At 38.8% G+C, this 119,037-nt stretch overlaps 1 long non-coding RNA gene across 1 annotated transcript; it reads left to right on the top strand.

Moving 5' to 3' along the window:
- The first annotated feature begins 5,498 nt into the window (after positions 1 to 5,498).
- Positions 5,499 to 96,238, top strand: LOC128933035 (uncharacterized). Its single transcript, XR_008482748.1, has 5 exons — positions 5,499 to 5,679; positions 14,072 to 14,114; positions 14,843 to 14,977; positions 21,306 to 21,405; positions 96,169 to 96,238. It is a non-coding gene; the product is annotated as an uncharacterized LOC128933035 (long non-coding RNA).
- Positions 96,239 to 119,037: the final 22,799 nt, after the last annotated feature.

The raw sequence follows: 119,037 nt of genomic DNA, 5'->3' as shown, positions 1-119,037 counted from the left end.
GGAGAAAAATGCCTATTTTCAGTAAAATATGGGAATGTGTATATATATAATATTTTGTTTGTTTATATATGACTATTTACAGAAGAAAAACCTGTTTATTCCTGAAGTTGTGTAGGACTCTGTTTATCTGCCATTACTTGGGTGACCTGGAGGAGTTCTGCTTGTATTAAGGTGAAAATATTAGATTCACAGCTAGTAAAATCAATGAGGGTGACAAATGTAGTAAATTATTGTCAGCTATTGGAAAATGAAAATGAGAATGTCAGTGACTGGCTCAGGGAGCAACGTGACAAACTACTCCACTCAAACATTGCAAATAAACTGATTTTCATGTCTGGTAAAGAGAAGCAAAACAAATACTGTAGAAATATTTAAATTTCAGGGAACTTACTGTGTGATATTTTATCTAAATCTTCCTGAAGTCTCATGGAATTGAAACCTAAATTGTGCTAATAGGATCCTGAAGAGCTGATGATTTTTTTCATTAGGGATAGATATCTTCTTTTTTTACTCACCTTGAATAGCAGCAATTTATGGTCTAGGAGAAACAGGATGTTTAAACTCAATTTCCACAGTATCCTATCATTATACATATTTATATCAGTTTATCCATAAAATCTCTACACTCATGAGTATTCTTAATGTTTGATTACAATCTTGACATATCTTTACCTTTTTATTGCTGTTGCTAAATAAACCTTCAGAATATCTAAAATTAAGCACAAGATACCAAGACTTCTTAGTCCTGCAGAAGCATAAAGATAGGAAAAAATATCCCAAATCCAGATATCTGAAACTCTAAATCTGTAGCACTGCAAAGACACTGGAGCAGAAGGAAATCCAGAGTATTTTGACATCATGGTGGCTATCAAGGGCAAGAATATACTATTAATGGAATTGATGGATTATGCATACAGTATTCTACAATCTCTGTTGTGATCAGTTCTTTTTTTTTTTTCCTCACACATTTTCCATAATTAACAATAATTTGGAACTTAACAGTACTGAACTCCTACAGCCAGCAGAGCAGTGGGAAGAATAAAATAAGCTATATTATATATAGCTGAGTCCTGGGAAGTCTGTGGAGGACTGAGACTCAAAGAAACCAAGCAAACCCCAAAAGGAACTGTGTATTAAAACCAGCAGTGAAAAGGATCATAAATACACCGTTTGGTCTCACTTACATGAATTACTTTTTCATTGTAAGGGGATATGGTACTATTGGTATCCCAATGTACAGCCAGAATGATATTAAAAAAGCCCAAGCCCTTTTTCTCTGTAGTGTTATATGAACACTCTCTAAAAGTTATGTTCCCTTCTGGGTATCTCTTTTCTTTCTCCGTCCATTATAGTCAAGTTCAGGGAGAATAGCTGAGCTGAGCTAGTGATTTAATTAGGCAAAAATCCTGTTTTAAGTTACTTGCAACTGAAGGTGTTAAACCTAATAAAAATAGATATGATCTTAACTTCATCCATGCATTGGAGGAGTCCATGCAATATGATATACAAACCCTGAGAAACAGCAGCAATTAACCTGCACCTCACAATGCCACACAGAAAGGCCTGTTCTGCCATAGCCACAAGAAATGCTGTAAGCAGCCAAAATGGAGAGTCAGCTGTTAGGATTTAGTAAGGAAAGAGCAGAATGGGTAGCTATGGATGTTGTTATGTCTCTGCTTGGGCCATGGTGAGTTGAAAGTTTAGCAATTCTATTTCCTCCACCTTAAAAGGCTGTAGCAGAACTGAAAAATGCTTAGGAAAAGGTTACAGGTGTTTAAAGTTAAAAATTTTCTTCTTCATATTTTGAACAGATAAATAGGCAGGAGGTCTTTAAACACATAGATAAGAGTGGGAATTGATGGAGGTCTGTATAATCATCAATGATATTCAAAAGAATTTCATTATCACCACATCTAGAACAAAATTATCTTTTATAAACTTATCCTGAGCTATAGCTGTGAGTATACATGCAGAACTGATGCTGTTTCAGTCCAGATTCATGGCTACAGTTTCTGATGGTCCTCAAAGCTCTCTATGTGGGAAGCCAGAACTGAAGTGGGATGTGTTTCCTGTTTTTTCTCGTTCATTCTTGCAATTTTAGTTTTTTCTGCCCCATGCCCAAAACGACAAGGGAGATATTCTCATCTTGATATTTTGGTTTTGGGATCAGGTCTTGTAGGGGTTTTGCTTATTGGGTATCTGAACAGGAATTCCAGTTCTATCAGATACCCTTCCTGCTCACTGTACATCCTTAGTTCTTCTCTTGCAGATTTTAGAACTTGCACATGTTTTTTTGTGCATCCCATTGTTGAATCCATATCTCAAGTCACTATTGTTTTTTTGCAGTTATGGCTATTGTTTAAATTTTAACTTGCCTTATAATACACTGCTATGTGACAATTTGCTTTGTTGATGATGGTGATGGTATTTTAGTGTGCTTAGGTATGGGTTTAAGACAAGTAAGCATTAACTATACCTGTGTGCATCTGTCCTACGGCTGCAAGAGACCTCTGCTTCAGCTCAGGTTAACTGCAATAGCAAATTCATAACCAACAAAAGCATGCAATTTTTCTTAAAATTTATGAACTTCCTTGCTATGAGATTAGAGCTAAAACTGTAATTAAAAAGAGTAGACTAATACATAGACCAGAAATTAATCAAAAAGTATTGAATATAGAGACATGACTTCTGGGATTTATTGTGAGAAATAGGTACCTTAAAATGCATGACACATCTGCCTGGAGTTGAAAGATATGCCACAGCACCTGTGGAAGAGTGGTGACCTCCTGAAGAAGCAGCTGGTTGCCAAGAACAAACATAGGGATCTGAAGTAGTAACAGGCACTCATATTTAGGAACCTGAATGCCATCCCAGCGTGTCTCAAAAAAATCTCAGAAATTGTTGGAGGCCATGTGCCTGTCAGAGCATCAGAAAGATCAACCTTCAGTCTAATTCAGGCCTACCATTTTTGTGTAAGGTCAACCTTGATAGGGAAGGAGCAAGCAAGATCTTTTGGGGAATGGGCTGAGGTCAGTCTGAAGTGACATTAGCGTTACAGCTGTGTGTAGTTTCAATACAGGAAAAATCAGTAGTAGGGGAAATGTGGAGAAGAAGATGGCTGAGGGAAAGATATATGTGATTAGAAACTGAAATCTGTTTTGACTGATATTGACTTATTTATTATTGACTTATTATTTTTGACTGTCAGGTTGCAGACCTAGGGGATGCACTGTAAAGCAGGAAGGGGAAGGCTGAGACTTTCAGCCACAGCTCAGCCTATGGTCCTGGGCAGCAGGATGGCTCAGCTGACACAACATGTCCCTTGTCACTGCATCTCAAAAGAAGGAACTGTGTTGTGTAGAGGGTGCTAGGCTTGTGGAGAGGGAACAGTCCAGGTAATGAAGAAATGGGCCCTGAATGGATCTTACACCAGTTTAAATGCAGTCTGTTCACCTTCAAACCACACCAGTAAATGGAACAGGGACTTTTCCATTTTGCCTATATACCTAGTGTTTGTTTACAGGAAATGAATTAGGCATGAGTATGAAAACTTCTTTTGGTAGAAGTGATGCCCAGGCAAACAATGGCTTTGCCATTCCCTTTGGATCTCATCTGGCTTCTGTTGATGTCAGTGGTATTACCACTGTGACCACTGGAAGGACTAGGATTGTAATTTAATTGCTATAATCCAAAATAATATTGAAGTATCATCACATAAATTATACTGTAATTGGAAAACCTGTTCTTAAAATTAGATTCTTGTCTGTGTGAGAACAAAGCAGATAAAATAGGATGCTGATACAATTGTGGAAGGTCTTTTGTCCACACAATTAGCAATGATACGTATCTTAAGGTCTGTGCTGAAGAGAACTAATTAGAAATCCTTATGCCACCTCAAGGAAAACAGTGTTTCAGAAAATAGAAGTCGGACTCTATGATCTTGCAGGTCTTTCCCAAATTTAACAGATCTATGATTCTATGAGAAATGTTTCCAAGAAGTATTTGTTTTCAAATAAATTTACACCACCTTTCAAGGCAAATTAGTGCAAACTTCTATTTGAAGGACAGAGCTCCCGCTCTGTACTTGCTTTGCCTACAAGCTTTGAGGTGAGTTGGCTGGAAAAGGAAACAAGTACTTGTAAAACTTCAGAGAGGGAGACAGAAACAGAATGAAAATCTGTGTATGACCTGACCTGTTCACTGACCTCTCTGGAGTGAGCAGATTAAAGCATCTCTTTGTCTGACCTGGCAGTGATATTCAACATTCACAATATGCCTTGAGGTCCAAACCAACTTTGCCTTGTCACTCCAAATGCTTAATTCTGATTCAAATTGCTGTTACTCAGTATTTTTAATAGACTCTGATCAGTGAGGCAGTCAAGAGATTTTATACAATGGGGTGGTGGGACAGCTGGACAAGTGTCTGTAGAAGATAGCACCTCTAGCTGCTCCACATGTCTGGTGATGGAGGCTATCACACCAAAGACTGTGTGATTCACAATTTACCTTCTCTAATATTTCAGTGCCACAAAAGAAAGTTGTCTCTTGACCTTTAATGAAACCAGTCAGTAACCTAAATCATACAGTTACCCAGGAGGTGCAAAACTGTCTATTCCACTTGATTACAATATGAAAACAAGTTTTCTTTACAGAGCAGTACATCTTGACTCTTTTAGCGTTATTTTTTTTAAGAGAAATTCAGGCAAATTTCAGCTCCCTCTTTAAGATGCATGAAATCATGCAAATCTAATTAGCTATTCACATCCTGAATCAGCTGATTTTAGTATGACTGAATATTAGGAGAAAAAATAGACTGAAATTATAGCAATGAAGACATAATTTAATGAAGATGAGAATCAGATTCATTGTTCATTGTAGTCATATATGAGTTTTTACTTTGGAGACAGAATAATCTCCAGATGCTAAGCATAAAATTGTGACATAATGAAATTACTCATACTTCATCTCCATCTAGTCAATAGCTTTTTCCACAGGCTCCCAGGAATTAGAGATGGAAAAGAATATTTATGTCAAACTGTCCACTCAGCAATGTGAGTTTCTCTCTTGTGGACTATTAATAGCTTCTTTATCTATTGCACTATGTTATTTCCTCTAACTTCACAGGCCTTGATGGATGAGAAATGAAAAGGTATTCTTCTCTGATCAATTTACCTATGTTCTGCTGTGGTCTGACTTGTCCTGACTATCAGGACAAACATGTTTAATGGTCTAATTGGGAAATCTCCACCTGTTATGGCCCTACATACGAATTTTGTAATTTGTTACAAACCATGTGAGAATTTTGTGATCTTGCTTCTCTCATTACATCATTTTTAGTGACTTATTCATATGGACATCTATATGCAAAATGATGTCATCAAATGCATGTATCTCCCTATCTCAGTATGGGAGGTGGCCTAAGCAGATTGCATCCTGGTACTGCAACTCCTCATGAACATCTCAAGGAGCTGTGCCCATTCCATTTTACAGCCTCAATGGATTGAGATAGAATAAAAATATGTTTGGAACAGAAATTTTTGAAGAATACTTTTCCCACTGAGTAAAAGAATGTAGACAGTTTCTATGGCAGCATTTAGATTTTAAGACAGGTCTCTATAATCCCAGTGAAAAGGATATAACTTGTACTGGAAGCTAAGAGCTCATCTGATCTTCAACATGGTAAGCACTTCTTTCAAAGATCAGAGTTTTCTACTCTAAAAGAAATTTAAAAGTGTTTTCTGTCTCCTGCTATGCTATTTTTCTTAAATGCCAGATGTTGAAAGATTCCTTTAGTGGTGGCTAATTTAATTCAAATGACTGCAAATGAGAAAATCAGGAGGGTTTGGGGAGACTAGGAATATGTTTCCAAGGAAAAGTAGTCCTTTCTTTAAAAAAATGAGCATTTTTGAGTGCAATAGCAAAAGGGAAGGAAAAACTGCTGAAGTGAAGGGTTTCAGACTGAAGAGAAGAGGGTTTTTTTGATCCTTCCTGAAAGCAAGGAGCACAAGCATCATTGGCATAACGGAAACACTTCTCCTCTGACAGCAGCTACAGGCTTTTGTTACAAGTTTCACCTTGGGTCAAGCCAGTGCTGATTGAACTTGCACCACAAAACAAGTGGATGCTGTCAGGTGGTCCTGTTAAGGGAGAATCCAGCTGGTGCCATACAGCAAGAGCTGGTGTTCATCTGGAGAATAAGGAATAGCTCAACAGCTGCAGTGACCTGGGATTGGGCTGAGTGTGGAAGAAAGGAAATTGAAGAACCAGGAGAAGGGACTTTTCAGGTTATGTGCTGTTGTATGAGAGAAGCTGGAGGCCAAGGGGCTGCCGTGTCCTGGCTGGGGCAAAACTTTGCAAGGCAAGAGGTCTGGAGGGCAGGTGTAGAGAGCAACTGTCCTGAGGAGGAGCTGTGGGCACGTAACTGGCTTCCTCTGCCCTTCCTTGTGCACACAGATGGGGATAGGAGGGCTGAAGCTGTTACCAAATGGTTTTATGTTGCTAATTTCTACTAAATTTTTTTCTTTTTTTTTTTTTTTTTTTTTTTTTTCCTTTTAAAGTCTCGTGTTTAGGTCATTCTTACTCTCCCTGGTTTTGAAAATTACTTGCCCAATATAATCTTCTTCATCTATGTAAATCCTGATGTACCGTGTAGTTTTGAAGGGAACTGGTTTACTCCCTGACCTGAGTTCTGACCTCATTTACACTGATCAGGTGTACCTGTTACCATTCTAAGAATACATGCGGAAATATGGAATTTACATGAAAAATTTTGCCTACAGAAATTAATGTTTTCCATCCATTTTGGTTCATACTCTGTTTCCAAAAGCAGTACCTGGTCCAAGGTAAGCTTCAGTAAAAATATAGTGTGTCTGGATCATAAAACCCAAATTCTTTTCTATTTTGTTTAAAGGGAGGAGTAAAGTCCTCATGGAAAAAAACTATGAGAGAGACTAACAATTTGTTAGACAGATTCACATAGGTGACTTTGAATCTTAAACTTTTACTGCATTTAAAATTTAGGATTAGAAAGATAAACTCCTTTTTATAGCCTTCCAGAGTCTGTCATTTTACTCTGACTTCTAGGTGTAAAGAATCTCTGACAGAAGCATCAAATTAGCTTCGACATGAAATGCAAAATCTGTAAGTTTTTTTTTAATCCTGTTATTACAAACCAAAAAGGTGCAAACTGACTTTATTGAAAGGTTAAAGAAAATGGAAGTAAATTTGTATAAATATTTGGCTTTAAGAATAAACATGGTGTGATTTTTCTCAGCAGCCTTGTTTATCACACAAATATAACTGGATTAATCCACAGACTTTATAGCCTAGGAAAGGTTTCACTTGCCAAACTGTATCCTATGTGTTTTTATGAATATTTTAAACAAAAGTTCTCAAGACATATCACGACACCCCCAAAGTGAATCTGTTACTATTAAACCATTATTGCACGTCATTCGGTTCTCCATGACTTACTTTTTAAATCAGCAGAGCAATAAAACAACTTTATCGCAGTTATTTGCCAAACTTATTGATGATGGTGTCTCAACAGGGATTCTACAGTGTCTTTTAGTTTTCATTATGTGGGTAAGGGAGCAGTAAAATTGCATCTGGAAACTATTTAACTTCATATTTAAACAGAGGGACATAGGAAATGGAGGAGACACAGCAGTAAAGGAAGAAACCTAGAAGTAGTAAAGAGGAAAACCAGGAATCACTGCAACTATGCATATTTTGACTTTCAAATGTGCTTTTATTTGAAACAGCAAAAATTTTGGAATGTGTTAAATTTTATAAAAATCAGTGAATTGATTCCTTCTGGATTATATGTCCCCAAAAGTCATTGTGAAAATGAATAGAAGGGGCAAAGGCTGCTTCTCTTCACAGGAGAATGGACTTTTCCAGCCACTTTTAAAGCCTAGGCAGATCCTTATCCAAATTCACACAAAAATCAGGCTGGAAAGTTAGTAACATGCACAACTTGTCCTCATGTAATGAACTGGGGTGAAAAGCCAGAAGACTGAAAGATATGTCTGAATCAGCTAAGGCCGGATGGGAGAAGTCTCCTCATTGCTATGCTTCAGTGCAGGAATAGTTGAGTATCATTGCCTTTGAAAACAGACTGCAGAGGAAGACAACAGACTTCTCTTTGCTTCTACTTTTTTATATTTTCCCTTGAAGAAAATGCTCTTAGGAAATCTCAAGCAGCTTTCAAACTACGTGGCTGTCAGGGACAACATCTACTAACATGAATTTGTATTCACACACTTGACCAGAGAGGAAATCTGCAATAAACATGCAATTTTGCAGGTGTAAGTTTTGCGTGGTTCACCCATTGCAGGAATCTTTTCAGCTGGTTCATGACTAAGGATGATTAAAAAGACACACCCAGTGTTTTAGCCATGTAGCTGAAATTAGATCTGCAGCTAAAAGGATGTCAAATGTCAAATATGAAAGGGAAGATGTGAATTGAGAAGATAACTTTGAGAAAGTTGTTCAAAGGAATTGAATCCCATGTTTTAATTTTGTTAGCAATAAGGGCACTCTGTGTATTGCTGAATGGAGGTTAAAACTGTGTGTCTTTTCTTCTGTGCTTCATATGGGTTATGAGGGTTACAGGAAATACTACTGGCCAAGAGCTGGAACAAACTATGATGAGACAATGAAAGAAAAAGCTCCTCTTATTCCAGTGAAATAACTGTGCACCATAGATGACTTGGGAGCTCTGTTTCTTATTCTTCACATCTGCTATAGTTACATCCTGTACTTCACAAATCTTTCAGGGGGAAGAATTACAAAATCAAATGCCGCCCTCCCCCCCCCCCCCCCTTTTTTTTTTTTTTTTTATTTAGACAAAGACTGTAACATGAAATTCCCAATCAGTTTTTTGGAGATCAGCATAGGCTAGGTGGATTCTCAAAGGATTCTCAAAGACTGAAAGCAGATGTAAACACAGAATTAATCAAAATAAATTAAACACTGCAGCAGTCATGGAAACCTGGAAAGTGTTTTGTCACTACATTTTTCCAAAAGCAAGTATTTACAAAAAGACTCCTTGGCAACAGCAAGACAATACTGAAATGTAGGGATAGCTTTTAGAGACATCAATTATATACATGACATCTAATATGTCATATTAAGGACGTAATTTATCCAGAGAAGAGTCTTCTTTTCCCTTTGCATTTTCCTACAGCATTTTTGTTCCAATGCAAAGAGAAGGCAGGTGATGTGTTCCTTTCCAAAAAGGGGAAGTGAAAGGAGATGGAGTCTACTGAGAGACTACATATACTTGGCCAATCATTTCAATGGGCAAGGAAGAAATTTGCTCCACAAAAATAACCAGCAAAACTAATATAATGACAAGAAAGGGAGAAAATTGTGGCCTTAGGTCAGAATGAACTGTGACAGGGTAATTCTAGAGAAATCCTTGTCTTCTTTCTGCCTGATCTCCTCTATCTTGACTCCTTGTCCTGAATATTTTTTAGTTCAGCTGGTGATGTTGTGTACTTGTTGAGCTCAAACAGCTGAAAACAGATCTGCAGCAATGTAGAACCATAGAATCATGTTTGGGTTGGATGGGACCTTCAAGGACCACATAGTTCAACTTCCCCAACAGGAGCAGAGGCATCTTCAACTACTCAAGACCCAGTCCAACTTGACCTTGAATGTTTTCAGGGATGGGATATCCAGAATTCTCTGGATAATGTGTAGTGGCCTCATTATAAAAGACCTCTCCCTCATATCTAATCTAAATTGACCCTCTTTTAGTTTAAAACAATTACTCTATCCCATAGGTGTCAGAAACCACATGTGAGTCTCTAAGGAGTAGGAGCAAAGGCCTATTAGGACTTCAAAGCATCGCTAAAGAAGGGTCCAAGGGAGATTACAATCTTTCTTCAGTGCTCTAAAAAGAGCTCTGAGTCCGGCTGTGCTGGGACCATGCAGCTGTAAGAGCTTCCACCCATGTGCTGCTGGAAGTGTGTTACACTCACAGAAGTTGGTTTCGGATAGATTTGGTTTGTTTTGCAGATGTTGGCTGGGCCATGTACAGAGGTGTTAATAGTCAGAAAGTCTCTTACAGCTTGCAGAGTGTGAATTGCAGTTCCTACCTGTATCTTGCTGAATCCTAGGTCTGAATTTCCTGTGTTCAGGTCCTTTTACCATCATAAGATGTCCTGAATCGTGCATGATTGACCTGGCCTTCTGCTCTAGAGCTGAAGAACTCTTCCCCATATTAGCAAAGGTATTTCACTGACCCCTTTTCTTGTTGATCCATGCATGTTAACTCCCCTGTGTCAGAACCTGGGGAACAAGGAAATTCACATCATTGTCTTCCTAGTGAATCTGCATCTACGTGTGAGCTGGCTGCAGGATGTAGAGCAGCTTTTCTACATTTCTGAGTTGTTTCTATTTCACAGGATGTAATTAGTATCACAGTCCAGGATCTGTAACAACTTGGCTTCATGAAACTGCATGCTCATTAATGCAATTGCCATACTGGGAGATATTCTACACAGCCCATTTCATACTGATGGGTTTCTTTTGATCTCATTTGGTATTAAACACCATTACTTTCTCTCCTCAACAGCTTTTCTCAGTCTTTAAATTCCCTGATGCCCCAAATATGTTAGTTATACTCAGCACTTTAGTGCTGATCTGGAGATGCAAACTCTACTGGAAAAATTGGTTTGCGGTGACATGGGTAATTATACTAACCATCTAGAACAATTTTTAAAATAATTGTGCTATTCTGATGTTTAGTTATTCATGTTCCTGATTTTACAGGTGCTCTGAGAAGAATTTGCCATCAGTTTTTGTTTCTGTGTGTGCTGTGGGATGAGTTCCAGGTAGTTTTAATAAGAATATAGTATTGTCAGGCTATTTGGGATGATGCATAAAATTACCAAACAATCCATGAGAAATTAATTGAACTTAAAAATATAAAAGTTTTTTGCAGCAAGCATTAAGTTTTCAAGCAAATTCTTCTGAGGTGTCCCTCAGACATGTCAGGTTTGGGTTGGACATTTTCATGACATGGTCAGAGGTCTCACTCTTAAGATCTTTTCAATCACTCGTGTGCATGTTTGGAAATAGCTTGGGAAAATTTAAACTGCTAGGAAATTGCAATTGCTGACTACCTATGTCTCCCATCTTTAGCTAGTCTAAGTGGCCTGTGTGGTTGTTAGATTGTAAGTAGATTAAAAAGATGTAATTCTAACAGAATTTTTGCTTTGATATTCAAGCAATCAATTTTTCTACTTGGGAATTAAATTACATATAAAAACAAAAACAGAATTTAAAAAAGGGTTTTGAATTGAAAACACATTTCTTCATCTAAAAATGAAGAAACAATTAATTTTCATTTTTAATGGATTTTTTACACCTGAAATCACTTATCAATTGTGAACAAAAGTTCGTTCTCCTTGGAAAGATTATTCCTAACGAAATAAACTATCCCTATGTTTTTCTTTCAGTGATCATACACTCAGTTATGAGGATGAGACAGGGAACCAGTCTCTGTTCTTTGTTTAATCGGCCTCACCACCATCCTACACTGTCATTTGGCCTCTGAGATATTACAATGACACCAGGACTGTCGATAGAATATTTGAATTGTTTGTCTCATTTGAGGACAAAGCTGGGCATCAGGATAAAGCATCCTAAATATATGAGGGTGCAATGTATATCGTGTATATCCATCAGAGGGTGGTGAGGCACCGGCCCACGTTGCCCAGAGAAGCTGTGGATGCCCCATCCCTGGCTGGGCAGGCTGGATGGGGCTCTGAGCAACCTGCTCTGGTGAAGGGTATCCCCACCCTTGGCAGGGGTGTTGGAATGAGATGATTTTTAAGGTCCCTTCTGACCCAAACCATTCTAGGCTTCTATGATTCTAAAATTCTATGATTCTATGACCTTCTGCTGGAAAATAAGGTGACCAATCTGTCATGCCTGTCCCTGGTATTAGGGGCTGGCAAGCAGTGCCATCAGTGCCTGCGCTATCTGCAGACTGACTTTCTCCTATTAATGATCTTTTGTAAATGCAAATCTTGTCCAATTGTTCCTGATTTGGGACTGAATTATTAAAATGTGTTAACTGGGAGAGTGGCATTCAGTAAATGACTCGATGATGCAGATGATGAGCTTTTGAGTATAAACTTTACAGAATATGCATGCTAATGTTTATGAAACATTCAGGAGCTGAGGGCATTTCCTCTACTATCTAGAAGATATGTAAATACTTCATATACTTGTGAATGCGTTTTCTTATTGCTTTTACTTTTTTCCTTGAAATCTGTTCTGTGTGCTGAACTTAAAACATCAAGTACATTTTGAAAGTGAAAATATTTGTTTCAGTTAACAGAAATCATTCACATAGGTTGTTTTCTCCTGTTAAAAGTGGGCTGCTATTTCCTGTTAAAAGTGGGATGCCTTTTGTAATTTGAAGGTTGTATTAGATTTTTAATTATATGTTGCTGTATAATACTGCTTAAATAGAACTTGAAAAATAATTCTTGTGTAAAGAATAATTGAAGTCAATGCATGGTTTCCATTTAATTAGACATTTTCTGCTTTAATAGTTTAATTCCCTGCCTAAATTTCATTTCCATAATCAAGCTATGCTTAGACTGTTGACATACCATTACTTCATCAAATATTCACCACAATCTTTGCTTTCCAAAATTCCCATTACTCTAAAATTAATTGAGAATATTTGACTAATGCTGAAAGACAATGAAGTTGACAAAGTCATTGAGTAAAGTTCAACTGTTGAAACAGCCCTGGTACTGTGAGTTTTACAAACAGTGACAGAAAATGTTAAATATACAGTAAGTACAGTGAAAAATATGTATTATTGTTTGCCCTGTAAATGCTTCATTTCTCTCTTTGTTACTCAAACACATTATGTGAAAGGTCTTTCCATTTAAGTTCTTATCAAATGTGTAAGCCAAACATTACTGGAAGTTTGAATACACCAGTGAAGATAAAGGTTTTTAACCAAAATGTTTATGAAGTCTCTCCCCAGATTATTTTCCAATTTTATTAATTTTAAATTGATAAAATTGGAAAATAATCTGGGAAATTAATTAATAAATTAATTCTGGACAAAGGAGAAATTTGGGGCAGGAATAAGGAATTTCCCTCAAGTATCTTTCCAGTCTACTGCTGCATGCAGTTTAACTATGCTGACAGCTGTCTCCTTATGGATACTTGTGTTGTAACTGGAAATGTAGGCAGGGATAAGATATAGGGAATATTGCTCACCACCCCTAAATTATCATGAAGGGACATGGAAATGTGTTTTTACTTAGAAACAGGCGGTTGGGCTTTCTGCAAAACTGCCCTAGACTGTAGCCAGATGTGTAAATGTGGAGAAGGGGACAGCAGTCCCCCCTCAAAAATGCTCTAAGATCACCAGAGGAGAAAGGAACATGGAAATTACAACTTTATCAGAATTAGGAACCATCTGCACCCTGGATTATGGTCTTCGTCTCCTAGTTCCTTGAGCAGACACTTGACTGTTTCAGAAATCTCTTTTATTGTTTTGATGTTTGTGTTATAGACTAACAGTGCCCATGTTTTTGCCTTGAAAATTGCCCATGAAGCTCTTTTAACACAAGTAATAGTAAAGAGACCAATTCAAATCTGTAAGAAAATGAAAGTGTTGAGTTTACTAATATGTTGAGGCACTTAAAGGTTGCTGTTTTACTTTCACTGGAGTTTTTCACTACAGTCATCTTCTAGTCTTGCAGTCAGAATCAATTTTGTTTCATATTAGGATAACAGAGGGAGAAAAGGTACTCTTTGGGGTAGAGATGTGTTTTGGAGAAACTGTAAAAAGTATTACTGTCTGAAATATAAACCATCCATCTTGTGAACTTTTCTGGTAGCCTTTCAGGAAAAGGCGACAGCATATTTAGCCCAAAAATTCTAATTTCCCATCCCTTTCTTTCTATTTTATTTTAAATTCTGTTTCCAGTCTTCATAATAATCTATTCCCCATCCTTTCATCCTACAAAAGAAAATTCTTTGACATGAGTTTTTGTCACTCTATCTTTTTGTCTTTCTTTCACAGGCTTTGCTAAAATCATAACGTGCTGAGGAAGGATTCTCAGCAAGTAAGTAGTCAGTACCAACACACCCTATATATATATACTTATATATATATATATATGCATATATATCAGTATATACCTACACACATTTACTAAGTAGAAGCATTTTTATTTAAATAAATTAAATACGTTCAAAATGAAATAGGAAAATATACCATAGAGCTCAAGATTTTCCAGAACTACGAAGCATTAAGTATTGAACACAAGTTTTATCTCAAAATTCTTTAATATTTTTAGACCCAGACCATACCTTAGGCCTCAGCTGTACAGCACCAAACATTGTCAGGGCTTTGTGAGACTTATTTCTGGAAAAATCCTTAGACAACTGATTGCATTGGAAGCGCTCTCTGCTTCTACACAGCAAGTGACCTCTCTAAGGATGGGGTTTGTCAGGTACTTATTTTTCCTGTGATGTAACATTTGCAAAATATTCCTTGGGATAGTGCTGCCTTTGAGTGAGTGACACTGTCACATTCCCACTGACAAATTTATAGAGAGACATGAATGATAAGGAACAAAGTATTTCTCTTAAGCCTGAAAATAGATAAAATGAACTGTTAGATTCGTGGGAAGGTTATATAACCTTCCTTTACAAATTCTATATTAAGCCATGTTTTTTCCCTCTATACGGAAATACCTCACACAAACCAAATATGTGGTAAAACACCCACAATATTCCTAATTATTTTATCATCCTAACTATCTGACAGAAGTGAAATGATTTCTTTCAGAGGCAAAGGAGCACTCTGGGCTCGCAGAGAGGACCTGGTGTGCAAAGGAGACTGCGGCTGCTCCCCTGCTAAGACCTACTGACAACCATGTGTCTGGTGGGATGTGAAGTTCCATGCCATCTACTCTAATAACAGGTCAAATGTTTGTCTGTAAAATTCCTTTGGGTACTGTGGAATTCACTTTTGCTGCTTTCTGAGTGTTTTGAGAAGACAAGACTAATGATGCTTCACACAGTGTAAAGCAGTGGGCAGCCAGGAGAGAGTTAGTGCATTTCTGTGTGATAAAGGGCTGTATTTCTCCTTCAGCAGCTGCTCAAAGAGAATACAATTTCTTTTGCACTGGCAGAAGTCCTAGGCATCACTGCACAATTGCAGCTTCCTGATGCACCTTGGAATTTGAAAATCTCTGGTTCTTGTAGTTTAGAGACAGGTTGAAGTAGAGGTCCTAGGGTGCAGCAATAAGAACAGAAAATAAGTGAAGAACAGCAACCTTGGTGAGATGTTTGGAGCAGCAAACTACAAAGGTAGGAGACTGGCTGATGCATACTTTCCAAATTTTGGCATTGCACTTGTCTACGACTTTCCTCTGCAGAGCTAGTGTAAAAACAGCTTGCACAGGTGTCATTCAACAAGCTGAACTTTGACTCTGCCTCACCAGAAAGCCCTTCATCATGTTCTTTGGACCTTAACCTTTTCCATAGTTGGAAGAATACCTGCCTGATTCTTCACTACAAAATTTGTTTGTAGGCTAATTGCTGCAATAACTGTTTTATGAAGTAAAATTTTAAAGCTCTCTATGCCAATCATTGACTTATAATTTATATTAGTTACTGATGAAATCTAAACAGTTTTAATATACATTCCAGGAATCTGAGTGGAATCTGTTTAATGCTTCAACTCACACAGGCATGATGAGAAGAAACGGGTATATTTATTCCAATCCTACTGTTACCTAGTGAAAAATGCATTTCACTTTACTGAGCCCCAAAATGTTGGAGATTATGTTGCTATTGAGAATATTTCCCTACTCTAAAAGGAGATGTACAACTCTCCTTAGCGACAGTTTGTAGAAAGGGGTAATTGAACACCATTTCTTCATTTTGCCTTAAAAGTAAAATGGGCATTGCAAAATGTGCACCTCAGGGTTACCTCAGGACCACCTGACTGATCACAGAATACTTGCATGCCTTGGGTTGGAAGGAACCTTTAAAGATCATCCAGTCCAACCCCTCTGCAATGGGCATCTTCAAGCTGACCATCAGTGCTTTTTCATAAATGTCACTTTTTCTTCATACCTGCACACCCTACATAAGCACCTCTCTACAGCAAGCATTTGTGTTTGCAGTTCAGTGCCCTCAGAACTGTGTTCCTCATGCTTCCTTTATTTCCTGCTTGCTTCTAAACCAAATAGCAGAAACTATTTAGAAAAAAGGAATAACATGTATTTGATAATTTTTTGATATAGCAGAGAAACAATAATTTCCACAGGGGTGGTGTTAATATCATTTGATGCAGAAATGCTGGAACTGAGTCAGAGTTAATAGCAGCACAGTGACAGCCAGAGTGACTTGATAAATGACAGCTTTCTCTGATTATCTGTTCTCAGAGGAACTCTGTCTGAAACAAAGGTGTTCCTTCTAACTTCCTCCCATTGTGGGTGTGGAGGAAATAAACTGTGTAACTTTATATACTTTATACTACAGCTTCCCCCTCCATCTCTCTCTCCACTTGCTTTGCTCCATCCTTCCACATTGCTAAATTATTTCAGCCCAAACCTCTCTTGCATGGCTGCCAGAGGCAGCTGCTCGCTCAATTGAAGGAGAAATTTTGAGATTAAAATAATTCCTGTGTTCCTGTGGCAGTGACTTGGAAGTGATGTGGTGCTGCCTTTTCTGACCTTCCCATGATGGATTCATTAGTCTTCCTGGAGGTGCCAGTAGAGCAGCAGAATACTTGTCCTTTTTGGCTGTCCCCAGACAGTGTTTCTGAGCACAGTGAAGTCATATCTTTGATAGAAGATATGACTTGAATTTCAACAGCTTATTGCTGTTTCAGATTATTTAGTCTAAAAAAAAGACAGAGGTTACCTCAGCCCATATTTAAATTGTGTATGAAAAGCATCTGGAAGAACATATAAGCTCTTCCTTAAGCAATTGAGACGTGACCTTCATCCACGGGAGGAACCACAATGTGCTTTGTGTTGTGCAGAGGTCCTCTGGCAGAAAGTGTGAGGCTCTGCAAGAAAGGATGAGCTCTTCAGAGCTCCCTGCATGGAGAAGCATCATTGAATATTTGCTCAGGCAGAGCTTATGAAGCAATCTATACTGTCATACCAAGGATTTCATGGACACTGTGCTTGCATCTACACTGCTACTGAAAGGAAGATAAGAATCAGGAATAAATAGGAGGTGATGTGGATGTTTACAGGTCCAGGGTTTGAGTTTTCCCCATTATACCCATTTGTCCAACAATATGGGTATCACTTGTGAGAGCCAGTCCACACCCAGAGGCCAACAGAGTGATTAGGGAAGAAACACATGGGGAGGTCCAGAAAGCAGAGCTAACAAACTGAGTGAAGAGTGTGACTGGAAACAGCCTCATAATGGCACAGGCTTGATTCACTCTGCCTTTCCTTCTGGATGTGTTTAATGAACAAATCTAACAAACAGAGATAACAGAAGGAGAATCTGCAGAGAAGTTCCGAATGGAGGCTGAAAGGATGCTAGGACAGAGGCAGCAATGGTGTTTATGTATCAACCACCTCATTGGTCTCATGAAGGGAAGCTTCAGAGTCAAGGCTGGAGGAGCAAATCTGAAGATTCTGATCACTACAGAGCTCTTTTTTGTGTGTTTGGGTTTGAGTTTTTATAAACTATTTTTGCTTTGACATTTAGGGGAATTTTCCCCCTATTTTCTTTCAAAATGATGGAACAAGAGAAGCCATTCTGTTCTCCTGGATGTCTTCCCTTAGCCAGGGCAGTTTCCTAAGGGTTCTTGGCCTAGGGAAATGCCAAGTAGCTAAGCAAGGGCAGCTGGGAGAACCAGGGATGGGATGCAGCTTCTATTTCCTGAATAAATCTGCAGCCATCAAGACAGCCTCATGCAGGGATTTAAGGTCCTTCCCTTTCCTGTTCTAAGACTGTTCTCTCTATTAACTGAGGCGGCGAGAGGAAGGCAACACAGAAATGTTCAAGACATTTTGTTTTCTCTTCTAGACACCCAACCATGACAATTAATTACTGATAACAGTATTGGAGCCAATGTGTAATCTATTTTTTTCATAATTTTACTATTCATTCCAGTCTCTCCATATGGAGGTCTGTCTATTTCATTTTGCAATCTACATTGGGATAAATTATCTCTAAGAGTGCCCATTTTCCTTTATCAGCCATAACAGAGACTCTAGGGACTGGTTCAGCAGGATGGAGACAGCAACATGAGTCTCAGATTAATCCTTTTTATCAAACATTGATTAATCTTTAAGCCTATAGTCCAAAAAATTTGGACTATATACTAATGAAACCCAACATTTTTTTTGCAATCTCTAGCTTGCCTGACAGTTTGTAAGAATTCTCAACCCATGGGTACTTCCAGACTTCCTCTGAACCAACAAATATGAACTGAGACCCTCAGATTATGTGTTAAAAAGCAAATGTTTGATTTCATCTTTAAAGAAAACATACCTTGTCATCAGATGTGACATGTTCTTTGAAGCTATCCCTTCAGTAATATTAATCTATCAATCTTTTTAAATGAGGCATGCATTGTAAAGAGAAGGATAACTCATTAAATTAAAAGCTACAGCTGGGAGAAATGGACTGGCTTCTAACAAATAGGTTTGTTCTTTTTTCCCATTCATCATAAAAAACTCTCTGTGCAAACATAGGTGCTTCTATATCCACCAGAACTACTACCAGTCTTCTTTGTAATGTCTTTTCAATTATTCTACCCTAATTCTTTCCTAATTAAAATTACAATTAGGAAATTAGGAATTAGGAAACTTTATTCTAGCTAGTGTTTATTTCTGAGATAAATCTCTGGGAGGACTGGAATTATCTATGCCCATATGGCCAGAAAACAGTTGTTTGTGGTATTTTTTTTAATTGATTGACTATGCAGCTTTTCAAACCCACAGAATTCTTGATATAGCAAGTCAAGCTGCCATAAAGTATTAGTCTATACTATTGTAGTCCTACTGATGCAATTCATCATGTGCTTAGTTTTAAACTGAGAGGCAAGACTCTTTTTAACAGTTATCCTGGAATTAGAAAAGTAATTTTACTTTGGTTACAGTATACACATTAAAAGTTTTGTCTTTAAAATGTTAGTAGTGTAATTACATTTGTACAACCTTTCTGCCTTATTTCCCTGAATCGATAAAATTAATCTGACCTGTACAAGGTGCAAAGTTGAGACAGAGCAACATCAAAGAATGTCATTAATTTCATTTCCAAGGTTAGTTTTCTTAATACTATCATTAAGACATGTTATTAAATTTTAACTTAACCAAATCTTTATTATATTCACGGTGTAGGGTTTTATACGTTCTCTTTGAGAGTAATAAACGAAAGTACTAGTTAAGCCAGTATACTGATCTTTGAAATAAAATCATATGCATGTCCAAGTATGTGTATGTGTAATGCAAATGCAGGTACAATTTTCAAATATTTAGGTAGTGGAACATCTTGACAAGACCTGATGGATTTGCTATTCCTTTTTAAAGGAGGTTATTCAACTTAAGCACTGTCTTTTTCAGTATGCTTTTATGGTTCATCCTAATGGAAATAATAACACTGAATAGCTGGATAGCAATTCACATATTCAAAGCACTGTGCAAACATTAAGTAATACAGTTACACAACATCTAAATAACTATAATACTGGCTGTCAAGGCAGTGAAGAAGCAGACAAATGCAAAAGACTGCAGGCAGCTCTGGAATGGATTCTGCAGCGAGGAGGGAGGGAGCAAGTTCCCTCCCAGCGGAGCGGGGCTCAGCATGCTGTACGCTCCAGGTTTGCATTGTTCTGTTTCAGCCACCTGCAATGCTGTATTTAAAGTGTTAATTAGCAGGTAGCAGATGCTGGTCCTTTTCCAGTTCTGCCTTGGAAGTGTTTCTCTGCTGTGCATCAAAATACAATGATGCCAATTCCACATTTTCAGTGACTGGTTTTCTATTGAGCATCTGGGCATAATTCTGGGTACTGACATTTTGAAAAGTTTTTTTTCTCTAGTCTTTCTCATTTTCTCATCCTGTTGTAGGGATTTTTTTAAAACAAACTGCTGACAAGAAGGCAGAAAAACTCCCTGTTTCAGTGTCTCAGGTGGCGGCACTCTGTCACTGTCAACTTTATGTTTTATCTTGTCTATGTCAAGAATATGCTGACAAATTTATTGGTGTGCTTGAAGCATACAATTGGAGACATTTCATTCTTTGCAGCCTTCTGTTAATTTCCTGGTTTAGAAATCAGTGCTGCTGAGGTCTGTTAAACAGTAGCAGATTTTGCAAAAGCCCTCTGTTCCTTAAGGACCCCAGCTCTAGGCACATTGCCTAGAGTGACAAATGTACTTCTTTTGCTCATTATACCCTGAATGGATAAGAAAATAATCTATTTTCTTCCAACCACGACTGTACCTGACTCCTCTTTGCCATGTTGGATATATTATACTTCAATAACAAAGCAAATTGGAGGTCAACTTACAAAGCACTGAACGCTATTTAAGTTTAATTCTAAGCTTAGAAGAATGGGTCCAGACTTTTGGTCTTCAAGGGGAAGGGTAAACTTTTATTTCCAATGTTAATTTCCATACTTAAAAATACAACTTCCTTTTGTCTTTATGAGCCATCTCTCATTGTAAATGTTCAAAAGTGGTGTATGATTATGGTTGTGCACACAGTTTATGAATAGATCACTCCACACACGTTTGAAATAAAGCAGCAGTTGCTGGGAGATGTGCAAGTGTTAGCTGTGAATACAGTTCTGCAGAACAATTCAGAGCCTGTCAAACTCATAGTCCTTTCCTTGTGAAAAGTAACATATCTTTAAAGATGGCATTCACAATTGTTCTGGTTTTTACCATTTATTTAAAAACAGGCATCTGAGAACAGGCCAGCACTCCTAGTGCATTGTGATATTGTTTTTTCTAATTGGTAAATATCTACTAGCAAAAGTTGTTAACAATGGGTTGGTTTATATTACTTCTCCCTGCAAGGTTTTTCTTCTCACTGCAGAACTGAAGAGTTTATATTTCGAATGCAGTGTTAAATTATATTTATGTGTGCAAATGTAGGAGAGCAACAGGAAAGACAGAAAATTGAACTTAAACTTTCTTTCTGAATATTGACTTCCGAAGTCTTGAGAGTAATTCTGTCAGATTCCAGTGATCTGTGATGTTTTGTGAAACATTTTTGTGAAGCCGATCTTCAAATTTTTTTAACCCTTGATGATTTTACTCTGTTTTCAGAACCTCAACTCCTGCCTTGATGCCTTGCAGCGCTGTCACCACCGTTTGTGTCTCCAAAGTCACATCCGTGCCCTCACTCAGTGAGCCTCTTCTGAAACCGGTAATGATGAAGCATTTCTGGGTTTGTTGTTAAAAACCAGCAGATGTCGCAATTTCTCCAAAAAGAGCAGACTTCTCCCCAGTCTCTTGAAACTGCAGCAACTTAGGTATTTTTGTGCAGTATTCCACACTGCAATAATTGTGTGTGAGGTAAATTATTGTTGAGCAACATGCTTCAACCATCAGCTCTTTTATGTATTCTCACTTTAAAGCTGAATGTATTGATATGAAAATACCCCAATTTTACTCACTGAATATAAGTGAGACATTGCTGTGATGCTGAACGCCCTAGGACTGTGTCACTGTCTCAGGTTGCTTATTGTAGAAAGGCATTTTATGAGTTTATTTGCCACAGAATCCATTCAGTCATGTTTGATGCCTGAACTCTCCTTTTGTTGCTGCTCAAATGTCTGTCCAAAATAGCTACATGGATTATGAGATGCTGCACTAAGGGAATTAAGTAAATACTTTTTAATGAAAGCATAACTGATGGAATATGCCTGCTAGTTAAATAAACTAAAATTTGTATTATCTAACTTTAGCTACTTAAAAATTGGATAGTTTGTCTGAAGAAGCTGTCATGCCTCCTTCTGAAGTTAAGGTGGAAAAGCAAATGTGTATGAGGGCCATGTAATCTCTTCCTAAGACTAGTGCTGGAAAGATGTTCTATGGAGATACCTGTATCCCTCTGTCAAGTGTAGAAGGAACTTAAACTGCTGTTTCAACCTTGATGATTATTTTGAAGATGGTTAGAATTAGGTGTTGTCAATAGGAACACTGAGTGAAGACTATTCTGCTTTACTATTTTGGTTGCAGCCTGGTTTTAAAAACAATCAATCAGACTGTGGTGCTCTTGATCCCTATCAGCATCAGCTAAAGAGACAATATTCAGCCTATTGCAGCTATACAAGCACTCGTGGCTCTGTTGGAACAGTACCTAAGCTCCTGCTTAGGCAAAGAACTCATCCAAATTGAATCCTTATCCATATGCATTCCTAGACTTGCACTAAAGAAAAAAAAAAACCCACAAAAAAAACCCACCAAAAACCAGTGGAGAAGATAAAATTTAGCATAAAAAATAGTAAAGTGTTGATTTTTCAGTTTTTGAGATTAGTTTTGCTAGGAAGAGAGTGATATGCATTTAACATTAGCAGTCTGAGATTCAGACGTAGACTGAGCTGGCTGTCTCAGCTCTCCCTGTAATCCATACAGAATAAGTGAGGGCTGCACAGGAGTCTGTGCTTGCATGGAAAAAACTGTCATCTCCTTCTCTTACCTGCAAAGACAATTTACAGAAGTATCTTGCCAGCTAATGTGAGGTAGGATGAATCCTATGAAATAAAAAACAGGAAAAGAGAAACGAAATAGTTAAAGAAATCTTTGTGTTAAAATAAGCATATGCATATGCAATATTTTTATATTCAGAAAGAACTTGTCAGTTTGAGATTTTAGGGGAAAGTGCAGATAAAAAGTCAAAATAATAATGAAGATGCATCTTCTACAATAGACTGGAATAAAGAAAGACTTCCAGCCTGTGGGATGCCAGATAATAAGGAGTGAAGAGCAGACATAGGCTGGGATGTCTTGTTCCATATGACAGGCTCGTGTTTCTTGCCATTTACATTTCAGGCAGCAATAAAAGCAGGGGGGGAGAGGGCAACTATGTACCCACTAAAAAACTTCTGCCATGTTTTCCAATCAATAACCAAAATACAGATAACTGACTTGAAAAACAAAAACCCAAAAAAAACCAGTAAAAAAAGCAGACCAAAAGAATTTCAGTAATTAGGAGAATTTCTTGTGAAATGTATAAGGGAATCAGTCTCACCTCGGATGGGAAGAGGCTCTGTGCACTGCATGGATGTATCAAAATGTGCAGTATTCCACAGAGCTCCTGCTGGCATTCAAAACTCCCCACGACTGACCTGCTGGAGAGGAAATTGTCACTGCAAGGGAAAAAGGGGTCAAGTGGACAGACAAGACATGGACAAGTGACACTACCTGACCCACACATTTCTGCATAGCTGCCACCTTGCACTCTACACAGCAGCGGCATGGGGCATGTGGAAACAGCCAGCTCCAGCTTCACTTCCTGAAATTGGCCCTGGAATCAAGGCTAAGTGTACTGGGCTTGATGTCTGCCAAGGGCAAATATTGGGATAAAACCAGGCTTTTCTTATTGCTAAATGAAATTACATAAAAGAATTTTATCTGTGTGAACCTCACCCTAGAGACTTAGGGTCTAGAGTTAGTTACAGAGAGAGACAGAATAAATGGGGAAGCTTCATAGTGACTTTGATAATTCAGGAAAATTGTCCTAGTTCAAAGTCAAAGGTAAGAAGTTAATTTTTTTTATCCCTCTGACCATAGGGAATCATGCTGCTTAAAACATCTCAGTACTCAAAGGTAAAGAAAAGAAGTGATACCTGGCAAAAGTCATGTTTTCAGCATGGCTGCATGCTAGGACTGCAGCCTTTGGGGTGCCTGAGCACCTCCTTTCCCCTTACCTGAGGCTGACACTTCTAATCCCTCCCTTTATCATTGTCAGGAAATTTTGTGTCATGGTCACATCCCTTCTACTTCTGCAGCCTCCCATCCCCTACTTTTTTACCTTATTCTTATTTTAATGACAGGAATTTCAAGGCAGATTGCCTGGATCTGAAAGCTTAGTCCCATCAGCTGACCCCTAAAGGACTCCCTACCCAGTCAGAGGCAGAGTTGTACCTCTGTGGCACCTGGCAGCAGCTGTAAAAACAGATGCAGCTTATTGTCACCATCAGACAGGTGAAAAGTTAAATGAAAAATGAGGCTGATTTATGAAGGCGACTCATCAGGGAAAACTTGGCAGCAGATGGGAAGAGTCCTTACAGGTATCTAAACAATGTCTGACAGTGCAGTTTTTATATTCTTGATTCTTGAAAAAAAAGTGAAATTGTACTTTGGAGCCATGGAGAAAAGGGGATTCTAAGAGTTAAATTGGAGTCTTTTTAAGATGTCTGTTGAAGGGCTAAACCCCACTTTTTCTGTTTGGTGTGTTTTTTTCCTCTATTTTAAAAATAACACCAATATTCTCTTATGCTTCTCATCATTTTAAAACACCCTTATGCCATTACATCCTTTATGAGAGAACTCTATAGTCATGATCTGATTTAAATCCCCCTTTTCCCCTTTTAATTCAAGCCAGGTATTATATTGGGTTTTGGTAGTGTCTTCTGTGAGGAGCTGCTGGAAGCTTCCCTCTTGTCTGATGCCAGCCAGATCCAGGACAGAGCCACCAGAGGCCAAGGCTGAGCCCAGCGCCAATGGTGGAAGCACCTCTGAGGTACCAGATGTAAGAAGGGGGAAAAACTTCTGGGCAACAGCAGCCAGAGGAGAAGAATGAGACTATATCACAGGAGCAGCCCTGCAGACCCCAAGGTCAGTGCAGAAGAAGGGCCAGGAGGTGCTCCAGGCACCAGAGCTGAAATTCCCTGGCAGCCCATGGAGGTGCAGGGTGGAGCAGGGATCCATCCACCTGCAGCCCCTGGAGCAAGTGGCAACTTAAAGGAGGCTGTGACCCCTTGGGAAGCTTGTGAGACTCACATAGGAGCAGTTTGTGGAGGACTGTCTCCTGTGGGAGAGAACTGAGGCTGGAGCAGGGGAAGAGTGGGAGGAATCCTCTCCTGAGGAGGGAGGAGCGGCAGAGACAATGTGTGATGGCCTGACCACAGCCCCCACTCCCTGTGCTCCTGTGCTGCTGCATGGGAGGAGGTTTTGGGAAAGACTTTTTAAGATTTGCTTGTTATTTTTCGTTACCTTACTCTGATTTTATTGGCAATAAATTGAGTTAAGGTCGAGTCTGTTTTGCCCACGATGGTAATTGGTGAGCAATTGTCCCTCTCCCTGTCCTTATCTCCATCCTCGAGAATTTGGTTATATTTTTTCCCCCACTGTGCTGAGGAGGGACAGACTATTGTTGGTGGGCACATGGTGTCCAGCCAGGATCAACCCTTCACAGCTATTTTCAAGAGCCCTTCATTCTGGAAATTGCCTATTCACTAATGAGAACTGTTTTTCTACTTTTTATTAAATCTTTCTTCCCACTCCCTAGTCCAAGCTGACAGAAACTATTATGTACATTACAAAGTTTTGTTTCTAGCATTATTTTTTCTCCAGCTTTCTCTTATTTTTTGTATTATTAATAATTTTTGTCTGCCTCCACAGACAGACAAAGTGTTGGATTAAATTTTTTTGAGAGAGATTCCTTTCGGTCAGAAAAAAGTTGATTTTAGAAAATTGTCTATTTGCAAGAATGCAACTTTTGTGGCAGGGTTTTAGTGGGTGATAACTCCAACCTTGAGTAGATTTGACTCTAATATCATAGAAAGAGCAAGCATTTCACTGCAAAATATCAACCAACCAAGTAAATAGCTAGATCCTGGGCCCAAGTTAGTTCTGTAAATAATAATAAAAAAAGCATTACCTTTTTCTCTATAAATCAATTCAGCTTATTTCCCAGAGGCCTACTGGCTATTCTATTACACATAGATTTTTCATATCAAATAAATATAAATTTTTGCATGATTATGATGCTCCAAGGTTATAAACAAGAGAAGGATTATAGGGAGATGAAATATCTTGTATTAGAGCAGATGGCAAGCTTTAAGGTACATAAACTTTCTTCAGTTCTTTGCACTCCTGAACTGTGCTTGGCTTTTTTTTCTAGCTATAACATTTGGCTTAATAAAACATATTGTTTCTGTTGACAAAACTTTCCTTCTGGAAAAACTTGTCTCTTCCTAGTCTGCTGCAGAAAAAGAAAATCCAAAAAACCAACAAACTCAAAACAAAACAAATATCTCAAGCAAATGCTTCTTTTCAAGCAGACTGTCTTGCCTTTTGGAATTTGGGAAGACCTTCATCAAACCTTTTCTGTTCTCAGCAGGAGAGGAGTTCAGAAACATTTCAGCTCTCGCTGTGCCTCTGGACTGATGGTGTTTCAGTTAGATGTGATATTGGATGAAAGAAGTTCAGTCTTCTTCAAGGCTATCAAAGCGTACAATAAACCCGTGGCACACACAAGAGAATAGGTACACTCAACACCTAAAGCAGAAGTTTTATTCTCAGTAGCATGTTGCCTTGGAAGCCAGTGAGTTCTAATGGCCAAAGTCATCTTAAGTTCCCATTTCTCATATTTCCAGCCTGTTACATACAGCTCGAACTGTCAGAATTGTAGATTTCTTCAAACAGAACCAGTTCTCAAAGGAATAATTGTTCCATATTCCTTTCTGGGGGAAAACCCACTTTCAGGGCAAGGAAACACAGGGAAGTTTCTAAAGGATTTTTAAGGGGATACCACATACCTTCAAGGGTGATCTTGTGGAGAACAATTTGAGGTCTGGGTTCTCAGTGTGCCATATCCTTACTCTAGGTTGCCTCCTAAGGCAATCTGAACACCATTAATTTGTAAGCAGAACCCTGCTGAAGCAAACAGTGCACGCAGATCATCAGTAGTAATTGAAGCCTGTGTGAAGCTGGCCACCAAGGAATATCAGCTTTCATGCTCCTAGCCATACTATCCTGGCATGCATAACCTTTTCTGCAGGCATCTGTTTGTCTGGTTTAGGTGCATGTACCTCAGAATACTGACAGGAACAAAACAGGCAGAAGCTGGGTGTGTGCAATCCTTGATCAAACTGTACTGGGAGCTGAGAAGGTGGTGCCTTGACTTTTTGGTTCCTAGATTTTGCTCTTTGAGAGAAAAGGTAGAAAGACATTGTGGTCCTATAGGAAAATACCCCCCAATTTAATAAATGACTGCCTTGCATTAGGTAAGGCATTGGGGCTGGCTGGGATATAGTTAGGTAACAGCTGTTCATAAACACTGGTATAAGGAGAGCTCAGATAGCCCTCAGTTTAGCAAAAAAGTTTGCTGTTTCCTCCTCCCTCTCCCCCCAGCTATCTAATCAAGAACAGCAATCAAGGGATCTGTCTAATCAAGAAGTTTTACCTTTTTGCCTGAGTGGTAGCAGCACTCCAGTGTACAAGTAGCTTTGTAGCTCCATGATTTCCATTACTAATGTCCTGTTTTGGATTTGCATCATTCCCAGTAGATTTATCTACCAGTAGTGCCCGTGCTCTTGACTTTTGCTGGTCAAAGCAGTAGTTGAAACAGAAGGAGGTATGAGGGAGGCTGAAATGGGAACTTAACTCATCTTTCTTTGTGGGCTTGTTTATTGGGAAACAATATCCTGCTCTGTTTTTTATTGATGTTGCCCTCCAGGAAAACTGCTGCTGTCTCCATCTCTTCTGTCTGCCAGCTGCTCAAGCTCAGCTGAGAAGTAGAGTTTTCTTTGATTTAAAGTGTTCTGTGATCTGAAAGCAAAGCATTCATGGGACAGCTTACCTTCCAGAGGAAAGAAAAAATAGACCATTAAACATCTGATCAAGGAGTGCTGTACATAGTAGACAGCAGAGAAGATATAGGTGAAAAAAAATAATGTAAGTTTTGTGTTAGAGACTCAACAAAGTCATAAGGAGATGAATTTCAATTTCACAATTTTAATCCTGGTGTTTCATGTTGTTTCTTGTGAATATGCCTGCAGACCTTTCAGACTAAGCATTAGGAATAAGGAACATAATTACAGAAATTTTATTTGATAAAATATGATGAATCTGAAGTTTGCTGATAAGTGGCAATGGTCATAAAGGAACTGTTCTCTATAGCTGATTAATACATACTATACCACCTGGCAAGTCCAGATGGTTTTATGCAATCATCTGTATACTCTATGAAATTTATGGTCTTGAAAGCATTCAGAGCAGCATCCTGATAAGAGGAAAGGGAATGAACCAGGTACATTAGATACCAGACACAGACCACTGCTTAGGTCTGGTAAAACCTGGGGTATTTTTGGAACAGGTTGCAGATTTCAATGGTAAGACCAAAATGCAGAAGGGATCCTGGCAGAACTTACATCTGCAAGAGGAATTATGCTGCAACTTGGTAAGCACTACTCTGCTGCTTTCATCAGCCTTTTAATTTAGTGGAAGCTGCACAAGAGGATATGGTGCCTCACCAGAGCCAGCCCTGAGAAGAGGAAAATTTCTGAGCTTGCTGAGGGAATGTACCTATGAAATCCATTTCACACCTAAGGATTTGGATGCATACTGGGAGACTGGGTGAGGCTTGCAGCTGCAAGAGGAGGTGGTTGTGGAATTTCCTCACAGTGCTTAGTAATGAGGATATGTGATTTTGATATTTTCTGGCCACAGAGGATAGGAAGCAGTATCACCAGCAACATGAACCACAGCCTTGTGCACCAAAGGGGGATTTTTTTCCTATCCAGTCTATAAAAACTATTTTACTTTAGTAGAGTAGTTTGATATTTGATGAGCTAGAGAAGCATGAACAAGGCTATTGCCTTGTGGAGAAGTGTCACCTGGGGGTGGGGGGAAGAGAAGTTTTATTTACTGATGTAGCAAATGTGTAATTTATGTCGCACAGTTTCTCTCTTTAATGTGCATTTATAGAATCATCAAAGTGAAACAATCTGCTAGCGGGTTTTGGCAAATTCTGCGGGTAAGGTTTATCCCAGCGATAAGAGCAGTTGCCTAGAAGGTGAAAATTTCAAATCCTTGAAGAGAGACTGGGATAATAACCACGCTCCTTATCTCGGCAAGTTCCCTTACTGCTGAGCTACTGAAAAAGGAGGGAGATGACCTCCTCTTTCTGCAGGTTTTTACCCCCCCTTCCCCTCAGGGTTTGACTTCAAAGTAAAGGCATGCTTTGAGACTGAACTGCAGAGGGCTGGACTGATTTCTGAACACAGAGTAGGTGTCTGTAACCAAACTGATGCTAAAGAAACAGAAAGACTGCTCAACTCCTACTTAATTTTGTGGGTTTTGTAAAATCACTGCACACTTCCAACCTGATCAGAAAATTTTCTCTGTGGCTTGTGTCCTCCCCTAAGCTTAAACAGAGTTTCTCACTCTGGCGGGGTTAGAGATGTACCTAAGCTCACCGAAGCTCCTTTGACTTTGTCACTCCCTTGCAGCTGGGTCCAGTCACCTTCCTCAGCAACGGCATGCCAGGCACCTATCAGCAAGCACAAGACCTTCCAGAACTGAAATTCAGATTAAAAACATACAGCTGCCACAAGAGGTAAGGACAGACTCTTTCCCTCAACCATTTTACAAATGGTTTTCTGGCTGAAGGAATTGCCCATGAGGTGGAAGCCTTGGGGATCACACAGCCTGTCTCAGCTGCAGTCTCCAAGGGCAGCCTAGTGCAAAACTGATATTTAGGGAGATGATGTAGCATTTTCTGCTAGCTTGCATATGGTAGGACAGAACTTCTCATGCTTTCAAGGTATGCTTTTTAAGCTGCATAGCAACATTTAGTATAATGACAGCATAAACTTGCACAGCATTTTAAAAAGTGAATGCCAAACCTTGTAATGAATTGCCTAAGGGGAATTTATACAGGAAAAAATACAAATAATGCCAACACTTTGGAACTGCACACTCTGCATTTTAACTAGCATCTAAAGTGACAAGGGAATTATTTGTTGTGATTTTTTCTCCTTTTTTAAATGCAAATTTGAAAAACAAGGCTTTATTCTAACCTCTGCTTTGGATTCCTAGAAATTAAGAAGTCAATTTTTATAGTTTTCACTAAAGTTTGAGAAGTCCCTGTCTGAAAACAGGCTTTCTTTTCTTGTGACTCTCTTGAGAAAGAAAATCCAATAGTGTAGAAATGAATGTGTGTCCAAAGCACATACAGCTGATGTTAGGACTCCACAGGGCAGAGCCAGAAGGAGGCTCCAACACAAGATAGAACTCCAAAGTGCAGCTTCTTAGAAAGTGGTTCCTGGATGGATTAATAATTTCTCAGATTGTGGATTAGAGCCCCTAAAATAAGAAAAAGTAGTTAAGCAAGACGTTAAGGTAAGGGAGCTGAGATTATGTATCTGTACTTATAAGGGTAATAAATAAATAAATAGAAAATCTCTGTGCTGTGGTTGAAGCCTCTGAGTACCTGAGAATGCTCTTTTGCCTAAGTCAGAAGAGGAAAGAAACAATCTGAAAATCTACTTTTCTGAAAAGACCTTGAGAAGGAAAATCTGTAGAGAGTTTGGGTGTTTGCAGGAAAGGTGTACACCAGGAACTCTATACTCATTCCATTCTTGTTGAGGTTAGAGACAAATACCTGATAATTTCCTTCAATTAAGTCACGCAACATTCCTTTTCTATTTAACTACGCACCTATGGAAACAGAATGAAGCTGTAAAGAGGTCATAAAATGAAATGAACTGAGCTTTTTCTTCAACAGGCACCAGGTCTGTACCTGGAGATCCCTGAGGGAACTCTTGTAGGTATCTCACCACTTTACCCTTATTGAATCTATTGCTTTAGCTGTCCCACAGCCCCACTGAAACCACATCTTTCAGACTCTACTATAACTGTAATCTTCTATTTAAAAAATAAATTAACACAAATAAAAATAAATTATTAAAAAAAAGGGACTAGCTGACTAAGTGTGTACATAAAAGTTTTGAAAAAGCACATTAAAGAAAGTGGATGACTTGGAAAAATATTTGGTATGAATATAAGTAATGAGTATGTAATAATAAATAGTAATAACAAACCAAATATTTTATTGTATATATTACATATAAGAAGCCCTATGCAGACAGTTTTTGAGGTTTTTCCATTTTCAAAATCTATAAAAATGATCCATGTTTTTTACTGAGGCACTTAGTTTTTACTCTTATACTACATACCTATGCAAAAAGGGCTGTTTTTCAAGCTTTCATGACTGTAGGCAATCCTTCCAGAAATTCTAGGTAAGATTTTAAGGATAAAAAACCTATATCTATGTGCATAAATTAAACTATTACTTGCTTGTTTGTGAAGGCTGGAAATAAAGGTAGCAATATCTGATGAAGTAAACTTACCTAGAGTAAATCCTGTTGACTAATCTCTCGTTTCGAAGATCAAAATAAACAGTTTTCTTGAAATATAAAATTAATTTGAGAGGTTAAAATATGTGGGCTGTTGAAAACTACAACTTCAGGAGCCTCCTCTCATTCTGCTTTCAGGAGTGGTTGAGCACTAGAAAATTAAGGAAAGTGACACCAGTGACACACTGGGTCTTCCTTTGTCCCATCCCTGGAACTCCCTTGAGGCAGTGTCCAGACTCACAATACAGTCACTTGGGCCCTGTCCCTTGCAGTTTTATTTTGTTCTTTAGCAATATAAGCTGTTTTATTTCCTCTCAATGGGTCTGAACTGATGTGTCCTTGCCTGAACAACTTTCAATCTAAAGGCAGAGTGAACACAACAGTGGCTATCCATACCAAACAAAATGTCTGAGAAAACCAGATAATTCATTGTGTCTGGATAGAATGTGTGTGACTTTCTAAAATTCTCAGGGCCAGGTCATCCTCAGATATAAATCCATTTACCATTACCTTCATTCATTGAACTTGAACCAGTTACCAGCAGATGGAGGTCCAAGCTATTTATACCTTTGTAGTCTTGGCCTCTGTACAAGAGTTATTCCAGCTCTGTGCTGGTAGAGGGTCTTGAGTAGTAAGGTCAGGCCACAGCTGAACCTCTGTGTAGTAGATAATATTTTATTTTAAATGAGAGCTCAGAACCTCAGGTCTCAGCAGCAGTCAGATGGTGCAGCTCCTTGTCCACAGAGGTCAGATCCAGGTGGATATTGCATTGCTGGAGGCAGTCTATCATGATTTCTGTTTTCCTTTTAGTAGTGCCACTTGGATAGAAATCCAGCCCTTATGGTAATGAATAAACACTTGTATCACTTCAGATTTCTCTTGTATTTAAAAGTCTGCCCCATTCAGTTATTCATCTGAATAGAACATCTATTATCAATGGCCATTTTGTCCACTTCAGATCCTGAGAGAGCAAAGGAATATATATTGCTATTAGGCTGATGTCCAGCGCTTTAATAGACTTTTCATAGCAATTCAATGAAAATTAATAATCTTGGTGTCATATTAGCTTAATTTTAAAGAATCACATGAAAAGAATATTATCCTGAGTTAGCAAACATACTGTGTAAACAGCAATTACTATGGAGACATAACTGAGTTAGAGGTAAAGCATATTAGCTAAGTGCTTGCACCAGATAATTCACAAAAGGCTTATGGCCTCTCCAGCTAATATTGTCCTAAATCATCACCCAAAGAAATTGTGTTAAATTGTGTTAAAACAGGGAGTTATAGAATGGCAGACAAATGACTAATTAACTTTTTACCAGCGAGTCATAAATATTTTGCTGCTGTTCTTTTTCTGGAGGTTTGTGTGCAAGCCGATATTTAGGCAGAATCTATGCTGCTGCTAAAAGACAACAAAGGGAAGGTGGTAATTTTGTGTTTCCATGGTTCTGGGCTGCTGTGATGGAAAAAACAGTTCCAGAGACAAGCTATGAGGGCCTGGCTTACTACAGCCTTTAATTGCCGTGCAGTTCTTTGGAAGAGCCTGCAGTGTGTTACAACAGATTTCTAGGGCTTTTCTGTGGGAAAACCTCCCCTAGGCTGCTTCATGGAATTTAGATTATTTTTAAGGATAGGGGAAATATTTTGATCATTTAGCATGGTCTTCATATCCCATGTATTACACTGGGCATTTTCAAGACATGGTTGGACAAAACAGTAGATAATCTCAACTAGGCTTCCTTTCCCACAAAGAATTGGATGAAATTATCTTTTGAGGAAATTATCTTTCAAGAAAGTATTTTGTTAATGAAATTTTGGAATAAAAGGGCCTGGACAGTGGCTGATAAAACTTCAGTTTTGGTTCCAGAAGAGATTGTCTAGGAAAAAAGCCTCTTGGTCAATATGGATGTGTCAATAACCAGAGTAGGTCCAGTATTGGATAGTTTTTGTGTACTGAGAGAGAGAGAGAGAGAGAGGAGTATACCAAACACTGTAGAGAACACTTCTGGAACAAAGAAGGTGAAGTGACCATAAAACATGGCCAGTCACAAGTGAGAAAATGCTTGAAGTTCTAATTTTTTAAATGCGATTTGTTAAAAAAGGCAGAGCCTCAGCTGATATGAACAGAAATGTGTGATTGGGCAAAAATGGCTGTCAGGTGTGTTTTGCTGTTCTGCTTTCAAGAAAAATAAAAATCTCCTTTTCTAAGTACTTTATGACATGGCCTTCTTTGGCTACAGGAGAAGTGCTGAGGTTGGACTGCATAGCTGTTTTCTTTCTGAGTAAACTTGGAACAATTTGTACCAAACTTTATGCTCGGTCCATGTACGCATGGTCTTGGGCTTAAAATAAAATGGACCAGGATCCTCTCTCTAGGCCTGAAAACAAGAGTTATGGCATGTCCTCTTTTCTCTTTTGTCCAGAGCAGGATAAAACCCTGTCTGCTCCCCACTGGTACAGTCCCTGTCCTGTGCTATTCCCCAACCTATGTCCTGCATATGTCTGGAAGAATGTTGGTTGGCACGGGCCCAAAATACTGGCCCAGGCTAACAGCTGAGGAGAGTAGATAGTCACAGCTGAGACACAGCAGGAGCCTTTCTGGTGCAGTTATGGTGGAAATTGCCATGTAGCTCAGTAAAAGCAACCTATCAAATGATGTGTTAGCAACACAGTCACTCCAATGACCAAGAATTTGTAAGCACTTATGATTTTTCAGATGCTTGGGAATGTGTAGGGAGTCTTGACATGAGCATTCAATCCTAATTTCACAGGGTGGTTTTACAGTGAAGTGAATGAATTCGCTCAGCACATGGTTGGAGCATGGAAAATTGATCCCATGGATGGCACTGTCTTGCTGGAGGGCACCCTGTGTTACTGCATGTTAGCATTTCCTTTAAAGTATAGAGGTAAAATCTGAATGCTGTTGACCTGACTGTGGTGGGATTTTAGGGCACAAAGATTTGTGTCCCTGTCTAAAAGAAAGATTTTGGATGCCTTATCCTTGGAAGTGTTCAAGGCCCATGTTGGATGGGACCCTGAGTGAGTGGCATCCCTGTCCATAGCAGGAGGTTTGGAACTAGATGGCCTTTTACATCCCTTCTGACCCAAAGTATTCTATGACTCTGTGATTCTAAAAAGTGACTGATAACAACTCTTGATCAAAATTTCTACAAAGATACTTAGTGACAAACTGAAATTCTGCAATTTTCCAGACCCTCAGTCTAGGAGAGAGTCTTTGTATTTTCTACTTTGGGGAATGAGTTTTGACTTGAGAGAAAAAATGGTTATCTTAGTGCTCTGTGCTTGGAAGAGGCAAGGGTGAGAGCAAGTGGCAGAAGGACCAGCTAAATGGACTGGCAGAAATGTGACTACTCCAATAGCCATTGTCAAAGCTCTGCCAGTAACACTGGTGCATGGACTTGTGGGACGCAGTTGGAATGTTCTAGTGTGAAGTCCAAGGTTCATTTTAATGTATTCTGGCCTACCAGACCTCTTTAGTAATTAAAACAGGCATTTCATGCTTCTGTAAGGAAGAAAAAATAGATTTTATTTTATATATATATATATATCCAAGACATATAGAGGTTGTCAAGGAAACCTGTTCTGTTGTCATCCTGAGGCCAAGTTCTGTGACTAGAAAAAGTGAGCTACAAGAGACAACCCAAAATCCCAAAGAAAGCAAAGTAACCTTCCTACTTGCACTACCCCTCGGGTCAGGCTTGATGGACACAAAGAAACCCTCACATCCCAAGGTAGCAGCCCAGTGAGTCATGGGAAGGATTTTGCTTTTGTGTTGAGGGGACACACAAAGAATCTTGAAAGACTGAACCATTGACTGTTGACTGCTGTAACATCTTCAATGGATTTGGAGCTGTACCTTTCTGAAACTCTTCATTTCTTTTTCCTTGCTTGTCCAGGACATCTCAGTGGGTGTGAGCTGAGGGAAAATCTAATCCTCCACCCCCTTCTCACAGTTTTTAACATGTGCTACTTTGAAACAGCCTGCAGTGACTGGGGTAAGGCTAAAACCCCCATAGATATTTGGCGGCATTTTGTCACTGAATTTTCAGGGTTTAGTCTTGTAAAGAGACTAGAATTCAGACACAACTGTTTTTCTTTTTTTTAAGTTGCTGGACACTGTAATTTCGATGCGTCTTGGCATGAAAAGTCTTGTTCTCTTTGCTTTTGTAAGCAGATTTAAAGGATAAGGGATAAGGTTGATTTTAGCAGATGATCCCCAAAACTCTATTTGTCTTAGAGATGCAGAAACATTATCTGCCTTCTGTCTTACGGTTCTTAAGGTCTTATGTTCTTCTGGATTGTCTCTGAGTTTACTTAGCTGTTAGGATCTATGTGTGCATTTTACCCTGTTCCTGTGCCTATCTGAGCACTAGAGAATATGTACATAAGGCAAACTAAAGGAAAAAGTGTTATTTAGTGTGCTAGTTTGGCTAGGATAGTGTTGTTTTTTTTTCCATAGTAGCTGCTCTGCAGCTATGATTTGGACTCATGTTGGAAACAGTGTTGATAGCACCGGGATATTTACATCACTGCTGAGCAGTTCTTACATGGAGCCAAAGCCTTTTCTGCTCCTCACCCCACCCCACCAGAGGGGAGGCTGGGTGTGCACAAGGAGTTGGGAGGGGACAAAGCTGGGACAGCTGACCCAAACTGACTACAGGGATACTCCATACCATATTCCGCCATGCTCTGCATATAGAACTGGGGAAAGAATAAAAGGAAGGGGGAGACATTCAGAGTTATGACATTTGATTTCCAAATCACTGTTATGCAGCTGTTCAGTCCAGGTAAAGGATTGGATTAGCAACCTGGATGTAGTACTATATACAGTATATATAGTGCTATATATACTATACATAGTACTATAGTATATATATATATATAGTACTATATATATATATAGTACTATATATATATATATACTACTGGATTTAACTGGAAAAGGAAAGGATGGCAAGTGTCCATGAAGTTTAATCAATGTGCCTACTATCGCTTCCAATATCCCAGGGACACAGCTGATTAAAAAAGACATCCATAGAGGACAGAGAAATGCTCTGTGAATCAGGTGAGTACTATGTCTGTGGTCACTGGCCACCTTCCCTGGTCTCTTCCAGGGAGCTACACACAGAAGAGTTGTTGGTGAGCAGAACTTTCTTCATTCAACTGTCTGAAGAACACCTCAACAATGGGTGGTACCTCCTAAGGTTTCCCCTTTTACCTTTGTTTCCTTGCCTGTCTGTATTTTGCAACTTTGTATTTTCTCTTGTCCTTGCTGGAATAAATTAGCTTTTTCTTTTGTGTATATGAAGCAGTGCCCATGTTTTCTATCCCCCAGGAGCAGGGAGGAACTGAGAGCCCTCCAAGTCATTTGGAGAGTGTTTCTCACCCATGGCACTGCATTTCAGGGGTTAAGAGCACCCCTTTTACTTTGCTACAAGATTCCTTGCAGTTTGGGGCTGACACTCTAATCATGGTGTATGATACCCAGGACTTCTTTTTGTCGCTGTAAGGACACAGCAACAAGTTTTCACCTGGGAAGATTCACCCTGACATTACTCTTCTGAAATAGTGATCTAAAAGGTGAGGAAGGCCTTAATAGAAGGCATTCTGTAATATTGGAGGTGTTATTCTATGAGTGAGGATCAGAAGAAATGTGAATGAGTCTCCAGTGCTCTCAGAGCTGCTGAACAAAAATAGGTCCTTTTGAAAATGCTACTTTTTGAAAATGTTATGGATCAACAGAGGACATACAATAAAAGTGTCTTTTTCTTTTGGTCTTATTTGAAGGTTTGTTTGGACTATAAAACCATAAGCAATTGCCTTCTGCTCTGGGTAAGACTCAAGGGAACTATAAAAATCCACTTTGTGTCCAAATACGTAACACTACTTCTTCTTTTTTTCTCTCATTTAAGAATGAGCTGCAAATAGTTAAAATTATGATGAAGTGTAAGGGCAAACTCTACTTGCAAACAATAATGGAGAGCGTTGTGACTCTCATATTGATATGATTAGGGGAAGAAGGCCTATTTATCCTTCTTTCTAATCAAATCTTTAGATAAGTTCTACCAAGTTTAGTAAAAGGAGCCTTTGAATGCAGTTAGCCCAACTACCTTTTGAAATATTGTCTATCGCCACACCTATTCCACCTCAGGAGTAAAATTCTGTAGGGAGTTTTTTGGGGCTATGGGTTTCATGGAGCTGAGGTCCCTTCCTTCCCCCATTCAAGACTGGAGAGAAATTCTTGGGGTCACTTTCTTCTTGAAGTAATATCCTCATCAGGTCCTGCTCCACTGGGCAACTGAAGCTGACTGTCTTTTTCAATTTAAAGGAATAACAAAAGGGTGGGATGGAGAATAAGGGGTTAGTAGAGGCACAAGCCATGGCATGGACTAGCTCTCACTCAGCAAACTACAGGATATTTTCCTGTGTAAGGATTCTACCAAAACTACATCTGTCAAGAATTCTGAGTCAAATTCAAGCATTTTTAAAGTAAGATCCTAAAGATGACCTACCTCAGGCTTGTACCTGAATGTACCAAGTGGTGGATGTAAATCAAATAAATTGACAAATCCCAGCTGATTGCACATCTCACCTGAAAAAAGGAGCTTTTGGTATTGTTTGTAGGCTGTATTTTAAAGTGAAGAGATTTGCACTGTGAGGAAAGATCATGAGTTCTAGTTAGTTTATTTTTTAAAAAGCTTGTCAAGGGAATCTTGAGGGCTCAGAGATATTTTCCAGTCAACATTTAACCAAAATAATTCACAGACCCATAAAGCACAAACCCTGTGGGGGACAGTTCAGCCTCTGTTTGTTTTCCTCTGTGCCTGTGGTACCAAAGAGCCTGTTTCAATGCAGTAGCAGTTCAACATGTAGACTGTGCCTTGACAAAGAGCAGCTGAATACAGAATTCAACCCAGTGGCACACAGAGGTTCCTGTTTTGCTAGCCACTGAACAATAGCACAGTAACAGGCAACCTTTCCTATAAGGAGAGTATAGTTCAAATAATCCAGGCAAGAGAGATATAAAGGGACTTAAAAACAGCTTTCTAAAGACACCCAGCTTGTGGCAGGTCATTAAGTGCTATTCTGGTGAGAAGACAATTTTTTAAGGTTTCAGGTATTCTTCAGTAGATATACCATGCAAATTTATAATTATGGGATTTTGTGTTACAATAAGTGCATCATTTTTTATTTGCAGCAGCCTTTTTAATGAGACAGAAGTTGCTTCACATTGCCTTGGTGTGAACCTGTGTGGGATGTTGGGAGGCTCTTTGAGGGTGGCAGTGAGCTGCCCAAAGGGCTGCACCTGAGGCATCAGGCCAGAGTTTGTCTGAGAAATGAGCCTGAACTGTGTCCAACATAGGCAATGAAGGAGTTGTAAAAAGGTGAAGAGGAATTAATAAAAAAAACCACTCATCTAATTATCTGGTTGGAAAAAGTGAACAAAGCCCTGTTTTACTCCTGAAAATGCAGAGCCTTTCCATTTTGTGGTGGAAAGTTAATTTAAATTTTAGGTAGGGAAAATGATGCAATGGCAAATTTTTTTATGTAGTGAAGGTAAAACCAAAACTACTCTAACAGTTTCTTAAGGCTAATTCTTCTCCACAACCTGTTAAAAATTTATTTAATACAGCACTTATTTAAGTTAAAATTTAAAGACTTTCTTAAACTTCTTAAAGTTTAAAGCTTCTTAAAGAGGAAAAAACCCTATACACATATGCAGGAACAGAGTACAAAGATAAAGACAAAAATTTCCATCGCTGACAGTTGTACTCTGTTGCATTAATGTCACCCATCTGTTTCAGCAAAACCTTTTCCTACCAGCAATTTAAAGTGCATTCACTGGGAAAACAAACGCAAACCCCTGAGCAGGATAATTCATCATCCTGTTGCATTTTTGTCCATGGAAGATAGCCATGCCTTAAAGCTTACACAGCTTAATGAACATTTGTCTTGTGGGCCTGGTAACAGCTTAAGTCTCCTTGTGGTCATATAAATCTCAGTGAGATGGAAAAGATCAAAATAGGCTGCCAGAGAACTGGATAAAACAATCTGAATAACTTTTGTATCATAATTTAAAATTGAAAAGTATTTCCTGTGTATATTATCGGAGTTCACTGGATTTGGTGGCATTGAGCTGACTCTGTTGGTATCAGCTCCTTAGTTTAGTAATGGTGAACATCAGACTGCTTTCAGGGTTCATATACAGATAACATATAGAACAAGATCTTACAAGGAAATTAATGTCTGGTTTACAGAATTGCATTTTGAAGTTTTCTCTCCGTTCTGTGAACTAAATGCTACTTTTAAATTTTGTAGCATGTGAAAATGCCTGCAGGGAGAGGGGAAAAAAATTTGTTTTGTTATATCCATAGGGGACATGAAGAAGACTTAGATCATGTAAGAAAGGCTTAAACTGAAATACTGTAGATTTGGAATAGATATTCGGAAAAAGTTCTTTGCCATGAGAATAGTGAAACTGGGTATGCCCCACTGCTGGCAGTGTTCAGCTGGATTGGATGGGGTTTTGAGCCACCTGGTGTAATGGAATGTGGCCCTGCCCATACCATAGAGGGATGTACCTAGATGATCTTTAAGGTCCCTTCTGACTCAAACCATTCTATGATTTATTCTATCATTCAACAATTCATCTGATTTGTAGATGTATTTGAGGACAACTGACCAAGCCAACAGATCATTCTCACTGAGCTCCTTTAAAATCTCTTCAGCTCATCCAAATTCTTTTGGAAAAGCAGCGCTCAAAAGTCCATTTGAAGCTTAAGTAAAGTGTTACTATTTCTGTGGAAAGTGAAGGAATTTTTCTTTGGTGCTGTGAAATCCAGCAGAAGCCTCAGGGTAATCTGGCCTGCTTATCACCTTTATAACACCACCAGTGCATGATGACCTTTCTCAACGGCATGCATTTAAAGGAACAACAAGAAACAAAGCAATCTTCTAAATTACTTCTTTGTTTTCATTTGGAGCTTAATGGTATTTCCAAGTCTTTCTATAATGACCTTGTAAAATCATTGACTGCTATCTTCCCTTTTTTTGGTACAAGCTGCTTTTAAAATCTGAGTCAGGGCTCTATATTAGAACACCCTATTCAGTAAGAACAGGGTAGATAATTTAATTTTAAATTTGGGTAATGTAATCTTCGTGCTACCTTTCTGTTTTTATTTATAACTAAAGAATTCATTTCTTTTTGCCCTTCCTCTACCTTCTATGGCCAGAGAAGAGAAAAAGGTTATAGAAATCTCTACCAACATTTTTTTGCATAGTCACCAACACAGTCACAGTCCTATGCTGCAGACTTTCCTCCCTCTTTTCCTTACTCCACCTCCCTTAGTGCCTCTGCTGTAGAGTCAGTTTGCCATCCATCAGCTCAACAGCACCCAAGGCCCATCAAGCTGATTCTTCCTTGCAGCCCATCAGATTTGCCTCTTCTCTAAATGACCAGGGTGCTACTTGTCTTGGCTATTTCTGGCCATGAAAGTGCTGTGAGCCTGCAGGCTGAAAGCTGTTCGTGTATAGCCAGATTTAAGATTTGCAAAGGGCAGTACTTTTTATTTCTTAATTTTCAAAGCATTGTAAATGCCAGGGTATGCAAATGTAGGACATGAAGCTTGGCAGAAACAATAGCTCTTGGAAAACCTCATTAGAGTACCTCATGTACTACTGGGGACAGAGCAGAGCTATTCTTAAAAATACACTTTTGTTCAGAGGGCAATGCACAGCAACAGCTTGTTTACCATTGTTCTCCATCACCCTCCAGAGTCCAGCTCTTTCCACTTAGAAGGACACAAAGAAATAGGCTTGGGAATAAACTCTTTTATGTTCAATTTCCTGCACTGGCACTAACCTTCTGGCCCATCTGTTAGGAAACCACATAGGATGTGGAAAAGCTGGGTTCACTTCCCTCCTGTCTGGGGAGATGTGAGCCTGATTTTTTCCAAGGGCATAGCAAGTCTTGTATTGTACTGGTACTTGTGAAAACTCTTGACCTTGAGTTGTTAGGGACAGCCATGTAACGCCTTGAAAAGCTGGTGGTGTGAATATGACTTCATATAGAATTACAGAGTTAAAAAATTGCTGATGTAGGAAGGGAATTCTGCAGATAGCTTTGTCCTACTTTCTGCTCAAAGTAAGGTCAACCAGAACAGGTTGGACAGAACCATGTACAGTATGAAACAAAGGATCTCCCAAAGTATTACTCAAACACAGACTGCACAGACTGTCTGGGCAACATGCACAAGTGCTTTACTCTCCTCAAAGTTAAAAAAAAAAAAAAAAAAAAAAAAAAGCTTAGATTGAATTTTCTTTATTTTTAATTTGTAATTTGACTCCTTGCCTTTTGTCCTGTAACTGGTCATCGCTAAGAAGAGGTTGATTGCATCTTCATTATTCCACTCCATCGGGTATTTATAGACACTGAAAAGATGCCTCAGAGCCTTCTGTTTTACGGGCTGAACAGTCCCAGCTCTCTTGACCTCTCCTTGCATGGCAGATGCTACAACTCCTGAATGACTTTTACTAGACTCACTCCTGCCTTTCTTGTGTTGAGGACTCCAGCACTTATCCAGCACTTCAGATATCTCACCATTGCTGAGTAGCAGGGGAAGATCCCCTCCCTTCACCTTCTGGCAATGCTCTACCTAAAGCATCACATTATGCTTTTGATTTTCTTTGCAACAACTGCCCAATTCTGGTTCATATTCAATGTCTTGCCTCTGCAAAGCTGCATTTCAATCTGTTATGTGTTGGCTCATTTCTCCAGCTTGTTGAGGTCTCTCTGTACGGAACCAAAACCTTCCAGTGCATCAAATGCTCCTTCTATTTTTGAATCCCCTAAAAACCTGCTGAGGATGCAGTCTGTCCCATTTAACGGGTCATTTGTGAAGATGGTGAGCAGTTTTGGCTTTAGTACCAGCCCTGAGGTGAATCACTAATGTGTGGCCTCCAGTGGACACTGTCCTGATGACCATAACATTTTCAGCCTGGCACTTGATAACAGTTTTCTGCCCACCTTGCTGTCCATTTGTCTAGTCTGTGCTTCATCTGTTTGTCACTAAGTTATGGGAGGCTTGGTTTTGCTAGAATCAAAATGAAGGACATACACTACTCTCCCCTTATCCAGTAAGATACTCATCTTCTTATGGAAGGCTCTTTTTGTTCAGGCATGATTTTCCCTTCATAAATTTGTGCTGACAACTCTTAGTCACCTACTTGTGCTAAACAAATTTGGAAGTGCTCCATCACCTTCCCAAGGATCAAGTTGAGGCTGACTGTCTGTACGTCTCTGGATCCTCCTTCTTGCTGTTCTTGAAGATAGGAGTGATATTTGCTTTCTGTCAGTCCTTAGGAAATTCCTCCAGTTGCCTGGACTACCACAGCAAGAGTAGCCTCATGATGTCATCAAAGGGCTGCTCAGCTGTCATTAGTTCCCATGGGCTTATGTATGTCAAGTTTAAGTGTTACCTGACCTGTTTTCCCTCCATTGAGGGTCTTGCCTTATCTAGATTTTTTAATCTTGTCTGAGATTCCCAAAGTCCACTTCTACCAGTAAATACTGAAGCACAAATTTTCCATAATCTATTTTATGCTTTTTATAGAGCTGAAGAAACTTTTCTTACTGTTCTTCTTGTCTTTTGCCAGATTCAGCTCCAGCTTTTTTTTTTTTTTTTTTTTTTTTTTTTTTTTTTTTTTTTTTTTTTGTATGTTTGGGCAGTATCTGTATATTCCTCCTGGTTGATCTGACACTGCTTGTATGCTTCCCTTCTATGTTTAAGTTTAGTCAGAAGTTCCTTGTTAATGCATGCAGGCCTCCTGTTACATATTTGATAGGGTTTTGCATGTTGGATTGGACTGCTCTTGAGCTTGGAGAAGGCTTTTATATGAATCTGCTCTCCACCATTCCTTTCTCTGGGACTGTATTGCCTAGGATTCTTCCAAGCATATCTGTAGCATGCAAACTGAGATGAGCCACTGGGAAATCCCTGTGTCACTTAGGAATTACCTTAGGCAACCTCGAAAACAAGAAGACATCCTGTTTGCAGATAAACCCAGAGGAAAGCACAGGTCACCCTGTCGCTTTCTATAAAATGCCCTAAATTTCTGACATACTGGAATGATGAAGAGCAGGAAAGCTCTTGGGTTGCATAAATATGAGAAATCAGTTTCACTTTTTGAATTTCTGTAAGTGATCTACAGTAGGAAAGAATGATCTTTGCTTTTCCTTGGGAACTTGTGTCTGCCATTTTGTTTTTAAAAGTTTCCAAATTTTTTTTGGTCTTCTTTTTCTCCTGCCAGAACAGAATGCAAGATATTTGGGGTTGAAGTTCAAAATTGTGCTCATTTCTGCAAACTTTTCTTTATTGCATCTCACATTGATTATGGACAAAATGGATGATGGTTTTCATTTAGAGTTGCATGTCAGATTTTAAACTAATCAAGAATGATAATTATTATCTGAGCACATTCCAGGATGAACAGATATTGTTGACTCTCAAATAATTGCAAATAAGAGAATGTGGCTCAACAAATCCTATAACTGAAAGTTGTATTTTAGTGATTTTGGAGGAAACACTAGCAGAATATTCAACAAAATCTGAGAGACTATAAAGTCCCTGAAGAAGACTAATGATGCTTAATGAGTGATTAAACTCCTGTTTAAGACTTCCTCAAGGTAGCAGGGCTTGTCTGTGTGCACCTTGCTCCAGCTGCATCCTTCTCTGTGCTCTGCACTCCACTACCCTTCTGAGGTGCAGAAATACCATGCTTAGATATCCAAACTGAGGTTCAAAAAGGTCTATGAGCTTAGACTGGGCTTGTTGATCCAAAAGTGACCTTCTGCTTCCCTATGTTCTCCTTATAAATAAAAATTTGGATTTTTATTCACAGCCCCTGGCTGCAAGGCATTAATTATGTAACTCACATGTAAATTGAACATACAGTGGAAAAAGAATGCTCAGTTGTGTTTCCCCTTGCTCTGCGGTTCAATATGGCTGAGTGATACCTGGCTCTGTATGAACTGGCAGAAGTCTTTCAGAAAGCCTTGATCTCACAAAAGGAAAAGATGCCCTGTGGTCTCAGCATGGCACATTTATATCTTACATGACAGTTAGTGTTATTAGAAGGTGAGTTTGTTACTCAGGCAAGAAAATTTCCCTGATAAACTGAAGAAGCAAAGGTAGCTGAAGGACTACCTTTGCTTCTTCAGTTTATCATGGAAATTTTCTCTGTGCCTTATCTACAGTCCACTGTTTCCTATGTTTTATAGGATCTTTTCTACAATCTGCTATGTATTGCAGCCCTCTGATTGTGAAAGACTAAATTTTTTGCTGGTTTGAGCTACACTATAACTATCAGGACAACAGCAGAGCTACCAGACCTCTCTTCGGATGTCTTTGTTGTGCCATTTGGATGGCAAAGATAATTCATATCAACTAGTCCCAGTCCTCTACTTCATGATGTTCACTTTATCAAAGCAAGTTACTAAGAGTTCAGTCTTCTTTTCTGCACTGGGTGCATAGATCAAGCCTCAGTGTATTACACAGTGAAATCAATTGGTATTCAGCTGCAGATCCTCTGCACAGTGGCAGAGACTTGTTGGCTGCCTTCCAAGGCAGGTTTCAAAAGGACTCTTGAACACATAGAAGATAGAAGAGACACTAGCGGAATTATTTTTTAGTTAAGGATAAAAGAGACATGACTCGCGAAGTGACTTGAGGGTCTTTTACTGACCAATATTGATACAGCTTTTCTTACAGAGTATATATCCTATTTCCCTTTGCCACAAGTTGTAATCTTAGGGGTTTTTTCCCATTCCTTGCTCTTAATTCTCTCTTGCCCTTCAGTACACCTCCCTCTCTTTACCTTGTGCTGGTTCAGTCAGTATGAGCTGGCTTATTTGGTGTCTTTTTAAGAGTGCAAATGCATGGATGGTAGTGTCACTTGCCCATTATAGCTGGGGATCTGGGTCTGGAAAACTGAAAAAATGCATAATTTTGTTTTGAATTAAAGAACCCTTTCCTGAACTGTAACAGCAAGAAACACACAGATTTCTCTAAGGACAAATTGTGTTAGAGTTGTGTTTAATATCTTGATGTCCAAGTGGACATTAGTGACAAGTGGAATTCCTTGGGGATTATTATTGGGACTGGTGCTCTTTAATGTCTTTTTCATTGATGTGAACACTGGATTCACTGTTCACTGCATGAGGGTGCTTGTGGGATCTCAGTCTCTCAGAACTGGGGTGCAGGGTGAACAAGACCCCCCCTGGGGGGCTCGGGAGTCCTGGAATGCTGCCAGAAATGTCTGGTAGCTGGACTTTGATCCCACATGGGAGATGACATCAGTATGAAGACGGGAAGATTTCACTGGGGTGAATGGTGAAGGGACAAGTTAATTGGGGTGTGAGATACAGAGCTTAAGATTTCTGTACAGGGGGGTCTAGAGAAGTAAGATGGAAGAATTGGGGCGTGCCCTTCTCCTTCTTCTTCTTCCTCTAGACCTCCATCTTCTGTGGTGATGTTAGCACTCCAGGATTAGACCTTACTAGGAGAACACTGGTTAATAAGGGTAGAGAGTATTGGAGAAAAATGATAAATATTGTATACGTAACTCCGAGTATAAAGATAAGTGACCGCCCCAGAGGCTTTCAGTGTGTGCCCATGGCTGACTGCTGAGCAGAACTCTGTCAGGCCAAGAGAAAATCTTTTAGATAAGCAATTAATAAACACCGAGACCGAGAACAAATCTGAAGCTTCCTCTCGTCCTTTCGAACCCGGGGGCCCAAAGCCATCTTTAAGCTTTTCCCCAGACCATCTGAACAGCCCAGAAATCCCACAGGTGCTGAGGGCACCCTCAGCAGCTTTGCCAAGCCCTGTGGTGCAGCTGACACACTGGAGGGAAGGGATGCCATCCAGAGGGACCTGGACAGGCTTGAGAGGTGGGCCTGTGTGAACCTCATGAAGTTCAGTAGTTCAATAGAAGGTCAAGTGCCAGGTCCTGCACGTGGGTTGGGACAATCCCAAGCAAACACGCAGGCTGGGAGGAGGAGGTATTGAGAGCAGCCCTGGGGAGAAGGACTTGGGGCTGTTGGCTCAGGAGAAGCTCAGCAGGTCCCAGCAATGGGCAACTGCAGCTCATAAAGCCACCCATGTCCTGAGCTGCATCCAGAGCAGTGTGGCCAGAAAGGTGAGGGAGGAGACTCTGCCCCTCTGCTCTGTGCTGGTGGGATCCCATCTGGAATGCTGCATCCAGCTCTGGGAGTCCCAATGTAAGAAGGACATGGACCTGTCGGAGCAAGTCCAGAGGAGATGAGGAAGATGCTCAGAGGCTGGAGTACTTCTCTTATTAAGACAGGCTGAGAGAGTTGGGGCTGTTCAGCCTAGAGGAGAGAACTAGCATCTTTCAGCACCTAGAGGGAATACAAGAGAGCTGGAGGGACTTTTGACAAGGGTGTTTTAGTGATAACATATGAAGGAATGATCTTTAAACTATAAGAGGTATGCTCAGATTAGATCTAAGGAAGAAATTCTTCACCATGAGGGGAGTGAGGCATTGGTGCACATTTCCCAGTGTGCGACAGTGTGGATACCTCATTTCTGGAAGCGTTCAAGGCCAGGTTGTATGGGGCTTTGAGCAACCTGTTCTAGTGGAAGGTACCACTCATGTCAGGGGGGTTGGAACTTGGTAACTTTAAGGTCCCTTCCAACCCAAACCACTCTATGATTCTGTGATTCTATGAGTTGAGAGGAATTGCTCTCCTGACCTCATGCAAAATAATTGTAAATAATGCTCAGGTAGATCATGTCAAAAAACCCCCTTGTTTTTCTTATTTTCTTAAAACCAGCACATGAGAAGATGCTTGCAAAACAGATAAGTGAGACAGCTAAATGAGATCCCACCCTATGAAATTGCTGGAATAGTGTTCACTGGAAGATTGGTGAACACTCCTGATCTGTGCAAATGCTCATTTGAAGAACTCAAAAACTGCAGAATTTCCTGTCAGAGTCAATTAAGGTCAGTTTTGCCAGATGAAGTCTAACTATTTTTTGTCCTAAGTTTCAAAGTAACTCCTCTCTTGGAATACCTTTGTGTCAACCTGTCTGAATTCTGTGTACTTTGAAAATCTGAATCTGTCATCTGAAGTGCAGGGTAATAATCCAGGTTTTGGACAATCTTTCTTCTTCATGGTAATCTCAAAAAAACCTCTGTAAATTCCAGATACCATTTCTGTCAGGTGTAACAAGCTCCAAGTTTAATTAATGTGCCTGAACAAAATGCCTCATTGCAGTCATTAACAATGTTTAAGAGATTTATGTACCATTTAAAATTCTAAATATAAATATTTGCTCCTTAAAAAAAAAAAAAACAAAACAAAAGCTGTAGGAGATAATGAAAGTTAAAATTCTAGAGAAATCAAGAATTTGGAAAATTTTATAAACCAGATTAATCTCAATATGTGAAATGAAATTTTGAGAAGCTGGAAATATTCAGGAAATATTCATTATAATCCCATTTTCCTAGCAGCACATGGTTTCTTCCCTAGATCTATGAAATACACTGGTATGCATTTTGTTTCTGTTAGCTTTTATGTCCTTGCTCTGGCATTGTCTGGCTGGCAGGAGCAGCTAGCAAAGCTGTCCAGCATTTATTCCTCTTGGCTAGGGATGAAAAGGTTCAAATTTCACTAACTCTAATCTGGATCCCTATAACTGATATTTAGGAAAAGGATTTTTTTTTTTCTTCTGGCCTTATTTACCAAACCCTTTCACATTAATGAGCAGGTTTTTCCTGCAACAATAGAAAGGATCCAGGGCAAAACGAAACCCCAAATGTTTTGTGTGAGAAGGTAGGTGAGAACTGTATCACACTGCAGTGGGGAGAAGAAGAGTGGGAAGAGGCACTGTCAATTTAAATTAGAGTGGTACATTTTTTATATTCTTGTCAAAACCCCTTGTCTCCTAATTCTACAGAGTCTGGATTGTATTTACTTAGGTGCTTAATTTAGCTTTTCTGACTTAAGTCGAGTCCTGTTAGGCATGTGCACAAATGGCTTCAGTGAGAAGGGTGGAGACATCCGAATGGAAATATTCAGGGATCCGTATGTTTTGAGCATCTGTGTCTTGACTAGAGTGAAATTTGTAGGTGCACCAAAGTGCTTAAATAAGCGCCTAAATGTAAATTCCAGAGTCTAAAAGGGTGAAAAATCTTGGTTTAATTTAATTGAGTTATTATTCCTTGGTGATAAAGAAATAGAAGCTGCAAGGATGTGTTCCACTAAATTAAACTACTGGTTTTCAGTGTTTGCAACTAGCCCCCAAGAGTCAGGGAAAATCATTGCAGCATCAGCAAAGCAGTTTGCCACATGCCAAATTGTGCTCTATCTACTTCAGAGTCAGAGCAGCCCATGTGTATTATTTAGAAACATTTAGAGCAGTTGATGGATCTTCCTTCCAGAAGGAAGGAAGGATCTGGTCTAATATATGTTGATGTGTGGTTTGAACTGCGCCACAGCTGCTGCTCCTCCTTGTATTTAAAACAATACAAAAACTCTATGTCTGAGTGCTCTGGAATGCAGTCCTCAATGATCACAATTTGTCTTTACAAACTGCACAAGAAAGGATTTTAGTTGTTTGGAAATTTTTTTTTTTTTGGTGTTTGCTTTACTGCTGAGGATAGGGGCAGAGAGAAGGTCAAAGCACTTTTTGGAAATGCCTCCCTCTTCCTTTATTTCTGTCCTAGTTACTTGGGAATGTAGCATTTGTGCTCTTCATGGCATTCCTGTCAAAGGGCTTTAGACTTGAAATAGCAACAAGCCCAAGATGGGACATGCTGGGCTACTCTGCCAGTAGCCAGTGTCTTCTCAGTGTCCTTGGTGAAGGGAACCCCTGGGAATGGATGGTGTGGGCATCCCTGGGCTGTAGGATACAGCACTACATTTTTGGGCAGATCTGCTCATTGCGCCCTGAGCTATGTTGCTGTACCAGGCTGGATAGCACTGACTTCCCTTGCCTAGTGTGCTGCTAGATGATAGAGAAACAACATTTCTCAGATGTGCACTTACTTCCTTAGGAGTTTTATTTTAGAGCTCGGGTTTTAATATCTCTTTCTATTATTAGCAACAGAAATGGGGACATGTGCCAGTAGAAGTGGCCAAGTATTTAAGGAAGTGCCTGATGTTTGAGTGAAGTCACTCTTTTCTGATTACAGTAATGTGCATTTAAGCACCCTGATTTCATATTGTAGGGGCCACAATGGCCAGGGGCAGTGGCTAAAGCAGTGCCCCAGTTCTCTTTGCCCACAAACCATAGGAGAGGGCACTCAGCCGGCCCAAGAGCAGTGTCTGTAGCACTCCAGAGCATCTCCTGTGCCTTCCAGCAGTGCCCAGGCTGGGAACCCCACAGTGGTTTCCTATTGCAAGAATGCTAAAAGCATTCTTACAGGCTGGTAGAATGTAAAGCCAGAGAGAGCAAAATATTTGCATGCAGGAGTATGAATATGTGTAGGGATAAATGGAGATGCAATGTTACTGAACTATTTCTTTCATCTCCTTGGATTTGCTGTCACTCCAAATTAGCCTCTGTTTCTATGTCCAAGAGTATCTACAGGCAGTGATTAACCACAAAACCTCTTTTAAGAGGGAGAGATGGAGACAGCAGGGGAGGATTGCCATATCTCTGTCGGACCTAAACATTATGTTTAATTTGTGCTTGCATATTACCTAAGCTGCGCTCAGATGTGCATGATGGGCTCATCTGAGCTTACAAGCCCAGCTAAGTGCCCTGTGCATGCCTTCACCATCAGCTTTCCTGCAGGTCATAGCCAGAAAGACTGTGGATGACAAGGTTTGACCATCCTTGGCCATTTTCAGGCATTGATTTGGGGTGACAACAGAGAGCTGATGTTGCAATCAGAGGGTTTTGAAGATGCAGCTTTGATTTGCTTTTGCCATAAGCGGATAGACTTGATTTAAAGGCTTCAATTGCGTTCCAGATGTCTTTCGGGAATGAAAGAAACAAGGCTTTGAATCTTTGGTGAATCTGGTGGGAAGAACTGAAGGATAAATTAAGTATACTTTTCCTGAGTAAAGGTCATTTTTGATAGCCTGTAAAAAATAAAATGGATATCTTTGATATGCTGAGAATATACAGGACAGATAAACACTGATTCCTTGCAGTCCCAGGAAATTGCCACTCTATTATGTCTAAGAACTTCTCTCTGTCAGATTTGATAAAAGAAAAAAAGTATTTTGGAGTTCATTAAAATATGTCAAATCATAAAAATACTTCCAGAGACTAGTATCATGAGAAATTAGACTCACTGCTTCTGTAAATATTAAAGCAGTGACTATTTAATGATTCACAGGTTTAATTACAGAGAGGATGACATCTTTATTATAACAGAATAAAGGTAATTACGCATCACAGGAGCTGGACTGAACTGTGCTTGGTCCTGCATTCTCGGCGTGCAGCTGTGCAGAGCAGGTTGTCAAACACCCACAAGTCTGTGACAATCTGCTTTTGTTTTGCAGTCAGCTGAGCATCTGTGAGAAATGGTATCCCTCCCATGGCAGAGCAATGTTTAATTGACCACGGCTAAAAAATTGGCAGGGTGGATTTTAAGCAGTCATGGTCTGAGACTGAGATTTTGTGTGATTGTATAGAGAACAGAAGGTGCGTGCTGATGGACTACATAACTTCTGCTTATTGCAAATAATGCTTATTTGTCAATACTGAAATATTAAAAAAATATTTAATCCTGTGTGATCCATAGAATTTTTATTTGTGTGGAACATATCCAACAACTAGCGAGCATCTTCATAATTAGATTATTCAGCCTCCTGCACAATGCATCTTTAGGCAAGTGGAATAAGAGGAACACTGCAGAAACACACAAAGTACCTAAGGACAGTTTTTCAGGAGAAGTAAAAAATTGCAAATATACTCTTGCAGTTTTTGTTGCTGTTGTTCTTCGTTCAATCTTTTATTATTATCATTATTTTCTAGCTCAATTGTCTCTTTGCCAAGAGAAAATGTGTCACTATATTCACCTATTTTGTACTTCAATAAGTAATTTTTGTATGTGCATAACCCAGCTGAAATCCAGAAGAAAAAAAAATTATTGAAAGAAGGCAGAGAGAGAAAAAGGGTTCAGGGAAAATGAATCTATCTAGGCAAACTTACCTCAGTGTTACCAGTTTGTCACTAAGACTGTGATTCAGGTCCTGGCTCAGGAGGAGTCTGTATGAAATCTTGTCTGGCCAGGTCTAGCAACTCTAGATCCCAGTCAGAACCTTGCTTTTGATGTGATAACAAGAAGAGTAGAACTACAGTACCCAGTGGTGAGAGAAAGTGAGACAGAATGAGAGTTTGATAACCAAGACTGGTTTATTCTACAAATAAGTAGCTCTGTTTGGTCTGGATGGTTCCTCTTTGCAGATAGGCATGATGTGGTCTTTTCTCTCTGCAGGCAGGATGACCCAGCCAGTACTGGTTCCAGAAGGAATGATGAGGATGTGTTTGTGCTGGAGTTCATTCTTCTTTTTTTGGCCCATCTTCTCCAGCTGTTCTTGCAGTGATGTGTATGTGACTGCCATCATGGTACAGAGTACCCCCAATTCAGTCTAAATCAGCTTCAGCCTTCATGAGGTACATTCAAGATACTATTACTCAAGAGTCTGTATGTAGAAGCTTTCTTGTCTCATTAGAGAACCATAGACATGCTGAATATTTTAAGTTGCCAGATGAGAACTCTTGGTGCTCTGGTCCACCTTTCTGCACTAGAAGCAAGGCCAAATTTCAGTTAACATTATTCTTCTTTGTATGCTTATGGGACTGAAGGTCATCTTTGTGTGCTTGTGGTATGGTGTAAAGGTGAGATGGTGTATAAAAAATGTCCAATTATAGAATTCAAAGCTGTACATAATGAATTAAATGGATGAGTCTGTGAATGAACCAGTCTGTCTATTACACTGCACAGATAATAAGAACTTGAGAAATGTAATGTCCCTTCATCTTTATGTCGCTGTCTCTGTGACTGACTTTGGGCAACTTTCATCATTTTCATATCTTGCTTATGAGAACAATGATGTTTCCTTTGTCAAGGCCTCCATGATGTACAAATTAAGGGACTTTTATAATAACCACCCTTGTTTTGGTTTTCTGAGACTATAGCATGGGTGTAGCTCACAGCAAAAGTACTGTGGCAGAACCTGCAGTGCACTGAGTGGATTCTATGAGTGAAGTGTTTGCCCTTGGAGGTAAATGACAGATATGAGGAAGATGTGTTTGGCTTCCTAGAATTATAGAAAATACAGCAGGAAAGCACCATAAAACTTTCTTTTATTTACCTCTCAGCCCAAATAATCATTATGTAAAGTATTTGACTGAAGTTTGTCTAACACGTCTTTCATAAACGCTCAATTTCAGAGGTTTCTTAGGCCATTTTTTCTAATATTTTTCTGTCTTACCTATTGTGAAACTTTTCCTATTGTCAAATTCAGTTTTTCCTTTTTGTGGGTTTTAGATTCTGACAATTTTCCCAATCTCATTGGTCTTGGAAAATTGTTTCCTTCTTTGAAAATACCATTCACATATTTGAAAACTGCTCCTGTGGGATTCTTCTTCTTTTTCTTCTTTGCATCAAGAATCCCAGACTCTTCACTGTGAATGTGGTCACAGGGGTTTTCAGGTGAAAGGAGAGACGAGAATGTTGACTCCATGATCAGAAAGCTTGATTTATTGTTTTATGAGATATATATATTACATTATAACTATACTAAAAAGAAATAGAAAGAAAAGGTTCCTCAGGAGGCAAGCTATGCTAAGAATAGAATAGAAAAGAATGATAACAAAGGAGCTCTCTCAGACTCTGTCCGAGATAGCTCAGTCCTTGATTGGCCATTAATTATACACATCCAAGATGGACCAATCACAGGTGGACCTGTTGCATTCCACAGCAGCATATAATAATTGTTTACATTCTGTCTCTGAGGCCTCTTAGCTTCTCAGAAGGAAAAATCCTAAAGAAAGGATTTTTAGTGAAAGGATGTCTGCGACACTTCACCTTTTCCTCTTGAGACACATTCTGCTGTCCTCTAATTATTACCTCTGTTGCTTTCTTATAGACTTTGAGTGGCTCATTGTGGTGCATAAATCTGCTCACACAACTCCTGTTGAGAACTTTAATAAGTTACAGAGAGCAGCAAGATTACTTCATGTGTCTTGCAGATTATATTGTTGACTTTTTTGTGACTTGTGGTTCTTTCAGATTTCTGTAGCCCTGAAGAAACTTTTCCTAAGCAGTTTTTCCCCACTGAGTAATTGTAAATTTAATAAATCTAATAAGAGTGAAATATTTTTTTGAATTTTGTTGTATGTTGTTGGGCTAATTTTTCAGTTTATCAGGGTCACATAGAATTTAAGTCCTGGTTCCTTCCATTTTTATCAGCTGAAAATTCAATCTCTACACATATTAATGACAAGGATGGTAGGGCAGAAATATAGTTAGTAGTAGGTCATGGACAGACTCCTGAAGGAGCTGCACTTGATAAATCAGTCAAGTGTAAGTACTGGTGTAACTTCCTGGTAATTACACTCTGACTGTGGCTCACAATGAGTTTTTTGTGTGACAAGAATTTCATCCAGGTCATTTTGCCTTAGCTCACCCTTGAGAATGTTGTAGAAGATAGCATGGCAAGCCTTGTTGCTGCTGCTGTGTCTACAGAGTACTCTATTCCAGGCTGGATTTACCCAGTGTACTTTTTCTTTATGAGTAATTTGTATTTTTTACATACTTAAGTCTGTTACCTGACACTTAAGGGGTGATATTTTCTCACTCCAGGATGAAAAAGGATGTTTCTTCTTCCATTATAAGACAATTTAGTTGTAAGCCCACTTTCATTGTCATTGTAGTATGTTTTCTAGTGTTAGATCTCCTCAGACGAGAGTCTGGACATTCCTTCAATATTCTGAAACCTAGAAACGTGAGGAACTTATTTTCATTCTACTCTACCTTATATAACACTATTTCTTGAGTTAACCTTTTTTGAATAAAACCTCAATTCATCTTGGTACTGAAGAGATATAGACAAACAGATATCCAGGTGAAATTCATCTGGCAGCTGTTAATTTTCCTTGCAGAGCAAGATGAAACAGTAAGTCAAATTCAACTGTGTTTTAAACTCTGTGGGTTTCAACATATTTAAAAATTAATATTTTTTCCTCAGGTTTGCTTTTAGTAAAAACAGTAGATCATGCAATTGTAACCAGGAAAAGTAAACATTTTATAAGGTCTATTCTGTAAGTGAAATACATAATTTCTTTGGAACTTCTTCAGCTGGAAATAGTGTCAGGCTAAAGTTTTCTGGATGATGGGGTCAAGTGCACCTTCAGTCAGTTCACAGACAAGACCAAGTGGGGCTGGAGTGTTGATCTGCTGGAGGACAGGAAGGTTCTGCAGAGGAACCTAGACAAGCTGGACTGATGATCTAAGGCCGATTGTATGAGGTTCAGCAAGGCCAAGTGTCCAGTCTTGTACTTGGGTCACAACAACCCCATGCAATGCAAGTGGCCTGGCACAGAGTGTCTGGGAAGCTTCCTGGTGGAAAAGAAACTGGGGGTGCTGTGCTGGCCGACAGCAGCTGAACATGAGCCAGCAGTGCCCAGGAGGCCAAGAAGGCCAGTGGCACCCTGGCCTGGATCAGCAACGGTGTGGCCAGCAGGGGCAGGGCAAGGATTGTCCCCTGTACTGGGCACTGGTGGGGCCCAGTAATTCACCTGTAATCCACATTAACTCTCCAGTTGTGAATCACTGAATTCGTGGTCCTTTGTTTGTAGAAGACTGTCTGTGCCAGTGAGTGTATTTCCTTGAAGGAGTGCCATGGAAATCTTCCAGAAGCTCAGTTAACATATTCACAAGAGTGTTTGAAGTGAAAGTATCTCCCTAATCATCTTGAAACTTAATTTCCCATAGCCTGCTTAGATAATTTTCAAGTCTTGCCCATAGGAAAGAGAAGCAATATGACACATTTTTTGATGATAAATCTTGTAAGACTGCAGGTCATTGTTCCTATAGTCCTTCATTCTGGTAAGTTTGTGTGCGATCCACTAGTAGTAAACAGGATTTTTGTGGGATCAATAACAGCAGGTTGTCTAAATGTTGGTTATAAAAAGACTTATCTTAAATAGTAGCAAATCTCAAAAAAAAACCCCTGCACAAGCAAATTTTTGTGCTATTTTTTTTTTTCACACTTCCTAATCTCTCTTATGTAAAAAATGCATGTGAAGATTTCATCCTAAGGCAATCTTTTTGGATTTAATAGCTAAAACCTCACAGTAAAAAAATCCTATGAGAAGACTATCAAGTACAGACAAAATTCAGAGACAAAGAAAAGCATTCACAAGTTTTGGAAACATAAACAATTAAAGTTTCTCCTCTTGCAATTACAAAGGAAAGAAAGAAAGAAAGAAAGAAAGAAAAAAGAAACACATAGACTTAAAACCGGCAAGAAAGGTTTAAATGATCTGTAGTCTAGATTTTGCAATCATCTGTAACTGGCATTTCATAATTGACCATGACTGAGGTTTTCAGTTTCTTTTAGCTGTGCTTAATTCTGAGTTTAAAGAAACAGTTTCTCATCTGTTTGCTCCATCATTTGGAAAATCAGTTCAGATCAGGAAAAAAAATAGGCTTGAATATAATAAGAGAACATTATCACAGAATAGCTGAAGTTCAAAGAGACCTGGAGGCTGCCATCCACCAACTCTGGCTAAATAAGTGTCCTCTCGCACAAGCTGCTCAGGGCCAAATCTACATAGATTTTGATTAATTCCAAGCATGGAAACTTTAAAACCCCTTTAAACAGCTTTTATTGACTCTTTCTCAATTGTTTAGGATTTTAAAGAATATTTTCTTTGCCTCTTTCTCCTTTCAGAAGTAGCCAAAATTGTTTGTGCTGCATTATTTTAAAAGCGGAAATTGTATCCTTGTGGTCAAATCCATCATGCTATTCTAAGACAGGGTCCTAGAAATGACAGGTAGGTAATTTCCATGCCAGAAGGTACTAGAGAGCTTGATACATTTAGATTTGTACTTTTGGCCACACATTTCAGTTCTGTAGTAATAAAAATGTCATCATTTAGATAATTTAAAATTATTTTTTTTCTACTTTGGTTTTAGAGCTGTGGGCTGTTCAGGCAGTTTTTCTCATAGAGTGAAGAAGAGCTCTTGGCAGCATCTGTGACTGGCATTCATGTTTCCTGGATAAAGCTCCTTTTAAATACTTATATGGAAATGCAGGTCCTTAACCATGGAGTAGACAAGCACTCTCTTACATTCCATACCTATTAGTGGAGACACTAAATTCAGTCTATGCTGGTGGCTTAACTTAAATATGTGCTCATTTGCCTAAGTAACAGATGTCTTTTTCAATCACAGCCTCTGAAAGATCATTTTACATAAAAAAAGAATTTTGTATATGTTTGAGAAGAAAAAAATTCTCTGTCTTTATCTTATAAATTCATTAGCATATGTTTTTCTGAACTGCAAATATTAACATAATTTGTTCGAACTTATTTGGTTTGTATCCCACCTAATTTTGAATATCAATTATGGCACAAAAATGGGATATATACTTACAAAATGTGTTGCTCTTGCATAGAATATGTAATATCACAGGAGCAGACCACTGATGATTCACAAATACAAGAAAAAAATCCAGTTTTGGAAATATTCTGCAATATGTCTGCAATTCCATAGGTTAAGTATTTCTTGAAGGAAGCAAGATGTTTTAGTGGATAAACACATTCTGTATGCTTGTGTGAGATCATGCTGATTATCTCCTGCAAACTGGTACTGGCATAATCCTGACAGTTTTGAGGCTGACAGAGTATCAGGAGTTTCAGACAGACCAAGCATAAATTCATCTCCCTACTGCCTTTGTCACTTGGTCGCAATGGTGGGATGCTAGAGAGCCACATTGTCACGCAGGCTGGTCATATTTCAGCCACTAGCAATCTGAGGACAGTTTGAGGCAAGTCAGGTGTCTGGAAGTCCAAATACTTCACTTTGGAAACCTCAGTGCTTGAGGAAGGTTGATAAGCTAAAAGGCCAGAGTGGGTGGGGGGACCATGTACTCAAGAGTTATCCAAGATGGAAGTGAGTTCTCCAGCCAGCTGAGCTGTGAAGCGCCAGAAGAGCCTTTCAGTCAGAGGAGAGCTATTTGCACAAGAGTTGCTCAGAACAGTATGTCTGATTTTCAGCCAGGATAAACTTGCCAACCTCTCATCCCCTGTGGAGCCAGCAGGAGATAGAGCTTGTGACAGAGGCGTGGAAACTAGTTTGGAAAATTTTCTTATCTTTTTCACTAAAGAGATTACTCTTTTTCCATAGCCTGAAATTGCCTCTTTTCAAACCCATATTGGTTTCATGTACCCATTAAAAATAAAAGCTTTAAATCAGTTAATTTAGATTTTTTTGTCGTGATCAGTCTTTGCCCTGATGTGAAGCTAGACTTCTAAGCACAAAGTGCATCTCAAAATGCTGACCATGATATCGCTGGCCACCCACGCCAGATTTAATAGCAGATCTGCTGGGTATAAAACCACTTTATCCAAAAGTGCTCTGTTCAAGGTCCAGCATAAACTGGAATGTGCAAACAAGAATATCTTACTGGTTCAGAAGGTTTATGGTTAAGTATGTTCATGGGCTTTGGTACTGGACAAGGATGAACAGATAATTATCCATTAGTTATCAGGACAGGGTCCTTACTGAGACACAGTAGGCAACCCTACAGCCCAGTTTTTCCAGCACCAAACCTTATGTTGGTAGTCATCCTGCATTTCTGCAAGAGGGCTTTGCTCTGAACCACTCCTCAAATTCCTGAATTTATACATGGGTACAATCCAGTTATACATCCTCAAACCTAGGGAATACTTACATGGTGCTTTTTAAAACTATGTCTTAGCAGCAGAGGTAGCAGAGTGAAACACTGTTAAACCCAGCCACTATCTCTGCATGATTTTGCAAATCTTCATCTTGCCAGGTTCACTCCCCCATGTGAGTAGAACTTCTTAGGACATACCTGAAGGATCTCTTGAGTGCTGAAATTTGGGTATGTGTATGAACATTTCCTTGTGTGTTCTCTGGGGAAGGAGGAGTATCAAATGTCACTGGGGGATTTGTCTTTACCTACGCTTTAAAACAGACATATGACAACTGCAATAAACAGTGAGACCTTTTTCCTACATCCTTTCTGAGTGTTTTCTGGCATTAAACCTGACTTAAAACTTCAATAGGCTGCAGTAAGATGGCCTGGCATATGGAGAAAAGTGGGGTCAGAACTGAGATCCAACTTGAAGCTTTAACTAACTCTGTAGGGTGGCAACCTGTGTAACTTCAGATAATTTTCATTGTCATGAAAATTCAGCTATGTAAACAAATTTGTACCAGAATTTTTCCTGTTTTACCTAAGGTGTTCAATTCTGACAAGGAGGTTACTTTGTATCCCGGTAAAATCCTACAATGACAAAGCTTCCCAGCCTGAAATTACAAGTCAACTATTGCTTAATGAAGAAATGAAATTGCTACATCTGCATGTGAGTTTCTATTATGAGACAAAAAAAAATATTTAGCAGTCTGCTGATTACTTTTAATTAAGGAATTGATGAAAAAAATAACCCTAGAAATGAAAACTTCACAGTTCGCCGCATAAGAGAAATTGCAAAATTCTATCCTTTCATGCTATTCAGGCTTGAGCATCACCAGAAACATTGTCCGGAGACCAGACCTTGTACTGCTCTTTTGCTCAAAGAGCCCCTGGAAGTTGTCAATAAGTAGGATTTCTGTTTGCTGGCATAAAAGGCTCTACTTTGTATTTCTTTTTTCTTTCTGGAGTTTAGCCAAAAGAAAGCTTCTATTTGAGTACCAGAAATTAGTAATTGCTTATTTCTTTGTAAGATCCTTGTGACAGACTGGATTAATCTGTTGAGAAATAATGTCAGGTAGAAACTGGAATAACAATCAGGTTAGAATTATCAAAAATAAATATTCTCCCTCCTAAGCTTTAACTGAAAAGGCTACTTGGGTATTAGAAAACAAAAAATGTGTGAGAAAGACTATAACATATCCAGAAGAAATGAGATTCTCTGTCTTGGACAAACATAGATACTTTTTTTCTGGGAAGAGTTAGAGTGACTTTAAAGAGTAATTTTTCATCCATTGTCTTCAGTGTTTGGTAAGTATGAATCAACATTTATTCCACACGGGGAAACTAAGGCATAGAGTGCTAATTACCCCCAACAATGGATCCATTATCTGGATCCAACATTGCTGTTAAGCACATGTGGTTTCCAGTAAGTGAACACTCCTTCTGAGATAAGTGGGTTTGCTACCACGCCTGCAGAAGGGTTGTTCATATCAGGAGCTGATAATAGAGATGAAGATACTCAGTCCTCAGTCAGGAAAGGATGTAGATGGTGGTGTTCACCTTACCTTACTGTGAATGCCCATATCTGAGCTACTCATCCTGTGCTCCTCCTCTCCTAGAAGAAATGGGCAAAATTCGTCTGAATTTTTATGGTGAGTTGACCTTTGCTGGCCACCAGATGCCCCCGAGCCACTCTCTTACTCCCTCCACTCAGCAGGACAGAAGAGAAAACAAAGTGAAACGCTCATGGGTCAAGATAAAGGCCATTTAATAAATACAAGCAAAGACCAAATGTGGAAGCAGGAAAAAATAACTCAATTTCTTCTCTATTTCCCATCAACAGGTGATTTCCATCCACCTACTAGGAAGTATGGTTTTGGTATGTGCAGCGGTTGCTTTGGAAGACAAATGCGTTAATAATGATTGAGTCCCCCCACCACCTCCCTCCTTTTTCCTAGCTTGTATTGCTGAGCAGAAATATGGCATGGAATATCCCTTTGGCCAGTTTGGATCAGCTGTCCTGACTATGCTCCCTCCCAGCCTCTTGCCTACTTCCAGGGTACATGCTTGGGAGCCAGTGGTGGTTGGATTGTCATCTTGGTGCTGTGGGATCACTGCCCAGGAATAGCCAAAGTGTTGGTGTGTTATTTTCTTCAGGATGAGATGGACCTTGGTCTGAGACTGCCTGACTGTGGACTGCAACAAAGAAGGTTAGTTGGGATGCAGACAACCCAGAGTTTTCTCCTCTATTACTTTGGATTTAGGAATATTCTAGCCTACCTGACCTGTGTTGGACGGGATCAATTTCTAAATAATTACTTTAGTCAGAAGTTAGGAAGCAAGAAAAATTTTATGGTTCTTCGTAATCAGAAATGTGTCAAAGGTTTTTAACCTGACTGAAAGCACAGAAATAATCTTTGCAGCTGCAAGTGCCTAAAACAAGGGTGCAAGGACTTTTCTATCTGCTGGACTTGATGAAGGTTGATGCAATCACCATGTTCTGCAATTATCACTTGACAGCAGCAGATTAATACTTACAGTGGATGCTATTAATGCATGCTTAACAAGATGAATACTCTTGCTAATGAATCCCAGTAGTCTCAGAAATCAGAGGAAGGTTTCTGTGTGTGCATGTGCATGCGAAAGCAAAAGCAAAGCACCAGGGGTTATTGGAAAGCTATTATGAACTCTCTGAAAGCTGTAAATCAAAGACGAATAAAACAGCTTCCAGTTTATCTTCTACTACTAATAGGTGTTTAGTGTTTGGACTGACATATATAAAGTTTAATTTCTGCCCAATGTATTGAAGACACTGACTGCGCAGTAAAGCATTATGGCCAAGGAGACATGGGATTTTCATTGCTAGTAAGAGGCCACAGACTGCAAGAATTTATCCTGTCATAAAGCCATTTTGCATGCAGCTTTGGCAAGCAGTTGGCCATTTAAAGTCCAAAATTAGGAAAGTTCAGGTGTCTACAGTTTAACCAGATGCCTTACACACCACCCTGAACCCTCAGTCTCAGTGGGGAATTATTTCCATCTAGTTTAACTGAATTGTATGATCATGGTTTGCCATGGTATATATGGTAAAATTTGGCCTTACCATATATAGAAAACCTCAGCCAATTATCATGAGTAAAGAAAAATTACTTTGAGTAAGCATAATATTATATTGTGGAATAATAGCTGCGTAAAAATAATGCCAGAACTCCCAAAACAAAGAAGTATTGAAACAAGAAACCAGCACCCTTAACATCAGCCTGCTTCTGATCATTCACACTAAGCTAAGAATCATGTCGTAAGGCAGCAAATCCCATAAATCATCATAAGGTAGCAAATAAAGTTGGAGAACCCGAAGGAATAGGGGCAGAGCTTGCTGTTATGGGTTTGATGAGAGCGGTGAGCACTGGACTGTGACTGGCTTGGCCACAAGATGTCCCTGGGACAGCTTTATATGGACACCTCCTGTCCATCAGGAAAGGGTGAAGATTGACCCCAAGTATCACAAACTTTCTCTAAGGTGTTACTGCAGAAAGCAGATTGGAGGTCCCGTACACCTTTCTGTCATCTTCTTCTTTCCTCTCTCTGGTAGGCTTTGCTTTTGATTTATTAGTTTTCCTTTGTGAATGTTAGCACCCATCACATTTTAGTCACACAGTACACACAGGTGCAGAGGTTCTTGGTTCCCACCTACCTACACAAGGCATTGTCCAGATCTGACCTTGAGAGGTGTAGAAGTGATTCTGCCTTCCAACACAGGTAATAAAGGCTCCCTGCTTTCCACCAGTCATCTGCAGTCTCTGGTGTCCCACTGTTTGTCAGTATCACAGCTCTGATGCCCTGAAGGACTTCTTTTTCCATCAACCTGTGCCACTGGCTCCTTTCTTCAGTAGCTGTTGCATCAAGATGAAAGAATGTGAAATAGAGCTTCAACAATTTTCTCTCTGTCTTGGCAAAAGGAGATTTTTGCAAGAAAGATAAGCCTTGGTTGCCTTCATCTGGGCTTCCCTTTCCTTCTGCCACACAACCTCCTGCTGCCTCTAAAGAAAGACACATGGGCTCCCTAGGCAGGGGCAGTTCTACAAAACGACAAACATTCAAATGCAGACAAGAGTACAGAGGAAGGAGCTTGCAGCCATCCAGCAGGCTTAGATGCTGCCTTCTTCTCATGACTGTAAAGGGAGAAAAGTATTAATTGATTAGAAGAAACTTGTACTCATCTAGCTTTACAATTGGATGCAGATGGTGATCTTTACAGTGTGCAACTGCTGAAGCACACATAGCAGCTTCCCTAAGACACCACATCCAATCATCTTCAGAAGCAGCATTTTTATTTATTTTGGGAATAGGCTCTAAGAATTGTATATAGATTTCTTTTAAAATGTCATTATGTCTAAATCTGTCAGTAAAGGCAAGATAAAAATACCTACAGCAAGTTCCATCCAATGATACCATTTCTTTGCTAAAATAGATGTAATTCATCACAACAATAGATGCTAGAAATAGGAGTCACACTGTGGAGCATTAGAATGCTAAATAACTGCCTTTTGCATAAAGTAATCACTGAGCCAAAGCAATAAATAGCTGGTATTAAAGCAAAAAAATTATTTTTATATTTAATTTACTAAATATTTCTATTCTCTTGCACTTCCCTTGTTGCCCTCTCACAGTACTAAAGAAATCAATTTCTTCCTTTGCACTCTAACTAAAATGAATTTTCCTTCATATATTAGTGTGGATGCTGGAGGCACTGCCTTCTCTGTGGGGCTAAAAACCAGCCTTCAGTTCAGTTCTGTTCTCACCAAAAAGGGTGATTCAACTTCCCAGTAACTGCATTAAGATGGATATAAATCCTGTAACTTTGCTTCAGGCAAAAACTCGCAGCCTTACACAGACAAGACTGACTTCTTCTTTCAGCACTTTACACATGTTATAACAAAAATGTTGTTTTTCCTTTTAAATGCTAGAAATTTGAGGGAAAGCACTACACTGGGATCTTACCAATGCTTCTGAGGAAGGGTTATCCTTCAGGTGCAATGGTGATATACTCCATTTCAGAGCAGAGAGATACCTGTGCCTACCACCTGTGAAAATGAAATCCCGGATTCAGCTCTTTTCTCAACTTTGATATCTGTATGTGTATGATTACTGGAGAACACACAACTGATGCAAGGTGCCAGACCAATACCCTACCCTGTTTTCCTTAGCCTTTTCCTAATCCATATGGCAGCAGTGTTCCTTACAGGCAGTCCATAACTCCAGCCACAATGGCTGATTCACTTCAATAAAAGGGAGAAGAATTCACAGTTCAGCCCATTGGTACTGCAGTAGTTGCTCTATGGCTGGAGTCCTCTTTATTAATTGCTTTCTTTTGGAGATAAGTTCCAGGCCATCACTGGAATTTCAGAGATCTTATTTAGAAATGTAGGAAGCACAGAAATGCCCATTCTCCACAAAGGTCCACTCATCACCTGGATGACATTTAGACAAAAGCCTCCTTCCAGAAGAGTAAGAAAATTAATCTGCTGAAAGGTTATCAGCCCTTTCTCTGTCTTTTTTAGGCTACTTTTCAGAATTATTCCCCTGAAAAACAGATCATTGCCTGACTATTTCTATCTAGAGGAATTCTGATCAGACCATGGCAATTCCATGGGTGAGGAGGACCAGGGTACAGCATCAAAAGAGTCTCCACCACCCTCTTGTCTCCCAAGAAGCAGCCAGAGAGAAGTGAAAGCCCAAAGGCTGTTCTTTCTTACTAACCCTCTGGTACAAACCTAGAACAGCCTTCAGTAGAGGACAAAGATGCAGAAGGAACTTCTGTGACTTCATATCCAAGTACCTCCTAATCCACAGCCAGAGCTCATGGGTACAGCAGTAACACTGACACATTTTCTCTCTGCAACTTGACAAAAGTAATATGATTTCTGCATTTCACCTCCCTCTGTCTGCACAACAGGGCTAATAATAACCTCCTCCCTGCAGCACTGGGTTTACTGCATTAGTAGTTGTCAAATATCTGTAGAAGGGGAAGGGGTTATTCAAGGGTATGTCTCTCTCTGGCACAGCAGAGCACAATGTGAAGATGCATATTCAGGAGAGTGTAATTAGGTCTTGCTCTTGGTAACAAGCTCACAGGGAACATGAGAAATGCCAGTCAGAAAAGACCTTTGCAGCAGCAGCGCCCAAAGTTTCCAAAACCTGATGAGTGAGTAACCCATGCTCAAGTACCTGCTCTGGAGCTCAGATACCAACTCCTTTTCTCTCCAACACTTCTCTCTAACACCACTCATGCTTTTGGCCTGTTTTTAACCCCTTTCCCATGCATCCATCTGATCCTGAACCTACTCTGGACCCACTGTACCATGGAGTTGCCTCCGTTGTTTTCTCAGATGGTTTCTCCCACAGACATCCTCAGTCTGTGATTTCAGGAGCACAGCAGAGGAAAGCCAGAGGTATGGTTAGCAATCTGGGTAAAAACTTGACAGAAGTAGTTAAAATTCCCATATAGAAATAACTCTTTTCCAGACCTGTAACTGTGGAACAAGAATTCTATTTTGGACTCAGCAGTGCCCTATCTCCCCATGCTATGCACACATTCCTCGTGCCCAGGCAACTCACTGCAATCTCTGCTGCAGCCATAGCCCCCTCATTTCCAGCTGTTGGCTCTGTCTGTTCCCTTTAATTAAGGGAACTAGCCAAAGGAAATTCATTACCATTTGAGAGCATAAAAATGCCATTTTCAAAGCTTTCAAAATCCATTCAGGGTGCTGTAGGAGTTGGAGTTATTCTACTGAACTGAAGTAAAGGAGGCTGCAGCATAGAAAATAATTCAGAGCAGAAATTTCAGTAGCTGGACAAATTGCTGGAAGGTTCACTTTCCTGGTATGATCTTTGTTTCCATTATGATTTAGATCTGTAATGTTTGGGTGTTTCTCTGTGTACTACTGAAGATCAGAAAAAACATTTGAATTGGTCCTGTTTTTGCAGAGAACTTTAAATAGTAAACCAGCAAAACAGCCCATCTAGCAGCAAAATTTCATTGGGACACTCCCACACTGAATTTCCCTGATTATTGCAGCATTTTTTCTATATGAAATTCTGACAGCAAAATGAAATACCAGCAAAAGAGTAGGAAAGAAGAACTAGATAAATTATGGTACTTCAGGGAAAAATTTAAATGCAGTTCTTAATTTGGGTTTTAGAATCAGATAATACAGTAGGAAGCAATTAGAAAGGTAGGGAGAAAAGAAGATTTAGTTCATGTGTTGGTCTACTTAACATTAATCCCATCCACTGTTTTTGTTCATATTAATCAGCACATTGTAACTACTGTGTTGTCTCTGTCCTGGTGCTCCTGATGCTGTCACTTATTGTGACAGCACTGCATGAGGATTCAGAAGGGTTTGATAAGAAATGAAACATTCAAGTTCAAACACTGAAACTCATCATAATGGGAAATAAGGTAGACTAGAATAAAAAATTCCATAAGTTTCCTTAAACAAAGGTGCTCGCATTGCTATCCAGACAAAGGTATGCTTGCTGTGCTTCTGCCCTCAGAAACTGAGTTGCCACTGGAAGCCTTAGCATAAGGGCATGATGTAGTAAATATTTGTGTCCCTTTTACATGGAGTGCTAAGTAGAGTAGGGTATCTTACTCATTCCAGTTCATGCATGGCTGAGGTATCTTTAGACAAGCATCTGATCAAAGTGCTCCTCCCACTAAGTGGGCATCAAGGGCATTCCAAAGAGGGCACCACCCAAAGCAGCTAATTGCGCAGTAAAAGCGTGAATACTCCATGAGAAGTCAGCCCATGGCACAAGGTCATTTGGACTCCAAGTCCATTCCTCTTGCACCCAGACAACCATGGGAACCTTTACTCTTGAAACCAAATGAGAAAAGAAGGCAGCAGTTCTACAGCATTGGTCACAAGAGGGGAAGTGTGGAGCACTGCCAGAGTATGATGAAGGATCATGAAATCATCCTGGGATGATGTTGATGAAATCTTTCCAATGAGACAATGACATTCAGAATGTAGATTTTCATCCTTTTGCTTTCGTCTGTCTAGTTGTGCCATTCCCCGCCCCCCTTTTTTTTTGGTTTTGTTTTTTATCTGGCTCTGCAGTCCATTAGGCTGCAATCCTGCTTCTCCCCCCTACAGAGCTGAGTGGGGATGTTGTAATCAGCACTTCAGACAGCTTTTCACAAGAAATTGACAACGGATTTAAAAAAATTGTATCAATGACTACAAAAGAGTCACTGTAAAGTGCTTGTAATCAGCATGAAAATTATCTGCAATATAATTACAGAAGACAGCCTTAAAGTATGTCTTCTGATGAATGCAAACAGCAAAGTGTCATCCACTACAGTTTCCCTGGTCTAAGATAAACCTTTGAATGCTAACAGTGCTCAACCCGTGCAACAGTCTCAATGTTTCCATCAACATCACACTCCATATTTCAAAGTGGTGTATGGGCCACGATGGGCTTTTGTGAGCCACAGGAGGCACAGGGACTCTTACTTCTCCTTGTGATCTGAGTATCAGCACCCTGCCAAGCTGCCACAGGGAGCATATATGTTAAGAGAGTCTAGAAAGCTGAGGGAGAGATGGCTGACTTACAGATCACACACCAAATTAACAGCAGGGGCAGGAAAAGAATGGTGTTTTTTCAGCACATGTCAGCTCATCAGGCTACACTACCATCCAGCTGAATCATATTCCACACTAGTATGGACCAATGTTGAGCTGAGTATGGGAATGTGGTCACCCAGAAATATAAATTGCCTATTTTTATGTGAGGTAAATGAAGGTTCCCTTCCTTTGCCTGAAGAAATCCCTTGTTTGGAAAAGAAAACTGTAATTTCCCACAGACAATTGAAAGCCTCTCTTTCACACTCCAAAACACTCATGAAAAAAGAGGCAGCAAAACATATGGTCTAAAACCACTCTTAAATAATCTCCTACCCCTCTGACAGTAAGTCATTACTAGGTCATTAATAATTGCCAATTAGTTGAATGATCATGTTAACTAGTTATTCTACTAATTACTGTTAGTTACAGCAAATGGGTTAAAATATTTCAAATTTCATCTTAAAACTAAACAAGAATGACACATCTTTGACTCGAGAAAATGAAGTATGAAAACAAAAAAAATAAAAATATTTCTGAGTCTCACTGCAACCTCAGCAAAAAATAAAAAATTAATCCCTTCACTCTTCAGTGTACATAATCAAATCAAATGCAAATGTGCCTTGGGTAGACAGCTTTCCTTTCCCACTCTAGTCCATTTCTGCTTATAATTTGATTACACTTAAAACTGGTTTACTTTACAAGCCTACAGAAATATACATTTCACCAAATTTTAATCAGCTGCATGTGAGCTTGCCCCAAATATTCTTTCTGGCAAGTAAAAATAAATATTTCAGTGAAATTCTTATCTAATCTATACCTCTGTGAAGAGTCATGAATTTTAATGCCTCTACCACTTTCCCAGGCATTGGTATCAACATTGACTTGATTCAACTCTTCAGAAACTGCTAATCACACTGATTTGAGACCTGGAAAAATTCAGCTTAACAGTTTAATGGACAACTGTGTAGGAACCAAACCAGTGAATATGGTGCAAAAAGGCTGCTATAAGAAACCAGGATATTGATAGCTCATCTTTTAATATGTGGCTCAGTTTTCCTCTTGTTCAATGGTCTGTGCTGGAGCAATAACCATGAACAAAACCAAATTCAGCACAGCTTGGCTCACTAATTTATATTGGCATAACATGATTAAAAGAACACAATTTTATCCTGAGGTCACTACAAAAGCTGCAGACACCAAGCTTTGGTCCAGTTAAGTTTTGTAGAAACTACTGCAGCATTGTGAAGTCTTGGCTTGTTTTCCTCCTTCAGCTCTGCAGGAGCAGAATTTCTGTCTAGTACCTCAGAATGGGCTGTGCCTGCAGAACTAAACCAAATTGATGTGATTCAGTGCAGGACAAGGATGAACTGGGAGGGCCTATATATAAATATATATATATATTTATAAAATATATAAACTGGCAATATATGGGCCAACCTTGAGAGCGGCACATGTGCATTGCTTTAATAGTTGGTCTCCCAAGCAGTGGGAGAAAGCAGGGTGTCAGCATTCCCAGCAGGCCAGAAGAAAGCTACTGCCTTTGAAGAATGACCCAGAGAGCCAGTGGAGGGGAGCATGCTTGCCTATGGCCTGAGTAGGTAAGGTGGATGGCTCTTTCCCAGCCTGTGGGCCTTGCTGCAGGGTGAGGAGCAGAGGCACTGCAGGACACGCTCTGGTGTGTGCCTAGAGCCACACTGTCACACTGGCCATCTGCCCTGACAGGACTGCCACTGCCATGCAGTCCTGGGGCTCTCCTGTGGCTGCAGGTGCTTTAACTCCCCAGGGCAAGCCCTCAACTTGCCATACTTACAGTTCAGCTTTACAGGACATTTGTTTCTTTCTGTTCCACCTCCTCCATGCTTTAAAAGCATAACCAGAGCTTTTCTATATCTTACATGTCATTCTGCTTTCCTTTAAGATTCTATTTAATAATTCTGCATCCTCTGAGTTTGTTCACACTAAGAAAAGTAAACTGTGCTTATTTCTTTATGCACGTATTTCTGTTTCAACAGCCCTATAATCCCTTCTCCCATCTTTGCTGTCTAGTATAAGGCAATTATCCCCATTTTCTGCATCTTTCCATTTCACAAATAAATAGACATAATTTCAATGAACTTTTCATAGTTGCAGGGATTTTATAATGAAGGATTTCTGAATGTTTTATGTATAACTTAATTTTCAAATAAATCCCAAATGGGAGGTGATTCATTACATGAGAATCTTACATGTTAAACATAATGTGGATGTGTAACATAACAAGATAGATAATAAAGAGCTTTAAAAAATAGGTTAGAATAATAAAGACTTTAAATGTTTCCTAAAATGAAATGGGAGAAAAGGTTAGCAAGATCATTTATGCAATAAAATAGTTATTGCAGGAAAGAGCCCTTCAAGAAGAAATTAAGACAAGAATAGACGTAACACATGTAATGACAAAACCCAAGAAGATCAGGGCAGAGGCTACAGAACAATAATAAGGCAACCCAACAGTATCAGCACTGAAGATGACTGATCTGTGGAATAGTTCTTTAGGGTGTGATAACTTATGAGGTTTTAATGAGTTATTTTTTATCTACTGGTTAGAAAATTAGTGAGTCTGTGTTTGAAACATCACATTTCATTTTCTTTTCAATTTGATTTTACTGTTTAATATATGGGTAATTTAGTTTGAATTTTGCTGATGTCCTAGCTATTGGATCTTATTGTGCTCTGCTATATAAAAAAGCCTTATGATATTGTACAACATTTCTCTGAGAAGGTTAATTTAGATAATCCTCAAAATCGAAGAAAAAATATCCAATTCCATTTTATTTCATGTGTTTGAAGAAGGAGCATGGTTTAGCTTTTAATGGACAGAGACAGGCACTTCTACTTGACAATTTATCCTTCCAGTTTAAGATTGAACTCTCTAGAATTGACTGACTCGGGAAGGGGCTTAAACCCCTGAACTGGAAAGGATGATCAAATCAATAAAATGGTGGATACAAGTTGCCATGAATTCTGACTTGGCAGGAGGTATGAGCTCATTTGTTCAAATACTCTATGGAAATGAATAGTTCACAGATTTGAAATGTCTGAAAAAAGTGCTAATTAAGGATTTAAAAGAGCTCCTGAGATCAAATTTTAAAAATCGAGCCATTAATTTTTTAAATTTTGATTGTCAAGTCTGAGATAGTTTGTGATAGCTTTATTGTATAGATTGGTAGATTAGGAAACAGGTAGAGATAATACAATTATACTGAGGTAAAAAATTATGACATCTGAATTTTTACAAATGAAACAAAATTGAATGCCATGACTTCTGCAAGACCATCATATTGCCACCAGTTTGGAAGTGATTTGAATCCAAGTGAATTATTTTGATAGAAGGTGCCAGATTCTGACAAACGGCAGCATAACTGGACTAAATTCCAAATTTCAAAACCTATTCACACATACTGCAAGGTAATAGTTCGGGATACCCAGAAGAAGAATGAAGCTGGGAAGGAGATAGCAATAGATTCTGCAATTTTAGATAAATTAAAGCACCTGCGAAATTGCTGCTGGTTTTCGTCAGCAAAACAGTTGGCTGCACTTTGTTCTTTTATCCAGCTGCCAGTTCTGATTTCTGCCTCACTGTCACTTTGCAGGTCATGCAGCCTTGTGCCCTGGCACTGAGTGTCTGACAGCTATGCTGCTGATCATTGCTGCAAAATTTTATTCCACATTCCTGCATCTGTCTTTTTCTGAAGAGTGCTGTTGTGCTGAGTGGGTGTAAACTGATAATAAAGTTAGCTGGCTGGATTATGTCATTGTTGTTACACTCCATGGCAAAAATATTCTGTGCTATTTTTCTTTAGTGATCCCAAGCTTTTCAAGCATTGTGGATGTCATTGGTATTACCATTTCCCCACTCTGATTTTTAGAACTGTTGAAAAATTTTTAAAATTGTACAGCAGAGAACTTGTATATTAAGGGGTTTTGCAGCTGATTTTTTTGTAAATGTTTACTTGCAAATTTGAAATGCCAGTACCATCTCTAATAATAGTTGAAAGGGATGTTTAAAGAAAGACTCCTAAGCATTTAAGTCCAATTCATCACGCCTTTAAAACAAAACCTCCCAAATAGCTTGGTTATGGAAATTTCCTGTTTGAATTCTCTCAGTTCCAGGTTTGTTTTAAATCCTAGTAGAAACCTTTGGAAAATTAAACCTACACTTTCAATCCCTGGAGAAAATACTTTCATTGATTCAATTTCCGGCATCTTTCCCATTCATCCGCCAACTGGGAAACTCTCAGATGCCAATGGCTCTGGAAAAAGGGTGTGAAGAGACATGATGGATTTATGGTGTCACCTTCATCTGCCTGCTGTGTGCAATTGAACATCTGTGAGTAAGGGACCAGGTGAAGATGTCTTCTCCCATAATACCTAGTAAAAATGCTATATCCAACCTCAGAAACACTGAGAAAAAAGATGATCAGTTGGTGAGATGAGAGGAACAGCTGGTGTGGGCTACTGTTGGTCATTTTGTCATATAGTTCTAGAAATGCTATTCTGTGACTAAAGGTCTTCTGGCTAGAAATAAAGACTCAAAGGAGCAACAAACAGCTGGAGAAGGCACGGGGCTTGAAGCTCAGGTCAAATGGACAGTGAAAGTAAGGAATGGACACAAGTTAGGAGAAAAATGTAGATGTTTGCTAAAGAATACAAGGACTAGACAAAGATATATAATGACCAGGAAGAAATTTATGAGGAAATCAGGAAAATTATTATTTTAAAAGCTTTATAGAACAGTCTGTAATGTTGATATATTGATAGCAAGCAAGTGAAGCTTGGCCAATACTGAGTACCCAGCACCTTCCTGTCTCTGCAGCTTACAGGTCTTTTCTGTCCTAAGCAGTATTTGAATCCTTGACAACTGTTAGTATTGGCTGAATAATTGCAAATATGAGCTACATTAATATTTTTAAGAGTACCATTTTCACAGGATGCTGTTCAATTTACTTTTGATGAATAAGACAAACTAATGTTTCACTTTTAGCATGTAAGATACACATCTTTTTTCTATGTTAGATATTATGATTTTGCTCTCTTTGTTGCCAGTAAAGCCTGTTTGTCCAGATCCAGGGCATTTTTTTAACTGCCCATTTCTGAGTTGTTTCTAGTGTGGGGGCTGTAGAGCCAGGCTCAACTCCACCTCTTGTCATCCCATGCCTGTACTCCTTTCTGCTCCATCCTGCGCTTTCACAACTTGAGGCCTCTTCTATTTTGCGAGGTCTGTATTTCTGTATCCTACATCACTGTGTTAGTCAGAAATATCTCATTCCACACAGAATGACTATTTTCTACTTCTATCTATATAAAACTGCAATTGTACTGCATGAAGATAACAAAAGCAAAAAGAAATTAGCCACAGAGACCTAATCAATTAGAGAAATTGCTGTTACAGCTAAATCAAGTCATACAAGCCATAGACAGGTCAAGAGAAGTTTGGACAAAGCAAGCCTGGGAGTCCTCAGTCCTGAGGTTCGGTGGACCCAGTATATCTGGGCTTTAGATTTCCAGCAAAACAGGGCTACACAATCACATGATATTCCAAGTGGACATTATATAAAAATATAACTAAGCAACCTAATTTCAGAGGAAAGTATTATTTCAATTTCCTTTGGCAAAATTCAAGTTGCTGATAGATGGATGCCCAGCCTGTATAAAATAGGTGAAAATACCAACCAATCTTTTAACAGGAATATGTTTTTTGATGCAAACCTCTTCATAGGACAAATTATTTCAGATAGTGCACTATTTCTTTACTGGTAAAGTAGAAAACTCTCCAAAGCTGAACTCTTTGCCAGAATGATGCCAGAGTCGTGACTTAATCACAAAAATGTGTCTGTTCTTTAAAAGGAAGGTGGCAGATGTTTGTACTGAAGAGTTGGTCAGCTATGAAATAGACTAACTTAGTCATAATGCTCCTCATACTGCTGAGATGTGGAGGTTTTTGTGAACTCTATCAAGTCACAAGGATAATTCTTGTGATGGAAGTACCTAGATGCGACTTTGTGTTAGAAGTATGGTAACTGCAGAGGGAGATTTTGTGGTATTCTGCCATACATCTCCTATTTGGGGCACAGAAAGAACAGCATCCCTGTGGTCTGTGAGGAACAGGAGAGTTCTGATTATTTTAGTTTGCTGTATTTAGCTGTATACACTTCCAGTCCCCCTCACTTCTAGTTGGTGGGGAACACTATTGGTCTTGCCCTATACTTGGTTTTGAAAAGAACAGAGCTCTTTGAAGACAGGTATTCATTTAATAAAGAATTGCTAACTCCCCCTTCTTTTTATTCTTTTCAGTCTCATTCTATCCAGCTTTCAAATTTTTGTTTTGTGAACACCTTCATTTGAGTGGATCTCTTTATTGCTCAGTAATGCATTGGGAGATTTGGAGGCAAATGAAAGGCATAGGAATTAGGCATTATTATCTTTATGTATATCATATTAAATGTGCATAACTGGACTTTGGCAAAGTACCATTTGCTTTTTCCTTACTTCTTGAACTTCATTTATGTTACTTCATTGTATTCATTTTATATTGAGAGTGAGATTCTTCCCTCACAAAGCTGCTTATATTTCCAGGTAGAGTTTTTGTTAATGACTTATCCCATTGCCGCAGGCAGGCAGGGTGTGAAATACTTCATTTCTAAATTAATTGATGCTTTTTCTGTCAATTATTTAAGAATAATAAATACATGAAGCAAAGAAAATGTCATAGATTTTATACTGTTTTTCTAATGGCCTACATTTGCAGTAACCAGCTAACTGTCAGAAAAATGGGGAAAATATTCTATGAGATTTTTGCTTTTAAAAGTATTAGTCAATTATAAAGGGTGGCTAATTTCCTGACTTAAGATAGCCACAAGGGCTAAGTAAAAACTGGGATAATTTTGCTGGAATAAGGAATTTGTCCAAGTTAATATTTTGGGAGCAAATAGTTGAAACTTCAGAGGCAGGGAGGATGTTCAGACTTCAGCATAGCCATTTGTGTGATTAGCTTCCTATGGAGGATGGAAGGGCTGGTGGATGGATGGGTGGATGGATGGATGAATGGATGGATGGATGGACGGATGGACAGTTGATGTTCACTCACTGAAGGAAGCTGAATATAATTTTCTATACAGTTTGCAATGGTGTTGATAACCAGGGAAGGCAGGTCACTGCTTTTGAATTATTGACTCTGCCCCTGTATCTGAGCAACAGCACAAAGAGAATTTTTTACTATAAGGGATCTACTTATTCATGTCATCAAAAAAAGATCTGATGTGGCAAGGTGGTAAGGTGCTCAACACTTACATCTTCTGACCTGTTTCAACAGCTTGCCCCAGAATATTTTCAGTACCTTGAAGAAATCCATCCATTGGCTCTTTGACTATTTTGTGACTACAGCCCGAATCACCCAAGATTTATTGTAATGGTAGATTTGTTAGGTAGAAACTTGGGATCTCAGTGCTACTGTGCTCTCCTCCCCAAGCTAATCAGTTTTCACTTCTAGAATTCTTAACACAGATCCATTCCTGCTGACTAAAGCATGTTGCTTGCTCTGCTGAGAATCTAGGACAGACTGTGTAATAGCCTTGTCTCAGGGAGCTGGCATGGGTGTCATACAGGGGCAATCACATTCTATCTGGCTTTGAGATATCCATAAAAATTTCTTGGCATATTTGCATTGTTAATCTGTAAACTATAAATTTTAATGGAGTAGAACTTGACTGAATCCCTCTGGTGCAAACACTTAGAAAAATACTATACCACTAAAAAGTTAATGAAAATGTTTACTTGAGGGCATTTTTATTCTTTTTCTACCAAAACCAGACAAATTTCAGTCTATCTACCCTCTCTTCCTGCTGTCTAGTACACCAACAATGTGTTCAAAAGTTGTGCAATAAGTAAGAAAACATTTTTCTCCTGCATATTATTGTGATGACATTGGAATGATCCACCAGTGCAGAAATGGTTAAAGATGCCTAAAGCTGTAATTCTCAAGTTTCCTGCTTTTGTTTTTGCTGATGCCACTATTTTACCAGTCCCAGATTTGCAGTCAGAAAAGGTGATTTTCAAATCAAAAAGAAAAAAAAGCATGTCTGCTCTCAGCTGGACCTATTCATTCATATCACTCGAAGCACATTAGGTATGCCTTTGAGCTCTAGGAATTTGGGGAATAAATGCTATGCTGTCTCATGGGTTCACTTTACTCTTTTTCTGCACCATCTCCCTGGTGCAGATTCCCATGAGATTTTATTAGAAATTCCTAGAAGTCAGCCAAACCAGTCTGTCACACTCAATAACAGCCATCATATCCCATGAGTCTCCACCGTGTCTGTTTTCTTCATTCTGGTACTTAATGTAATAGAAAATAACAGATACTCTTCACTGTAATGAGAAATCTAATGGCATTTGTACAAAAGGAGAATGTTCATAAAACTATATATTTTGCAACTACATGAAATAAAGAAAGAAGACAGGGAAAAGATAATGAGTTAAAATTTTGAAGCTAAATGAAGATTTATTCTGTTCTTTTAAAATGGGAAAAAGGTATTTGCCAATGCTTAGTATATATGTATAAATAAGTGGGAAAAGAATCATTTTTTTTTAAAAAACAAGGCTCTTAGAAAGAACACCAGCTTTTCTGTTCTCCATTGGTTGCTTTAAGTGTACTTTCTAGACTCAGCATTTATAGATCAAGGATTTTTTAGCTTTTATGATCCCTCAGAACTTCACTGGGAATTTTTTGCTCTGTTTTTCTTGAAATAGTAGGACTGAAAGAGTTTTCTGAAAATCTGATATTGCAAGAAATGCCATATGTCAGAAATCTGACATTCTATCTTTATTTTATTTTCAGATTGATCCACTGAATAGATCAAACTTCTGGATCACTAATGGATTTACCTTCCAAATACTCTTGAAGGTTAGGTAAATACTAAATATCTTCAGTTCAGAAGGGAAAGAGGAATGAGGAAAGATTAGTAGTTTAATTTTCCTTGGCATTAAGCACCCTCTTTTAAAGACACAGTCAATAGAAACAACAGCTCTCAGCACTTCTGAAAATTGAATGATAATGGTCTTAATTAAGTCACCAACTAAGTCAGTATCAGAGCTAAGAATACAGCTGAGGTTCTGTGACTGTTTGATTGCAAACATAAAACTTTCTTTTTTTAGTCAGCCATCAGAAATGAGCATCGCTTCCAACAATTTTAATGCTTATGACTATCAGTTAAGTAGAAGTATGCCGTGTAAGACTATCTGCAGGATTTTTTTGTAGGACAACTTGTGATTTAAGTCAATTGGCAGCTTTGGAGTACTAAATGGTGGAGAGCAGCCATCTTGTCCTACCCTAGGGAGCTAAGAGATCTTGGAAAAGTCCAGGGAAATCAGATGAAGGCACACATTCCAGATGTAGGTAGTCAGTACTTTATCTTCTAGTAAGCATTCATGTTTCAACCCCTTAGTGTTATACTGAATGGCAGGATCATCCATTTCTTGGTGTTACAGCAAATTACATTTTTTCCCCATTGTCCTGAAAATCAGAACACCCATTTCCATACTTTAGCATTTTCAATGCTGGGCCAAGTCAATAGTCAGAATTAATTGGCTCTCTCAGACCCAAAACCAAGCTCCTAGTCAATTTTAATGGGAGCTTTTTCTGTGTCAGAATTGCCACTTTATTATTCTTCATTATTTTACTGCAGTGATGCTGAGCAACCACAGCTGTGTTCCCTTAACCCTGCACCTCTAGACAGCCCAAAAATGAAATAAATATCAGCTGCAGAGAATCCCTAGCTTTAAGGTAAGATTTAGCTCATCTATGCTGAGCAGCTATACACACAGTAACTGAAGAGCAGTACAAAATGTCCCATAGTCAATGGACAGAAAAACACAGTCCCTGGGTGTAACTACAGTCTGAAGAAGCTTGCTGAGCTCCTTGCTTATGCTTCCCAGTTGTGAAACTAAAGCAAGGACAGATGAATTTGGGACTAAGTCCTCAAATATAGTAGATGACTTGCAGGCTTGGTGTTGGAGTTGAAAACGTGCTCAGTAACCCTAAAGTCATTATCATCCCAGGGAAGTTGATTGTCATTGTGTTAAATTGCAACCAAGAGCCAGGACTAAGCATTGTGCATTATCCCCTGTGCACTGTACATGATTATATAAATTTGTGCGTGTAATGATGCGTTTTTATGATATATATATTTCTGAATGTGACAAAGTGCTTCGCGCTGAGATCTGGGTGCTGGTGTGCCAAATGAAAAAGCACTTAATGGCCTGATTACAATATAGTTAAGAACTGGTACATTTCTTCACAGAATCTATTCATCATCAGGATGGGAGGGAGACAGGGTGGGTCTAGGCCTTCCTAATTTCTGTCAGTAGGAATGGGGTTGGTTTCCACATTAGGGAACCTAAATGTAGGTATTTGTATGCATGCTTTGTGCTTAGGATTCCCTTAGAGTCAAAGAAGAAAGCTAATTCAGAGGTGAATTCTGTTGCCTAAATGCTAAGAACTACTATTATTTGTGATAAAGCATGTGAGTTGACTGCCCACATAAGAAGACATAAGAATTACTGCACACCCATGCCCTTCAGAAGCAGGAGATGCCAGATGGGTTGCAGTATCTTGACCAACAATTTTTGTGAGCGTTAGATGTTCAGTTCCTGTAGTGGGAGCCTAGACACCCATCTCAAAACATGGACTTCTACATAGGTGCCTCTAAATACGTATTTTCAACAGAATCTTAGGCTAGGGCCTTAATCTTCTAAATTTCTACATCTGGGCTAGATATCTACACTTGCCCTTGCAAACATAAGTTAATACACAGGCAAAGGAAAATAAAGACACTTTTGGGTGTTGTTTGTCTAGAAATTTTTTTCCACATAAGATTTTGAGAAAGGACTGTACTCTGAAATACCAATTTCTCACCATTCTCTCTAAAGGGAATCTAATATGACCACAAACAAAGACACCTCCATTTATAAGTTGCTACATTTGATCAAAACAACAGCACAGATAGTAAAAAATATATTGAAATGGAAATGCATTTTCAAAACATGAACAGCAATTAACTTGGTGGCAGAAGGATTAAAACAATTATTTATTTATTTATTTGTGAAGAAATCCTTTCTGAGCAGCAGGACCTGAAGGCTATAAATCTGAATGGAACTGTGAGAACTGCTAGAAGACACAAAGTTGTATGAGTTCTCTAATCACATCATCATCTCAGAAGACAGAGACAAGGACGAAGGTCATGCCCACTTATCTGATCACCAGCTATGCAGCTTTGTTAAGAACAAACTGAGAGTGGGAAGCACACAAATCTAAGCTTATGTGCTGATGTAAATAAGATGCAGCTGTAAGCTGGATTTCATTTTTATTTCCTTGTATCTCTTTCTAAAAGATTGCATGTATTTTATCACTGCAATACAGAAGTTATTCCTACTAGTCCCAGAGAGCAGCAATTTGTGACTGTGTTCCCTGTTGAAAGTCAGGCTGAAGATAGAGCTTTAAATGTGCAACAGCTTTATGATAGGCAGTATCACGCTAAGATACTCAGAGAATGCACCATGGATGTATATTTGTTTAGGCTTTTGCTTTGGAGTTCTTTCATTGTATTCCCTTCTAGAAGTTTTCTGTCATCAGTGGACCAAAGCAAGCACCTAATTATTACACTGATTTGATTTTGTTCCCCAGAATAACTTCAGTTTTATTAGATGCTTAAAAAAGGGTAACAGTAATAAATACCCTATGTGGTTTTTTTCTGTAAATAAGTAAACTGATATGCTTTCAAAAATATTTAAATGAAAAGAGCAAACTCTACCCAGATTAATAATGTGAATTGAAAGACATTACTATCTGAGTATTTTTCTCACAGGACTGGACATAGTTTCTGGAAATTCCAGACTCCTGATTCGGATGTGCAAACTGGAAGGCACAAGCAGAGGCAGTTGCCCCCACACATTTTTTCATGGTCAATAACTGTGTGGCTCCATCTTGCTTTTATGAGTGTATGAATGTATCATCTGTTCAGTGAAAATTCAGATGATCCTTAGTTTGTGAAAGAGGGGTAAGAATTGTGCTGTCATCCCTCAATATTGTCCTTTGTTATTTACTACCAAAACATACACTAAAAAAACCCAAACAAATACACACAACCCCCCCACCCCAAACAGGCAAGCAAACAAAACCAAACAAAACCCCTGCAGTCTGCTTTAAAAGATTCAGACATTTTTCACCCTAGCACCAACTTTCATGCAATATTCCAATCTGCCAGGCTCACGAGCAGCAGCAATCCTGCCTTAGCACAGCACATACCAAAACAAATGTTGTAGTGACCAAGGCAACTTCACAGCCATGACAATTAGCACTCTTGCAACACAACCAGCAAAACACATGGTTCATACACTTTTACTCTAGAATTTGCTAAATGTCATGCAGTGCACAAAATGTCCTCCTGAAAATGGGAGGGTGACACTAACAATCACTGTACATCAGAAAGAACGCACACTGGGAACTGGTGAAGGAGAGAAACCTGCAGTGGAAAAGCGTTGCACTTCCTAATGCATCAGAATTCGAAAGAATGACTTCTAAAGAAAGACTAGAAAAGGAATTCATAACAACAGGATTATTAGAATTATGGTTTCAGCAGCAACACCAGTTCTAGAGTTCATTGAGGTCTTTTTTTTCCTGCCCCCATTCTATTGCACAATCACTAATCATGTTTTCTTCTTGCTGTCGCTGTTCTCTCTTCCCTTGCCAATCCCCCAAAGCTACTAAGCATCCTTCTTTGTGTGACTGATTAACTTAATGAGGCTGGACTAACAGCACTTATATGCTGTCTGTCTTGGATTTTATTCCTTTTTATCATATTGGATGAAGGCCATCCACTTTCCCAGCTAACTCACCTGGGGCTGAAAAAAGATGAAGCTTCTCCTAAAAAACTTGTTTCTACAAAATAATTTTTCACCTCATGACAATGCACTCTGCTTGCTGTTTAAATAGAGTTACTTTCTCTTAAACCAGTATTCAGTGTAGTCAGTGCTGAAGGCAGAAATCTCACTGTAGTTCCAGCTGTGTCTGCAAAGTGACTTCAGGGAATATGACCTTCAGAAGACAGCTTGTTTCCTGAGAATTAATGAAATTTTTCTATAGCTGCAGATTTGAAATCATGTCCTACAAGAGATGATTGTCCCTGTAGAGTGAAATGCAACTGGGTTATTCTGAAGGCAATATCTGGATGTTTCCTGTGCTGAATGTGCAGAGGAGTGTTAGAATCATGGTTAGAGTTTTAATGGGATTAGAAAGCAGCAGTGCCTGCAAAATTCCCTGACCACCCAGCCAGCACAGGTAGCTGAGGCTAGCAAGGGATGTCAAGAATTTGCTATCTCATTTCACTGGGGCTCTGTGCAGCTGAATTCAAGTCACTATTCTGCCATGCCTCTGTGAGAAGTTTAAGGTGATATTCAACAAATCATTTAGCACTGAGGATCCCTGGTATAAAAACTGATTTTTTGACTTTCACTGACATTCTGGTAATCTGATGAGGCAGCCTGTCAAAAGCAAGCAATCCCCGGCTGCAGTGTGGTGGCACTGAGTGGCTTATGTCTACCTTTTTCAAGATTTTGGCCTGTTAGTGCAAATTGGCCATGGCTGGACTATTTAGGGACAGTTTGACATCTCTTCAGAGCCTTTAAGTCTTAAAAGTCTTCTATTTGCTTGTTTGCTTGAATTGCAAGTGCCTAATTTGCTGCAGTAAAGTGTTCCCATAACCCTACAGACACAAGTATTGCTTCAGCTGAGGTTGGGGAATGTAGAGATTTTGAAGGAAACAAAGCCTGCTGGCTCCCTTGGGACAGAAGGCTGCATGGGAATTTAGGAGTCAAACAAAGGCCCCAAAATACAGGAATACTTGAACAGTTATCTTGAAAAAATTAGGAACAATGAAAATGACAGAGTTCAAACATGTAATTTTTTAATTGTCCATCTGTGGAATGGCATAACTGCACTTTTGCATCTTTAGGTATACATAAGAGTCCTGTAGTGATACCACTACTTAAGCACTATGGCTTCTTTATAGGAATAAAAAAATTCAGTATTGAGTAGTACCTATAAGGTCTCAAGAATTGAGTCTTATTTTCTGGCTAATGTTGAGATAGGTAAAACAGCATTAAAAATTCAGAGTATTCTGACTGCCACCAAGCCAAATGTGACTGCATTAAATTTCAGATGTTTCTGAACGCTCTAGTGATACAGTCTTAGGCCTTTGATCATTGCTTTGATTCAAAGGACATTAGGTGCTGCTTTTCCACGCAAATCCTCTGTATCTATAAGCTTCCAAATTGGGAAAAGTCTGAGTGGGAGGAAGAAATTTTCAGGAAAAAAAATTCCTATGGCTCTTGTTGCTTGGCAACCACTGCCTTTGCCTCTGTGTTAAGAAAAATAGCTTCCTTTGGAGTTCAAGTCTCAAGCCTGGTTTGAACTAGAAACAAGAGGAAAATAAAAGAAAAGCATGCTGTAGGCTAGGTTTTTCAGTAATTACACTGTTTGCCCATGCCATTCAGCCAAAGGAAACAGGCAAAGAAGTTAACAAGGAGTAAGGAAACATGACCCTCCCTGTTGGTCATAGGAACTATTATTTACTGAGTCCTTAAAATGATGCGAAAACATAGGAGATACCTTGTGGTGAGAGACTAAAAGATCTCAGCCTATTTCATACATCAGAAAGAAGATGGAAGAGTCACGTCACTGTATAAGTAAATTAATGAGGGAAATGTCTTGTATAAAATTACTTTTTTGTCTAGGACACAAAGTTAAATGAAAACCAGTTCTATGCCAGAAGAAAGGAGGCATATTTATGTTCAAATGAAGTCTCACATTTTTAGCAATGACAGCAATTAAGCACAAAAACAAACTGTCTGGGGAATCTTGTATTTATCACTTGAAGTCTTCAGGTTGAGATGGATGCTGTTTGGAAAACACACCTTAGCCAAATAGATTAAATACAAGGGAAACAAGCTGCAAGGAAATATTATGTGATACACAGCATATCAATTATAATACATTTATCTTGAGACTAAAAGAGATGGTCAGAAATTTTTCCTCAGTTATTGTGTGAAGGAAGTGATTTTCCTCTGTAGCACGCGGGGCAGCCTGACACGATGGCTTCACCTCTGAAATATGAGGAGTGACACACTGAGAGCTTAGGGGCTAATGTCATACAGGAGAATATCACACTTAGGCAGGTAATGAAGTGACTGTTGGTACCACTCCAAGTTCCTAGGATGATTTAAATTCCATTAGAAAATGAAATATAGATCTGTAAATTTTATCCCCTTTCTGTTTTACTCATACAAACTCATAGTTTTATGTGGGAGCTACTTTAATTTTCATCCCTATGAAGACAGCTGGATGTCCAAAATTATGAGGTACAGACAGAAGAGAAAGAAGCTTAGATTAAGTTTGCTTCCTCAAATTCCCCCAGCAAATAGTGTCTCCTGGTCTAGGAGTGGAATTGTCCTCAATTTTCATAGCTGGTGAGGGACAGAAATTGTGCTATTAATTTGACAGCCCAAGCTGTTCTGCAACAGCGCCTAGAAGCACGGAATATAAATATAGCATGTGTCACTGTTGCATACAGGTAGGGATATTATAAAAGAAAGGCCTTATAAAATCAGGCCTCGCTCTGCTAAATTACCAGCTGGCCTGTTACTTCTTCTAAGTGCAGCTAGTTAACTTTCCATGTGAAAAAATATAACAATGAAAGGAGTTAGCACAGCAAGCTATTCTGCTAAGTAAACAGTTTGCACCTGTAATAAACAATAAATCTGTCCCATGAGAACACACAAAGGAAAAATGTAAACACTTAAGTAAAAGAGAGAGTTTTAGCATGTACATACAAAAACACCTTGAACTGAACACCTTGATTCTAACCAATGAATTGTGTGGCAAGAAAACTACCAGGCAGTTGGAGTTGAACATGGTCTGTGAAAACTGTATAAAAATTAGTTATGTGAATAAAGAATTGGCTTTTCCTTCATGAAGAAACTGAGTCCTGGCTGCTTTATTGCAACATGTCCCTACACAATCTATGAAGAGAATTAACTCCACCTCAGTCAAAACCAGCGAACATACATAGGCTTCTCTTGTGAAGAGACAACCTGTAGATTTAATTTGGAGAGCGTCACATGAGACTACTAACTCATATGATGAGGTATGCTTAACAAAGTTAGATGAAGAGTTCATTTAATAAAGTTCAGGCAAAAAAAAGGAAGAAAAAAGTTTATTCCATTGATGTATGACGAGCTGGGAGCAGCAGTTTTGACAGATGAGTTAGGGACTTTAAATGGGCAGTCTGCCTAATACTCACATTGCAATCATACTCATCCATTCCCTCATTAGGACTGAGGGTCAGTCAGTCTGGAAACTAGTTCTAAGTCATGAATAATCCTCCTGAACAAAATATGAAAAATTGCTGTTAATTTAGGCACCTAAATAAAGTAGTACAAACTTAGTGTTATGTCTGGTTTAGAGAAAATGGGAAAATGCATTTGAAAAATATGCCAATTATACACTTACACAAATTTAGCATAAAAACAGTCTGTCTGTAACAGATTGTTTCTTAGTTCCAAGGTTATTGCTCAAGCAGGTTTTCATTGTTTTAGCTATATCACATATATTTCATTTAGGTCATTTCAAATCTAAAAATGAGCAGATTACATTTAGCAGGAATTGCAGCTGAAGTTCACAACAAAACACCAAAATTGTTGGCACCTGCTGCATATTTAAAATGCCTAGTAAATTTGTTTTTATCAATAAAGTGCCAGGCCATGGGAGCATGTTTTAAATCATGAATGTGTGCTTGCTGGTTTCATAGAGTCAGGGAATCTGGTCAAAGTCAATGATGTGAAGACAGGAAGGCAACAGAAGAAACTGATGGAAATTATGGCAGTCCATGTGAAGGAGCACTTTGCATCTTTGGGTATGACCAAAACCATGCATTAGTATTTCTACAACTGGGATGAATCAAGGTAGGAATTGGAATCATTATGGGAGAGCAACCTAAAATGGCATGCAGACCAAATATGCTCCCAATCAATAAAAAGGGAGAAGTAGGATTTATGTTTTAGTTGAGGAGGGAATAGAGTTTTTGTATTGCCTTGGTCAAAGAATCACTCTAAACACTTTATTAAAGAGATGTGCTTACTTTCATACTTGTCTTGTGTCTTAGTGATATTTAATTACATCATAAAAGCCGAACAGTTTTTATATGATAGAAAAAGAGGTTTCCTCTACTTTTACACTGAACTGGGTGATTAGACCAATTGCCTCAGGGGAGAAAAGAGACAGACCTTTAGCTTCTGAGAACGTCTTAACCAAAGGTTGCTTTGGAAAAGGCAAACATCTCTTTTCTGCTGTGGGTTTGGTTGGCTGTTGGTCCCTGAAACAGTCTACAGTATCCACTGTGGTGGGGAACTGGGGAATATGGTCACTGCTTCGATTGTGGCTCTGCAGGGTTGTCTCTCTGACATCCTCAGATGAGGAAATCCTGGGCTGGAGCAGATCTGCAGGAAATTTTATTCCTGTTTCATTAGTGCTATAGCATGGCCTAGCATGTGAGTGGTTGGAGTCTGAGATAATACGTTTTGGACTTTGTTACGCACAAAGACTCTTAGTTAGGACACGGGCATTTGACTCCTTAATAGACTTAGCTCTAGGTGAATTTTTCATTATAATAATGCTTACAATATCCTGAAGTGCTCTCATTTTTCCTTGTATATTATTTGAGTGCTGGTGGGGAAAGGAAGATGATTATAAATTATGTTAATTATAGCACTGCCAGGTAATTCTGATTCTGAATTATTTTCAGAACATGAGAAAAAAAGACAATAAGTAAATTTAGAAACTAAATATAAGAAGGACAATACACTTTGAAAGGAATTGTGGTTTGAAATATGTGTTAAAGTTATGAAATGGTTATCATTAATAGTCCTTCTTCAGGTCCTTGAACAGGCAAGATGCTGAAAACTCTGTCCCTATTTTGAGCAGGGATTGAGCCACTGGGCCCTCATATGATCTTCTGAACTAGGCTGCTGAATGAGTCAGTGGTTTTACAAGTCTTGCTGAATTAGGAACTGAGACTGGTTAGATAAATGGATGTAGTAACATTTTTTTCACCCAGGACACAGTAAAAGATTATGTGTAAATCTCATAAAAGTTCACAGTGATATTTTGTGCTTTAACTTTCTTTTCACTTTCACTGTGTTCCTGAAGACCAAAAGTAGGACTAATAATGACAATCACATGAGATCAACCCCCACCTGGCTACAATCTCATTTCAGGCAGTTGTAGACATTGATAATGTCACCCTTGGGAATTTTCTCAAGGCTAAACACCTCCAGCTCCCTGTATGGCTTCTCATAAGATTTGTGCTCTAGGAATTGTGATATTAGCTCAATAATTCTCAACCTAATTTATACACTGTGACACGCAGCACTTAATTTCTGAGTAACCTGGTACCTTCACAAAATTTATGGAGGGGGCAGAGTAGTTTGGACTGGGCAGAAAAGAAGGCTCTTCATTTTCCTTAACAGAAGGAATGCAAGGATAGCTTAATGAACTGTGGTGCCTTTAGCTGGTGCCCTGTAGATGAAACACAAACAGAATCTGCAAGTGTTCAGTGGCTGAAGATTGCCACCCCTTAGTCACATTGCCATTTGGCCTTAGTCTAAAAAAACAATTGCTTCAGATTATTTACATTTTAACAAATCCATTCATAAAGCTTAATTGTTTTATTATGAACCTAGAAGGTAGTCTCAGAAGTTCACAAATCCAGAAGATTTGCCTACCTCTTGCACAGCTTTGAATAATTGGAACAAATCAGATTGGCTTTGTTTTGCAGAAGAAGAAACCACTCTGACTGTTCTTAGAACTGCTTTTCAAGTATTTCCTTTTGATCTATGTGTTCTCCAATTGATGTCAATTAATGTCAAAATGACTGCTTTCTATTTTCCCACCAATTCTTACAGCCTTTCAGAAAAATGGTCAGTGGACTGTAATATCTTGCCTGCCCGTATCTTCCCAGCCGTACACACACTTTTTGAGCGTAGGCAGTACTGAAACTTTAAAGGAACTTATCTAGTTCCTGAGGCAATGGAAAAGCAAATTAATTTCTAATATTTTTGTAATGGCTGCAAGAAAGCAGTTAAGAGATAAAAGCAAAGTTCCTTTTTCTTGGGAAATAAAAAAATAGATTGAAACTTCAAGATTAACAAAACTTTTCTTTGACAAAACCCTTTGTCTTAGGTAGAACACCACAGAACAATATATATACACAAAGGAAAAGGATATTTTTAGACACAATTTGGAAGACAGTGTAGAAATACTGACCTGGTTTATAATGGTAGTCTGTACCTTTAACAAAGAAACATTTTCCTCTTCATTTGCCTGTCTTTGTTAATAAAACAAAGAAATGAGTCTGGCTAGAGCTGAGTGCCCTAGCAAGCTCTTGTGAATGGGAAATGACTTTCTGCCAGAAGACACACACAACCATCCTTCATTGTTCCTCTTTTGCTGTTAATTTGCTCATTGCTATATTTCCAGAAAAGGAGCACCTTTGCATTGGAATTAGAAATTCCGAGTAGCCAAGGAGAATGATTTTTTTAAACTTCATTTCCTGCTGCAGGAAATTTTGGGTTTATTTCTGTCTTAAGAAAAAAAAAAAAAGGCTATGTGTCTAACAATACAAGGAGAGGAAACCAAACACTATGTTTTGTACACACAGAAATATACCTTGGGTACAGATGCTTGAAACCAGTCCTGGAGCGATGTTATTAAAAAAGTTGATGAAAAACTGAAGAAACACTTCTACTTTCTCCCACAACCTGCAACTCATCTGTAGAACTCATTATTATATAATGCTGAAGCTAAAAGTCAGAGAAGAGTTAGGTGGTTTTTAAAAAATGAAACCTCATCCTTTTTCAGGATCATAAGGTAATTCAAAATTGTTATAATGGACAACAAGAAGACCATGCTTTTAAAGGAATCTATGAGAAGGGCAGGTTTACTCCTTCCAGGATTTATGCAGGGAAGAGACAAAGTTGGAATAAGCACAGGATACTAATGAGACATGTCTTGATTTTTAATTTTTCAGAGGTCAGAGTCCCTGGTGCATATTCTCCACTGCTGGCTGCCTGCAGGGTTTCTTACCACAGCTGGCCACAGTATTTGCCAAGCACAGAATTTTGGACTAGCAGCATTTTGGACTACTCTGATGATAATGCTTGAATTCCCGTGGAATGTACTGGAAAGCACAAAAGGACTCACACCAATTTTTGTCTGAAGGGATAGGAGTTTACTGGGATTGCTCATTGTAAAACATTGTAAAATTGAAAACAATCATATCAAGGAAGAAAAGATTCAGACATTACCTTCCAATCTCTACAAAATGGCATCTTAAACGAATTGCAGATTTTAACCCCAAAACAGGAAGGATTGAGAGTTACACATTCAGCCCTGTGGACAGAAAAGGGACAGGACATTTGCTCTATTAATTCTATGGCCATTCTGTTTTTGCAGTGACAGCTAGCTGTAGAAGGCTTTTCAGATTCTTAGAGGGTCCAGTCAGAAGTGAATACTTTGAGAGGAAAATTATTACAAGTATCCCCCTGCCTGCTATAAATAACGTGGACCTAACTTCCTGAAAAGGATACATTAAATCCCCCACTCCTGTTCTGATATTGCTTAAATTACAATAATGTTCAGGGTTGTAAGAAGCCAATGGATTGAATATAGTGATTTCCTGAACTCTCAATTCTAATTAAAATTCTGCAGGCTGACGACATAAAATATGAGTCAAAGTAATAATCCAAGGTCATTTTTGTGCTGCACAAAGTAACTTATTTGAAGTGTCATGCTGATTAGAAATATCTAGCAGAGAACACATGGACCTTCCCTGTGCTTGCATTTGTGTGATTTATTAGCTTGAAGGACAACCTTCCACCATTGTCAAACAGACCTTGTCAAGGGAGAAAAAAGATATTTTGTAGCCTGATCAGGAATCTGAACAACACAAAAAAATTCCTCACAATGGGGCATTAATAAAAGATTTTTCTGTTCTCTATTTATTAATAATGTGAAGTGTTTGTAACACTAATATTATATAATTTTTACTATAAGACAGAGGTTTAATGAGAACAGTGCCTTGAACACCACTGAGAAAGGGAGCAAAAAGAGAGCTGGACAGAAATATCTCTTCTGTCATTTCCAGTTTTCTACCATTTTCCCTTCCAGGAAATAGAATTCACTATTGTTAGTTGTTTGACTCTAATAAGATGTAATGTGGTGGCACATGTGAAATTCCAGTAGTTATTTATGAATAAAATGTACGTTAGAAGAATAGCAGAACTCTTATAATGAAGAATAAGCACTGAAAATTTATGGCCATCTCTGCCAAATAGGTGTAATTTTTTTTTCCCCCCAAACATCATACATGATGCATTTCTTTCTGAATTGGAATTAGTCCTGACAGGTTGTTTCAACATGTAAATCCAGAATGATAAAAAATGTAACATTATTTTCATTTTACAACAGCATGGTTATAATTAATCTTTCTTAAATTCAAGTTAGCTTTCTAGTCCTCAAGAGCTCTGAAAACAGTGGACTTCAAATTAAAATTTCTAAACCTATTCTTATTCCATTCATCATGTCTGTAATCAGACAAATTTCAGAATATATATCTTGGAATAGTTATCTAAATTTTACCTTCATCTAATAACTTCTTCTGAGATGAAGTTAATAGGAATTTTTTAAATCTTCAGTTTGAAATTTGTGATTATTTATCATTACATTTTTCTGTCTGTGCTAGTCCTTGCCCTCAGAATTGTAATCAAGGCAAAGGTAGAAGCTATGCTAGGAAAAAAAGAGAAGAGTTTTTCACCTGGGTTGTCAGTAATAACTCATTGTAAATTGATGGCAAAGACAAGATAGGTTGAAGTTTCTAAATGCAGTAGTTTGAGTAGGCCTGGGGCTTGTTAATAATAAAGAGGCTTTATATGTCACTGTCTCTTGGTCACGGGAAACTTGACAGGTCCTATTATATTCCTTTTGTTTTTGGTTTTTTTAAAATATTTAATGTGTTTTTTTAATTCACAAATGGGATAATTATTGCACATTTTTACTTCTGCATTTTTTATGTTTCCTTGCCATGCGCTCCTCGGTTCAAGAATTTTGCTGGATTTCAAAATAAAGCTTGAGAATGATCTGGCCTGGTACTATTATTTGAAGAAATGAGCTTTGCTCTCCTGCAGTAGAGACTACAAGTGTGTTTGATGTGGTCATGCCTTTCCTGCCTTGCTCAGGCCCTTGCATTTTGTGCCAGCTTTGACAGAATGTTCCTGACTAGGGATGTAAACTTATGTCCTTGTGGGCTACTGTGGCCATTATTGGTCATTTCCAGGGATGTTTGGGTGTTTTCTTCCCTTAATCTATTGCAAGTCTCAAACTTTGCACCTCTCTCTTCTGCAGAAAATGTTGGCACCCAGTTAGAAGTGAAGGTATAATGCTCTGTGGATTGTGGCAAATAAGATTTTTCATCTCCAGTACTTGGTAGTGTGAGTCAGTCCTTTTCTATGGTGGTTTCAAAGCTATATGTGGTCCTGGGAGATCAGGCCCACAGCTGCCTGTGTTTTCCCATCAGGTCTGCCTGCAGAATTACACAGTCCAGCTGAAATTTTGATTTTCCTGTGAACACTTGCCAAGGTGATGTTTCAGACATCACCGTATTTGAGATCCATCTCCTCTTTCTGGGTAAGGTGAAGCCAAAAGTATTTTTACTTCTCTATGCCAGACTTGCAGGCTGGCAATCAATGTATTTTATTTTGAACTTAAACATTCATTTCTTGATGATAATAGTGCTTGAAGCCAGAAGAAAGAAAATATGGTGACACAGTGCAAAGCACATTTTCTGGCAACATGAAAATTTTGTTGCCCCATTTCTGACTCTATCAATGTCTTCCCTGGAAAATATTAAAGATGGCTTATACTGCTGAGAGATTTCCATGTTGGGGGAGAGGAGGAGGTGTGGATGATGTGCCACCTCCATGCCCTGTGAGCTCCTTGTGCCAAATCCATTCCCTGCCTTTATGCAACAGGAAACAGAAACCAGCTATTCAGTCCTCTGGGTAACATGTTCAAGAGTGAAAATGAGCAAAAAGGTAAAAAGCCCTCTTTATTTTCACTTGTTATATCATTTGGAAGGTAGAAGGTCTCTGTGAATGACTTGCTTGAAGAACACATTTCCTCAAATATCTATAATCTTTGTTTATGTACACACAGTTATAAAACATTTGTGCTTCGCTCTTAGCACGTGGCGTATTTCTTCAATTTCCAGAGCATTTGCATGTGCTTTATAAATAGTCTGAACAGGAAAATAAGACTGAAAGACTTTAGGTAAATTATTCAGATGATGATGATGATTAAAAATAATTGGAGCTCCATTAATATGGTGCTATTAAAAAAACAAATGGAAAAGTACTGGGATGAAGTATGAAAGGAGAGATATGAAAGGTTCACGGAAGATAATTACATTTCAGTCATTTTGTATTGCAAAACACAATCATGTTTTAATACTCTATTTTGTTAAGGAAAAAAAGACTCCTGACTTTAATTTTCCATAGTTACCATTGTTCAATTTTTAATAAAGAAATTTCTATATTTAATTACTTACAGATTTCATGTTTAAGTATGACATAGCTGAAGTTACAAAATATTCATCTTGAAATCTTTTTACTTGCCTGCTGCCAAGAAATAACATAAAATGGGGTGAAATCTATGTTTTAATTTAGCTCCAAATTAAAAAAAAAAAAACTTGGAGTTTTTTTTTGAGACAAGACAAATATTTAAAATAAAAATTTTTTTCACAAAAATTTTAAAAGTAAAAAAAAATATGATGATATATTTTGTGCCTGGGTAGGTGATTTTCTGTAGTTATTTTCCATTGCATATCTCTTTTTCTTTATCACACTGTGGTAGATACTGATTTGACCATTGTCGCACAGGGTGATCACCTGTCACCTCACACTGTGCTGATGCTTCTGTTGTTTCCTATGCTGCCCATGGTCTGTGGTGGATGAGTATGGGAGCGTTATTTGTCACTTATTTAATTCTCCTTGCTCCTAAACCTTCTTCAATTCCCTGTTCCCCTGAGAATGACTCTTCTCTCTTTCATTTTCACTGTCAGGAGAGGCACCATTTTTCATTTTCTTCATGTTCTAGTGATTTAGCTACACCTTGTCCTTCGGGGAAACTTCTGCAAAGTCAGGCTTGGATAATTGCAATAGAGCCAAAACAGGGGCAATACCTTCTTCTGTCTGAAAATCCTCCGTAGTGTTTTTTTTTTCTGAGTATTTCTAAATAGTCCCCAAGACAGGACACATGTAAAACTGTGCTGCACAGCTCACAATGTGCCTGCACTGTGCAGGAAGAAGAGCAGGGGCACAAGTTAAAGCTGACCCACACACATTACTGCCAGAATGAATGCTGCATTTGTGTCAAGAAGTGACATTGCTGTGCTCTTTGGGCACTATCTCCAACCCATGTGGTTCTTTCATGGTTGAAGTGGCTCAGACAGTGCCATACTGGGTACTTATAGTAACCATCAAGTCTTTCACCATTTTAATTTTAGGTCTTATTTCATGTTGATGAGAAGGGATGAGACTACACAGAGATCATTTGGAAGAAAAATCCTAATTCTGCACTAGTTCTGTATTTCTCTGAAGTATCTTGAGACAGCTAACTATTCGAGTATTCAAGAAGTGATATCCCAGCTGGAATAATCTTTAGCTGGGGGTATAGTATTTGGGATGAAATATTTACTGATTTGAGTATTTTGAGATGACATGCTTACTGTATTGATTTCTTCCAACTGCATAAACACCCATTAAATACAAAACTACGAAATGTCTTCACACTCTTCCAATCATCCATCTGCTTAGTTACATCCATCGGGAATAACCTAGAAGCACAGAACAGACTAATGTGTTTCCAGCTGCAGCAAATGTTCTGCAGGGCTCCCTGCTGTCAGCAGAAGGATGACCCTCACAAAGGACATGCTGTTATAAAATGTGAGGTGTCCATCTCATGGTTTGGAGAACACATCCAAGTTATGGCACATTTGGAGAGCAGTCAAGGTGCACAGAGAAGGTGGTTTTCTGGGTGAGAGGTTGGTGATTCAGAGTATTTCAGGTTAAAAGTAATGTTAACAGCCCACCTGGGAGGCAATAAATAGCTAGTCTTCTACCAAAGTGTCATGTAATGTTTTAGTAGTAAGAGAAGAGCAGGGCAAGAACTGTCTGAGGAAAAAGAGAAAATGATAATAAATTCTTCACTTTGCTCTCACTCTACTGCAGCTTTCCACAAAGATGAACCAAGTTACTCCTGTGAAGGGCAGTTTGATACACTGTGCCTCAAAGTGGACACCTTAGTGTATCCTCTTAGCTTTTTTTCCTTATGGAGCTCAATTTGTATTTATCACAGCAGTTCTCTTTCCTCTCATTTTTTGGCTTTGTTTTTTTTCCTTTCTTTTTTTTATTTTTTTATATTTTCTCCCAAAATTTCCCTACCTTCTTTGCTTTCTTATTTGATTCCTCCTTTCTTCTCTCCATATACACAAAAATAAGCCAAAGTGCCTTTTTTCTTCTTTCAGCATTGCCTAGCTGTTTGGCTTGGAAGTGTTCATGGACAGCTAGATTTCCTTTTGAAGCTGAACGTTGACTTTCAAAGTCAGATTGGGAACAAATTTTAAAGCTCCTTCACTGAACTTCTTAATTCAAAGCTAAAATTTAAGCAGGCCAACTCTCTTAGAAGGGAATGCCACAGGCAGGAGGAAGGACAAATGTGATCTAAGTTGCCTTCCAAGAGACTGAACATCAAAGAACAATCACTACCCATTCCCCGAGCTATGCAGAAGGCTGGATTTCCTGGGCAGGCTTATTCTCATTTTCAAATCTTGCTCTTAGGACAAAGGCTTTCAAGTTAAGGACTAAATTTTTCAGTATCCCAAGTAGCAAAGCATTGTGTTAACCAGTCAAAGGGCAGTCAGTGGGAGTGAAGGTTTTTCTTATTATCTTCAGGATTTTGATTCTCTAATTTAGGTAGAAGTTTTCACACCAAAGGGGTTCCCTTCACCCCAATTATTTCTTCCTGCTCCGCTCCCCAGCCTGGGTCTCAGAAGCATTTCCAACAGTTTGTCTTAGTTGAGTTTCTAATAAAACTAAGCTGGTGCTTCTTGACCTGTTCCAAATTTCACTCTTATCAGATACTCTTTTTTTCTTAATAATTTTCAAGTTCAGACAGACATCTTCTGAGCAGGACAGAGGATATGGAAGAAAATAGAGACGAAATATTAGAAGAGCAGAGCTTCTTTCCTTTCCTTCCTTTCTTCCCTTTCCCTATTTATGCATCCCTCACTCTTCTCTCCCTGAGTGCCTGGTCAGAGGCAACCCTTGCACCCTCAGTTCCTCTGTAATGGCAGAGCTTGTTTGGTCTTGGCTTTATTAGAGATCCTGTCACATTTGGGAAGGAAGATCCAAAAGTTCTCAGGTTACCCTGCCCCTTTCTCGCAGAACATGAACTACAGCTCAATACACCTTTGAAAATCAGGGACAGACAGAAGGCAAAAAATCTAACTAATAGTAACTTTAATATAGAAACTACTATCTTAAACTTGATGGCAATTACAGTGACTTATTAGTGGTGGTATGTGGTTTAGGAGATAGAAATGTAATGTGTTGGCAACTGTTACATTTTGCTTCTTCTAGTGCTTGGCTGCATGAAAATATCAATAAATTGAACCAACATATACTAGGATAAGTGCTTTATTCCATGCTGAAAGACTGGTATCACTTTAAATAAACCAGCACACTCATAGCGATAAAACTCTCCACTTCAAATAAATCCTAGATGAATAATAATATATAGTGTTTCTGAATGCTTTTCATGAAATTAAAATTCTATTCTGATTAGCACAGTAGCCAAGCCTTGTTTACTGTGACCTCTTCTGATTCAGGTAGGAGACAAATTTCTCTTTCAGTAGCAACACAAGGAGCTTGGAATTTTTTTATGTTCCTGACAAGAACCTTCAGTATCTGTTTAGATAAACTTCACGGTTTCATTTTTTTCCCAATTTTTAATTTTTGGTTGCTGTAAAACCATAAACCTTATACATCCTCAGGCACTCATGTCAGGAAAATGAGAAAAGAGATGTTCCTAGATGACGCATGAACGCAGAGAAGATTAATTTTAAATTTGAATATTTTGATTTTCAGATTATTTGGATGATTTGCTTTCGCAGATTAAAATATCTCCTTGTAGTTTGGTCAATAAAAGAAAGACAAGCACTTTTCTTCAATATCTGCAATCTTAAAAGACTAATAATCATCAAAGAAAAAAGACATCTGGGATAATTATGCTTTACAATTGCACTCCAATTCAAGTGTATTTTTACGTTTTTCTTTTCTAAAGAAATGACATTGAAAGTTTCAGTCATTGTCTATATGAGGAAAATGTGTTCTTTTTCTCCCGATTTAAAAATTTCCCACTGTTCGGCGTCCCGCAAAGTCGTATTATTGAAGTGATAAATTAGATTTTATTGCTTACTGAGCAACGATTGGACTTCTGCTAATCATTCCTAATGAAGCAAATCATGTTAACAGTGGGTTGCAAGAAAATCATTGCCAGTAATTTTATTTTAAGGAACTATTTTTATAAATTAGATAAGGGAAATTAAAAAATATTGTTGCTTGATAAAATGCAAAGGATTGGAAAGAATATGGCATTTTCCAAATATGGATCATGAAAATACTTTTTTTCTAGCACCAAATTCTCACTGGGTTTATGTGTCAGAAAATACAAAGCAGTAAATATTTGTAGAAGAACAGAGGATGAATCCTTTCCTTTTGTTAGAAGAACCTGTGTGGAGACAGGAGACTTCCCAGTGTATTGTTATTAGATGATGAGATTTCATTTCACTCTCTTAATTAACACCTCAGACTCAAGCATCCTCAGGATCTCTTGCAAGTTATTAATATTTCAGATAAGGTGAACAAAGTCCCAACACAAATAACAACAGCGATCAAATACTGTCCCTGGAGGCACTTCAGACAATGGAAAGAAGTGATGGCTTACAGTGGCTGCAGTTTTTAAATTTCATTGCCCACATGGTTTTATATTTCCCCCCTCCTTGTTGAATGAAGGCCCTAGATCTGACCCCAGATCCACGTAGATGTGCCCTGTGGGTCCCAGTCCTCTTGCACCCCAAACCACCAGTAATCACCACTTTCTTCCTTACTTCCCTCATCTTTCTGACCTGAAACTTTTATTAGTCCATTTTCCTATAAACCTGCTCTCTCTATAATCTAGCCCCTGTGTGCAGCTGCACAATTTCCATCAGACAGAAAACTCCAGGAGATGATGGAAATAATGTTAAATGCTTACCTTGGTGAGCTAGGTGTCATGAAAGTGGCCGTGAGCCTGACAGAAAAACTAGTATGGATTTAATAAGAAACTACAATAATTTTCCTAAAAAAGAGACATTGAAAGGCATCATCCAGAAAATTTAATAAGATGCAGCACTGTGGAAGAGTGCAAACACCTTTTCTTTCTGGGCTTGAATTTATTTACTATGTAATGGGTTTTTGTTTGGTTGTTGGTGCTGTTATTGTTTTTTCATCTCTACAGCGAAAAATTTTCCTGAAAGCATTAAGCTCCTCAAACTGGGAATGGGACTGGGAGCTGCTCTTCTTCATGTGTGGGGTTCAGAAAGTTATCTGTACAGTTGGATGAGGGAAAGGTTTGGGTCTTTACTTGCCATAAACTCAATAAAATTTAAGTCAAAAAATGCTGCGCTACCCAAAATGCCACTGCTGGTGTTTTAGGTAGGCATTAATGATGGTTAAAGACAGATACCAGCCAAATAGTTTTGTCATATGACTGAGAACTTCACAGAATGATCCCATGGTGAGTGATTTGCTCCCTTAAATATAGAATTAGTTGTCACTTTAACATAAGTATAAAGGAAATATTTGATTAGAATTAATATGTAGATGATGTAAATAAGGAGACTGCTTACTTACTTTTATTTTCCTAAAACTTTTATTGATCCACTTGGTAACCTGAGAGTTTTTTCTGTGTTTTCAATGTTTTTTTCATCTCACAGATTCTGAAAGTGAATTTAGAAGACCTTAGAAAGAATACTGGGAAACCTTGGAGAGTCCTTCGAAGAACTCCATCCTATTATTTTATTTTGCACCATAGCTCACATAAAAGAGGTCAGTGTAGTGCATAATAAGAGTCAGCTCTCCTAAATGTCTCCTTATGAAAACAGTAGATTTCAGTCTTTCTGTTTCAGACTGACCTTCCCCACATTCACTTTTTGAGGCTACTTGTATAAAAGTTACACTTGAGGACACACAATTCTGAATTGTCCTTGAGGAGAAACACAGGACTCACCTCTCAGGCTCCACCTGCTCTCAAAAGCCTTGCATTCCATGGCCTATTCATTCCAGCCTACCTTGGTTTTACATGTCTTATTTAGACCTTGGCAGAAGGCACTGACACCCTGGCAATGAGCTGACAGGGAACATCCAGCCCAGGAGGCTTGGGTACTTATTTTATGGTACTGGCTGATGTCTGTGGTTCTGCAGGAGGGTACTGGAGCTTCTCTTCACTGCCGCATTGAGCTGCTCAGTCCAAATTAAAGCAACTGCTACTATAGTTCACTTAATTTTTTCCTTAAATTACTTTGAAGTTAATCTGGTTTCACGGACTTTCACTGACTTATTAAATTCCAGCTGCAAAGATGGAAAGTTTTCTAAAAACAAAAATCTTTAGGAAGCGAAAATTTGACATGATGAAACAGCTCAGACAATGTTAAGAAGTGGAACAGGACACATGGAAAGGCCAGTATTTCTGTATCTTAATTTCTCCATTATGTCAGTCTGCTGAAAACAACTCAGTAATAACAGTCTTGTGGGTATAGTAATAAAAATCACTCTGCTTTTTGCATCTACACTTTTTTCAGAGGGACAAATATCATGGTTTAGGAAGGGTATTCCCCAATTTAGTAATCCCACTACAAAGAAATCCTTAAGCTGCTCCCCTACGTGCCTTCCAGTGGGAGACACAAAAAGCAAAGATCAGGTTGAGACAAGAACAATTTACTGGAACCAGCAATGAGCTAAGGAAACAAACAGTAACAGCAACATATCAATAACAAAAGTGTACAAAGAGAAGGTGATTTATATGCAAAATGCTGACCAAGCCTGGGACAATGTTGGACATACCCTCAAGGCTCCTCCCCCTGCCCCGGTCTGCTTCAGCCCTTTTTCAACCTGAAAAATACAGGTCTAAACTCTTCACCTGGACTCATTTAATAGCCATCTGGAGATCCTTTGAAAAGGTGATTCATTTGCTCAGAGAGCTGTCCCTGAAAGTGCCTATCTCTTTCCATCCACTACAAAGCAATCTTGGGCAATTAGCTATAACTGCTCACAGCCATCTTAGAGACCTGAGTTTTGGAAAGCTAATGCTGAAAGCTCCTGCTCAGAAGGGGAGACATTGGCCACATAAAAAGCATTATCCTCACCTCCATTTTAGAGATGGACAGGTTAGGCAAAGAGGCTGCTAGTTGTTTACTCAGTGTCCTGTCCTGTACTATGGCAGTAATAGGTGCCCCATGAAATTCTGTACATTAACCATAAAATAAGCTATCAGGATGGCCAGGCATCTAAGTTTATATAACAGCATGACATGAGAGATTGTGGGTTGTTTTTAACCTGTTTATAACTTCACTGTTTGAATTAATAGCTCAAATTTCAGGTCCTAATAAAACCAGCACATGCAATATTTGGGAAATTATCTCCAGATTGCTGTTATTTTTTCTACTGATGCTCAAATAATTTTTATAGATTGATAAGCAGTTTTGAAAATGGTCAAACTGCATCTGACTTCAGGATTTGGATATAATGACTTGACTGCAACAGATGTCATGTTTATGTCAGAATGATGCATGAGTCACACTATTCTGCCATGTTAAAAGAAATACTTGCTATTTTTAGAATTTGGCTTATAAACAAGCTACATTTCCATTTGCTGCCCAAGGGTGAAAGAGTAGCTGTCACTTTACTGATTGCACATACTCCACCATAAGTCCGAACCCTGAACTCCTGCAAAGTTGGGTGGAAAAATCAAACGCAAAGTGAAACTTTCTTTCTCTCTCTCTGTCTTTGTCTTTTCAAGCATGAAATCTTTAGGGCATTATTTTCATGGTTGATCTCATTGTTTCCATCAACAGAGCGCAAGAATCAGTCAATGATTATAAGGCTGCCTTATATGTGGTTTTAAAAATGATGGGGCTTTTCAGGGATTTGTACTCCTTACCCACAAGACAACAGCAATTTTTGGAAATTAAATTCTAAGGTTACTTAATTCTGTATCACCACTGCTGACAAATTTCTAAATTTGTGCCTTCTAGACATATTTTAGTGACCATAATATCCCTTGTTTTTTCCATCTTTTAAAACAAAAAATGATATGTCTTTGTATGAGAACTCTCCTTTGCTGTTGTTTTTGTCTCACTGAGGAAAAAATAAAAGAAGAAAAACATTTAAATTATGCAGTCATTTTCAGGAAAAGAGGGCTTTCATTGTTTGGCAAGGAACTAAGATGAGAAGAATGTTGGACTGTGTTTTGGAAAGCCCAAAACATTTATTTTGTGTCCTGTTTTTTTACGCTATTTCACTACCTTCAGATATTTTTCTACTTAATGTAGTCCCTGTAGTAATTGTTTATTTGGGTTGAACACCCTGGTCTAAACTAATTCTTGATGCAACTCTGGTGTTTCTCTCAAATTGCAGCAGGGATGACATTATCCCAACTTTCTGTTCTTGTTTCACTACCAAGCAGAAGCTATTGTGACCAAGATGCAACAACATTAAAAAATCAGTTCCCCAGAAAATTCATCACAGAAAATGAGACTTGATGGACTGACTGGAATAACCCAGACTCTATTCTAGATAATATATTAGAGAGCCAACACTATAATTGGGAATGAAAAAGAGGGGGATGAGGCATAAAAGAAAAGTCTATATGAACATGAACCTATGACTAAGAATTTTTAAAAATAAGTTGGTATCAATTTACAAAAGAATTTGATGGAAATTGGGAAAAGTGAATACAGAAGACCTGACAGCAACAAAGATCTTGTTTCTGTTCCTTGCTTTTCCCACTGCAGAACAGAAATTAGCCCTATAATTTTAAAGCTTTTCCTTAAACATAGGTATTTTTTGCATGTATATGTAAAAATATTTTTGTGTATGTATATTCATATATATATGTATATATATATGTGTGTGTGTGTGTGTGTTTTCAGATAAGCATAGGCCTTAATGCTTCTTCCGAAGGAGTCTCTGGTTAAGAGAGGAACAGAAAAGTGAATTCGAGCATATGCAAGCCTTCTGTTTGTGATGCTCAAATCGCTTCTCTCAAGCTGGTTGTGCTCTGGGAGCAGTGTCTCTGAGCCCAAATTCCTCAGGTGTGTCACATTGGTTAATGGAGAGCTCTCCATTAACCAATGTGACAGATCGCTTTTACCTGTTCATAAGGGCTGGGAACTTTACACTGTCCTCAAACTGTGATCTGAATCCAGTTAGCCATATGGCTTCCAATAAAGGTCAGTTTTAATAGTAATTAAATGGTGTTTCTTGTCAGCTGTGAAATATTTCAAAAATGTAACTATCTCTTAATATTTTTCTCTATATTGAAATCTTTCACATTTTCTTCATTAAGTAGACATAATTCATAGACACTGTCTTTGGCCAGATGTTGCTTTAAATCAGCTTCATGTTACTCAGAAAAATGTTGTTTTCAGTGATTTATATGTCATTTTTTTCTGCTTGGCATTACTGACAAGCCTGTCTTCATTTTTTTGCCTGCATTAGACTTATTTTGGGAAGGAAAATAAAGCATAGCAATGGCTTTTGTTCAGCTATTGAAAAGGATTTGAATCTCCATAATTTAAAGCAAGGAGAATTTCACAGGGTTTGAGCTCTAGTCCTGGCAGACTATAACTGTATGAAATGTTTTTTTTATTCATTGTAGATCATGCAACTTATTATACCAGTAAAGAGGCTCTAGGAGTATAGAACTAACTCTTCATAATGCTGAGAATCCATCATGTTCACACATACAGCTCCCACTGAACTGTGACACTCTGAATAATTAGTCTTATTGACTGGTAGGCTTAGGGTGTGCTCTTGGGCTGAGGCAGCAGATCAGAGAGGTGGAGATTCCACTCACTGCGTGGAATTAGTGTGAAATGGCGGTTCTCCTTGTCCATCCACAGGAGCTGGAATAACCTAGTAGATTCTGTCCTCCAGTGGCCTGCTTCTAAATACCAGGGCAGCAATGCCTGAAAATATTAAAATGCCTTATAAAAGAGCAAGTGTGTGATCCTCAAATGTATTATTTAAAGTAATGTGAATTGAAGCATTTTTTAACAATTGGGATTGACAGCATTGCAATATAACACTACTGTAATAAGATATTATTGTGTGCTTAAAAATTTTATTAATCACATCTGATATAATTGTTTTTTGTTTAAGAAATGTCTGTTTCTACCACCAAGTTAATAACTCGCACTGAAAGCTTCATTGGGTTTAATTATGGAATACTCTGAGCAAACCAAATAAACTTTTCTGCCTTTAAGGTGCCAGAGCAGGCATTGTTTCAAGGACTAATGTGCATTAGATGATGAGGGAAAATGGAATCTGAAATTCTTAGCCCACTTGGGAGCTTCATGGCTTTAATTTTTACACTGCAGATGAAGTATATAGCCTGTCCTGAAAAGTGAAATTTTAGAAACTGTTTTGCATTTGAGTATATGTTCATAGAAATTGGGAAAAAAAGAGTATTTTTTTTACTTAAATAGCACAAGTATGACGTTTTGAATACCACAATGAGAGGTTTTGACCCATTCTTTAGAAAATTGCAGCATTTTAATATTGTTTGCAGATTCTGAATCTGGTGTTCCTCTCATAAGGTGTAAACAATGCCAACAGAATTGCACTAGCATAAAACATTATAAGAAAATAATTTGGAACAGGGAAAAATGACTGTTTGGAAACTGCCCTTTGTTTATGGACAGTTAATAGATCAAAAGGAGGCCAAATTTTGCACAGTTCTGTTAATCACTGCATGGTCCCAGTCTCAGCAAAGTGCCTAAAGTGCCTTTGGAGACCTGAGCAGAGAGCTCATGCCACTGTACTTCCTTTATCAGAAAAACCCTACCCACACAGAAAAATATAAGGTAGCAGTTTAGTCATAGACCAAAAATAATGAAGCAGACTGAGACAATGGAATAAAGGGAACCAAGAATACCGTTAGAAAAGAGAATAACAGTGAAACTAGGAGGCCCTCCCATCCTCCTCCTACCAAGAGCCATGCTTACTCCCAACACCAACCCAACCATGCTAGTGCTTAAAGGAGCATCTTGTTTAAGTTCATAAATTCCAAAAATCTGTTCATAACAAAAAGTCTGGGCCCATCCATCATAGCTGGCATGAAGTGAGATGTGCAATGCTCCACACCTGACCCTGCTGGAGCCTCTAGTGCAGAAATGCTGTCAGCCCCTGGCACATGGGGAGCGATGCCCTCACCCTGCCCATGGAGCCCCAGCTGAGCCCAGAGTGGCCACCAGAGAGCAAGATCCACCTGGGGACAGGGGGGTGTCCATAGGAGGCCACAGCAGATAAAATCCACTGCCTTGAGACAAATGTAGTAATTTCCCTATTTTCCTTTGATTTTATGGCAGCTGAGACCATGCTGGATGCAAGAGCATTAGCTGTATCTTAGAGATATCTTAGAGGTCTTTTGCAACACTGGGAGAGAGGAAATGGCCACAAGTTGCTTCAGGGCAGGTTTGGGCTGGATATTAGTGAAAAATATCTTCACTGAAAGAGTGGTCAGGCATGGGAACAGGCTCCCCAGGGAAGTGGTGGAATCACCAACCCTGTAAGACTTCAATAAATGAGTAGATATATGGTTCAGTGTGCAGAGTGGTATGTGGTCAGAGGCTGGACTTGATGATCTTGAAAGTATTTTCCAACCTTAATGATTCTATGATACTGTGATTTTAAATGATTATATAAGTCTATGATCTCAAAAACACTGGTTGCTCTTCATATGTGAGTTATTATCTCCCTGGGGTGTCTTTAAATGTTTCTGTTTTCTAGTTTACTCTGTTATCTTAGCTGAGAAATACAAGAACATAGGCATAAATGTAAATATTGCAAGCCAAGACACTGAGGGAGCAAGATGGTAGGCATAACAGTTATCTAATGAAATTTGGGACATCCAAGTTATTTTTTCCAAAGCGCGTTAAAAAAAAATCAGCTTAAAACAACAGCCCTACTTCCCACAGAAGTGAAAATATTGACAAGGTCACAGCACCTATGAACAGTCTCATTTTGCTGTTTTGTAGTCCCTTTGTAGAGCAATGTGCTGTTTCCACCATTTAATTGAAAAGGCAATACCATTAATTGCTGACTTAATTCCCCATAAATGACCAAGGATTGAATAAAGTCCATTTTCTAGAAACAATCCTGTGTATACTGTATGTAAAATTGCTCTTCAATATTAGGCAATGCTAAAGCTCACTTTACTTTACAGAAGTAGGCTAATAACTGAGTATTTCACCACAGACAAACTAGTACTCATTCAGTGGTCAATGTAAAACCACTGTAAGCTTATAAATTTAATATGCTCTTTGCTAAAAATAGATTATTTATTTTCTATCCTCTGCTAATTATTCCAAAATTTCCATCTGAATCAAATTTTCTGTACTCTTAATAGACAGAATAAAATGCCTCACTCATTTTTTACTGCAGAAAATTTGCTTTTCTTTCAGATAAATACACTGATTTTAGCAAAAGGTTCAGCAAGCATAAAATCCCTGGAAAGGGGAGACAAATGCTTTTTGGAAATTTATATACACGAGGATGAATTTTAGTCACCTGTACTGGAATGTCTCTCTAGTACTGTCAAACAGCACTTCTAATGCCAAAATACAGAAAGATACCAGTTATCCTGGGGGAAATCTTTCTTGTATGATCTTTTCCTTCTCATATATCTCAATTTCAGAGTAACTAGTGTGAATCTATTCTGATTGCCAGTAACAGATTTTCTTCTTTGAAGCAAACTCCCTATAAATTCTGGTAAAAATATCTCTGCTCTGACATATTAGCAACAATTAGATTTAAAAGAAAAAGAAAACAACAGAATTTTGAAGTTCAAAATTACCAGTGCTAATATGCAGTCATGGCAACACAGCTACAGTTCTGGAAAAAAAATGAATCAAAACAACAACTAAGAAAAATACAGAAATAAAAAGTAATTTTTTCTTACAGTGATCTTTCATTCACTTAAAATTTATGGATTTTTATTTTGCAACTGCTTTGAAAGCGTATTAAATGCTTTTTAGAATATGCCTGGGCAAAGAAATGACAATGTTATGCCTCCTAGCCTTCAAATTATGGTGCTGTGTGCTGAATGCCTACTGAGGGTGGTCTTTGCAAATTATAACCCCTGACTTCTGCCAACAAAGCCTGTCAATGGCTTGCTAATACAGATAAGTGTGTTTGAATGCCCAAGTACATTCTTTGCCACCATATTAGTGTAAAGTATCTACTAGTATAGGCTATTTCAATAATTAAAGGGAGCTTATGAGAAAGACAGAGGCCTTTTACCCTGTCCTGTAGTGACAGGACAAGGGGTGTTTGTTCTAAACTGAAAGGAGGTAAATTTAGACTGAATGTAAGGAAGATTATTTTATGAGAAGGATGGTGAGACACTGGATCTGGCTGCCTAGAAAAATTGTGGATCACCCCAGACATGTTTAAGATCAGATTGGACAATGCTATGAGTTATCTGGTCTAGCTTAAGGTGTCCCTGTCCATGGCACTAGATGAACTTAAAGGTCTTTTCCAACACCATCCATTCTAGCATTCCAACTGCCACACCTAGAGAGGCTCTCATTCCATCAATTTCTACTGGACAACTCTCCCATTAAGAAAGACAGTGTGAAACTGTTAAAGCATGAATCTTCCACTACATCATTCATAGTTCAGTGCATTAAGTCTATAAAGGAAGGTGATTCAATTTGGCAGGCCTTGGAGAAAGTGTTCTGAAGTCAAGAAGTTATGGTGGGAAGTGTGCATTGCTCCTGTAACAGGCATGGAGAGTAAAGAGTAAAAAGGCAAGTAAAGAACTGAGAGAGGTGGAAGAACACATAAGCTTTAAAAATGAAAACTCTTCTTCAGATCTGAGCAAGAAGGAGGACATTTCATTTCAAGCAGAGACTGAGAACAATAGTTCTAAATTTAACTTTCTTATGGTAATGTATGAGATGGGAAGAAACAGATATGTGATACATTTCAAACAGAACATGGTGTTAGTAAGTGGGGTGTGATGCAGTTATTGCATCCTTTGAGATACAGAAAGGTGGAAGAGTGAGCAGGGCTATCTTTTAATTTGACAGAAAATCTGTAACTCCCTGACCATGAATTTTAGCAGCCAGAAAAATCACATAATTCAATTTCCAAGTATTTTTGAAGAAGATGGGAGACCCATTTTGTAGGTAACCCTGAGGGCTCAGGACTGGGATATTATAGAAATAAAAAGTACTTTGCTACTCACAATAGGCTACTTCTGTTCCCCAGTGATGCTTCCACAACTTTGTGCAGTTTAAGTGTTCAGTCAGCTACTGGCATGTCTAGGCCAGGGAGTGCAACACTAATGCAATAATGAAAAGTTTTCTTCCTAAAGGAGCTACAAAGTTTCTACATATCTGCCCTTGAGAAACTGCTGTGTGATCTTAAATAACTCAAAGGGATCAGGAATCTTCTGTGAGAAGGACCACATTTCTGATACAGTTTTGCTTTTACCTATCACTCTTGGAGTAGTTCTGCTCTCATGATGATATTTCTTTTTTCCTTGATCACATGTGGCAACACCTCCCTTTTAGATTTCCTGAAAGACTCCCATCTCAGAAAAACCAAAACCTAGAATCATATAAATATATAGACATAACAATCTTTTAAAAAATAAGGGTGCTTCTGGCTCATTTTTTCATTACCCTCCTTCAAATCTTATACATATTCTTTGCTCCTTTGCTTCAGGTAGCAATTTCTGAAGGAGGAATTTTCATTGTGTTGATAGGTCCTTGTTGCTTAGAAACACTTTTCAATTTGCCACTGTTTTGGTATTTAGGTCACCAGTGAATTAATCTTTTTAAAATTATAGCTATGCAGTCCATCACCAATTCTGAACAATCCCATTGAGAATTGGCAGTACAGTACATACTTGCTTATGAATTGAAAAGTTAAATTGAATGTTCTGTTAGGAAAGAAATTCCATGAAAGAGAAAAGAAAATGGTTTTTCTTCATAGTAAAAAAATACCTACACTTTGCAATGATAAACTCTGATATTTTCTAACCTAGATTAAATTTAACAGTGTTGTCTAAAGGACAGACACTGCCCCATTAGGATTTTCACGAAACTGCCTTCACTTCAGAAAAGCAGGATCAGATCTTATCAGAGCAAAGGAATTTCAATAATCTTTCTTTGAAGCTGCTTTCTCAAGATCAATGAAACTTTTACATATTTCATGCTGCAATACATGGCAGTAATGACCATCCTTCTGTAAAAACGAAACAGTCATCATTCCTGAAACATGAGAAGACATGAAAAAAAAGAAAACTTCTCTTAATTATCAAGAAAGTTATTTCTTATGTCAGTATTGCATTTTGAGTATCTAAAACACAGATCTTCTAATAAATTAGGAGAATTTGTTTGGTATATTCTGATTGCTATCTCATTTTTATTGTGTTACTGGGAAGGACGATTTGCAATTGAGACCCATCTCTTGCCACCTCTCTGGTAATTGAATCTGCTCATTCCTGGAATGCTGTAAAGGAAGAGAAATAACTGGATAAAATATCAATTGGAACATGCCTCGAGTCACCTATTTTCCCCACCAAGGACCAGTTCTGCCTATTACCCTCAATATCTCATTGCTGGCCCTCAGAGCTCTCCAGGGATGCCCAGAATTGAATGTGGTATTCCAGGCATGATTGTGGTAAAATACAAGGGGACATTAACTGCCTTGCTCTATAGTGCCTCTCCACACATGCTGCTCAAATTGGTAAAGGGATTTGAATTATCCGCAGATTACTTCAAAATGATCCAGGAGATAATAAAATGAGTGTAATAGGCACAGAACACTGTTTGTTCCACTTGCACTGAGCTATCTCATTACTAAGGAAATAATGTGATACTGAATTTAGGAAAGGCTATGGACTGGATCCTCTGCTGGTGCTTACCTCATGGGTACCATATGTGATCGTGCCAGTGGGGATCCATCTCCAGTTCACTGTTACAATGATAATTGTGCATAGCACTAAGGGGAGAGATCCAAAAATGGCCCAGGTAATGGGTTAAAGACAAGTCTCAGGGGAGATCTTGCTCTGTAAAACTACCTGAAGGGAGTGTGTAGTGAGGTAACTAGACATAGGACAAGAGGAAACAGACTGAAGTTTTACCAGGGGAGGTTTGGAATGGACATTAGAAAAAAATTTCTTCATTGACAGAGTGATTAATCACTGGAACAGACTTCCCAGGGAAAAGGTGGAATCACCATCCCTGGAAGTCTTCAAAAACAAGGGGTGTTGGCAGTTTTGATATGGTTTAGAGGACATGGAAGCATTTGGTCAAAGGCTGGACTTGATGATCTCAATATCATCTAGAAACTGAAATGGTTCACACTAGAGAGAGATTTCAAGAGAATGAGTTTAAAATTGTAGTAGTTCTAAGCCCCACTGTAGTCATTACAGCATTTATAAAGCATATTTCCTGGCATTTTAATGAGGAATGCTTTTAGGTTGATTGGGTTATTTGTATGCAAAGTTATGTTATGTTATACTATTATTTATTATGTTATTTTGTGATCTATTTGGTTTTTCTGTATTTTTAAAATTTAATTTTGATGAAGGCAAGCGCCAAATTAGATAATATTGTCAGACCCTTTATCCAAAAAAGGACACCAAACAGGTGAAGAGCACAAGTAGTCTAGAGGGGAACTAACTTAACAGCATGGTAGATTGCATAATTAATCAAATCTTTAGGGAAATAAATTTAGAATTTCTATACTTAAAAGTATTCTGTAGAAGATGCTGTGGTTGAATGAGGAAGGAAGGAAGGAAGGAAGGAAGGAGAGTGTGTTATCATAAGCCAGAGTAAGACTTTGTGAAAACTCTTTATAGAGATAACTGATGAACTATTGATTGAGTTCCAAGTGGGAAAAAAATCCATTTTATTTAAAGTAAGGTTCTCTGATCATATTTACTGATTCATCCATTTAGACATCCTCTAAGATCTACTGGGAAGAGCTATTCACTTTTTCCCCCACATTTTTATACCTGATGTCATATTACTCTGAGGGATAAAACTCCACTGATCTCCTTTGCTTGTGTCAGTTGGATAGAATTAAGTCTCCTGCTGTGTCAGGATAGTAGAGTGGAGATTGAAGGAGGTACTGCCTCTCCCATTACATGGGAACTTCTCATGTCTCCTTCTGTGCCCTTCAGGAGACGCACAATCCTTGCAGGACATTCAGGAGGCTTGTCAAGTCCTGTTTGAATACAGTAAGAGTAATTGGGTGCTGACTTTTGAAATGTTATTGTTCATTTCTGTAAGAGACAAAGAATAACAAGCTGGCATTACAAGGAGATTTTCAATTGCTCTCCAGGGGCACTTGTGCTCCAGCGCTTGACAAATAATCTTTGCAGACTGTGTGTCATTTGTTCAGTTCCTTGGGAAGATTTGGTATGAGCAGGGTTATATACTCAATGCTTGTTTATTTTTTCCTAAAATAAACATGCAAACATTTAAAGGAGTGGAAGAGCAGAAGGGATTTCTTTATAAACACAGTTTCCACTCAGATTTGTTTGCATTATTCCAAAATGTCCTGAAGATACAGAAGAGTGCTGCATGTTCAAAGGCTTTCAGCACTTTTGAGTTGAAGCAGACACTATGGGAGAAGATTTCCATAGCAACAGAATTAAAGGGAGGAAAATATCAAAAGTCAGTTTTGGATAAGTATATGAGGAGATACATATATTCGTGGTGGGAGGGGAGTGCAGGCTATGAGGGGCTATAGAGCAAGCAACTGAGCTCTGATTGCTCATTCTTTCAAAGAGAGCAGAATCACCAAGGACCCCCAAATGTCCATTTAATCAGATTTGCATAAAAGATCCAGCTGATCATCCCACTCTGACTGTGAGTATTAATTATATAAAAATTAGTATCGTAATTATTTATCAATATTCTAAAATATAATATTTCTTTCAGTACTATAGGCTTCCAATATGATTGAGCAGTGACACAAAGTGATATATGTTGCCTCCCAAAGACCTCAGAGAAAGCATGAACATGCAGGGATCATCCTGTCAATAATCAGACACACTGATAACACTCATCAAACACTCATTTAGGTGTTATATTCAGTTGTATTTCTCATTTATAAATGCCCATTACCTGACAAACAAATTATTTGAAATACAATATAATTATATTTTATTTTAAAATATAAATAAAAAGACAATCAAATTATATGTTAATATGTCTTGAATAAAAGATTACAGAGGATTATAAAAATGGCTATAGATTATTCTTAACTAAGGACCATAGTCAAGACAGCATAAAGACAGGTCTCTCAGTAGGAAGAAGATTGCATGTCCAGGTTTGCCCAGCTGCAGTTCATGTCCTAAGCTTATAGTTTTCATTGATCTTTCAGTCTAAGACAAAGCTCCAGAGAGACATTACTGCAGCCTTTCAGAAGTGAGCCTGTATAAAATAAGGGCACAAACTTCCAAGTGGATCTTGTTGAGATAGGATAAGACATAAAGGTTGCAACCTAAAAGAAGGCAGATTTAGACTAGATATAAGGAACAAAAATATGTGTCAAAGTGGTGAAACATGAGCACAGATTTCCCATAGAGGTGGTAGATGCCCCATTCCTAGAGATATTCAGGGTCAGTTTAGATGGAGTTCTGAGCAATCTGACCTAGTTGAAAGTGCCCCTGTCCATGGCAGGAGAGTTGGACTGAATAGCCTTTAAGGGTCTCTTCCAATCCTGCTATGATTCATTGATGGACTTAATGTTAACTTAGGTTGGACTTAATGATAATATGGTTGTTTTTCAACCTAAATACTTCTATGATTCTATGATGCTAGGATGCTATGGAGAGAAATGAGATATTTGAGTTGTAAGTGGTTTTGTGGGTAAAAGATGGGAACAAGTAAGGTGGGAGTAAAAGCAAATGTATGGCTACAGGGGAAGGACAGTCTGGAAAGGCAATGGATGCCTCTGACACTTATGGAGAAAGAAATACAAAGTTATGACTTCCAACACATGCATCCTGGAGACCTCCTGACAGGTTAGTAAGAATTAAAGGGAGTTGCGGGGGACTCCAGAAACAGGTGATGAAAGGTAAGCCCTTACCTATGGGAGGATGGAAGAATGTGAGAAGATCCTGGAATGTGCAATGTTATGTGCACAAGGAGGAAACCTGTTGCCTATGAGGGATGAAAATAAACCAGTCAAAAAAATCATTGCTGTTGCACACCAGAAGCATTTGTATTTAAACTTGCCACTTGTTGAATGGGCATTATTTGGAATAGATCAATTACATTCAGCTAATACTTTCCTTGGTAGTCTTCCTAAATTGTTACCTAGTTGTGTGCTCTCTCAGAATCACAAACATTGCTTTAAAATCTACATCTGATATAGATGATCTGCAGTAGACAGGAGCTAGACATGTCTATAAGAGTGATGATAAATAGCTACCTCCACCACAAAATCTGCCTCTCCCCCTAATTCACAAACATAGCCACAAATCCATGCTGATTTTTTTTGGGCAGATTGGCAAGCAGCAACATGGCACAATACCAACTTAGTACACCTCCAACAGTAAGTGGTGTGCAATTTCTCTGTCTGGAAACCAAAATGGCTCTGCCTTCCTTCATGTGTGGACTACATTCTACTGCACTGCGTTGGCTTTGTGACGCCTACAATAAACATTTCCATGTCTGTCTTGTGCAAATTTGCAGACAGACACACACATACAATAAATATGAAGAAGGGCTTTTTTCAAGGGCATGTAGTGATAGGGGAATTGTTTTAAACTAAAAGACCAGAGATTTAGATTACAGTCTTCACTCAGGGGTAGTGAGGCAAAAGTTGCCCAGAGAAGTCATGGATGCTCTACCCCTGGAAGTGTTCAAGGGCAGGTTGGCTGGGGCTTGGAGCAACCTGGTCTAGTGAAAGGTGTCCCTGCCCATGGCAGGGGGGTTGGAACTAGATGACCTGTAAGGTCCCTTCCTACCCAAACCACTCTGCAATTCCATTCTGTGATATGCAGACTTCAAGCAGTATGCAAAGTTGTGTATCTGGTATGTTCTTGTCATACCTGGACCTGTTCAAACTTGTGAGTGACTTTTCCTGAAATATTTTCTGCTGTGTCTGCTACACTCCGTGTTAGTTGTCATGTATAATTTTACAGCCAGTTAGGCACACTACACATTGATTGCCTCTTTCCCCCACGGAACTTATCCTTAATTTCCAAACAGCTTTAATTTCTCTTAGCATATGCTGTAAAAGAGTAGAATGGAGGATAGCATTTAATATTCTTCCCAGTAGCCAAATGATATTCTGCTAGTTCTGCATCAGAAAACAGAAGCCTGCAGATTTTGACATCAGCAACAGTACTGTACTTTTAAGAGAATGATGAATTCTCATCTGACTTTTGGTTCTACCTCCATTTAGATGAACTATCTTTTTTTTCAACTTTTGCAAACTCTTTTATTACCTTTCCCACTTCTGGATCCAGGTTTTGTCTCTTTCCTTCCACCATACCTCAATGTGTATCTCTGATTTCTTCACTGTTCACTCCTACCTACTTGCCTTGTTTGGTCTGGGTTTGTGTGGCCAGATTTTTGGTAGAGAGGGATCTATAGAGGTGATGTTTGTGAGAAACTGCTAAAAGCTTCTCCCACGTCCAGTGGGGCCAGTGCCAGCCGGCTCCAAGACAGAACTGCTGCTGGCCAAGGCTGAGCCTATCAGCAATGGTAGTGGTGCAGGAAGGGAAAAGGTAGTTAGAACATGTGAGAGGCACAGCCCTGCAGAGCCCATGGTCAGTGCAGAAGGATGGAGTGCAGCTGCTCCAGGTGCCAGAGCAGAGATCCCCATGCAGCCTGTGGTGCAGACCATGACAAGGCAGAAGTGTCCCTGCAGCCCATGGAGGATCCCATGCTGGAGCACCCTATGGGAAGCCAGCTCTGGAGCAGGCACTTGGCAAGACTTGTGGCCTGATGGAGACAGGAGCCAGGTTAGAGCAGATTTGCTGGCAGGATGTTTGACCCTGTAGGTGATCCACACTGGAGCAGCCTGTTCCTGAAGGACTGCACCTCATGGAAGGGATCCACTGGAGCAGTTTGTGGTGAACTGCAGCCTGTGGGAAGGACTCACGTAGTAGAAGTTGATGGAGGACTGTCTCCTGTGGGAGAAACCCAGCTCTGCAGTAGGGGAGGAGTGTGAGGAGCCTTTCCCCTGAGGAGAAGTAGCAGCAGAGACAGTGTGTGATGCACTGGCTGCAGCCTGCCTTACTTGTTCCCCTGTGCCTCTAGGGGGGCAGGAAGAAGAGAAAATAGAAAGTAGGGAAAATGGGGAGTAAATTTGGTTTTTTAATAGATGAGTGATCTCTTCCTGTCCTTATGTTGACCTTTAAGCCTATCTTTGTATCTTCTCTCCCCTGTCTGTTTGAGGAAGGGAGTGATAGAAGTGCAGCTGGTGTCCAGCCAGGGTCTGCCCACCAAAATTGCTGAAGTTGGCTGGTATCTCTCCATCCTGCCTTGTTTCCTTCCTGGTTTCTAACCTCACTGATTTCATTCTTCACCTCATTTCATTCACCCACACTCATTTTTAATCACTTCTGCACAAAGGAGTAATTTCAAACAGTCCTTCATGTACCTCTTTCTGTACTTGATTTCTACATTGAGACTGATTCTCACTGTTTGGAGCACAGAGGATTTTCTTCTAATTTTCCTGGATCTGGCTAAAATCTCTTTAAGTTTTGTTTAAGAACTCAGGAATATACTTTTTTTCCCCTGAACAGATTTAATTTTCTTGTGCCTTTAAAGAATATACACATAAAAATTCAGTTTGTTTCCCTGACATTTCTGAATGAATTCTGAAAATAGAAGAAACATTATTAAAGGAATCATGGATAACAAATGTAAGTCACTAGGTAATTATACGGTTTGTTAACTAATTGCAAAAAATACTTAGGACCAGGTAAAATCGTATGTTCTAATGTCATGTACTGTTTTCAAAACCGTGCTACACTTTCAATTTTTCCAGTAAAATTCAGATCATATTATCTATCAAGAGACAGTAATATGCTCAATTAACTTGCACAATGTAACTTGTAAGAAAAATGCAGCTAGAAAGATCTTATTTCAATAAAGTAGCTAGGATGAATCAGAAAAACCTGACCTAAAAAGTCATTGAAGAAACCAGTGAAGGTGAAGCATCTGATGAGACTTTTTTAATCAAAATTATTTTGGCTTCATTTCCTCAATGTGATACTGTGTTTAAAGACATCGGTAGCTTATTTTAATTTCTATTGTCCTCTGGGGAGCAACTGTTTTTGTGTTGAGGTTGATTTGCCATGCTGGCTGTATCTATGCTAATAAGGCATTTGAGAAAAACTTAAGGCACAGTGTTGATAAACAGATTTCAAAGCTGATGCCACACTGGGATTATTTAGATGCCTGGTGACATCTGTATTTGCATTCACAAGTGTGGTCTGGTATTTTCTGCTTGTTTCTGTGGTTCCTTCTGCAAAAGCTGGGAAAGCGTTTGCAGTTTTGGCATGAAGGCACGTGCCATATGCACCATCCCACCTTGCAATGAAATGCCCTAACCAGCCCTTCCTATGCAGCCTTGTGAAAAGTGAAGGCTGAATTTGCAGAGGAACAAAATCAGATAAAGCTGAACCAAGAGCTGTCCCTTGCTTTCCTATCTTTACACTGTTGCTGTGTTTAGTGGGAGAGTGAAGGTAGGAAGCCTTCACCAGACCAACAGAGGAATTACCACCAAAGGTGTCATTCATGCTTGATTAAAGCTGGTGTAAGTGGAGTAAGAGTTAGATTCTTATTTTTACCTTGTACATACACTGGGTTAACTTTTGTATTCTTGGCTATACAATGTACCAGCTATCTCAGTGATCAGCTCTTAAAAATGGCAATGTTTCACCATGGTTCTGAAGGATTTGTTTTGCACTGCAGATGGAAAGGGGATCTTATATAGGATTTCTTATATAGCATATGCTGCTGTGTGATTTGTACAATACTGCAGCCCTAGAACTCCTGCTTTGCCTAAGCTGTTTTTAAATGAAAATTTAATACTGTTTCTTCTGTTTTAAAGACCACTCAGTTTTAAAACAAGGACAGCCAAACAGCCTTTATCTAACTGTTCAGAAATGATCCTTTAACTTAGTGACTGAATAGCAGCTTCCCTTCAGAAACAAAAGAAGCACATTTAGTAATTTTGGCTTAAGAGAACATAGAAAGCAAAAAGGCATTAATATAGCAGAGTAATTCAGATTAAATGAACCTTCCAAATGTACACATGAAAGTCTCCAGCAAGAGGAGATCCTTTCTGTTCTCTTGTTCTGAGTGATTCCTACTAGAAAGACCTCAAAATATCAAGTCCTCTATTAAACTTTCAATATGTATATTGTCAATAAAACCTCCCATTGGGTACACTATGGGCTCATCCAGATTCTTTCCAATGCTTGGGTAAGCTCCTTGTTGTCTGGATATTATCCCCAGATTTTGTAAGAAATATTTCTTTACATAATAACTGGTACATTTATAGGCAATTTGTGCTGAAAAGTTACTCGTGTGAGTCTCAGAGCTAATGCAGCTCAGGTTGGATTAACAATATCAGCATTCCTATTTTATATTTTTATTGTGAGATTTTTGTGGCTGTAACCTTGCTATTTTCAGATAATTTTGAATTTCTCTTTTCATTTGATTTTTTAATGGAATCACAGAATGGAATTGGGGTAGGAAGCCTACCCTTGCATGCAAAGCCAGGGTTCTGTGGAATACATAGCTCAGGGCTGTAACTAGGCAGGTTATGAATATCTCCAAGGATAGGAACTTCACAGTCTCTCAGGGCAACTTCTTTCATTGTGTGACCATTCTCAGAGGAAAAAAAAGAAGGTTTTAAAACTTAAATAGAATATTCTGTATTTTAATTTGTGCCCATTTGCTCTGGTACTGTCACAGGGTGCCACAAAGAAGAGTTCAGCTCCATTCTCTCTCCACACCCCACCAGGTATTTCTACACAATTAATAACATCCTCTTTAGCTCAATTCTTCTTCAGGCTGAACAGTCCCAGCTCTTTTGTTCTTTCCTTGTATGACAGATGCTGCAAGATCTGCATCTTCTTCCTGGCCTTTTGCCACTCCAGTGTGTCTGAGTCTGCCTTGTGCTGGGAAGCCAAACCCTGGACACAGAGCTCCAGATGTACCTCACCCAAGCTGAGTAGAAAAGAAGGATCACCTTCCCCTTGCAGGAATTCAAACCTAGACATTTTCAGCTCATAGAAAAAGATAAAATCTCTCAGGTCTATATCTCATGAACTCTTAACTGACCTTACAGTTTTGTGGCCCAGTTTGTGATTCCTGAACTGCTTTAGCAGAGTATTTCTTATGGACAGCTCTGAGGCATTCTGCAATGTCATTATCTGCTTTCTGTTCTGGGCCCACCTCTTACTGGTAAGCAAAAAAGTTTGCCAATATAGCCAAAAGAAGGGGGACCGCTTTCCTTCCAGGGAAAGATTCAAATTACATAACAATTGAGACTACAAGAACTAAAGTTACACAGCTTTCTTCTGTATTCCTCCATGTTGAATTAAAATTGCATTCATTTTAAATAGAATTTAAATTAGCAGATAATGTAACAGAACAACAACAGCAAGGCAAATACTGTTGCTCCTCTTGACAGTATTTTTTCTCTCAATTTTACTGTTGTTTCTTCTTCTGCTTTTTCTTTATTTTTTTTCTCTACTTTAAATTTTTTTCTCCTTATTTTACTTCCAACTGGCAATTTTAATTCAATGCTCTGCTCTTCATACTGAACAAGTTTAAATGTCTGTTTGGCAGAGCAGAAATGCATCAGGGGAACCAATAGACTTCTGAATATTGCTCTGAGCAAGTTATTAAAAATGTTTCAGAAGTCTGTGGTGTATTTGCAAAGATGGTGATTGTCCACAGATGCAGTGACCATATATAAAAAGCAGGCAAGCCAAACTGGACAGAGATTTTCAGGGTTTGGGAGTGCATTTGGATGGTGTTGCTGCCCACACATAGACTTTCCTCACCTCTGAAGATGTATAATCCTCTTCAGCTGCCCCTACCCAGGAAGACTTCTAAGTCTTCACTACAATAGATTTTGATGAAAAGTCAAAGACATTTAGACTGATATTCCTAATATTTGTTCCACCCCAACATAGAGCAGCCTAGTTGGAGAATGGGTCGTGAATGACCTGGTGTAATTAAGTGGATTTTAACCCCAGCACTTCTTCAGGTTTAATGTTAGGCCCAGGATGATATGATAACTTCCAAGAGAGAGAGGAAGACACAGGGAACGTTTCAATCTTTTGAGTGCTGCTTTTTTAATATCACCCTCTCTTGCAGAGCTGGCTTTTGAAAATTATTCCTGAAATTGTTCACTTATTGCTGCCTTGAGTAGGGTAGGGAACAGACGTGCAGAGAAGGCAATTTATTAAAAAAAGAAATAAATAATTAAAAAACAACTCAATAAATACCCTACTTTCCTGCCATCCAGCAGCTGGTGACCCTCCAGAGGATGGATGCAAGTAGCTCTCCATGTCCCCTGGGTGTGCCAGTGGCTCCAGGCATCTGTACAGGGAGTATGGTGGCCAAAGCCCAAGGGATGACAGAGCAGGGCTGGTTGATGAAAAGCACTGATCACCTGGGCTCCTGCCAGCCTAGTCCAATGCTACTATTTGCATGCAGACACAAAAGCCCAACACTGCACATTGCTTCCACTCATTGTCTTTTCATGTCTCTTAAACACACAAGAAATTAACTGACATAGTGATGTATTTATCATAACAGTGCATAAATCTGGAATTATGGTTTTTACATGTACATGTCTACAGTAATGTTCTTACTTTCTGCACATAAAAATTATTCACACTAAACCCTGTTTTTTAAAAATCAAGTATTTCAAGTTGAACAGTATTTCACTTAACCAATCACCAGTCTGGAACCATATGAAAAAATTTCTATTTTTAGACCCTGTCATGATAGCAATATGCAATTATTATGTATCAAATTATTATGGATTAAATACTCGAGGTATTTGCAGTGGTTTAACATGGTGTATATTCTAACACTTGTTGGATTTTTCCAGAACTTTATTTATTTATCTTTAGATAAAAGTGGGAAAAAAATCTACCTGAACATTGAGTCAAGATAAACCAGTAGCTATTTTTATATTTCAGGATCTCTGCCACTGGGGATCAGTTTGAGAATAAAGTAGTTTAAGTTACAAGATTTGGGAAGAAGAGCTTGCTCTGAATTATACAAAAAGGAAAATCTTTGACAGAACTAGCAATATTGGAATCAGAAATTAATTATTTGCTACTGCTTCAAGGGGGAGTGGTAAGATAGGCTTGTCTCTCTGTAGTGAATTGTCTCAAATGGCAGGACATATATTATTTTCCATCTTTACAGCAAACCTCCAAGCATCTGAATAACAAAAAAATGTGGTTGCTGGCAGATTTTATAATAAATTAGTGGATGTAAAAGGTGACTAGAGTTATTCTTAGTAAATTATTGTGCAACAGAGAATAATTAAGATCATTATTTATTTTGCCTTTGGTAATGGCTTGAAAGTTGATGAGGAACAAAATAAGATAAAATGTTTATTAATTATCTTAATCAGGAAATATTAATGAGATAAGGTGAAGTTTCCAAGCACCTTGGCTAGAAGCCTGTTTTTTAGGGATCTACTGTTTTGGTGGGGCCTGAGGACATGGTCCTTTGTTGGGGTTTAGCTACGTGGGCTTAGGGCCAGCTTTTGGAAGGGCTGTCAGCCCTTGCATTGCTGAGCAGTGAGGAACCTCAGTGGACAATGTCCCACTTCTTCTAGGAGCACTTTTAAACTCAAACTTCCCTGCCAGTCTGTTTGAGGCATTTTTCAGGTGGCTCCTTTACTCTGACTCTGATCAGACCTGTCAACTTGGCATCCTGATTTGATCACACACCTCCCTCACCACAGCCACCTTATCCACATCTCATACAATTCTTCTGTCACTGGTTTGGCTGTATTATTGTAGCCCCAGCTTTTGAGCCTCTCCTCCCCTTCTATTTGATAGTTCTGGATAGTCTGGCTTTAATCACTCCAGAAGAAGACATACCATTAATCATAAATTTTAAAAGACAGGATAGTGAGACCTCGTATAAAACAGAGAGCACAGATGCTTCTGTGAGTGGCAGGAATGTTGATGCAAATTGCCTTTTGTTTCAGAGGAAATCATGGCAGAGTGTTTGTTAGAGAGAAAATCCTCCTTAATTCAGATCTTGGCTTAGGTAACACTTCCATGAGCTATCAAATCTCCTAAGCTTCAGGACTGTTGGTAGGTGACCAGCTGGCAAAGGGATTCTCTTGCACAGATCCTCACAGTGACATCTCCAGCTGGACTGGAGAGGCATGCATTTAATATCTTAATTTTGCATAACCACATACCAAATACTCTCCCTACATGAAGATTAACACCATCCCAGACAGAGCCAACACACCATTTGTACAAGGACAGTTAATACTGGCTGTTTAGAGATGTCTGATGCGTGCTGACCATGACCTCTCCAGAAGCAAGGGCCACAGAAGGATGTGGCTGGAGGGAAGGGACCAGCTGTCCACCTTCCTTCAAGTATGCAGTGTGGGCTGGACACAGCAGGAGCTGCCCAGGGAATCTCTAGAAGCGTCTGAAATTGCCACCTGTAGCAGCACTCAGTTGTGATGGTCCAGGCAGTCAGCAAGCTGGTTCTTTGTCTCAAACCATTCCATGGGCTCATCTCTTGAGATGATCAGCTCCTGGACAGCCCAGGGAATTTATGACCTTAGTGCATGGCTGTACAGGGATGATACCCAACTACATCACAATTATAAGTCAAAAACTAACTTTAGTTTCATCACTGATTTATAACTCATCACTCATTTATAACTTGACTGTCACAGCTTGTGCCATAGCTTGTGAACTCATCTTTGAAGAGATATGGGACTACTGCACTGGGGACACCAGCTGATCCCTAGAAACGACTCTGGGACTGAAAATGCAATTTGTGAACACTTTGTAGATATTTTATATTATGAATATATTAGGCATTGTTGAGGGCTGGTGAAACTGTGCTCCACATGAGCTTGGGATTGGTTCTAAATCCTTCATGTCTTGCAGTTTTTTGCATCTATCGGTACAACAATGCAGGACCCTGAGGCAACTGCATGGTGTTTTACACCTGATCTTCCTTTCTTTTGCTCTGTGTTCACAGCATGTGAAACAAGACAGTTTTTGCATGTGAGACACATTATTCCTTTTTTGCTTCTTTCATGTATATCCCTGTCTGGCAAGGGCAGAGGCTCAATACGGCATGTCACAAGTATTTATTTAGATGTCAGGAGTGCTGGCTGATTGGCAGAACAAGCAGACCATGTTGATGTCTGTGTGTCTTTGTGTGTCTGTGTGGAACATAAGAAAAAGGGAGATGCAACTGCCATTAAGAGACATTATAGATTCACTTTAGCACCATGCAAACATGATTGAATTGGCCCAGCTACTCAGCATATGGTTAAAAATCTGTGTAGCTGGATAT

The sequence above is a fragment of the Melozone crissalis genome, unplaced genomic scaffold, assembly GCF_028551555.1.
Source record: "Melozone crissalis strain CALT ecotype California unplaced genomic scaffold, PUWL_Pcris_2 ptg000008l_1, whole genome shotgun sequence".
NCBI classification, from domain to species: Eukaryota; Metazoa; Chordata; class Aves; order Passeriformes; family Passerellidae; genus Melozone; species Melozone crissalis.
This window is presented reverse-complemented; position numbering and strand designations above follow the sequence as displayed.